At 36.5% G+C, this 121159-nt stretch overlaps 8 protein-coding genes and 2 long non-coding RNA genes across 16 annotated transcripts; 4 read left to right on the top strand and 6 right to left on the bottom strand.

The window, feature by feature from the left end:
- Positions 1-2013: 2013 nt before the first annotated feature.
- LOC143449359 (conserved oligomeric Golgi complex subunit 7-like) lies at positions 2014-7850 on the bottom strand. The gene is made up of 7 exons (XM_076949524.1): positions 7348-7850; positions 6469-6629; positions 6308-6398; positions 5995-6122; positions 5234-5859; positions 4937-5064; positions 2014-3271 (listed from the first exon to the last, which is right to left on the bottom strand). Exons 1-7 carry the CDS (start codon positions 7603-7605, stop codon positions 2342-2344), a joined length of 2322 nt encoding a protein of 773 aa, XP_076805639.1. The 5' UTR covers positions 7606-7850; the 3' UTR covers positions 2014-2341.
- A 3628-nt stretch (positions 7851-11478) lies between these two features.
- On the bottom strand, positions 11479-16007 carry LOC143449410 (uncharacterized). Of its 4 annotated transcripts, none has more exons than XM_076949603.1 (5): positions 15990-16007; positions 12734-12837; positions 12485-12622; positions 12178-12345; positions 11479-11961 (listed from the first exon to the last, which is right to left on the bottom strand). In XM_076949603.1, the coding sequence occupies exons 2-5, from the start codon at positions 12798-12800 to the stop codon at positions 11909-11911; spliced, it is 426 nt and encodes a 141-aa protein (XP_076805718.1). In that variant the 5' UTR covers positions 12801-12837; positions 15990-16007; the 3' UTR covers positions 11479-11908. The 4 variants fall into 4 exon arrangements, with proteins under 4 accessions (XP_076805718.1, XP_076805717.1, XP_076805716.1 ...); XM_076949602.1 differs by lacking the exon at positions 15990-16007 and adding an exon at positions 15493-15582; XM_076949601.1 differs by lacking the exon at positions 15990-16007 and adding an exon at positions 14508-14521 and having other exon boundaries at positions 12734-12843.
- An 802-nt stretch (positions 16008-16809) lies between these two features.
- Positions 16810-43488, bottom strand: LOC143450801 (nuclear receptor subfamily 6 group A member 1-like). Of its 3 annotated transcripts, XM_076951505.1 has the most exons (12): positions 43244-43488; positions 39905-40018; positions 24353-24583; positions 24195-24250; positions 23426-23769; positions 23213-23302; positions 22699-22831; positions 22466-22568; positions 21889-22024; positions 20486-20607; positions 19280-19518; positions 16810-19187 (listed from the first exon to the last, which is right to left on the bottom strand). In XM_076951505.1, exons 1-12 carry the CDS (start codon positions 43305-43307, stop codon positions 18834-18836), a joined length of 1986 nt encoding a protein of 661 aa, XP_076807620.1. In that variant the 5' UTR covers positions 43308-43488; the 3' UTR covers positions 16810-18833. The 3 variants fall into 3 exon arrangements, with proteins under 3 accessions (XP_076807620.1, XP_076807621.1, XP_076807619.1); XM_076951506.1 differs by lacking the exons at positions 39905-40018; positions 43244-43488 and adding an exon at positions 33803-33951; XM_076951504.1 differs by lacking the exons at positions 39905-40018; positions 43244-43488 and adding an exon at positions 25984-26375.
- A 2896-nt stretch (positions 43489-46384) lies between these two features.
- Positions 46385-54151, bottom strand: LOC143450800 (protein-associating with the carboxyl-terminal domain of ezrin-like). 2 transcript variants are annotated; one of them, XM_076951503.1, is made up of 12 exons: positions 53606-54151; positions 53200-53492; positions 51444-51629; positions 50828-50986; positions 50195-50317; positions 49871-50040; positions 49629-49798; positions 49226-49386; positions 48942-49082; positions 48530-48757; positions 47220-47804; positions 46385-47113 (listed from the first exon to the last, which is right to left on the bottom strand). In XM_076951503.1, the coding sequence occupies exons 2-12, from the start codon at positions 53413-53415 to the stop codon at positions 47081-47083; spliced, it is 2172 nt and encodes a 723-aa protein (XP_076807618.1). In that variant the 5' UTR covers positions 53416-53492; positions 53606-54151; the 3' UTR covers positions 46385-47080. The 2 variants fall into 2 exon arrangements, with proteins under 2 accessions (XP_076807618.1, XP_076807617.1); XM_076951502.1 differs by having other exon boundaries at positions 49226-49389; positions 53606-54150.
- An 8797-nt stretch (positions 54152-62948) lies between these two features.
- LOC143448899 (DNA primase small subunit-like) lies at positions 62949-65029 on the top strand. The gene has a single exon (XM_076948831.1). It carries the CDS (start codon positions 62992-62994, stop codon positions 64321-64323), a length of 1332 nt encoding a protein of 443 aa, XP_076804946.1. The 5' UTR covers positions 62949-62991; the 3' UTR covers positions 64324-65029.
- A 146-nt stretch (positions 65030-65175) lies between these two features.
- Positions 65176-72077, top strand: LOC143448898 (ribonucleases P/MRP protein subunit POP1-like). The gene is made up of 20 exons (XM_076948830.1): positions 65176-65716; positions 66560-66626; positions 66719-66826; positions 66939-67007; positions 67120-67217; positions 67336-67440; positions 67529-67619; positions 67963-68129; positions 68282-68504; positions 68594-68696; positions 68780-68883; positions 69015-69116; positions 69186-69332; positions 69735-69820; positions 69885-70008; positions 70148-70317; positions 70378-70478; positions 70734-71146; positions 71269-71503; positions 71730-72077. The coding sequence occupies exons 1-20, from the start codon at positions 65657-65659 to the stop codon at positions 72055-72057; spliced, it is 2901 nt and encodes a 966-aa protein (XP_076804945.1). The 5' UTR covers positions 65176-65656; the 3' UTR covers positions 72058-72077.
- On the bottom strand, positions 72006-80424 carry LOC143448902 (uncharacterized). The gene is made up of 3 exons (XR_013114488.1): positions 77880-80424; positions 77637-77684; positions 72006-72848 (listed from the first exon to the last, which is right to left on the bottom strand). It is a non-coding gene; the product is annotated as an uncharacterized LOC143448902 (long non-coding RNA).
- On the top strand, positions 72761-77047 carry LOC143448901 (uncharacterized). The gene is made up of 3 exons (XR_013114487.1): positions 72761-72900; positions 74639-74790; positions 76420-77047. It is a non-coding gene; the product is annotated as an uncharacterized LOC143448901 (long non-coding RNA).
- A 1624-nt stretch (positions 80425-82048) lies between the features above and the next one.
- On the top strand, positions 82049-83217 carry LOC143448900 (HIG1 domain family member 1A, mitochondrial-like). The gene is made up of 3 exons (XM_076948832.1): positions 82049-82485; positions 82568-82680; positions 82847-83217. Exons 1-3 carry the CDS (start codon positions 82407-82409, stop codon positions 82943-82945), a joined length of 291 nt encoding a protein of 96 aa, XP_076804947.1. The 5' UTR covers positions 82049-82406; the 3' UTR covers positions 82946-83217.
- Positions 83218-85616: 2399 nt separating this feature from the next.
- LOC143448897 (dynein axonemal heavy chain 10-like) lies at positions 85617-118971 on the bottom strand. Its single transcript, XM_076948829.1, has 94 exons — positions 118824-118971; positions 117417-117567; positions 117190-117309; positions 115360-115454; positions 115030-115107; positions 114695-114841; positions 114386-114498; positions 114155-114267; positions 113890-114047; positions 113546-113779; positions 113195-113283; positions 112844-112961; positions 112480-112662; positions 112074-112278; positions 111717-111877; positions 111326-111502; positions 111016-111166; positions 110837-110920; positions 110506-110726; positions 110292-110381; positions 109864-110028; positions 109624-109766; positions 109480-109559; positions 109235-109390; positions 108895-109062; positions 108552-108706; positions 108284-108421; positions 108005-108135; positions 107794-107896; positions 107419-107621; positions 107009-107186; positions 106711-106868; positions 106367-106535; positions 106164-106242; positions 105887-106020; positions 105686-105759; positions 105347-105556; positions 105080-105248; positions 104730-104860; positions 104486-104582; positions 104217-104340; positions 103980-104142; positions 103752-103885; positions 103485-103561; positions 103211-103315; positions 102964-103121; positions 102613-102855; positions 102359-102542; positions 102133-102242; positions 101898-102056; positions 101563-101744; positions 101259-101395; positions 100931-101074; positions 100638-100757; positions 100207-100479; positions 99940-100125; positions 99592-99747; positions 99374-99522; positions 99176-99278; positions 98878-99102; positions 98506-98635; positions 98093-98274; positions 97769-97959; positions 97310-97417; positions 97040-97175; positions 96555-96673; positions 96233-96365; positions 95955-96083; positions 95746-95861; positions 95419-95584; positions 95139-95291; positions 94547-94660; positions 94321-94466; positions 93830-94023; positions 93556-93689; positions 93219-93384; positions 92933-93067; positions 92684-92827; positions 92422-92548; positions 92136-92347; positions 91867-91996; positions 91568-91786; positions 91257-91448; positions 90940-91134; positions 90558-90722; positions 90348-90456; positions 90163-90258; positions 89826-90083; positions 89612-89722; positions 89375-89524; positions 89093-89297; positions 88507-88650; positions 87192-87302; positions 85617-87082 (listed from the first exon to the last, which is right to left on the bottom strand). The coding sequence occupies exons 1-94, from the start codon at positions 118896-118898 to the stop codon at positions 86901-86903; spliced, it is 13938 nt and encodes a 4645-aa protein (XP_076804944.1). The 5' UTR covers positions 118899-118971; the 3' UTR covers positions 85617-86900.
- Positions 118972-121159: the final 2188 nt, after the last annotated feature.

The following is a 121159-nucleotide window of genomic DNA, read 5'->3' as shown; positions in this document are numbered from 1 at the left end:
CTCTATCTTTTAATCACAATAACTAACTAAATCGTATAAAATATCAGTCGATTAGAACAGATAATTCTACGTCTTTCAGCAAGTAATTCACGACTGATCAGTTTTTGATCGCAAATGCGCGCCCACGCCACATGGTACATCCGGGACACTGCGCATGACACAAAGAAATTTGCTACCTCCCTTGCGCCATTCGCCGGTTAGTGGAATCAAAGCGGCGACTTGATTTTTACAATTTTAGCAAGTTCATAATAAAGTCGAAGCAACCTTCGTTAACGCTTTCCCAGAAAAACTTCTTCACTTCTTCTTCTCCGGGCTCGTTTTCCATTAAGTTGGGTAACCAGTGCGGATTCCATAATTCCTTGTTTCACTCTGTCAATCGCGTCTTCTTCTCCCAATCCTATTATTGCCATGTCTTCCTTTATATGATACAGTATTTCCATTTTCTCTTTAGTTTCCGTTATTTCTCTTTGTATCCTCAGACTGTCTGATTGTTTCTTCCCACATGAACTTCTTCTTTTCTCAGTGATGCTTGTACCAACTATCTCGTGTCGATCTCAACCAAAGAGAATAATACAATCTCAACCGTGTTCGCAACTTTTTATCATCATCCTGACTTGAACATTTCTTCCGATGCTCTCATTAAAAACTTTGACAGTATTTCATCACGTACCTTCTTAATGCTTCATTTACATATAAGCCAAAATACTCATAAGAAATCAGTTTAAAACTTAGGTGGTCCATTTTATCCACCTTTACCCCCACATCTACAGCTTAAGCGTTTTACTAACTTCCCTCACCTGTACTCCCATTATTATAGGACTTAATTTGACTTTCTGTTCACCTGCAAGATTCTACTCTTTACGTATACCTGGACTTAACTCAATTCAACCCCATTTTCCTTGTAGCCTTACCTTTTGATTGGTTGGGTCTGATATTCCGTGAGTTGGATTTTGAAATTCCGTCGTTTGGGTCTGATGCCAACTGTGGGTTATAACAGCTGGCGCCGATGAATTGATTATTTCCACCAGCTCATATACCAGACGCGTTCAAAAAGAGTGATATTCTAAAAATAAAATATTTCACTGCTAAAAGACACATGAAAAACACTAAACTAAACTACATTTAACACAGTCAATGCAATTTCATCAATGCAACATCAGGTTTGATTTGTAAGATAACACATCGCAAATCTTACTCCAGAGTCCAGACCCAACAAACTGTTTCCAATTTTTGTTTTTACTGCAACCATGCAGGAAAAAGCTGATACACAGAATTATTTTTAAATAATAATAAACTATTTTCAGTATATTCTTTTGAATATAGTTGTGCATCTGTAGGAATACTATGGACAGTGATCGGTCAACTCAAGACGCCATATATGATTGAAGAAAGGCCTAACTTCTTTGTTTATCTTGTTATAAAGTAAAATTACTAAAAATACTATTTATCGAAAAATTTCGCATCGACTCGCTGAAATTTTGTATGTTGCTTTAGCATGCATTAGGCTATTATTTCATGAAATGACATATCTCTAACTCTCGCAATAGAACGTTAAAGTCAAGACTGCAATTTTGGGCCAAAAGTCAATTTTTACCTACAATTTAGGCTAATCTAAACATGCGACCTGCAAGTTTTTAACGCACCATTTTCTAGGGTAACCCTCGCACTGAAAAACAACACCAGCTATGCTTGCCTGTGATTGGTCTAACACACTTTTTAACCATTACCTAAGACGCTACAATATGCGGCTTCTCAAGGTTGGTTGGTCAGTCAACTAAAAAAGTTGGTCTGGGCTGAGTTAACATGGGACCACTATAGGCTGTTACACTGGGCATGAATTGACTGACCGTAAATTTATATAACAAACAACGTTGAGTCATAAATTACTCTCAATTGTAAATACTGCAAACTATAACTCAGTTCTAATAGATTTTTTGCGCTCGCTTGGTTAATCTACTGAAATTTGGATAAAGTTTTCCTGATAGATTTATATGTATTGCACACAAACGTAAATATTGCCAAAATACTGTTGTATGTTACGTTACTATTATTTAATCCATTTAAAAAACGAACTTGTGGGTGGCTTAGATACTGAAAAAGATCACAGTCGTCACAGATTTTAATGTGATAATAATTTAAATCAGATACAGAACTCATAACCGGAGCTTGATAACAAGCTTCTGGAATCGACAAGCTACATTATTGTGTCGCTTTTCCGATTAACACGAAGAAGTACATGATAAAAAACACTTTGCGCCAAAGTACTATATAAATATCAGTTGGAATATACTGCAATAAAGCATCAATCCAAAAGTATCCAGAAAGCCAAAATAACGGGAATTTATTCAAGCTCCATGTGACGCATGTTAGCTATTACTGTAGCGAGTCTCTGATTAGTCTTGCTTGAGATAATGCGAAATTCTTCAACAGCATTGCTTGGTACGTTTAAAAGATCTCGAAGTTGCACCAATTGCTTCGAAGTTGTCAAACCAAGAGAATCGATCACATTTCCCATATAGTCCAAATCAGCAACTAGCTGTCGTGCTGCGTTTGCCTCCAAAGACTTTATTTGTATTATGGCTTCTATGTAGGTGGTTTCTGTAGCTCTAACGATAGCGCCAAGCCATTGGTCTGATATATGATCAAGTTCCACTTCACTTGCCTGTGTGTCACCGGGTGTTGGAGGAAACGGTAGCTTTCCATGTCTTAAGGCAATTTCTAGGGGCCGACTTTCAGCGTCCTCGTCACCATCAGTAGAGGTTAATTGCTCCAAATGCTGTGGCAGGGTCATTAGATACTGTCCAATATGCGTGGCTCGTTCACTTGGTGAGACGCTAAACTTTGGCATCTCGCTTTGTGACACAAAAGAATCATCAGTATTTTCCATTATGAGATCAGACAAAGAAGATAGCTTTCGCTTCACTTGTGCAAAGGCAACATCAAAAGCAAGAGTTTGAGCTTGCTGGTTTAAGTCATCAAAACGCTTTTTGGAGCCAGGAAGTAGCAATGCTAAGCACTCTTGATCAGAAGATATCAAGTCAAGAAGTTGGCTATATCTTTCCGGATTTCCATGTTTCAAATAATTGTACCTTTCCCACGGCATTGATGTATCCTTCTCGACACTAATGCCGGAAAAGTGCGCTGAAACAGACGAAGCAAAGGCTTGTTGAAAATCTCCAAAGTTGACCAGAAGGCTACCACAAGTAGCAATAACCCGAATACAGTGCTGGAACACAGTCCAATCTTCATCTTCTGTTGCTTCAGAAAATTGCTGAAGGTTACAGAAAGCAAAATTGTTAAAATGACAAAGACACAAAAACAACACTTGACTAAAAAAGCCAGGTTTGTGAATTATTTCAGACAATTGTTTTGCATGACAACTAATGAACAAAAAGCTTTGTTGCTAAAATATTTAATTTTGGAAAATAGCTTGATAATAAGTTGCAGCTAACAATACAGGTATGCTTGAGACAGTGGTTCTGACCTTTTACAATACACTCCTCTTTATACCGCCCCTGACACCCTACCAGCACCCAGTTTCTTCCCTAGCTTGCTTTTGTTGCATTTTAGGCAAAGGTTAATTTTTTGTGAAAATTATAATTCATACAACAGACAATGAAATCCATTTTGGTCCAAGCCGATTTCAAATTTAATAAGCCAGAGTTTTATTAGCCAGTGCACAGAGATCAGTAACATTACGGCCAACCTGGATGGTAGAAATGGCTTGCTAGTTGAGTGATTAAAGCACTGGGCCCGTGTTTGATACCAAGTAGTGCAACCATTGTAATGTCCTTGGGCAAGGCATTAACAACGCTTACTCCTGTTCAGTAGTCTTGATGAACAGTTCCAAATTCGAGAAATACCATATTAACAAATGATGGGATTTTATAACACTTTAAATAGAAACATTCTGCCTCAAGCAAATTGGATTTAATAGACTGATGGATCTATTAATCGTGGATTTAGTAAGCGGCTTCTACTGTTTAATGTACTTTTATACAAATGTAGAAGTTATATTTAATTATACATCTTTCAAGTTTTATTTATCTCACTTTTTATTTAATGTGAGACTTATGCTGTTTATTTCTTTAGAGTATTGGTTACTAATTTATTTCACAGTTTGAGCACTTTCCACCAAGAAAAACCCAAATTGTTGCACATCCTTGTGGCGTGCAAGAGATAAAGCGATTTTATTTAATGGAAGATTTTTATGTTATATATACCCTGTTCTATTGCAGAACATTTTTGTAAAAACCATTAGCGATGACCCGATTTGAACCCAAGCCCGAATGGACTCGCCGAATATCGCCTGTGTGAAAGATTTGGGAGAAAACAACGCGAATACAATATTACTTATAAATTTATTGACTCTGCTAAGGAATGATGATCAATTTTTCTGGCTAAACTAAACAAGACTATACTTTCATGCTGAAGGCCATTCAATTACGGATTTTGTTTTTAACTTGCCATTTGATCATTCATTTTTAGCAAAACGTTACAAGAAACATTTGGTAGCATGTTAATGAAATTTTACTATTTGGTGCTGACATCAATAGATAAAATCCTGATAAAATCACCCCCCCAAGTGGGATTCCTCACATATTGAGAAACACTTGTTAAAAAATATTTCTTTGTGAATTTGAACTTACATTTTGCATATTAAGAGTAAAAACATTTCTTTAAGGTATGATTTTTTTCTGGTTTCAAAGATGTTATATTTAACGTGTGACACAAAGACCATCAAATGATGCAGGACTGTGTGTTGTGTGAAACTAAAACATTCAACTTCCAAAATGTAACCAACAGACATTGATCAATTTTGTATTGTGTCATTTATATGCAATACTAAACCTGCATCGTTTGCTTAAAACAAAGAAGAGGTTAAGTTACAGTTAGTATATAAACTCAGATGGTAGAAAACACAATTGTCACTTACAGTTTGTGCAACACCCTTTCTTATGCCACACAAAGAAGCTATCGTTCGGAGTTCACGAGCAAATCGGTTGCAATATTCAGCAAAGTATCTCTCCAAGGCTTGCATTAAGTCACATGTACCTAGGAATCCTAATCAAAAATTTAAATTACCATTAACTCTCTTTTAACGTAATTATAACAAATTTTACAAAATGCATTAACTGATCTAAGAGATAGACACCAGTTAGACTATGAAACTATTTGAAAAGTTAGATATACAGATTCTACATAGCAGAATAGCAACAAAATATATACTTACCAGTAAGTTTCTCACACCTTTCTAAGGAAACTTGGGCTCCAGAAAAAAGTTTAGCAGCGGATACTTCAAGAAGTTGTGACAAATCTATAACATCGTGGGCATCCATTGAAATATCACTTAAAGCAGTTAGCAGTGCCTCTGTTTCCATGACATGATACTGGTCCAAGTGGGGTATATACGGATGCCACATAGCATCAGACAGCTTTGCCAACATGAATTGTTCCAGTTTTGGCAACTGCCCATCTACCATCAGAGCTTTTTTCAGATTGAGTGCAAAAGAGTATGTAACAGCATGCAGCTGGGAAAGGACTGATAACTTATCATAGCTTTTGCTTTGTATTCCATTATTGATTAAATTCAGTGGACCCCATTCAACAGATAAAATAATTTCTAATAAAAGCTGGGCCACAATTGCTGGTGCATCATCTTTTCCAAACACTAAACAGCACCACTGAGCTTCAGTGTGCCAAACAGATAAAAGCAGCTCATAAAATTCATGCAGTAAAGATACTTCTGAAAGTTCAGTTGAGCGCTTTATATCACTTTCTCCAGAAATAATTTCTTGCCACTTGGAAGCAATACGCCCTCTATGGCATTTTAAGTAATAATTTCTTAATTCAATTTTTCTGCAAAACATACAAAGAATCTGATAAAATCAAAATTAAATGATCAAGTTTTTCATGAATGGATCAATAAATTAATTTCAATCAACTTTGAGTTACACATAAAACATGATTACTTTTTATTCGATAGAAATCTACCTGTCCAAAGTTTCAAATATGCTATGATATCGCTTTGCTTCTTCGGTGTTATGTTGCATGAATGATGCAACAACATTGGGGCTTACGTTGCTTTCCAAACGATTTTTCAAAGCTTCCAGGTGCATCAGCTGTGCAATACCATTCATAAATTAAATAAAATTTATCAAATTGGAATACAGAGAATAGTCATGCAGGTAACAAATTCTTGAGCAGTAAAAGCTTAATCTTTTGCAAATTAACGGCATATTTTAAGGGTTAACGTGTACAGGTTTATGGTGAGTCTGATACTTGAAGTTCAAACTCATTTACATACCTTGTCCTCATAGTCTGAGCTGTGTTTTAATACTTGAAGACTAGACTTCATGCTTCGAAGTTGTGAAGCAATCGCTTCAACATCACCAGATCTAAACAAAGCAATGCAAACTCAAACACAGTAACATACATTGATGGTTGTCACACTTTGGTCTTTCATACTTAAAGATGTCTTCAACAGCAGAGGCTAAACTGGACCAATTATCTGCTTCTTTAAGTGCTTGGCATGCTTGCTCTACACGAGTCCGAACATCATCTACTCGAACAAGTACTTGCATGGAATGAGATGTTCGTTGTTCCACACTCTTGATTTCATCTTTAACCTATGGACAACAATTATGGTGATTACTGATTACAGTACACCGTGCATATAACAGATAACCACAGACATCGGATGAAAAGTCTGGTCCGAATGGTTTCTCATGCATTTCAATGCATTTAACCTCACTTTTAACGGATTTAAAATTTTGCAAAATTGAATTTCCTGACAGACTCATAAGGCTATACAGCAGGGGTCGGGAACCTTTTTGGCGAAGGAGCCATGAAAGCCACATATTGTTAATTTTATTTCCGTTAGAGCCATATAATATTTTTCAACACTTAATGCAACTAACGTGTGCATTTTTAAGCAAAACCAACTATTTTAGACAACGGTAAATGTCTGAATTTACTCTTTAATAACATGCTAATTACTGTTAATGCGATTTCTGGTGCTGCATGGTACAGAAATTACAAAACTACAAATAACAGAAAAGTTTTATTCGTAACAATTGTGCTAAGAAATGCCAGCTTAGATTTATCTGCGAGCCAGATGCCGTCATCAAAAGAGCCATATCTGGCTCGCGAGCCATAGGTTCCCGACCTCTGCTATACAGTATTCATATTCATATTCAAATTTGTAGGTTACGGACGATTTGTAAAAAAGTTCTACCGTTTAAACGTAATTAACTCAGGAGTGGACATACCACATAGCAGCCGTTTACATAACACACAATGACTGCAGAGTATCAATCCAGCACAATGTGCTATATGTCAAATAACCTGCTGCATTTGCTGCCATAAAAACGTTGCTTCTTGCTTTAAAGTGTCCACATCTCTAAGAACTCTGGGCAAATTAGAAACTGCCTGCTGAGAAATATCTTCCAGAGATTTGTTAACTTCCTGTATATAGCGCTGCAATTTGGTAACAAGTGTAGCAGTGTAAGCTTCTCTCTGCTTTTCATCATGTTGTGCACGAAATACACCATTCACCCAATCTTTAACTTCAAAAGTGTCGTCAGAAAATTTAGAAAAATCCATATTCTAACTCTAGACTTCTAAGATTTACCAAACATAAGAACTAAAATACTTTTGTAAGCTATTCCAGCTCTGCAATTTATTATTTATAAATCATTACAGTATGCAACGTACACCTAAATCATACAGTATGAACAATTTTCGACACAAAAAAAATGAAGAAACAGCCAATAAATGAGCACTAACCAAAAAAGAACATTGAACATGAATCTTTTCGCCCAAAAGTTAAACTGTAACCCTTTAATGGTATTTAATTACCACTTTGCCCTTGTAATACCACACATTTGGCCATGGTCAGCAAAATGGCGAAACATCATCCTGCTCAATCTCCATCTTCGCCGCTTTCCACGTGGCCTTGAGGTTAAAACACAACGATTCACAACGCCCCGTTTATTGCTAGCGTATGGAAAAGTGCATATTTCTTGATCAGCCACTTGTTTTAGTTCCAGTGGCAAAAAACCATTAAATTGCAAACAACCCAGTCGCAAACGAAGTGGGCCATATAGTGTTGCCAATGCCCGCTTGCGAGCATCCCTCTGCATTACCCAGTTTTCATGCCACAGCATTGGATATGTTCTGTCAAGTTGTCCCCGTTTACCCCAGCCCTCTGGCGTAAGATGAGGTGGAACTGGAACATACGCAACAGTTTCATGGTCTGGAGGAACTGCTCCTCCCTTGGGAATTTCTGCACTGACCCTCAAATTTTTGCGTTTATGCTCAGACCTTCTAGAAGAATGTTTCATTCGTGATGGTACAAGCCCTCTGCAAACATCTGACAGCAAATTTGTCGATGCATTGAAATGTCCATTATGCAATTTGAAGAAACGTATACAATAACTCATGCTCCTATTCAGCCAATATTTATCGATATATTCTTGACTTACTCTTCTTCACCTGCAGTATAAAACAGCAAATTTTTTTATGGATTTATATTACTGTGAAGTGTGGCTATTTTCAAGACCCTTTTCAGTTACACTGTATAAAATATTATGCAGAAGAGAGGTTGTAGGTACCATGAGTGAACTTTTATAAACATTAAAGCAAATTATTGGCACTAACTTATATTTTAGACAGGTGTGGTGCCATATATAACAATCTTGTTTTCATGGTCAAGATAAAAATCTTTAAATGCAAAGGCCACTTCATATCGCATAGAACATAGTCCACTTTTTGCAATTCATCGTGGAAACAAAATGTATGCAAACCGCTGGAGCACATTACAATATTAACAAGCTCAAAGCAAATAATGAACAAAAAAATGGTGCTGTGTTAAATGCAGTGTTGCTATATTATAATGACGAGGTTTGCAAAGGCACAAAACCCAACATATAACTAAATTAGGAAAAAATGATTCAGATACAATACAACAGCAAGGCACGTAAAGACTAAAACAAAGAGCAAGCAACTGTTACAAGTGAAAAATACACCTTGAAAGATGTGGAGGGCATGGCTGCAGCCTACAAGTGGTAGGCTGCTAAGAAGACTTGGTATACTACTTACCAGTATGACAAACAAAACCACATAAATTAAGATCTAGGTAGCTCCAATTGTGTGTTATCAATGATATGTTAGTGTATGCTTTTCTGTTCTATCAGATCATTTTGTTTCATTGACAAATGTTGGTTTATTGAGGTATTTAGATAGTCAAAATTGGAAGAGTACCGTATTAGCCTATCAGTGAAAAGATCGCAATCGTGTATATACAGAACCAGTGAAAGTGAGCTGGAAGGCCCCGTTCTAGTGGAAGAGTAACTTATAACATCGTATTTTTCCATCAACCAAATCCTAAATGTATTTAGATTTTTGATAAAAATGTGGTAGCCTATTACGGTGATTGGACCCACCTATCAGTCGTTAACTACAAACAACCATAGAGGCCACCTCACACCTCAATAAATGCATAAAGCTTTGATTGCTTATACTGTATAGTGTAATACCATTGAATAGCGCAGACATTGTATTTGTGGTACCATTTAAAGCAGTAGTTGTTGTTACAATAGAAGCGAAGTATGCATTTATCAATTTAATACTCAAGAAATTCTTGAAAAATTTAGATCTAAATACGGGGCAGACCGTATTTCTTGTTTCCTGCACAACTGACCACAACCACCAACATTTCTAAATACATGTAGCCTATCCTAGTCCTATCATGCACCAGTCCTCAGGGTACGCCGCAATAAAAGTGGTGGCGATAAAGAACGTGGGAAACCCGGAATGACAACAGCACTTGCATTAAAGCACTTACCGTCCAGCGCTGGTGCAGGCAAGGTGCGGCCCCATACGGTAGAAATCGAGGAAAAAATCGGTGTTTCCTGTTTTCTTTTTTTAAACATGTCGGTTTTAAACAGTAATTTTGCACCATAAATCGGAACAAAAGTTAATGTCTCCTTTTTTCGGAGACACTGGTTTGCCCTAGTGTGCAATGCCATTTTATAAAAAAAATCTCGGACGTGCTCTTGCGATATTCTGCAGTTTGGCCCAGTTTTGATTCCTTTCATCCGCTTCCATTCCTTTCCATACAGTTCCCATCCGCTCCCATTCCTTTCATGATCCCATTTGGTTCTCAATTGCATTGTTTATTTTTCGCCATTAACAGTGCGGAGCGAAAGTTACGATGATAACCGTTGTAATTCTAGCGCTATAAAACAAATACTTACGAACAATTAACAGTTGGTCCCATTTGCTTCTGTTTGGTCCCCATTCTGTCCTATTTGATCCCATTCGATATTTAGTTCTACCCTTTGATACCAAGTGCCAGCCATACCCAGAGTTGGGCAGTCGGTACTTTGAAAGTAACGTCGGTAACGGTAACGGTACCGGTACTTGGCAAAAATTTACCGACGGTTCCGGTATTCGGTACTATTTCAAAAAAGTAGTTCGGTACTCGGTACCGGTACTTTTTGTGTAAAAGATGCTGCTGCAAAGGCAATGTTTGCCGCAATTATGTTCCCGGTAAAGGTTACTCCAGGTCAAAACATATGTGAGGTTAATCGCTTGCAATTTTACTTGATATTTCTAGAAAAAGATCAATAAATGGTAAAATTAGTATTAAGATTAATTAACATGCATTTTTGAAAACATACTTGTTAAAATTGTGAAATTATCACATGAAAAGTACCGAGTAGGCTACTGGGATCGATTGAAATTTCTTGAAAAACGTAATTCGGAACAGAGTTTCGGTACTTTTTTCAAAAGTACCGACGGTACCGAAAAAGTACCGCGATACAGTAATTACAATGGTCAACTACAATGCAACTACAAATACAACTACAATGGTCAACTCGACTTGGCTTTCGACAAAACATTGACAATTGGTAACAGACTAACAGCTAACGTGGTGACATCATTACATGGATGTAATTGCCACTTAGATTAAAAAAGGTTTCTCGCTAAAAGGGAATGCTTGGGTACCTAAAATCCATGGATATTATATTATTGCATTTACGCGTGCAATGTAGTTAAAATTTGCTTACAGTTGGCTCCGGTTATCTGTCTTCCACAGGAGTCTTTAACCTTTAACTAAACTCAGACATATGCGGCCACGTCAGTCGACCACATTCGCAATAAAGTTAAAAATCCGAGGCAAACACAATAAACATTGAGGTAACCAACAGTGTTTAGGGCCATTGGTAGATCAAGGGAGGCTGACTGGGATGCAGCCAAGGGCCATTTAGGAGCCTCATAGTTGAATCGTTGAAAACCAAGTACTTTTAACAACAGAAATCGCTTCTAAAAAATACGCTATAGTGGTTGCAAGGAGATGCATTTGTCTGGACAATGATGTTTCCGAAAAAAATCGTGGTTTTGCTATTACTGTAAACGCGTTGTCTTTGGCTCAAATATATTCTGTTTATCTTGAAAACTGGTTACTTGACTAGAAATAAGATCAACGTTTGTCAAACATTGAGTTGTTTTTTAATTCATGGTGAGAAAATTCAGATGTTAGCATAATTGATACATAGGCCTATAATACAGCTACAACGAACATGCAGTGTTATTAACCACGGCGAAAACATTCTTCTATGTCCAACTTGTTGCTATTAAAATAAAAATCGTAGCTACATTTTTCACAACAATTAGGGTAGCAGACTGCATCTGGATATGCAGGACATATGGCTGATTTGCAAGGATTCGCAAAGCACTTAACATTTGAAGCACCAGGTGGACAAACTGCTTGGCAATGCGTATGCTCCATAGAAGAACTCCATTGGTTATTGAGAAGGCAGTGGACACTGTGGACTCCATAAACTTCTTGACCAGGTGGGCAGGTTATTTTGCACGTAGAGCCAACATCAAACTTTTCGCTTCATTCGTAACTGTATGGGACAGTTGTACCATCCTCGACGAACGGAGGGCAAGCTGACAAAAAGAAAAACTGCTGAAAGTTTTATTTACATAAGTTTTATAAATTACTTGTAATTATTCTGTACACTATTTAGTCACTAAACCGAATAAGCCGTATTTTGTATAAGCTTACCATCCACCATAGCCTATACCATAAAATCATATTTTTGTATTTCAGGAAACTAAGGAGAAATTATGACAACAAGTTAAGCGGATAAATATAAAACTTACTTCCGTAGCAGTCTGTTCGAGTCAGTTCTGTACCATCGTCAGTGTAAAACGTAGCGAAACAACCTCCACAGTAACTCTCAATACATTTAGCTTGGGGATAACGGGGGCAACTTGCAAATTGGCAGGGCGGAGCAAAACAGAACACAAGAGGTTTATCAAGGGGGCAACCTGTCCATAACAGAAAAACGCAGCGCGTTTTAGTTTGACCATACAAAATAATACAAGTTACATTTCTAGCATAATATATCATTGTTAGTATTCAGCATACAGAGCGTGTAGCGAAACAGAAAATTATTCTAAAAATTACCATATGGGCCCAGTGACAAAGGTTTCATGCAACTTGTTCCACATCCATTTGGACAACACATGAGTCCGTCAGAGCATTGGCCGCAAAATCCGCAAGTTCCATATCCTGTAGGTTTTGGACATCTTCGGTTCACACTTCCTGTAATCGTATTTTGATATCGTTTAAAGGTTATGTCTTAAACGAATATTCATTGTATTACTCTTTTCGAGCAGCACACATTTAAAGGATTTTATCAAAATTGATACTCACCTGAAGGAAAAGAAGAAGTGACTACAAACGCAACAGCTAATAAAGTTACACAAAGCATTGATTTCATCTTGAGGCTGAAGTTGACAGCAGAATATGTCTAGACTCTAGAGCAGGCATGCACAACTCAAAACAGTACACGGGCCGTTTTACGGAAAAAATATTTTTCGCGGGCCGCGTGCTAACGTTGTTGTAACTAACGTGTAGCCTACTTTATATAATGTGACCGATTAACCGTCGAATAAGAGATATCGTTGAGAAGATGGTTACTGTCAAGAGACGGTTGCCTCTCGCACTACAGTATCTAGTTTTTAACGCTTATCGGCGGTAAAGCATCGGATTCGTTGATTGTGTAACTGTAACCGTGGAGAAAAGTTTATTACTGTTTTGTTCTATTTATCTCTCATAAGTGCTTGTAACTATGTTTCGACGGTTTTGTAGTGGCTTGGGAGCCACATCCGATACCAATATATCATTCGTGGGAAAGTATTCGCCAGTTGTTTATTGAAATGTTGTTTGTTGATGAAACTGCAATTGTCGCTTAATATTTGGAAACTTTCCCTAAATAACTTTATGTGAAAACGCCGTTTAGTACGTTACCAGGCGATTTCATAACAACCCTGGTTGTAACTGAATGTAATTCCCATGGCAAACGCTTTGTGTTCATCGTTCGCGCGTTTTGAAATGTTCGTGTATATTGTGTTGAATATTTCCGTTTACATCGCTCCGCTTTATAAACTCGTGCTGATACGCGAGTACCCGCGCAGACAGAGAGATATCGAATCGTACGAACGTATTACGTCAGTCGTGTTAAAATGTAATTCGTTAGACTTGTTTTAATTGGTGAATGCTAAGTTTGTGCTTGTGTCATATTAATCGGAACCTGTACAGTTCCTACAATAAAGGATTGTTTTCTGATAAACTGTATCTGTTAATCGTAATAGCTTTCGGCTAGTAACAGTAGTAACACGTTAAGGTTAGAGATTTCTAACCGCACGCAACCACGGAGTCAGATCATTAATTCGGCAGGTAAATTAAGTCCGAATAGTATAACCAAGCAGTGCCTCCGCAGTTTTATAACAAAAGTAACCCCTCGACGGTGACAAACAATAACAAATCCAACAATTTTCCTGCAGCAGCAATTTCCGTTGATATTTCGTAGCTAACTCTGGTAGCGGTAACATTTACCGGACGCTTAAAAAAATTTCGTTCCGAGCAAAGATTCCCAAGTAAACTGTCTGCTTTAAGGATCCTTTCAGTAGCATCTAATTCAGCAAGGTTCGGGTGATTCGATTCAAAATGGCGTCTCAGATTATACTCCTTTGGAACTGCAACCACATTTCGGCAAACAAGACACAGTATTTTCGAGTTTGTTACTGTAAATAAGTATTTACTTGTCCATTCTCGGTTAAAGATTCTGCCCTCATTTTCAATCTTCCTTCTCTTGTTTTCAGTCATAACGCGATTACGGGGTACTGTAATCGCTTACGATTTCGATTACGCTTACGATTGCGATTACGGGGTACTGTATTTCACAAATTGCTGACAACTCAACCAACAGTAAAATTCTGATGTACACTAACACTTACGGTACCAGACACTACGTTTTGAAAATATTCATCCGCGCACGTGCTCTCTCGCTTTGTGCAGAAACAAGCAACAAAGGTTGGATAGTTCTTGTAAAATTTTTCAGCAAAAATGAGCGAAATCACGGAATATCTTACGGGCCGCATGAAAAGGTTTCGCGGGCCGTATGTTGTGCATGCCTGCTCTAGAGTATGCAGAATATATAATTATACAGAATTAATAATATTCCTCTATCAACTAGGTTTTTATGGGTGGTTTCGGCATTCTTTCAATCACAATCACTATATATACCGGCCAAAGTTGGAATCTTTCGTATGTGCTAAAAGAAAGTTTTCGTTCAAAAAAACTATTTTGAATTTATTTTCAATGAATAATATCACACTTTCTGGAAAGTAGCCGCGAGATTAGTCACCATCATTAAACAAGAATCGCGTGACATAAATGTTCTATTGTACATTAACTTAACCACAACTGAAGTTCATTTCGTTAACTTAATTTAAGAAATTCACGATATTATGGAGTAGACTAAAGACATGAAAACAAAATGGGAATTTTCGAAATTCTTGCTCATACCAGGTAGTAGTAGGCTATGCTAGGAGGTGGATCATAATCACGTGCTGTCATATATCACATAATCATTATTCATTACTATTGAATACGTAAGCAAGTAATCGGGCAGAAATATTTTAAATATGGATTTAACAAAGCTCTTGAATCTGTTGCCAAAAACGCTTCATGCCTAAGCGTACCAAATGTGAGCGGCGATTTGCGGAAACAATATTTACACGATTCACTTCGTCGTTATATTATATTCATCCTTGTATACTTACCCTCGTACAACATATTTCTCCTATTGACGTCATTTAATACCGGAATAAATACATATTTTGCTGGTTCAGCTGGAATGATCAAGGGTTACCTACTCGGTTTAAGGGTAAATTTTGAAACGAAAATAACGGGAAATTACAATAACTTTTAAAAGTTTCCTGACCAAAATAGTACGAACGGTTTTTGTGATGATTAAAGGTTATACTTTAATCAATTTTATAACGTAAAACAGAACGAAACAAATCTGTTAGGCAAATATTTTGCTGGATTTTCTAAAATTTCAAATGTTTCTCCTGCGTAATACTCCCAAAATAGAGAACTAAAAAGTTGAAAAAAAGTCTACTTACTTGTGCTTTCACAAACTCATATTTTAGATCGATGACTACTTAATTAAGTAATTTAAAATATTCTCTTTTCTTCGATATTCCTTCGATATTATGCACACCCAATCGATTCCACCGTTTGTGGAAACAAACAATCCCATCGTGGGATTTGAATCGGGATCAAACGTTAACTAACATGGAAACGTCTTAATCATTCACCCATGAGCTGTGCACCAGCTTCTGATAGAACAAGTTTCATATAGACCAATACAATCTCTTAAAAAGCGATTAATACGAAACATATCAAACTATTAAAAAAAGCGATAGTATCTTGTCGAAGTCGTACAGGCTTATCAAATATTGGCGGTAAGTTTGAAGATGGCGGAAAAGTGTTTATTTTGTACACTGCATGAGAAACAACATTTTCATTTCCATTGTAAGTGTAAAATCACGGAAGAATCTTTCGCAGATACATCAAAAATATGCAGCACTGAACAAAACAAAAGTCAATTTCATCCCACCTTACGGCTCAAAGAAGTTAGCCGGCTGTCCGTCCTCAGGCAATGTCATATCATGAGTTAATTTCCTCTGTTGGAGCAATGGTTACCAGAAAGGCACTGCAAAATCTTACAAACAGTTAACAATTAAAGATAAAAAGATAATCTATAGGAGCTCTTTGTAAAAATATATACTGTAGCAGTCTTCTGTGTTGTATTGTGAAATTTCAAGTAAGCCCTAATTATTTTAAATAACGGTGGAATAGCAACTTCTAAGATGTTTCCTAAACGCTGTCGGCAACAATAACGGTTTGAATGAATAATGACAACCTCAACACTGTAGGATACTGTGCACAGAATCACAGAGGAAGTTTTCAATGACTGGCGTCGATCAAGTCTTGGCATAGGAAGGAAGCTGAATCAATCTGGGATCGATCTCTTTGTGAACTTAACATCCTTGTCATTTAGCGAGCTCTGAAAAGCGCCAGTGTAATTAATAATTCTCTGCCGCAAACTAGTGCGGTATTTTAGCTTGCGCAAACGTTGTTGTCATTTTATCCCGCTACGAGGGTTAGCATTATATTTTTCGTTCCCCACATAAGAAGACGAAATGCTTTAGTTTGCAACACGCAACTTTAAAATCGATCTCACTGATATCTATGCTTTGCTTTTCGACATACAAAAACATGGGATCTTGTTGTTATATCAATAACCTTACTGAAACACAGGATGTACCTTATGTTTCTTTTACAACACAACTATATCTTCAATGGGGTGCTAAATGACTTGTTGACAGTTTCTGCTACCTTGCAGACCTAAATCACGGTTCTCTCACGAAAAGTAATTAAGTGTGCGCGAATCATTTATTGTAATAATAATAAACTTAAAGTTTTCATGGTGGAAAAACATATACTGTACTCATACATAGAATTACTGAATTGGATAAATTTTGACGCGATTCTCTATATGGAAAATTCTTGCATGGTATAAATAACGCCTTTAGTAGGAGCGCACGCATGTCCTGGCGAATACAACACAAAATAAACACCACAATAGTGCATTGTTTTCTGATTACAAGCTTAAATTGAAACCGAATGTGCTTACAATTAATGACCCTTGTATATACGAGTAAAGACACGGCAGACTACGAAACACGAAAATAAGCGATACTTGCAAATATAACTGGTTGCGCAAATTGAAATGGTTGAGGTAGCGCGAAACGAAAGCAGAAATCGTTACACACTGCTTTCATATCTCAACATACGGAAAAAGTCGGAGAGCAAAACGATAGCCAGGAGACATGTTAGGCTAAAAATTACAGATTTGAGGTACAGCGGTGATAAGTTAAGAAAGGTCCGGTTTTGGTGTAGGAAGAAACATTGTTGTGACACAATGGAAGATGCAGAAGCATTCTGGAAAATATCAAAGGAAATTATTATTCGGATATAAATTACAACGATGCGTAGGAGGACCCACATGCTTGTTGGAAATAGAAACACGATTATATTCATTGACTTTGAAGAAATTAATTCATGTGAACGTCAGCTTTTAATATTTGCATCAGACTTCAGAAAAACGGAATACAAGAAAATATTGAAGGTTTGATTCTGGATTCACGGTGTAGTTTTATAGTGAAGAAGTTTTGTTATACAAGAATTGACCCATACAAGTATACACGTAAAGACTGAAGAGCGAACATAAACATGGTATTCCTCAACATAACCAACAAGTAACTAAATTAAAAAGGCGACACTTTCAGTCTTGCTATGCAGACCTGCAAGATAGGCGTTGCACTTACTGCAAAAGCGCAAGTAAAAACAGTCCAGCGAAGGCAAACTTTGTAGGGCACGGGAAAGCCCCTAAAGTAATGCCAGCCGATTTCAAATGTAGCAAGTCCAACCTCAGGAACCAATTAATGCACTTTCGACAAGTAGCATCGGCTAAAATTCACAGATTGTCCACGCTGTAATTATTTTGCACATGTAGCGATAATTAAGTCTATGAGGGACACACACACACATATCTACACAAACTTATACAGATTAAACACACAGACAAACAGTCGTCAAATCATTAATCAAGCACACCCTGAGTTGCGGTATCTAACCCGCAAGCCGTGGTTAAGTCAACTAATTAAGACAAAAGCGAATAATTTGATGTGAAGAAATTTAAATTTACGCACACAGTATTATAGGCGATTGAAGAACGGGCGAACATAGGCTCGACATGCCCCGATGGCCAGGCACGTATCTAATATACACAAAATGAGCGTACGATTTGGCATTAGCGAAGCATCATCCCGTTTGCCTATCTCATACGCATAACGGCTATACGGTTTCGAACGAAAGTACGTAAAAAGAGCGAGAAGACGCGGGTGTTTAACGACAATAGGTCCCTGAAATGTGGAAATAAAATGAAGGGAAAACAAAGCACAGTACCGAACAAATGATTGTTCTCATTATCTGAGCGTCGGCGCATCAATTCTTTAAATAGGACGCTACAAAACAAAGGCTTATCACGTATTCTTTGGTCGAAATTTTTAGTACAAAAGTCTGCCGGTCGGGTTAACTCTTAGAATGCACATTGATGTCGGTGAATGCCAACAACGTACGAGATATGGCGAGGTAGACACTTTAAGCCACAATGAAGTAAGGTAATGCTGCCAGGCTAAAAAACGATAATAATCGTCAAAAACGCTGAAAAATGCGGAGCCGAAATAAGTTTCAAGAAAAACCAATCATACGCATATCTTGGAATAAGCCTGTCTAAGTTGACGGCAAACTTGGAAAGTGTCAGTCGTCAGTGCAATGTTATAAACTTGAAAAATGCAAATCAGATCATTGCATTGAGAATGCCAAGCAGTCGGGCTCACGACGAATCACCGGCGCTGTCCCTACTACTCCTTCCATGACTCGATCGGGGCGACGCAGAAGCCGGATGCTGTCCACTAGATGATGCTGTTGAGGAAGTCGACGGCGGACCGACCGACCCGGCGTTATGATGTAGATTCTGGGTTGAATGTCTATGAGTTGTCAGATCGAGCATCGACGCAGCGGCCGCCATTTTGTCGTCTTCCCTCATTTCAGGGTGACGCCGATCTCGGGTCAGCGGGGACGAAGTGGGTGAAGGTGGGTCTGAACTGATCCCATTTGCTGGTTGTCTGGCAGCCATTGCAAGTTGCATGGATTGCGCCTTCTGAAGCTTGCATGTGTGCAAAATCGCCTAAAATAAACAAAAAAAGTTTGCTATGTACTTGCAATGGAGTGCGGTTATGGCAGCACGTTCAGCGTTAAAAAGAATCCAAACACACAGACCTTAAACAACAGCGGAAGTTTTGATATATCTATATTGAGCATTTTCCCAGCAACATAACGTATATCGGGTAAGCAGAGCATAAGGTCGCGAAAACGGGAAGCGCCGGACGCGGTGGGCGACGCGTTATGACGGCCGGCATTGCGATCCATCGCTCGATGCTCAGTGTAGCGTTGGCAAGCATACCAGTAGCGCTTGTTGATCTCTTCCACTTTATCAACCTCCTGCAGGCCTTTGATGTCTAAAAATATAAGCAGAAGATGAAAAAATGCTGCGAAATCGCCACGTTCAGTTGAACAAATACAGAACTATCTTCTAGTATAGTATAAACTTAATAACAACAGTCGCGGTTCTGGGTAAAGACTGCATGTTAGGTTGTGAACCAACACGGTCCAGGTCGTTTCCGACAAATACTAGAATCGTGAAAAGCGCAAACGTGAGGCTTCGATTTCAACGCAGTGCCGTTTTCTTGCAAACAAATGAACATTTCCAACGAAGAGCTTCTCAAAAATTGCCTTACACGCGAACATCAGATATAGACATGCTGCCGAGGTGATAACGCTTAAGACAAAGTTTACTACTAAGTGGAATTAGCGCATTACGAGACAGTCGTGCTTAATTAAACCGATCTGGATATCCTACACGTTTTGGTCGAGTTCCAGTCTTTCTTTTGCAATACATTCAGAAAGTAGACTAGATCGCAAGCAAATATAACAGTGGGATGTCTGTAGCGGCCAAGGAATTATGTCTCTGATAAACCCATTTCATGACGCACGTTCTTCAGAGTCCTTAAATGTTGTAGAATGTGCGTGACAGTTTTTGTGCGATATCGCATCGGGGCCACCAAAACAATCTCTGACTCAAGCGTTCACTTCCGCGAAGTTAAGCGGAAACTGCGAGATGGCAACTAAACACCACACAAACGGTATGATCATGCATATCGTGCTGGCATGTGTGGAAAACAAACGATTTCAATAGCTCGTTTAGTTTACGTTAGTGACGTTGACGGCAGTTAACCAGTTAACTTTTGTTTTGATGACTTGTTGCAAGCGCACCGGTAGCCGATTGCACATATCACGCGCGTCACACACTCTGGCATACATGGCACTTTTCCAGAAAACAAACACGCAAGAGGTTCTCGACAGGCAGACATGGTGTAAGTTTGCAGCGCACGAAAAATTGTGAATGGGCCCACTTCCGGGACTTACCTTGATTCAGAAAGTTGATCACTTTCATAATCACGTATTCCTCCTTGTCAATTTTCAACGTTGAAAATTTTTGATATAAATATGTAACGCGCTCCAATATGTCCATTTCGTAATCTGTAAATCTGCAAATAAGCGCAAAATTAAATTTATTACGCGAAATATAAAATCAAACGTTTAACACAACATTAATTAAATAAACGAAATATACTGTCCAAAAGCATATACTGTAACATCAATCAAAATTTGCACGGCACACTTTTCCCGACACAAGGGCAAACTAATTCTTTAGATCTTTTTTGAGCAATTAACTAAAAGCCGTTTTTGATGCAGTGCACTTTCTAATGTATCACAGCTAACTCATAAAGAGTTAATGCTAACTCATACGTGTATAATGACTCTCAAATCATTCGATTCGGTTTTCGATGTGCATACATTTATTCCATTGTTGAAATATTTGGCAATATTTTGGTAATATTTGGTGCAAAGTACTTCAGGTGAGCGCCTAGGTTTCGCTGTGTAATTTGTGTATTCCAACATAGTTATGGCACCAAGGAGGCTTTCGGATGCTTAGACGTATTGCACAGAACTTAAATCGAAACTCAAACACATTGAAAGGTAGAATTATTGTTTAAGAAGGCAAAAGTATAGCGTTCAGTACAGCGGGTCCCACACAATACTCGGAAGTGCTGAATACATGAAAGTTCTTGGTTTTTTATGTGCCTTTGTGTAACCTTGGTGCTACCCCGAAGTAACATTTATCAAATGCTAACAGTCGTTACGTCAAGAAGTTTTGAAGACAATAAACGTTTTAGCAATAGCCACGCATGTCCGGTTCAAGAGGTGAAAGAAAAAAACGTGTGACCCGTATGCTGTCAAATGCGTATTTGCCATGTGTGACTCAGTTTATGAAGACTTGGCCAGGCCAATAAATGTCTTATCATGAAGGGCCTTCAGTTCCGGTGACGCATACAGGTCGTCTTAGAAAGTTTTCCGAGAAAAAGTAATTTTTGTCTGCTTTACTAAACAGATGTGTAGCGCACTCCCCATGCCATCGTGACAATGCAGTTCTTTTTAGGAACCATCTTTAGTCACGCGGAGTCTTGCAAAATTTCTGTGTATTCTTTTTAAAAACCCTCAACACGGAAGCGATTAAGTCAACGCCTTATTTTAATAATTGTGCAAGAACAAAACTAGTATTGACGGATAAAGTGCGGATTATCCCTACGTCAAAGGTACTCTGCGGTCATGATGAAATAACCAGGAAGTAAGCTACTTTTGCAAAACTCGCATGACGGTATGGCATTTCAAAAACACAATAGGTTTTGTGACATAAAACCGATTCCGGTAAAAATGAATTCCGTTTTTATATGTTTGTAGTCAAAACAATTTGTAGAATAATATACCTGGACAGCTCTTCGCTCTCTGGTAGATACTTGGTCGTGATATCGGCAAGGTCGCCAAAGAGTTGATCTTCATGAACACAGAGCGCAGCAAGCAATATAATTTCAGCCCAAGTTGTACTCAGAAGGGTTGTATGATCTGACAAAGAAAAAATTCATTTGGCCGCGTAAGTCGAATACCACCGATGGTCACGTGGCCGTGCTCACGGATACGCATCATCGACAAGTTACGTTTTGTAAATGCATGGTTTAATATCAAAAAGATCGTTAAAACGATTCAAATGACAAATGATGAAAGTGAACTTAATATCCTGGATAATTAAACGGTTTTTTATCCAATGTAGATTGCGTTATTCCCCGTTACATTAATTTTGATGGATCAAGGAAACAACAGTAGTAGCATCAATCAATCATTTAACCGAAGGAAATAACCTCGCTTCCAAGCATTAAAAAGACCTGATAAATGAATTTGTTGTAATAGGCCACTGCCTACGCTAGTTGCGCCACTTGCTATGCGCGAATGCAACAGCATTGACGTTTAGCCAGGCCAGGCACCGGTTCTAGCGCACAAACCCAATACCTTTTATTGAGATGCTGTCAAAAAATGGCAACTTTTTGATCCAGACTATCTGACGGTACAACATTTCATCAGCAACTTTGCATAGGATTGCGAAGAGTTGGTCCTGCACAAAATGAAATATAACTTTTACACAACAAATGCTTTCAGTAAGTATACCGCAACAGGCATATGAAGCATGAGTGTTACAAATTACAATATGTTGCAAATTTAGGAATAAAAACCGTAATTCGGACCTTCGATATAGTTTGTTCCTTTGGTGCATATTCTGGTCCAATGTGAGACAATGTGTTCGTATCTTCAGCGAGGACGAGTTGTTCCACTAAAGATGCACTGCTTAGTTCGAAACCTGATTCTGGCGAACGGTCGCTGTTAATGCATTCAAATGAAAGATGCGTCAAATATTTGACGGGAAATCAACTGATTACGACTACTTTATTGACACTAAGCATGGAATTTCAGCCTTAGTTATACGTGTATTGTACTGTCCGCTGTAAGATAGGGTGTGTAGGCAGAAGACCAGTTCAAGCCAAGTTGCACATGAACATACTTCTAGGAACTGACACACCGGATAAGGCGTATCCTCTCTATCCAGAAGCGATCAAAACACTGCCAGCAAGCCCACACCATATGGGACAGACAGCCAATTGCAGGGACACCAACAGTAATGTTATTTCTAAGTTTCAACTTTCGGCCTTTCTGCCGTGTTCATAGTTTTAAATTCATTGCCCTAGCACTATTGTCACTTACATGTTTGGCTGATTTTGTGACAATTGCTGGTACTGGTTCAATTGAGGTAGATAAGCAGCTGCTGCTATTCCTGGGTAATATGGTGTGTTCCTAAACAGAGGCAAAATAAGCCTTGGAGAACCCCAGTAAAAACTGAACACAGTACACAACATATTTCAAACTAGCCATTATGAAGCATAAAGCAAGTTTTGGGAATACGATATTTTGTTCTACCTGAGGGAAACGCCTTGAAACTGTGGCATGAACTGCGACTGGGAGCTGGAACCGGCAAGGATGGAACCGGTACCCATCGACACCGCATTGGAGACCGGGATACCACGAAGTCCATTCATCATAGGCGGTGAGCTGGAGTTTGGAGTGAGCAAAGCCGTCGAATCCCTCACGTTTGCAGTTGGCGAAAGAAAAGGAAGATACCCGGTGTTGGAGGTGGGAAGATGAGAGTAGGCATTGTTCGATTGTTCGGGTTGATGCTGATTTTCGCGTTGCATTTCCTCCCGGGCTGCTTCTTCCTCAAAGTCTTTGCCAGACAAAATGCGCTCAATCTCCTCATCGGAAATCTGCAAAAACGTGCGATGCACGGTTAAAAGGTACCAAAAAAGCTGACAGATTAATTTCTTGATTCAACAAAGAACTCCATTCACAAAAGCATGCCATGCAAAATCGGAAAGGACTTTCGCTTGGAACTGCAAAGTCAGCTGGAATCGTGGGCTTCCGCGTAAACAGAAAAAAAAATTCACTAAAGTTTGGTGAAACAATGAAAAGTAGTTGAATTGTTTCAACCCAACTAATCGCTTGTTTAAACCGATAGAATATATAGAATAGAGAAATCGTGTGATCACAAGTGAACTAAGTAAAGTCATGACTGCAATGGTTTTATGGGTGTAGATAATGGTTTAATATCTAGTTTAAATTTTGCACCAAAAATCGTGTCTTGAGTAGCTACTATTAATACTGTAACAGTATAAAAAGTTACATAACATGCCTGCACTGGCCCGATGCTTTTGTTTCTTCCACCCGGCATGCCGTCTTCCCTGATCGCTGAAAAATAAATGATTATGTTTACGATCAACGGCCAGGATACGCAGAAATATTACAAAACACATGGTACTAAGAAGAGAACAGGATGTCTTGCAACGTCACCTTTCCGGTTCATGCCCATTTGCAAACATTTGAGCAAACGGCAAAACTGGCAACGATTTCTCTGTTTTCTTGACATAACGCAGTTTTTGCTTCGGGTGCACCGGTAGACCCGTTTGTTGCATATACTTCGTTTAAAGAAGCCCTTGCAACCTTCGCATGATATGATGCCATAGTGTAAGCCGGTAGCACGATCGCCACATATTAAACAACTCTTCACCTCCTTCCCGTCATCTATAAAGAAAAACAAACATTTTCTTAGTAAACATGTTGTCGAGGGTCCATTTTAGCGTCATTTAACGTGAAATAGATACATTGCGAACGTCATTATCCGTAGTCATAAACAACAATGCGCAATAATGATACATAGGACGATGTCATGACAATGTACATTGCACATCATTTTAAAACTGTTAGAAATCGCCTCCAACATTAACAACATCACACATTTAAGTGAATCTGCGCTAGTTGCACATTTAAGGCATGATGACGCATGACTTAATCACTTTGTGTGCAAATGAAACATCATCATTGTCGCCTCGGTGATAGGTGGGATGCAAAACACCAAAAAGCAAGTGGTGTGGGGACAATATGGAAGCAGAGCTATATTGACCGCACACTTAAGATCATCATAGCGCAATGTATGCCTTAGTTTAGGTTTATTTTTGTGCAATGAGGAGCGGCGTAACGTATTGCGTATCTTCAAATGACGTGGAAACAAGACCCTGTCAGTTAATGACAACAGGAGAATTATTTTATATCTTTGTCCTTTGGCAAACGAATACATTGTCTCAGCCGAGTTGTATCAAGCGATTCAACTATTCATTTCCGACTGGGATAGCCAATAGCGCGGGTAACGTATAACCCAAACGATTTTGTTACCAGGAATATCCAAAAGCCATTGAATTAAATTACGACGAAACACAAGATTGTCTGCTTTTAAAAATATAATACAAGAAATAGCCTACAGATAACGTTAAATTCGTGTCCAACCCAGCATCCTATGTCATCTTGGCAAATACCTGAGTTTTGTTCGGTTAAAAACCGTTAAAACCCTAGGATGAACAAAGTAAAAATGAAACAAACAAAACACGACACAAATCTGTTATGAAGACCGCTTGCCAAAATAACAAAGCAAAACAACTCATGGGAGCCTGCGAACGGAAATGACGTTGAAGAAACAATTTGGCAAGCAGCAGTTTGCATTTTTGAACGTGGCGGTGTTGCGCAACAAAAGTACAGCTGCCAAAATTAATGTATTTCATATTGCGTCAGAGCGAATATAAGTGATTAAAATTGCACCAATTTTGAAAACGGCCGTCCGTGATATGACAAAATGTCATGTGAAGAGCATTATGTGTCTGAGAGCGTTGGGGTGGTCCAGACATCAGATCAATGTGACGTAAAAACGTTCGCTGTGTAAGAGTGTGGGTTAAACATGACTTGCACGCAATCGCCATATTTGCTCCGATGCGTTATTGCAACGACCCAAATTATGTTAATCGTCGACCCATGTCCTTAAAAAAGTTTTCTTAAATCATGGATATAACCTCGAACAGCATGGAAAATATAGATGACACCTGAAATTTCGTAAAATTTGAAACGAAAAACCCTTCCTTCTAAAACGATCTTACCTTTCTTTTCATTTTCATTTTGATTTTCAATTGACCTGCCGATGGGGGATTTGGGAGATGGAATACCATTGGACTGCGGACGAAAACCGTATGAGGCACCGTAGCCACTACGAACAGGACTTATGCCTAAGCTACCAGGCATAAAAGGATGGAGGCCATATGCGTGCGAACTGTGGAAACCGGACGCCATCAACGGTTCATCGGAAGGCTTTATCATCTTGTTGAGAAAAGATCGCTGTGGATGAGGAACAAGAGAGAGGCCACTGATGCCCTCCATGCGATGACTACTCAAATCCAAACTCATCTCAATGCAATTTTCTTGCAAGTGCAAAGTCAGATGTGCTAAAATTTTGAAAACTTCCCTATACTGAGTAAAAATATATGAGATTAGCCAAGAGAACAATGAAACTTTCTTCACAATAATATCTCATCTGATTCTTTAAAAAAAAAATCTGTTACCAAGCCGACTTTTCACCTCACTCTAACTTTACTATACTCACTATATCGCAGGGAGAGAGAGACGATAAATTCGCAATTTACTTTTTAAAATTAACTCACTAAACATCTGCTGCCAAATACACTAAATCAACGTTCTTTCCGCAATTCTGTTATCAATCGAGCGCCACCACAATTGCTATCTTATTAAGAGCAACAGGTTTGTCATCAATTAATTATCACCCGGTTGTGTTAGGTTGTTAGATATACGCGCCCTGCGTGACAGTGTGCGTGCGTCTTCAGCAAAATCTGGAAGCGGAATATCAAACCGAGAACCATGCATTCTGTGCTTCCTGTACGCGCTCGCCTTTTTTGCGGTCTTATGAAATTAAACTGCCATGCCCACGCTGAGTTAAAAATAAAGCTGCATTAAGTTCGTGAGCCACTTTTCTCAATGGGAAGACCTTACTTTTTCTTTTTTGACAGCCAGGTGGAACCGGGGAAGGGGTGTTAACTATATTGTTTTAGTCCAACCAGGCTCTTATGGCTTCAATCGCTGCCTTAACACTTGGCTATGTGTGTTTTATTATTTTAAGGGTTCGTGTTTAGACGATCAAGTTATTTTTTTGGTTCTACAAACGATGACACTTATTCACAAGCCAGTGTCACCTGCGCGACATACTACCATGTTAACTGTTTGTGTACAACTAGAAACCGAACCTGTATGCAGTTTGGTTTAACTAGGACACCACCACAGGTAATAACGCAACGGCCATTAATCGTTCAACTGCAAATAGCCCACACTTTTCACGATTTGCACAATGTCACCACACTCGGTTATGCACCCTTCGGTAACTATCTCACGCTGCTTTTAGAAATTTATTGTTTAACTATTACCCAAGTTAGGTGTTGCAGTTCCTAATGCGAACTAACAATGACAATCGTTTTGCAACAAATTGATAAAAAAACTAAGCCATCCGATACAGAAAAAACTTTTTCAAAAGTTCTGACATATGCCGTGACACATTGTAAATATCCTATTATAGATGTGAAGTTAAAACGATTGCTCAAGTAAAACAGACAGATGGACTTCTACGAAACGACTGACAAATACAGTGTAGAACTATTATTATCTGATAATTAGTGTCATCTTCCAACAATGACTGTGCTTTGGTGCAAACGACATCAACAAAGACACACGCGATTGATAGACAAAAGCAACGAGCGATATTAAATGAAATCTGGTAATTATTCAAAATCATTACGACGACCAGATAAATAACCTGCGGCTAGACTGTACATTTTAGATGGTTATGAAGCGAAAATAAAATGATTAAGAAAACAAGACAATAAACAAGGTCGTGCCGAATCCTATCAAAACACTGGCAACAATTTCATTCCGTAAATGGGTCGGTGCTACCATGATGTACTACACCTTACACCTTCACTACGTTATCTACCCCACGCAAATACCCAGCGAATTGCTTAATATCGGTTCTGACGGTACAAGCTGTTATCGCGTTAATGAAAAATCGGATGCGTAATTAAAACGGAAGAGCATTCTGCGCTGTAGAATGAGTCACGACTGCAAAGGCATAACAAACGCATTTCTTCGAAGAAAACGAATAACGCCTAAATGGAAACGTAAGGGGCAGTTTCAGTATAACTTACACGACAAGTAACTCTGTTAACAAAATTATAACTATCATGATAACGATATAATATCTGACTGGTAGAAGCAAGGTTAGATGACGTTTCCTTCTTATATTACCTTGCAATGGCGGCTCCACCTAGAATAAATTTGTATCAACACATAGTGCTGCGAAGGACAAAACAGGAATGGAAAGTCATTCTACAACCTATCACAAGACCAGTGCCAATAAATCGCGCATTTTTTGAAAGCCGGTCGTCCCCGATTCGTTGATGTGGATAAGCAAGAGCGTTGAAATTGAAATTATGACCGAGGTCAACGATGATGATAAACACAGACGTTCGAAACTGGGTCGATCATTTCTTAATACACTAGAACTAATTTCGTTATGATGATGGTTACAAGAATTATTATAGATATAATATATCGGCCGAATTCGTGTTTACCCCAATGACCCTTGTTACTGAGCTGAATGACTGAAACTTTTTAAAAAGTGGTATATCCCAATTTTCAGTTAGATTGTTTTCCAAATACGTAAAAAGGGACGGGCAAAAGCCACATAAAAACGAATATACCGTGAGGCGTCTTCACACGAATACACGGTGACAAGAAAACGAAAGGCAATCAGGGTGGCATAAGATTTTCGTGAACAATTGACCAGTTATAGCATGAAACTGATTGACGTACAGTTTAGCGCATGAATACACTTTGTGACATTCCTTTACGCTCTTAAACGGTAAGTAAATATTCTATTTCCACTAAACATTCAATAAATGTTTCAAATGACATTTAGCAACTTGCCGCAGACGTATTATGCAACGTGCATTACTTTTCCCAGAAAATCTATGAGACTGCGACACGACCTTAATTCATCAAATTTTCTTTTTTCACTGCACCCCTAGCACGGGGATTAAGTCCAATAATTATTTATAGCTATACACCAGACAAAACTTTCTTTGCAAAGTCACCATAAATCAAACCTATACAGAACTGAAATTTACGCAAACCTTCAAGGAAACAAACTAGATAGCATATCACGAAACAGTTTCGGGCATTCTTCGAACGATTTGTAATTACAGTATATCATGCACAAGTTATGTCATGTAGTAATTTCTAGTGTGAAATTCAAAAATTACTTGAATAAAAAGGTTTAGCAGTTCTTTATATGAGCCACGCTATTTTGGTTCAGCTTATACACAATTAATTTATTAACAAAGAACGATACGTAAGTATCAAAAACAAGCTGACACCATAAATAGCCGGGTCTTCCATATAAATTTTAGGTAATCTGAGAACATAAAACAAGTGGTAGCGTCCAAAATATCTGTTACGAGACCATTATAAGTTGCAAAGATAATAACCGTAATACATGTTCTAATCCAGGAGCACATTTCAATGTCTAAAAATGATTATATTACCTCACGTAATGCGATTCGCCAATAATTGCCTGCAGCTCTTGCAATAGAAATTTATTTTTTATTTCCATTAAATCTACTGCGATGTTAAGATAATAGCAGAACCAAAAACATTATTCGACTCGACCGTCCAAACTCAGCTTTATTTTAAGCTGTGTGAAGCAAGCGAATTGGTTAGGAGAAAGGCAATAGAGCAAATTATTAGGTTATTAAACATTATATTAAAGCAAGAGCTGGGTTAGGATTACGACACATTTGGGTAAATAACAACTTTATTACAGTTACTAAGAACTGGAAAATGTCTTCTTTGTAATGTAGTGATAATCGTGGTATTATGACAAGCAACAACAAGTAACCTGAACGAGTTACAGAAAGACTTAACAAGATGTATCTCTCCGATTGGTCCCTTTCAATTCTTTTTGAAATTGCAACTTACCCTGGTCGGGCAACCGGATAATATAAAACCAATACCAATTTGCATAAACAACGAATTATACAATCAAATGGCCTTAAGACAAGTTTATTCCAACACTGCATGCTGGGGCTTGTGCGCCAAGAATCTACTTCAACAACGAAGGCATTGCATGTAGGCTATCCACAAGAATCGCAATGACCGACTTTCTCTTGATAGATCTTATTTGTGTACTGCCATGTGATTTGTGAATGTAAGTGCACTGGCTTAGCAGACATGCTAAATGGTAAATGATATATTTCTTTAGGTAGGATAGGCGAGTAAAACATTTTTCACGAACACAATTATAAAAATTTGAATAAGAAAATAATACACGTTGGTTTCAAGTCAGGCTACGTAATATACACTATAATTTGTAACTGTCACAAAAGCCGAAGCGCAAATCTAGAGCAAAATTGGTAAAAACGAAAATAGTGTATGACCCGCTATAAAATAAACCCGTTTGAACCGGAACCTAGTTACAACCGGATTAATACACAGAAGAACGAAGGTGACACGTGTCGATCGGTAAACGGTACTAGTCATAATTTTCGTGACAAAATGACTGACCAACGTGACTCAACTCCGGACACGATGCTATGACAAAATGGCTACCAATATAGCAGGTAATGTTATGAAGAAAATATACATTCCGGTTGACCAGCTTTCTCATAAAACATAAACATTGTTGCGAACCGTGTCTATTAACACTTTCCCTTCGCTTCACAGAACATACAGTGATGTTTTTTTTTCCGTTTTAACTAAAACTGTTTAATAAAAAGTTTAACAAAAGTTTTTCTTTAGTACATAAGTTAACGTTCGACATTTTGTGTTGCAACATCTTATCTTTCTCATAGTCAGTGCTGATTCGGCTTTAAACAAGGTTACAGTTCAAAGCGCAAAATAATACAAGACACCAAAACCCTTCACTGGTACCACGCTAACACCCTCAAGCGGAAGACAGAATAGATGAATACGCCGGCAGATGTCGCTCCACTACACACACTAGTAATTTATCTCGATTTATAAATGAGTTGAGGTTCAACAATGCAGGCATGAGATCTCATTCAAATTATCCTCAGCATTTCATATGACCTAATGCACTTAACACGTTAGTGCAACAACAGCAAAAAAAAACAAGCGTAAACGGCCCACCCAGAATCGATGCAAACATAATACGTCCGTCTGACAAGGTTTGCTGCGGTGGCAACCCTACGAAAGAGTCTATCCTATTGCAAGGCAAGAAAGGTGGTCAGCTTATCACTACAAAATGTCGGTTAGTATCGATTTATTTGGACTGAGTCAGCCAAGTTTCTCGTAAGCTGGGACGAACAGGGTTGTTTACGAGCATACCAGGGCCAATGACAAGTACTCTTTGTCGACAAAAAACACAGTCTTACAAACACTATTGTGAGTAATGGTTGCTGTCTTTTATTCAGCGTTTATATTCATAAGACCAACAGAGCAACATAATGACCCTGATGTTGTCATCTTCACTTGATGTATTAGGGCGCAGTCAAGCACACGAAAACAACACAAAAGGTTTTGCAAATTTAACTGCCATGATGAAGCGCTTTAGGTTTTTGAAACTGATCCCAAGTCCGACGGTATGTCTCTGTGAGTTAAAATGACGACTTTGTATGAGAACCTACACGAAACTTTCACGTTGCGTTAGTCCAGTCGTGACGCCATGAAACACGTCATCACGTTATCAGTGGGTACGTTTGACGTACGTCATAACGTTAAGCACGGACAGTGGGCTTTAGAAATCGCCAGTTGGCGGGGTCGACGGGAATATTGGGAAACCAAACAACCGTTAAACGAGTGACACACTTTCTGAGAGCATTTTGCCGCCTTTGTTTTCTTTTTGTAGCAATCCTGGCGGCGTCAACATCGAACCCAAATGAACTCTGGTGACCAGGGAAATGGAATGATCGTGAAATCGTCTAACGTTGTGTCTACTACTAAATTTATGCTAGCATTGAATGCCCGATAACCGTCGAAGAGCGTTATCTGACCTTTTCCGCCTCGTTCAACTAAGGAAATCCCATGCATTCATTTTTGTCTTAATTTATACTATTTGAAAAGAAATAGAACCCGATTTACACAATTCTTGGTCACGGATATAGATAAATTTTTAATTTGCTACCTGGAAGAATTTTAAGGTGTCTTTACATATATAAAATATTTCCACAAAAAATGTTGGAAAATCTCCTTCATTAAAGTCTACGCCTTGTATCACTTTCGCTTTCAAACCGACAATAGAAGAGTGTGAATAACGGAAGGTTTGAGATTTGAGTAATTTGCGACGGTCAATGTACAGATACTAAAGAAATAGTCGACCTGTACTTAATAGATAAACCAAGAAACCTTTAACTGAAACGCTTCCTAATAAACAAGGATTCAGTAATCGTATCCTAAGTTCAAAGAAAACTGATGTCATCTCAAACCATTTACACAACAACTTGCTGATTAAATCCATTAACAAATTGAGAGCGTTTTCAATATTTAAATTCAAGATGATGTCACAAATTTTACACTAAGGAAACCAGAATTTAGAACAAAATTGTATATGGGAGCATAGCGCAAAACAGTCACTCGTTCTTGCACTATAGTATACGAACAGCGCATATTTTTTCATTCAGTCAATATTCCGCTCCCGATTACTGGACATTTTTTCGGCTGGTAGAAAAATACCATAAGCCACTTGACCGAGAGTTTCGCCAGATTCTTCTAAAAAATGTACAGTACTACCGGCCGTTTCCTACTATCCAACTACTACATATTGCCCTACAGTATCTGAACATAATGTATATACATTGCCCGTGACGCAGAACGCATGCTGTACATGGTGCTCAAGCGTATTTTAGTAAAAAGAATCCCAGAGCGTATTATTAATTGCAGATGGGTACATGTTCGGCCATGCTTTAGTGAAGAGCTGTACTAAACTATCATCAACCCCACGTCAGTACGAAATGACAGGTAAAAATCATTACTCAACTAAACTCCAACAAAATGTGCAAGTGAGGAAGGGTGTTCAAAGGCCATGCAGTCAAGATTAATTGTTAACTTTTGCAACCGGTTTTTAAATGAAAGTGGTATCGAAGGTATGATCCCCAGGACCGTGACCTGTTACTACAAGAACTCCAGAAACATCAAAGAAAGCTAACCAGCGAATATTTTTGCTCCGGTTGTAAGTGGGTCATCCCATGTCATGCATAACAGCGTTGGATGAGTAGGGTCGGGAATATTTAGGCGTCCAGTCCGCGATGAATAACCAGAAAAGAATCCGCCACGATCAGGCGACTTGGTTGCGTTGTCATGCGTGTTTGAAAGCGATTATGAAATATTTCGTGGAGCGGAAGTGCTCATTATATGCCGAAAATCAACAGAACAAGGTAAAGCAGTTTATCAAATCCAAGTCAAATAATACTGTGAATGTTTAAGCAATCTGAGGTTGATACGCTGCCAGTCAGTGTTTTAAAACGTATTTCTAGGGATCGGCTCTTAGATTTTTCCAACGGTATACAAAATTTCATATGATTATTTTTACTCATCGCAGATAGCATAATTGCTGTCTCTATGCAGCCAACAAAGCCAAGCTTAAAAAAATCTGCTGCCATTATACAACAAGTTAAGCGCTTTTATTTATGTGATTTCTCTATGAGTCCAGGTTATGTTGATGAATCAGCGAAAACTAAATATAAGCGCTCATTACAACAGTTCATGGGGTAAGTGCGTGGGTAGCTACAAACTGGCATTCATGACACCATATTATTGAGCTACAACATACGTACAGTACGTTCTATTACAAGACAGCTAAATAACAATAAAGATAACCAATCACCAATGAAATTGCAATCCCACCTTGATAAATTTTTGTTTCCGCGCCATGGTAAGGCAAAGCTGCTCTCGATCCAAATATAAACATACTTTTCAACAAGCCGCTTTATACATTTGACATAGTAATATGCACTTAGCTTATAGCTGTTGTGTAACCTTAATGTGCAAACAAACACGAAGGTAATATTAAATGCGCGTAGCAAACCATGAACTTTGTCAATACCTCTCCAAACACCACAATCGGTACACTGAAGACAACAACAAACATGTTACTGGCTAACACGAGCTTGACCACCAAATACCTTGTCAGTTTAAATTCAATATCTTAGACAAAACAATCTATTCCAACCATTCTCTAATATCGAGCGTAGGTGTGAAATCACCGCCACGTGGTCCATGACATCTCAAACTGCATACTATTAACGCTAATATATTGCGCAGTAAAATTTGTAAAGCCCGGAAAACATATCACTAGCCTCACGATTAAAGAGAATATAAAAACATAACTACACATCAGATTCATTATGAATCTAAGCTGTCCACTTGAAATAAGAGCAATCGTTATGGTACCATTTAAAGTTCAACGAACGTTGTAACGCACTTAGCTCAAAAACAACGCCATGGCCGTTCAACAAACCTACCATCCACCAAAGCGTTGCCTCGTGACTGAATGAGCTTTTGCGAGCGCGCAGGTGTCGCAAAAAGTAAAAGATAAACGCAGTCGTTTTTATCATGAGTCCATTGGTCATTCATAGGCTCGCTCAACCACACAGGCCAAACACGCGATGAGTATTGACCTTGACGTGTTTTTTAAACATGGAACCAAGACGCAAAGAGAAGGGGAAGAGAAAAAAAGCTGGGTCACAAGTAGGGAGCGAAAATAGTCGTTAGGCGCGCTTAATGATGAGCGGGGGTCGATCAGTGATACACGTCATTATGATTCACACAAGAAAAACATGTGGAACGGGGAAAGCGCAAAGATAAAGGACACAAAAATGATTTAACTCATACAGTAATCGGTATGAAGCCTTGAGCAAGACACTGGACATTAAGTGGTTTTATACACATTTTACGTTATACTACAACTGACGCAGTCCAAAAATTACAGCAAAAGCTTCATTAGAATTTCGTACAAAGACAAGTAATTCGCAAAAATTGTTGACAAAGCAATTAATTTCTTTTTGTTTTAGACGTTTTTCATTGCCAAGTTCAAACAAAGCGTTTCGGTAAATATTTCAACATCAGGAGCGCGTATGAAACCCCAAGTCAAAACAAAATTCATTAAGAAGTAATCGCAAAACTCCAAATGGTATTTCGAAAAGGAAGTTTGACGGGGGTCAACGATTCTTACGAAACACACCGTGCTACGGTCAGACAAGGAAACAAAGCTGCTAGTCAGCTAAGTACACAACCGATCCGGTGTATGTTTTAAAACGAACAAAAAGTAATGAAGTCTGCTGATTGGAAATCTTGACCACAGAAAATACTATACAATGACAGGTTAACAACTTAACGGGCGGTTGCTTGCAGCACTGTAAAGTAAAATAAAAAACTTGAAGAAATTAAACAAGTTGTTCGCTGTTCTAGGCAGCAAACGAACATCCGCCCATAAGCGCAAACAACATGCCTTGAGAGGTCAGATTACAACAAACGGACCATACCGCATAATATTCAGCCCTTACGCGAAGTGGACAGCGCACATATTTATCGAGGCAAACGTCGTCCGGCACTATTCAACCACGTCATTCAATACCAGGGTTATGCCGCGAGAAAAACAAGGTGGCTTGTTTTTTATGAAAAGCGAAGGTCCAGCATTTTCTGGAAAGCTTTCACGTGATCTCATTTGAACAAGCGGCCAATCGAAATCTATGAAAACAAGGTGGGAGCCGTTGACACGGACGAAGGTTGCTCTCAGCATACATAATGCCTCTTAAACGTATTGCGCACATAGCAATGGCATGACCCGCACTTCACATTGTTGTTTAGGACTATTAGGGCCGTTTTGACTCAATTTGAATCATATTTCAAGTACACCACAATGAAGAGCTCCTTGATCTGGGGGGCGATTAACGTCTTTTATCTCCACCATTTACCGACCTGGCGTTGAAAATGGCTTATAATCAACTACAGAAGAACAACCTGGTTTCACCGGATTTGACCAGGTCGGTATTATGTTGGTCAGCCAATTACACTGTTCCCGTAAACCCTGTGGTACTCTAGTTCACTAAAAACCGAATAAACTCTGACTAACATTTGGAGCATTGAGTAATAAACACTCTGTCCACAAAAGCTCTCGAAAGGCGGCACCTGCGGTTAAAAAAATTTCCAAAATAACAGACTCGGTTAATGTGCAGCCTCCATCGGCCCTGTCTCATGCTTGTAGATCGGGAACAACGTGACCTGCCAATGACATGTCCCGTCCTATCTGGGAAAGCTTACTGGAAGCATTTATTTTGATTTACTTGATGTGTATTGTGCTTGCGAGGTGCTCTTTATCTTAAATGTGTAGACTGGTGTCCCTTACAGTGTTCGATCTATAAGCGCATAGGATGGGTATTGTGTGACCCCGCATTGAAATTGAGTTTTGGAAAATCCACCATATTAGGTTACAAGCTTTTGATAATAAGATAGGGGAAGGAGGGCGTTTGAAAGCCTCTTTCAAAAAAGTCGTTGATGTTTGAGATAAACGTTGCTAATGAAAGAAAAAGCGACCTTGTGAGCCATTAGCAATCTTGAGATTTCAAAAAATATCTTTGAAGTTATTGCTCAATCGAATAAGGCGGTTTGTTCCCATCGGTAAGACATTAGTTCAAACATTTGTTCTTAATTTTTTAGCTTGACAAAATGGCCGCATCAAATAACACTCACAAAAAAGGAACGGTTTAGTGAAATTTCACACTTTAAGGAAACAATATGAACATGATACACGACATAAGAAGCTGCGTTTACCACAACGGTAAATGAATGAACAGGAACGTGAACAACAATTTATAGATTCGAAACTGACACTTGGCACTAATTAGAGTGTTAGACCATCATCTACCCTTGAAATAACAACCATTCAACAACGACCAAACCATTCAAACAAAACTCCAGCTCAATGAAGTTCAACTCGGTCGGTTTACCGTCAAAGACAACAATCCTGTCGCTGTACTGTAGGCATTTTGGCTGATTAGTACTTGAGTTGAGTGCATTGCTTCTCAATATATAATACTTGATGTCGTTTCAGAACGTCAAGTGTGGATGTTAACGTCATTAGGAAACTGCATATTTGCACGAGTCATCCTGAACATCTGAACGAAACATCAGTCATAAAATTCTTTCTAACCCATAAAACTCTTCCATTTTTGTAAGGCTCCTCATCCAGTGAGGGTCAGCGCACCTGTACTTCATGTAAGCCTGCCAATAAGCTGCATCATCTTTCTGTTACTCATGGCTGCATTGCTATGGAGTATTCCCTGTTTGTTAACGCTGGGACTTACGGCGTAGCCATGTAGGTCAAATGTTTATGCGACGTTTTTAAACGAGTTTTACATCAGCGCATTTTTGACCGCTTTTGACACTGGACGACGTCTTCCGTCACGTAAACGATAATCCACGCTGCAGTAACAGCCCTTGGGACGAACGAAGTGCGACCGTTCAATTGATTTCAACGATGCCTGTTGCGACCGCTTCGCCTGCGACACTGACCAAAGCTGACCCAGATTTAACGCGTTATGTTTCCACGGTGTGGCAAACACGATTATAACGACGATAAATAGGAAACTAAATGACGAAGAACGGGTGGCGCGCAAGAACAAATCCTAATAATTCCACGAGTGATTCGATTTGTGATTCCCTTGTTGGCGCATGAAAATGGCCAGTTAAGGGAGTCTACCAGCGACTGTGCAGCGAAGGGGAAAACAAACTCAGACGACCCTGGCGTAATTGCCAATAAAGTTCAACATCTAGAGACAGCGCGCTTCCTCCAGAGTCCACCCGTCAAAATCGTTTTAGCTTGCTGAAGTTTTTCAACGTCCAAATCAAGAAAAGAGCATTAAATAACGACAAGAAATGTTCAAAAAGCAAAAATTGTTCGATAAGGTCAACGCATCGTCAGTAATGCGAGTCTTGTCCTTCTAGTGTAGCCAAACTTTCGCATCGACTTAGCGAGTTTTTCTTTTTGCGGAAGACCGATAAAAGTGTGTGATAAAAATTGTTTACAATTTAAAAAATTACTCTTGGTATATACATAATTGATAAATAGAAAATAATGCTTATTTCTCATATTCTCGTTCCAGGAAAAGTAGTGTAAAAACAAGTAGTCAGACATTAAAAGTGACGTGGACTTTGAATAGCGCTGCCTTTGTCAATCGCGACCTAGATTTGGTACTTCAGCCGACTTCTCTTTAACACACTACAATGACGTTAAAGCTGATACGGCTGGGTTAACTGGGTACGAGTTAGGCCCAGAAATGGGACATACGCTTCGCCATGTGACCGGTCCACATGTGCTCTTTCCAAGAAACAAAGACAAATGAATGGTCACCGCATTTTGAGTCGATCTAAAACATGACAAAATGCCCCTCCAAAGAGAATAAAGGAAGCAAACAATTGCTCATCAATTCGTGTATCCTGAGTCGATGTTCCTGCCTGGCATAACGACCAGTATGACCAAGAAGTCAAACATTGTTAAACGTGGCTTCAATTTCAAAGAAGCATTCAAACAATTCCGCATGTTTATTACCTATTGCGCAAAGCAGATTAGAAATTACCAAATATTTTTTAATGACCGAACAAGAACGTAGGAAATTTATAATCTTGTAGCACCACTACGCGTTGCCTAGAAAGGGAATAATTTCATAATGGATTCCACGGCAACAACCCAAAGGAAATTTGTCTTGTATGCCTTTGTATACGAAATTGCACACTTGTTGAGCTGTTGCATGTAACAGGGTACAATTAATGAACACACCCACCTAAGGAAAGTATGTGTGGTGTGGGTTTTTATTTTCAATTACCTCAACAATCTCTGGTTTACGCAAATCAAACAATGAACCTGGATCTTAGCAATGACAAAGGAGGTTAAACAAACATGACTGGTCAAAAACCAAAAACATTGGCAAACAATATAATGGCACATAAATAAACCAACACCAGAATAGTCCCTCCACATGAAACTCATGGCTAAAAAACTAAGAGTCGTTAAAATTCTGCCAGTTTTGGATGATTCTGAGAGTCTGGGTATTAGTATCAGGTATTAGTATCAGTATAATTCGTTTATTCAATTGAATAAATTGCCAACATTTTTCGATGTATTTCTTATTATACTGTATACAGAGTTTGGACTAGTCCAACACTGGGTTTAAGTGAGGTATCCACTAATAAATATCATGTTTATGTAAGGATAAAAATATATCCATTTTATACATGTTGCTATACAAAATGCGAAAAAGGCAACCACTTTTGAGAGTTGCTGCAGTAATAGACTTTCTATATAAATTCTGAAATAACTAAAATTTTCAAACTAAATTAGTGAGTAGGTATTATCATCAAACTTTGAAGATGAAACAACAGGAAACTATGGTTAAAGTGTAACTAGATAAAGACTGTTGGTATAAAGCAGCGTCAAGCCTCTCCTCATTATTCATTTAAAACATCAAGGGTACACACTTGCCCATGTGGGTTAATCATTAATAGAAATAGAATTGGCCAGCAAGGTGTTTGTGTTTTAATGCCCTTTTGTAGTATCTTTTCATTGTTCTTCAGAGCTTTTTTTTAACATATTCCTAAAGTAAGCAAACCTAATAGCAACCAGTGGTAGATGATGGCCAATAAAGCAAACATACGAAGCAACTCTGTGCATTAACTCAATTAGTAATTCATTCCAATTCTATAACCATGGGTCGCTTGGGTGATGCTGCTAGAGTGCTGGGTTGCGCCTAGACAGCACGCTTTTGGTCATAAGCAACAGTAGCTGATTTAGTATCTTATTGTATTGGATTGCAAAATACTTCGGTCATGAAACACTCCCTTTGGACCTCAGCCATGATTGTTTTTTAGTACATACCAGCTATTGCTACTCTATATATAATTCAGTATTAAGCAAATCCCATGTAAAGAAAAATATTGCTATTAGTACTATACCCGTAAAAATGTTGTTGTTGTTTACTTCCAAAGCATTTTGAGGGGTTGAAATGTCACCAGCATTAGCAGACAAAATATTCATGTGAACTGCTTGACGTTGCCAGTTTGCAATAGCTGTAAAATAGTCAAAAATTGTATTAACCTAGAAGTATATATACTGAAGTACAGAATAAATACCTAAACAATTGACTAAATCTTATAGTGATGCATATAATGATATCACCTTCTAAAGTCTAAACAAACATATTTCAGATAATAGAAGGGAGAGTAAAAATACTTTTTCATTTCGATGGTGTAGTTTGGTTTTGAACATTTGAATATTTATTGATCACACTTAAACCATTCAATGGTATACTTAATTGCATGTATAACTACAAAGCAAAAGCAACTGCCAATGTCATTGAGGTTAATAACGGTTATTGGATATCCATTTCTATTGCTGATGTAGAATAAATGCTAAGTTGTGGATTACACCATGTCAGGTAATATCACTAAACATAATCATAAAAAATTTCATTGGGCTTTACATTGTGGAAGGGTTATTCTGCAATTATAATCTATACACAAATTAACATGAAAAACAACAAATGAAAATGCATAAAAAATGAAAAACATATTAAAATCATCTTCTCATAATGCCATTGAAAGAGTCTGTCAGTAAAAATAAGGTGATTACAAAAAAACAGAAATTTAATGTCTAACGTAGAGTCAGTGGGGGGGAATATGGAACAACGCAGCATTTACTTTTTTATGCTTAGATATAAAATCAGCAAGTGCAAATGTTACAGGTAAAAAGACAGCCCCTAACACATAAATTAGAATAAAATGTGTATATGAAGTTCACAGGGAAATATCCTAATTTCTTCGCAGTGAACCATTATATACCCGAGGCCTAACAAACGGGGTAATTAATTTTTGGACAATATTGATGTAATTATTGAACAACATTGTAGGGTTAACAACATACGTAAATTCCGTGGCTTGCGGTGAGACGTTTTTCTGTGAAGAGCTTCATTTTTGTGTAAATGATATTCGCATGATGACCTGCCTATGATGCTGGGGATCGGCCCTTTCTGGGAAGTCCTGATGCCACGAAGTTTTACAGCTTAACTGGTTTATTTTAACGGCGGGCACCAGCATATCACAACATGAGTTATGCCACATAAGTGTGAAGCACATACAATCGTATTGAGGAATCATTGCGGAGCTTAATTTTTATAAAAATCTTGCATTCTGAAATAAAAGATTCCGATGCCATACCAACTAAATTATTTTGTGCATCTATATTTTATGTTTTTTATTGCCAAGACCATTCAGTTTTGTGATGTAATTCTTAACTATGTTCCAAATATTCTGGTACAAAAATGTAAAATATCTTTGACTTTATATGGTGTCTTTTTGTTCTGCTGATAAATAAACTTGGATTGTTGAGTTAAACATAGAGCATAGAAAGTGGAATTGATTTTATCAAATGTTTTACAGGTTTTGATGAGACATTTTTCAGCAAACATTAATGGCATATTTACACTTGATCGAATGAAAAAATATTCATTTTATCTTACCACTTTTCAGAATTATAACACTAGGGGTTAGGGTCATAACCACCACTCCAAATCTTGCTGTAAACTACATATTTTATTCTCCATTGTCCCCAAATAGCAAAAACCCTAATTACCCCAAATAGCAAAAACATTGGACAGCTTTATTTAGTTATAACTAAAGACTTGCAACGAGATTTACTACAAACTTACAAGACTTAATACAACGCATAAATGTGTTGGAGTTGGTTTCATGCTTTGGACATATGCAGAAATATAAGACAAAAAAATGGTAAAAGATATTACAACAATGGCATTAGTGGTACTGTCAACGACTACAAAAGTCAGGGTTTGCAATCTTACAACTCACAGTGCTTTAAAAGAAACTTGTGTTGAACTTGTTACCTCACACTTGTAAATGTCTAACAATTACATTCACCAACTGTTTTGCACGTCTTTCCATATTTCTTACATAAACCCACCAAAGCAATGTTCTTCAAATGTCTTTGCGTTCAAATAAATACAAAAATATTTATAACAAGTCCGTAAAAAACATCTAGAAGACTAGGTAAGTTTATAAATGTATCGTTTACATTTAATAAACATGCAAAATGGGGCCAGAAAAAAATTAGCTAAAGCTATCAACAATATAATGCTCAATTACATAGTAAGGTGACCCCCAAAAAACAGAATTAATAAACATTTATTAAATCCTACAAAGGTTTTGTCCATTGTCCAATGTCAATGTCTGTGTTTGTGTCCAAACATTGTCAAATGTTTCAGTTATTGTGGATGTATTGCATGTAAGTCATGTTCTTTTTAATATATGCTCCAAATACCCATCCTGGTGTAGAATGCACACTTGCAAATGTCACAAAAAATTGTCTAACACATTCCTCTTCATATGGAAATTCAATTTTTGCTGTGAATATTGTCTTCTGTTCTGTAATGGCTAAAGGGTTTTTCTGGTAACATTATCCTTGAGACAAAAATCAAAATCCCACAGACAAAAATCTAGGGGCTAAAGTCTGGTGAATGTGGTTACAAGACAAGTTACCACTCAATGTTGGGTATAACTGGAATGATGTAGAGGGATACAATGAGATGAACAGTGGTTCCAGCAAGACAGTCTTGGCCACTCCCAACACATGACTGTCTAGCCCAGTGGCTCTCTACCTTTCATTGTTCGTGGCCCCATTACAATGACCCTCAAAATCCATGGACCCCTGCTCATCAACAAAGAATGTAGATTGTTGAACACTCTTTACTTCACTACTGTGTATGCAGTAACCTTTGCGCCATTAGTTTCGCACAGCAAGCACAAAAAGTTAAGAAACTTGTGTCTCATTTTGCCTCGTCTTCCCCTACTACTACACTATAGCTCACTAGTGAGGCATCTGCTTGTGGCCCCCATAGAACGCCCTCATGACATCCCAAGGGAGTCAATGGGTAGAGAAACCCTGCCCTGGTCTGACTAAGATAACAAATTCAAGAAAGACTGATTAGCAGAAGAAATGTGTTTTGAGTCATTGATAATTTTGGCATTCAATGCCGCAGATATATTTCAAAAAGAACATGAGTTTTATATGATACGTCTAAATAACTTGAAGTTTGGAAAATGATCATAAACATGTACTGAAGTTTAAGCACGGTAATTTTGTAAGTTTTAATATAATTTTTATGGGACTTTATTTTATGGGGGTCACCCTGTGTCAACTTAAGCATTAACAAGCAAGTACAAAATATGATAAAGTAAATTATAGTCAAAATACCTTTGTCTCTTAATAACTCTATCACTTACTGGACATATCTATTGCACTACCATCTGGTAGGTTATATCTGGGATTAAAGACGGCCATGTCCATGTTCCAAACGGAGGTAGGGAAATATATTCTGATAACTTGGTTGAGGTCAATATACTTTTCTTGAGGTAGACAGTCAAATGTATAGATGAAATTGTCAGATACTTCACATAACTCTGGATTTACAGAGCTAAGGCAATGGCAATTTAAATTTAGTTATAAATACAAAAGGTTTTGCAGTCTTATATCTGTATATATACAATATTAAGATATAACGTATATGTAACTAATTCAATTAAATTCAGGCAAAAACTGGTTTCATATTTTACACAGTTATTCACCAACAAACTTCTAGAACAAACAAGACAAATGGATTTTATTGTATAACCATATCCACACTTATTCTGTCATTCAAACAAATACAGATCAAATAACCAGCAGGTTAATTTAGTTAAAAAACAATTAGAAAGTGACTGTCAAAAAATAAAACTATTACTATATTTCCAAGGTAAGTTGCTGGAGAAAAAAAAAGTGTTTCACAGTCACAGTAATAAATAGATTGTTAACTAAACATTAAAATATCTTCACTCCCCTAGCCAGTAACAACATGTGATAGTATACCAAGCCTGTGCTTCACACACTCTTGTCCATACTTACAATGTTTATATATTATGGTATTGTCAAGTTATATTTCACCCATATGACAGTTGCCACTTGCCACCATAACTGCAGTGAACAGTGCAGATGGCTGTATACCAAATGTGAATTATATAAAAACAACATCACTTGTGATTGTATGCAGGTAACACAGTGATATACAGTCAATGGATTAAGGTAGCACTAGAAATAAATAAAAACTTGTTATTCTTGATAATTCCATTCTAAATTGATAAATTTGAGTTTTGAACATTAGGGTTGAAAAATATACTAGGCCCCTACATGTTTTGTATTTGGAATTTCTCCAGTAATGGGATTAAGGTTGAGAAGCAGCTTGCAGTGGCATGCATTGCCAGTTGTGGCGTCATCTGATTCTGTCTGCACATTTAATGAGATGGGTATAGTCCTCAGTAATCCTGAAAACAAATGACACTGCTGCATGTCATGAAATTGACATCAATAAATATCGAATAAACATCCTGATACGATCAGTGTATGGTGAAGTGTGAATGCGTAACCAAAGCATCCACATTGAGAAGTTTGCATTCTAAGTTCATGCAGTGCCAGACTGAACACTTTTCAATTTCAGCCTTGTTGTGCAATACAGTTCTACCACAAAGTGGCAAATTTTCCGATTTGATCATATCTGACAATACAATCGCATCTATACTACATGTATAGATACAATTAGCTGTAGCTTGTCAATCATTTTTGTAATCAGTTTGGTGGAGGCAAAAACATTAATGCCAGTTTGCCAGCTGCACTTACTGTACTAGAAGAATGGTAATTTCCAACAACAAATGTGTCGTGTTGCCGTGTTGGGGTGCATTAAAGCCTTACTTCTTCGTTATTAATCAGCATTTAAACAACCAACTTCACCTGGTTTTCTTATTATTAATCAGCATGAATGTGTAAAAGCTTGGTGTGCACTGTGCATGATGATGGCCCTCTTGCTACATGTGTCACACTTTCCAATATGGTGTATAAGAATGCGCTATGTATGGAAAGGTTGGCAAAATCAAGAAGACTTTAAAACAGGCATGAAAATAGTAACGATACTGGTAATAGCTTGCTGATGCAACTGTAGCACGACCACTAACTAGTACTGCCATACACTGGTAACCTAAATGCCCAAACACCGATAGACCATCAATATAGTTTCTAGTCATATATTTGTACCACAGTTTGGCCTGGCAATTTAACCTTCACAATAAATTGTGTCGTTTATTTTTTGCCATTGACCGTGGGTAGCAAACGAGAGTGGGAAAAAGAGCAGCAAAGCCCGGTTGCTTTAAACTCGCAAGGTTACCAAACATACCGGAAAATGTGGCATCTGCAGGCCGAAAATTTTACTCATAACGCCAATTCATAATAAATAAACAAAAAAAACTGGTTGCTTCAATGCCAATTTACAATAGGCCTGCATACACAAAAAATGCGGCTTTAGTTGCACGTCATCTCGCCAAAATCTGCCGTTTTGCAAGTATAGTTTCTTACCGAAAACTACGTAGGCCTACCTTCCCATCGGGGTTACTGATAACTAGACTATGCCGTGGTGCTATAACGATGGAAGGTTAGCAGAGGCACCAAACCTGAAATAAGTCTAGCCTAGGCATAACATAAAAATTTAAACAATTATCGGTACCAACACTCTGTAAATCTTTAATACTGTTTGATAAGCACAAATTCTTGCAAGAAATACCGGTAAATGAAAAGAATTAAAGGGTCCAGTGCTGAAGAAGATCATAAAATAAGAAAACCAATAAAATTAGTTTAAAATTGTTCTCAAGCTGACAATGCTAACATTGCAAAAACAAAACACTGCTTACACTTCATTCACGAATTTAAGCACGACTTAACTAAGACACTTGAAGTAAATCGATCTGAAAAACTTATACTGAAGCTAAAAATACCGACAAAATTAATTATTCTCTGAATCACGTAACAACGCATTGGAATTCCTCTGTCTGCGACTAGCTTAGTTTTTGGCAAAAATCCAACACAGCGTCAACTACTGGTGGATAAACTTAACCTTAATTTACTATGGTTGCCACCAGCCATAATAACATGAACAATAAAATCCACAGTTTGGTATACTGGCTACAAAATGTCCTATTTTTTTTTGAAGTATGACGAAAAAAGATTAGATATGACAGTAAATCTAAGGTTTTTAACATTGTCAATCTGGGGGAATCCCCAAATTTAGCCATTTTTTTGTTGTTGAAAATTCTGGGGCTCACGAGTGGAGTAAGAAAACTTAACTTTCAAAAACTGTTTTTTTGCAAATTTCGTTTTCGTTGATACAGAATGGGATTAGTTTGCGTAACTTGAACTGTTTAAAATTGACCTAAATACGAATAAGCTTGGAATCACTGATGAGCGTATGTTTTCAGACTTTGTGGGAAGCCACATCCAACCAAATGTAAAAATACCTTAGACATCGCTTCGTCCACGAGCTTTGTAATACAAACTGCTGGCGGCGATTAATAAAAAAGATCGTATTTTTGGGCGGCATCACAGCAAATACGGGAATAAAATGGCACATAAAAACATGCAGGAAAGTGGACACTCATTAAAATGTACGAACTAGTACCGTTTATAGCATACAAATCAACTATAACACGCAGCAAAATCCTGAAAATAGCATAGCTTTATTGCACCACAGTGTATCAGCCACTCCACTCGTCAAGAAAAATTCTTGAATTTGACGAGTACGCGTAAACGTACAATTTTTTGACAGAAATAAAGCTATAAACCACAATACAATTCAAAGGGCAAACAAATAATCTTTTTTAAATTTTTTAGACTGCAATCTGTGTAAAAAATAAGAAGGCACATCAGAAAATAATACACTAACACTACAAAATACTCCACAAATATTGCACCAAAACATTTAATAATGGTTTTACAACAATGTTAAAACAGAAACATTTTTCGTACACTAACTAGGTGTTTTTAAAATAAGATACAAAGTTGCTCTGAGTCAGGAAATATATGCGGAAGTATAGAAAGAATGCGAATTGATATTCTCTTTAATTACTAAGAGGAATAAACTTTACGGAGTACATAAGCTAATAATCTATTTTGCAAATGTGATGTTGAAGTCCTGAGAACTTACATATGTATAGTACATACTTTAATCTATTAAATACAACCGAAGATGTAATGTCAAAGCTGGGTTACTCCCAGTCATTATCCCAACCATCTTCTTCCTGCAAAATATAGAGTAAAAAATTGTTTGGTTTTATAGAGCTAGTTTCTAACTATTGAGTGATAAATAATAACGGGCATTAGAGATGCAAAAGTTACACAACTTACATCGTTATCCTCAATAGCTGCAAATGAAGAACTGATGGTGCTACTTTGCTCACTTTCAACAGACATTTCTGAAAGAGCAATTCGTCCACTGTGTGTATCTGCATTGCCTTTCAATATATTAGCTGGTAATTTAATTTCAGGCGCCATGTCAGCAAAAAAATCCAGTTCTGTTTCTTCAACATTACTCTTGCAATTTGCAACTACAACTTCAAATTCTGCACCAAGTTTTGAGTCTTTCTCAGTATTTTGCTTCTCTATGAGATGTGCGTTATTATCCAACGTTTTGTTGCCAGAGTGTGAGCTAATGTTAAGAATTTCTTTAGCTTTCAGATCTGCTGACTCCGCATTTTGTGACAATGGTTCCGACAAAGAAGAAGTTTGAACCACATCAGTAGGACTTCTACAAAATTCATCACCAAAATCGGACCAATCTTTGTCATAAGCTTGATCGTCTTCATCAGAGGTTGCCCAGGTTTCAACAACAGGTTTAATTTTAATCTTTTGAACATCAGGTACTGGATCAACGAAATGATTCAGGTCAACAGGTTCTGTGTCATTCACAATCACACTGCCATTTTGTTGAACCTGAATCAATGATAACGAATGTATAACACTTGCTATGTACAAAACAGGGAGAGTGTAAGATATTCATCTGTGCAATTTGTCCCATTTCTGCTACTAATCATTTTGATCTTTAACTAGGTTTCTGCTATACTATTACAGTATAACGATTATTATTATTAAACAGGACAACTTATGCATACAAATATTTGATATTACATATATCTATTTAAAATATGTTGACATGGATGGGATTGCAAAATGTAAAGCACAATAGATGTTGGAATGTACAACATATGCAGAAACAGTATTTACTAGGGGTGTACCAAATTTTTGGTAAGCCAAATCGGGTAAAAACGTCCTAATTCGGTTTTCAGATGAACTTATTTACAGATTCAGCCAAGAACCGAAAATTTAATATACTTCTATAAGCTTGTTTAAAAATTCTATCATTGCAGGAAAACTACAACCACATGATTACTGGTGCATGTAAAAGGAAATCTAAGTATGTCATTTACGTTTTATTGCAAGCTACAACTGAACATACTTTAACTTACTAACTAGTTAATCTATTGTATTTTCTTAATTATAAAAGTCGCGATTTATAGGCACTGTTTCGCTCACTTTTACAATGTCAATACTTGCAATGCTAGATTGCATGAATCGGCGGAATTAATTTGGTTCCTTTTTCCAAAAATTTGGTGACCGAATCAAAAAAAAACATGAGTTGGTATAACCCTAGCATTTACCAAAGACTGAGCTTGCAAGGAATTAGCAAGACGTTTTTGTTTCTGGATGACAGTAATAGCACTATCAAACTTCGTTGGTTGCTTTTCTTTGTTCATCATTGCAAGTTCCAATAAAGTAGACTTCCTTGGTTTTGCTAGTTTCAGCTCTTTTTTCTGAACTTTCTTCCTTTTTGGAATCTTTGTTTCATAAGCAATTGCCCTAGTTTCATTGAGGGCTCTTCCATCAAACTAAAATGTACATATACAGTGATCAACAAATTATCCACAAAAAGTAAATGGTAAAGTCATCAAGTAACACTGCCAATTTTGCTTGAACACAGTCGTAGAACATACAGTAGTTGAACTCAACATCAATAATGTTGGTTGTAGAACACCTTTAAAAACAAATACAACAAAATTTAATTTTATCTACTTTTGGAATGCTGTGAGTGAACAGCTTTTCCCTTTCAGTACCAACTATCACATCTGCACCAACAACATTGACAGCTTCAGCAAGGGCATGCAGGCTTCCCCTCACCAACTGATTGTTGCAGTCATTCAATCCAAGCAGAACCTGGAAAATCGCTAAAAAGATGAAATATGTATCCTTGTCCATTGAAGATTGTCTTGGTAAGATCAAGTAAGGTTTAATATGTTTCCATTCATGCAATGTACGTTAGAGTCATAGAGGATCATAGCTAAAGGTAATTCAAGTACCTCAGGTAACACAATATCCTTTAAAACAGAAGATTCAAATAAATGTACATATTTAGGGAACTTTTCTATCAACACAAGTCGAACGTGTAAGACACGTGAGTGAAACAGCTCCACAATTTTTGGTATCACGTAACGTGCAAATACACTTTCTGGCAATAATCCTTCTGAAAAAATCACCAAAATTTTTGGTATATGCAACACATGTTTCTCAAATGACACCACAAATTTAAAAAAATTTATATTGAAAAACTTTATGTTATTTCTGATTTACAATATCTGGCTTCGTAGAAATTCTTATCACAAAAATGTCTGGTAAACCACATGCCCAGTGGGCAGCAGTTTACCTACCCCAGTAATTATCTATATTATAAATAAAACAGCTAGTAGTATTTTAGGAATATACCTTTAACAGGGGAAGTACTAGATTCAATGGCTGGATTTAAAATAGTGTTTAATACATGTTCAACAGCACTTTGTTCAGCAATCACAATTGGAGTGAGAAGAAGAGGTACAATACGACGTCCAACAACTTCAGCAAATATATTGTTGGCCTCAATATTTGAAATTAATGATCTTAAACAGAGAGAAAACACTGAAATAAATCATGCTTGAAATGTTACAAGCAGTTGAAGTAAAAACACTTACTTGAAAAAAGTAACCTTTTCTTCCGTACTTTTCAATGTAACTGATTGCAAAAAGTGTATAATGGAAATGTAATTTGACTTGAAAATTGACATTGATAAGATTTCTCTTATCTGTGGGCGGTTTTCATAATCTTCTCGAATAATATCTTCAATTATTCGTTGAAAATTGCTCTGAACATTGAATTTACATACTAATTAAAATTATGGACAAGCAATAACAAACATAATTATGACCGTGCTAAGCATTAAAGGAAAATAACTGTACAGAACTCAATTCAGCATTGATCATGATCACAAATTAAATCTTGAATATTCAATGTCCCACCTTGGTTTGCTGAGTTGAAAAAACAATTTGATCCGAAAATTCTTGAAGAAGTAAGCCAAAACCGTAAACATCTCTGCAATGGCCATATTGTGCTTTTAGTGGCAAGGTAATGCCAACCGGGTTCTGTGAAATAGATCTGATGTCTATTATTGTATATAGTAACCTATGGGATCATCACAAGTATACAAATGTTTACAACAAGTGCATAAATATGTTCACTTGTATGTAAAGTTGTAACTGGAACCCTAAACAGTTTCAGAATAATTCCACATCATTTTAACAAGATTTTTTATACAAGGTCACCTTCAAATTCTAATAATATTTCAGCAAATTGTTAAAAATATGTAAATGGTAATTTTTACAACTTTCTTTGAAATTTAAGGAATTTTTGATATAAGGACCTTGACTGCCTTTTATGGGATATATTTACTGTGTATACCATATTTAATTATTTATTATTTTCATGTTTAGGAAGTCATATCTTGAAAATTATTGTGACATAATAAGTTAAAAATTATTTCACTTTCAAGAATAAAATGAACCTAATAATGAAAAATGAACTGGAAAATTTCTAATTATGTTTTATAACATTTCTATGGATTGTCAAAAATGTTATACATATTCGTTACAAACCTTTTCTTCAGGAGGCATGACATAATTCGGTATTGACTTCAAAAAACTTTGTGTTGCTTCAGTAAAAGGACAGGCATATTCAAAACGAGCCAACTTCCATGGACCATTGTTTGATGCAAATATACTTTCCTTGCAAACGTTATTGTGTGCAATAGATGCCTTCAATCCAGAAATCAACCAAAACATTAACAACATAACCTATAGCACTACATTAGAATGGTATTTTGAGAATATTAAAATAATACCGTAATTTAATTCTACTTCAAAAACTTGTACAGAAATACTTTGATGGCTAGGTATATACAGATAGATAAAGTTTGTACAAATCATGTGCAACAACTGTGTAGGTAAGTGTAACATTTATGGTTTTTACTATATCATACATCATTGGTAAAATTATATTCAGTGTTGAGTGTTTAGTTGCATTATGTGAATAATTGTATGACACATGAAATTTAACATATAAGTAATACAATTTATAATAAAATTATTGGAAGATGTTTATATTTACAATTTAAATAATATAGACTAATTCACCCACTGTGATATGTATACTTTAGATGTTCTAGCTTGACTCTACCTCAAAATGAAAAGAGTGATTAATTATCATACATACCTTCTCATGAATAAACTGTAAAGCAAGTGCAATATCATGCAATCCACTGCAAATTTCATGAGCATCAATGTAATTCAAAATACACTCAAGAGGATGAGCATGTTCAGTAACAAGATGAATTTCAGATTCCACAGGAACTGATCCAATGTACCTCAGAATATTCGGATGACGTAAAACTTTTAAACACTGTGCAAAAATAACATAACATATATGATAGTTACTATTTGGAAACCAATTTAAAAAAAAAACATTTACCAGTCAGGACAACAAAGAACATAACAAATTTAAATTAACTAAACATACGCTAGTTTGATTAATATTTTCCAATTTTCTTAAGCCATTAAGAAGCCCGATTTTTTTTAAACTGCATATGTGACAACTGACAAGTTTAGTAAAAGAAAGGACTACAGTGTTTTGTATGCTTGTATCAGTATGACATTTGACATTCATGACTTTTTTTACAATGGTAGCAATATTGTTATTTTGGCTTCTCGGGTTAATCTTTTTCAGGATAAAATGATTTGCCTGGTTTGATATATATACAGTGTATGAATGTTAGATGGTAGGCCTACGCCAAAACTAAAAACTACCCAGAAACATTGATCAAAGACAAAAGGAATCGACCACTTTAGCTCATTTGTTTAGTTTTGTTTTACGACAATGTTCTCACGCTTAAGGTCACTCGCTGAACATACTAGCAAAATGTGCAAATGTCATCCAATTATCCTTTAATGACTGTTTTTATAAACACTAAGCAATGAACAGTCTTGCATGAAGATTGCAAAATATTTTAGGCAATACACATTTGATAACAAATAGCTGTGCTGCATCATTGACTTGTAATCTAAGAGAAAAAAAATTTGCTGTGAATGACGTCATACATGGTCAATGTATTACGTATGATTGTAATTAACCTTTGTTTGCTAATAAAATTAGTACCTTTTTTGGCCTACTTTTCCAGATTTTTCTTATCTTTAAAAAACACACAGAAACAATATAGCTTAAAATAATATATCCTGACAAAGCCATCGCCTAGCAATTTTCATGCAACTTTGGTATGGGTACGTTAAAATGAGAAAATGTTTTAGTGCTTTAATGTTAAACATAGGCTAGAAAGAAATCTTATACCCAAGTTAGATATGTTCAATGACAATGTTTATGGGTCTAACAAACAAAAAATCCTTTCAGCCAGCCATTAAATATTTTAGTGATTTTAGTAAAATGTTTCCATTGGAAAAAATAAGTGAATGGGATTTAAATCTTTTACCATTCAGTTCCTAGAGATTCAATAATTATTTTAAAACGTGCAGCTCAAAAGCCTACTGGAAACTGTTTGTATTAATACCAATCAGAGAAATGAAATGAATTGACTAGTTAGTGATACAATTAAATAAATAAGGTCCCTATGGAAAATATGTTTTCCATATTTTGTATTAATGCTTCAATGAGCTGCTTTATGGGACTTAGATTACAGAAAAAACATGATATGGAATACTTTGAGTTCTGCTACAGTATTACATAAAAGTGCTGTAAACATGTACCTAAATGGCTTGCCCAAGGGGGGCAATACAATTCCAACACATGACAAATAACAAGGAAAAAACAAGTTAATGGAAATGATATTTTTCTCAATAAGTGGACAATGAAAAAGCTAAATTATAACATTTTATGTAGTAACGAATTATTTATATAAAATGTCATCTAAAGTGTGGCGAGCTTATGAGTCCTAAATATACATGTAAATAATTTAACTTACTTTGGCACAATTTTCAAGAGAAGACAATTCACCTCCTTGATGTCGCACAAGGGTGAAAATATTTATGGAATCTCCATTTGCAAATGTACCGGGCCTAATGGTTAACTTCCTTGAATCAGAAATTTTCTTGACTGCGAATGGTTGACCAAACTTGCAGTCACTTAGTATTTCTTCATCACTTGAGCCATAATACCACTGCCATGTTGCTTTAAACATGCTTAGGATGCCCAAGATTAGCTTCTTTAGTATAGAATTTTTAAAAAGCTCATAAATCCAAAATTTTGAATGTGAAGCTGAAAAATAGGATGTCACTGTTACAAGCATTTCATCAGTTCATTTTATTTCAGCATTTAGAATACACAAACAGATGCCATGCCAGTAAGCTACAGATCTAATGCACAACCACCTGATCCATTTATAGTAGACCTCTGCTACCCAAGTTGTGACATCATTTGCACGTTTCTGCACTTGATTCAAAAACCTAACTCTTAATATAAATTATATTTTTTCACTGGCAAATGGTAGGCTATGACAAGTACAATGATTTACCTATATAACCTTAATTAATATGTTTTAACTTAGCAGTATCTTCCCAGGGTAGTTTTCAACTTTTTGAAAATGCCTAAATGTTAAAAGACAACTTTCTTTAACCCTTTTGTGAATGGTTTGCCACGACTTTATCAGAAAATAATAATTAAACTTCAATTTTGAAATTTGCTTAGTGGCAAAAATGCACCTTTAAACATTTTCATCTCGTTACGCTAGATCAAATCATAAAGTTCGGTAACTGAATATACGGTTATATGGTTATAGCCTAAAAACACGAAAACACAACTTCGGTAGCCAGAAAGGAATATTTCTGATGCTCATGGTGTGGGGTGCGCTAGATAGCCTACTAGTGTGACTAGTCTAGAGAAGTAATCTGTTTAGAACTGTATCTAACAATTTCCTCCGCAAAGTAGGTTTGTAGTTTTTAGGAGGATGTCAGCCAGGTCATACGAAGTTAGAGATCAAGAAAAAAAAGCGCGGCGACACGGCATTGTGCCGAAAGTTCTGCTGGCAATTGTTAGTAATAGTAACTGACGGGCACACTCAGATACGATTGTTTGTAACATGTTAGTGCAAGCTTGTTCTTTGCATATACATATTATAGTTTTTAAGAGCGCATATTAAGAGCGTGTTTATGTTTTCAATGTATTTTCATTTGCTTGAGACTGAATTCTTGTCATATACGCAGTGTTAAGGACTCGAGTCATTAACTTGACTTGAGTCAGGTTTGTTTTGTTGACTCGAGTCTAGATCCAAAGCTCATCCGAAATAACTCGAGTCACGTCATGACGATTGTGATGTCAAAAAAGACAATTTTAGGTAACGAAAACGGGCAATTCAAGTTTAAAACTGGTTTTACAACGCCTTTTTTGCTATAAACGCTATGACTTCGGCGTATTTAAAAGGATCGTGCCTCTGTCTCAAACACACCTAATTTTGTTCAACAGTGAACTCGGGGTGTAGTAATCGCATTGACCAGGTTTAAAATTTATAGTTTTTATTCCAAAGTGTGAAAGTGTAGGTATTAAAGGTAAAAGTAAAATATCACAAAATGATTCATAAGTTATATCATCACGAATTGCATTTGGGAGTAAAAAAAAACAAAAAGGAATAGAAAGTTGCTTGTTACCCGAATGGGTTTTCGCTGATAACGAGCGTGACCATAAAGTTAGGTTAAGGTGAGGCTTGGCCGCTTGGCGAGCTACATGTCGAAAGCGGTTGTAGATGGCTTCGTTGTGGTCCGACGATCATCTGCGAAAGCTTTGTTGTCTACTCGTTCGCATGGTGTGTTCAGTCTATAGAGAGAAGTAGAGAGGCTCGTAAATGTGATCTGTAGATTCTGCTAGCGAAGTCCGTCAAAAGAACTGAAATGGAATGGGTGTATATGGTAGTTGAACTTGACAGTTTGACCCACTTCACTACAATGTTTGCTAGTTGAATTGTTTATTGCGGTCGATGATATATGAGTCTCATAAGATCGTTGTCTGCTTTTTCAACCTCGGACTTGATTGTTCACCTTAACCAGGGGTGTCAAACTCAATCGCACCAGGGGCCAAAACTCAAAACTTATTTAACGCCGCGGGCCGTAAGGATAAAACTTGATTGAACGTTTCGTGACACGAGTATATGAATTGGAACAGTCAGCGAAACAGCACCAAATTTTTGTTTTTTTTGACGGTTTTGGCTGGGAATAAATCGATTTATTCTATCGTATGATGGGGCAACTGCTGTGATGCTGTATTGTGCGATTTGTTATAATCTTGTTTCTTGCTTGAAAAAAGTAAGTTATACTGCACAATGATCTCGCGGGCCGGAAATAGTTCAATGTATAAAATAGCATTGCGGGCCAAGTTTTATTGTAAAGCGGGCCGGATGTGGCCCGCGGGCCGGGAGTTTGACACCTATGACCTTAACGGCTTATTGTCCTGTGAACATGACAACAAAGTTGTCTAATTTGATACTTAACTTCTTCAAATTGAATTCAACAGTAGTTTTCACAAGAATGACAACTGTATAAATTGATTATATTGAAGCTTCTTTGAACGATTATATTTAGACAGAACATTGGCACATCAACAGCATAAAGAAGTCCACTTTACAGAATTGATCTTAGTAGACTTTTTGCTTATTGTCAACTGCATAATATTACTGGTACTGATAATAATAAACGCTTATGAAAACTTATGCTGCAAACTGAACGCAAGCAAAAAAGGTAAGCACGAAATTTTATAGCACAAGTTATAACGGTAATCAGGAAGTTATCATGACTTTTAAGTTATCAAAATTTTTATATCTTATTTAATCTGTATATTACATTAATTATAATATCATCACAGAACACAAGATAGCAAGTCGCTATAGCGCAGGGGTGGCCAGACCTGCTTCATGCTCGAGCCGCATATAAAAAAATCCAGTTTTAAAAGAGCCACAACACAAACACATCAATCTGACAGTTTACTTAACTACAGTGTACAAGTTAGCACACTTCTGTGCAATAATGTACTTTTCAGAGTGTATTTTGATTATTACTAACAATCAGTGCATTGTTACTACGTGTGATAGAACGCATTGTTTCATAATCTGATCAAACAACTGGTCTAGACCAGGAAAATGCATGTCTAATTCATCAATGTAAATTCATTAAAGAGCGGCAATCAATGGCTCAAAGAGCCGCAGTTTGGCCACCCCTGCTATAGCGTTTCCCTTTGGTAAGTACCACAAATGAAAAATAGCCACATACGATAATATATTCGTGCAAACTTATACGTGAAGGAAAATTTAAACTATTAAGCAGTTATGCATGAACGTCACAGCTGAGTAGCTGGGGTAATGAGGGCATATGGGCTGGCGCATATGACGATAAAAGAACTACAACAACCGAAACTTCAGGGAGGGAACCGTATCCCCAATTTTGAAATATATGCCGACCTCACATACGTAAGAACCAGAAGAAACTATTGTCGAGCAAGAATCCTCAATGAACTGCTTTCTAATCATGATTGCTATGTAGAATACCAAATAGGCCATGCAATGTCGGATATTTTAGGAGTAGTAAGACTATTCGTGGGTATTCAAAAACTTGATTTAAGTTATAAGAGTTTAATTAAAGTTAGATTTAGATTAAAAAGAAGATTTAGGTTAGGTTTAGATTACTAAGTCATTGCATTGGTGGTAAGCTATGATAAAAATATTTATCGTCAGATTGAGGAAAGTGTTTGTTCGACTTGATTTAAGTTAGGTTAACAAAAAACTGTGAAAAATAGCTTCGAACGCACGAATTTTTCTGGTGAAATAGTGGAAGTCTTTGTTTGTTTAATAATATTATTTAATTATGTACTCGTATATTACATTTTCCAGTATTTTTTATTTCAAGTTATCTAACTAAGTATTTTCCGTTTGAAGTAGCCTATTCTTTCAAATAAATTTTTGTCCTGGCATTAGCCAACCTTTTTAATCGTCTGGTTTGAGAAGTTTTTATCAAAATTACTGCAGTTTGTTTAGTTTTGGCTTGTACATTTCCAGTTTAATAATTTTGTATGTGAATTTTTTGTATTTTTTGTTTTCTGGTTAGAAAAGTTCCTATTTTTTTAAATCAAATCTCCAATCTATGCTTGAATTTTTTAGCGCCCCGTGCTGAACTGTTTCAGTATTTCAGATATCTATGACTTCTCAGCATTTGGTGACGATTTGGCGGGAGTAATGGACATACAATAAACATGATTGCCCAAATGGTAGGTAGGCCTAATTGGTAGAGATCTCGGGTGTGCAGTGCAGATGCGCTAACTGATCTGATGTGCAACGGCTAGCCAAGCGTGTACCTATTTAACCTTTCTCCAGTGCATTTTTAGGCTGAATCGTGATTTATTTAACAACCTATCAAAAAGTCCTGTGGGCCAGATAAATTTTCATCGATTCTTATTGTATCGAAATTGATCCCGCAATCCTTATGGCTAAATGGATGAACCTAGCGTAGGCCCGACTGCATAGTATTCTAGTTTTCGAGGCGTTCTGGGGCGCAGAATGGCATGACGTAGTAGCGTAAATCCTAAATACTCAATCCTAATGTGGGAGTGCAAAAGTATAAAAGAAACCCCAGAACCATACTGGAAAGTTTGCTTTTTGTGCACCGAATAAGTCGGCTCGGTTCCAGCACTGCCCTCGCAGTACATGCAGCTCAGGTTCCATGTTTTGGTCTAGTATTACAAGTGTACAACCAGATACCGTCACATTTTGAGTAGCTGGGGTCTAGTATAGCCTACATAGGCATCCTGTGGTTGCCTATCATATGATATTCTTAATGTAACTTACATTTTAGCAGCAGCAATACTGCTGTAAAACAAATTAAGTTTATTTCTGATATGCAACTGCATCAGTTAACATGGTAATAGTTGCAGCACCAACTATATCATTTACAATCAACCGTAAATGTCAAAATCGCTTTAAAATTACAAAAAGAGAATAAAAACCATTTTTATTGTATAATGTAACATTTAGTAGTGAAGTGAATTAGTGAAGACTCTGCCCATCCCTACTTTCCAGTAAGCGATAAATGTGACAACATATTTTATTTCAAAATTTGTTCCCCACTGCCCCACCAACGTAATACTTACAATACAGAATATTGGACAAAACAACAATTCTGTGCCAGAAAATTGGCGTCATACAAACTTTCCAGTAAGAGTACACGAAAGCAGCCGATGTGCACTTAGACCCGAGGCCCAAGCATGTCTTTTATTTGGGATAAGGAATGTTCCTACTGGGAAATTAACTTTTAAGTGCGCAGGATAAAGGGTGCATCAATAAATGTAATTCCAAGCTTTGTGGCATGCCAACGCAGCCTAATACTTAAAATAACTGGCGCTGAAAGTGGGAGTGTGCTGCACCCTTAATTTTATGAGTGAAAGGTGCGGCACCTTTTGCCAAAACTGAAATAATGTCTAGGATAAAACGCACAGAGCAGGATATCTTCCTATACTCCCTTTTAAAGGAAATTACGGCGCATGTCACAAAGCATTTACTTGATGTCCAACTTATAACAGGTATTTTTTATCGTATGCATGACCTTGAAGTTTTACCACAATTGCTTTGTTTTTAAACAATGTTTCTGTGTGAATGAAGTTAATGTTTTCCACATAATATATTCTGTTGTTTGTACAACAACTAGGCTATCTGTTCTCATACATCATGACTTTTTTCTTTTCCTTTTTCGAGATTCAAATAGACAATAACAAAAGCTTGACATGAAATAATGTGGCATTATCTGTTGTAGCTGTCAAATTTGCGGATACGTTTAAAACGAAGCCGATGCAAAGAACCAGTTATAACCTTTAAACAACATCAGTTGTGCCTTGAACATCGTTTATTAGACGAATGGATTAATCGTAGAGTAAATTTGCAAAATACACTTGCATTAAAATGATCTTTTGAAAATGTGTTTTGAAACCAAATGTTTAGCGTGAGTAGTGTATCAATGACCTTCTGTGAAAACAATAACAAATGTGCTGTGATCACGGGCGCTAACTTAATTCCACTAGGAACCCTATATGCATGTGAACTGTGGAGTTTATTCTGTTTGCCTTTCATTTTTTGGGTTTGTTTTTCTCTTTTAACTCTTTGGCGAGTGTATGAGGAATTCACATCGAAGTAATATAGGTATAGTTATAATACACCTAAGTCTATAACAAGAACACTTTGTCATCACATTGCAAACAAACAACAACACACAAGCTATTCACATCAAAAGCTTTGTTGCCACCCCTAGTCTATTTATAGACTTGACATCATTAAATACACGCCACTTGCTGCCTTTTCTCAGTTCTATCCCGGAGGAACCTCTGATATGTTCTAGACAGGAAAAATATAAATATTGCGCTGCACTAATGAGGTTTGCCTTCTTCCGTGAGATTTTGTTTTGCTGCATAAACAAGTTTACCCAGTGTCTACCTGGCAAACATAATTAGCGCAGCGTACTTTTTATGTAAAGTGCTTCCATTCATGTTGTAATTAGCTGCAATACTTCGGCAATTCCCTTTACCTTCAGAAATTTATCAACAGCACTTTTCATGTCCTCATCGGTCCACTGTGTTAAGTTTTTTTTAGTGAAACCCTCCAGTATATTTCAGTTTAAACATTCACCACTAAACCCTGAAATTGCTAGGCTAGACTAAGTGTCTCCCCTAATCTCGATTAAGCGGTAACGATACTCCAATAACTTTTATCTTTTTGCGGTCACCACGATTATGATATAATGTTTTGCATTCCAATCGGGAGAGCTTTTATTACTCACCACGCTGAAAAGGAAAATGATAAGGCTGAGTGATTTTATAAGGCAGTAAATGCATTAATGCTGGAAGTAGAATTCCTTTAACGACAAGTACAATGTAGCTTTCCATCCACAATTCGAAAGTAGAGACCCACTTTTCATGTCTTAAATGGTTTAAAGGCTTTGCCATTCTATTTCCTTGTTTAGTGAGTCCACTTTTTTAGGTTTTTGCAATGGACATGAGCGGAAATAAACTGCTTTATGAAACATATTTAACATATAAAACAAAGGTTTACATTTTAAAAGACACAAAAGAAAAAACTTTAGTCACGTGAAGAGTCGTCTCAAGAACACTCAGGTGACCTGCGTTTTTTTTTTTATGTGCAAACCGCAAAGTGTGTACCAAATTCAAGCGCACGTTATTGCTTCAAACTCTGGAAAAGATTTAAAAATGTTTTACCTGTGATCGAAGACTAAGATCCTCCATTAGTAAATAACGTAAAAACTTTTTTAATTTATCAGCGTAGAACGTGCCACAACAAAGTTCAGACAGCCAAGTCAAAACATGTTATTGGCCTAAAATCAATAGCCCAACAAAATACGTTCAGATGAGAAGGTCCGACCACATGTAGTGAGCTTATCTTTAGCATATGGTTAGATGAAAGATAGGTCAACAAAACGATAATTTATTTTGGTTTGTTTTTTATAATGACCGGTGCGCATTTTTAGGGACAAATCTGTGTGCGCCCGATTTAGGACGTTTGACCATATATACTCAAGTACAGTCGAATCCGGTTAATTGCATAGTCAATTTGCCAAGCCTTTTTATGCGGTTAAACGAATTATGCGAAAGTGCAAAGTCCACTTATTGTCTTACTTGACATGCGAAGCTGGTCACGTGTAAAAACGTCAACACGCAAAACACTAACGTTTATTATGTATTGCGATCATCCATTCATTCAAACACGCAAAACACCCTAACATTTATTGTTTAATCAAAAAAAATACTGCGTGATTGTTGTTTGTTTAATTTCATTTTGCATGCTTTCTTGCATTTGTGTTTTTCTTAATGAACAAATGTGGCCATGTCCGCCACTTCAAACTGTAGTCGTTGGCGAATTGTATCAAGTGCATGCAGAACTTCTTTATTTTTTGGTGTTGTCACAGCGATTGCGTCAGCAATCGCTTTCTTCATTGATGTCGTCTTTTTCAACTTGTTTGTTTCGTAAAACTTCTTCACATATTACGGCATCATCTTAACGCAACGCTTAAATGAAACTAAAACAGTGCGAATGTTAATGTTTGCGTATTGACAGCCACGTGTTAATGCTTAAATTCGGCATTGTCTGTTGGATTGCTTTGTAACAAAGCGCAGTACAAGTCGCAAGGCTTACGCATTGCGTGTGCGCGTTGTTTTCAATTTTATCTTTTAAAAACCTTTGAATAATCGAATAAATCACCTTCATCTTTATTCAATTAAGCGGATTATGCAATAAACCGCTATGTGATAAAACGAAGTATTATCTTTACAAATGATAGACTAGCTATGGTTTGGGATTTGCGCTCTTCATGTGATAAAACAGATTATGCGATTATCCAGAATGCAATTAACCGGATTTGACTGTATTGGTTGAGATTTTCGCAGCTGGTTTTCACCTCAAAAAGCACGGGACAAGCCAGAGTAAAACCTCCAAGTCCAGCTAACAGCAGGATTACTGACACAAACAAGAATTTGAACCGTTAATTTATTGCGCTTACTGGCCATTTGGTATAAATAACTTCATAACAACTTGCACGAGATGAATATCACGTGACGCTTGCACGCAAGAGACGAATATGACTTGCGTCACTTGATTTCTTTGTAGGCTTGTCTTAAACAAGTGCTGCTGAAGATTGCAGTTATGCAATTGCTACACAAGCACTGGCAAGCTAAGCTAAAAAGATTACTTGGTGGTGGATTCTCACCTATCCTTTTTCTTACGGTATGTCGATGCCAATACTTGGATCAGCCACTGAATGGTTGTGCCGGAAATAAGTTAGTCGACTTCTACACGAGAGAATAAAACTATCTCCGATTATCAGCAAAAGAGTTCGGGCCGACCTATACTCGAGTATGTACGGTAGTTATTACATTTTCTGACATCATAATTAAGTAATGAATTTGTGTTTTTGCCACTTATTTATAGCAATAATAGGAGGCCAAGTTTGACCCCCTCGGCTCCCTTGGAATCAATGCCAATGTGGTCAGTGTTTCTTTCAAAAATATAAAATATATTATGAGTTTATTTAAGAAACATTGACCACCATTATTTTCTATACCTCCCATTATATATTTCACATTTTCCACTATGCGCTGTTACACCAGCAACTGAGGGATTTGTAGAATGTTTGTAAAGGTTTGCAGCAGTATTCTTGGCTGATTCTTTAATCATGAAGATTACTTTTAAAAGACTTGTGTAGAATTATTTTAAACAACTCTGGTTGAATCAGATCGAATTAATTAAAGAAATATTGTATCTATTTTGATGCATGAAACATTTTCAAGACATGGTATCAGAGTAGTTATCCCCAGAGTGAGAAAAGTTTTTGCACAACTTATTGCTTGAAACCCCAATTTCATGGCTTTAGTAATTTGTATGTATTTTTCGATAAACGTGCTACTTTATTTCCTATTAATGTGGCTGGTAAATGGCAAAACTGTGTCTAATTGTTGAATGACTTCTGGACTCAGTTTCACGTGTTTTTGCTTGTTTCGCCATGTTCCTACTTAATGGAAAACCTGAACTTGTTATATGTTGTCAATGTGTAAATTGCATCTGATGGCACTAAATAAGATTGGAAATATTATAAAGAGTTACATATGACAGATAATTATAATTAATTAATAACTGACAAAAATAGCACATACAACAACATCTGTTTATTTTGCAACAGCTTACACCTGTGTAGGTTTTGTCATTCTTGCTTAGTGGTGTGGAATAATGCCTGTAGTTGACTTAGACACTGGGGATAATCATTCCACTTCCATCGGTTTGTCTGATGCAGCATATGATGCCGGCAGTCTTCCAAGTTTACTTCCTATTTATTACAAGTACATTTTTCCATTTGGACCTTATTGCAAATGGCTGCAGTATGGATCAAGCTCCACCAGTAGAAGTGAGTTTAGTCACAGAGAATTTTCATTCACCCTTCAAAATGACATTTACGTCCGCTACCAGTCATTTACTAACCAACAAGAATTAGAGAAAGAATTACAAAGGATGAACCCATGCAAAATTGATATCGGAGCTATCTACTCCCATCCACCCAAGGATCACAACAAGTTTCATAGTGGCACCTTTAAAGCTCTAACCAAAGAACTGGTATTTGATATTGATATGACAGATTATGATGACGTTAGAAAGTGTTGTCAAGGTGCTGAAATTTGCATAAAATGTTGGACCCTAATGAAAATTGCCATAAAAGTGCTGCACAGGGCTTTAACTGAAGACTTCGGCTTCAGTCACATTTTATGGGTGTACTCTGGTAGGCGTGGTGTCCATTGCTGGGTATGTGACAGCAAAGCAAGAACTTTATCAGCACATGCACGATCTGCTATTGTTGAGTATTTGAGTTTAATACAAGGAGGAAATTTGGAGAAACGTGTTGCTTTAAAAGAACCTGTTCATCCCTATATTCGAAACTGCCTTGATGTGGTGAAAACCTATTGGCTAGAATATGGACTCAAAACTCAGGACATACTTGGAAACGATAATGATGTTGATAAGGTTCTAAAACTTATACCTGATGCAAATATTCGTGATGAGCTTAGCAAGGATTTTAAGAGTAGTTCTAGTTCTTCAATAGAGCGTTGGTCCAAGCTAAGAGAAAGCTGCTCAAAGGTATTTAATCTTGACAAGAAAAACCGCAAGGTGAAGTATGCTGCTCTTGAAATCATGCTTGAATATTGCTTTCCACGCCTTGATGTCAATGTGAGCAAAGGTGTGAATCATTTACTAAAAAGTCCGTTTTGTGTTCATCCAAAAACTGGAAGAGTTTGTGTACCAATTGATGTTGAAAATGTTGATTCATTTGATCCTTTTGATGTTCCAACCATCAGTGAGCTGTGCTTTCAAGTTGAAAAAAATAATGAAAAGACAGCTGGTGATAGTATTGCTGAATCCACTCCTAAAAAGGCTAGAGTGTGCCATCTGTACAAAAAGACTCGCTTACAGGATTACATGTTAGTGTTTGATAAGTTTTTAAGCAAATTGTTACAAGAAGACTGCAAGACTAACGCCATTGAAGCTAGTGACTTGAAAGGGGATTTTTGACATTGTGAGGAGTATTTGATTGCACGCATGTCAGGGAATCATTGGCGATTATAGCATGGGGATGGTATGATTTTTCTCGACAAGAATGAATACCAAAGACATTTGATGTCAATTACAGATATATAAATTGTATATATACAACGGACCTGTTGTAAATGTGACTTCAAGAAGTCATACATTTCTGTTAGTTGAACTAATATCGTCTTTTTATGGCTATTTATGAATGAGCACACTAGAACATGCACTGCCTTAATTGTTTTTCAAAAATAATGTTAGCGTGTCGTCAAATATTTGCAAGGGTTTACATCTATGTTTTAATGTACAGTCAGACCTTGTTATTCCGTACCACTTTGTTTCGTCACGAAATGTCGGCTTATCGGTATCTGGATGCTTGGGTTCAAAACAATAATAGACCAAATTATTGTCGAGTGGGAACACGCTAAAATGTTGGTTGTCAGAATATTTTAGGGGATAGGCTTGGTGTGTTCTGATGCATTTTAAATGGGAAAAGCTAGTCAGTGTCACAAAAACCGTTTGTAAAAATTATAAAAGAATTTAACGGTCGCTTAGAAATGAAAGTATACTTATGCATGCATATTTAGCAAACTAGCTCGTCAGGGCTGACTCAGCGTTTTGTATAACTATATCATTGCTGCTTTGATTTTCCATAGATAATTGGCTATTGTTTTCGTCATTTACAACAAACGTTTGCAAACAAACAAAACAAACAAAGACTTGCATTCACAATCAATCTTTTTCTCTTTTCGGATCCGGTTTGTCGGTTTTTTTTTGATTGATTTAGAACAGATGTTGCAAAACTTCTGTGCTGGAGTCAGACAGTGGGTTTTCCAGAATATAGGGATAAAATGCATGGGAAAAATCCGTTCCCTGCAATTTTGAGTCGTATAGCGGAGAATGTTCGGGGTTAGGATTAACAAGGTCTGACTGTGGCATAACTTTTTCTTGTAATTTTCTCTTTTGGTGAAAATGCAACAGATTTAAATTTAAGTATCGGAACATATTTCATCATCTGCAATAACCTACCGCTTTATTGTCTTAACATATATATATTCGCTTTTTGGATTTCTAGTACACAAGTAAACATGTGACATCTGGACACAAATTCTTAAAACTCTAACAACTGTCTTAATGAAAAGTTATATTTCTATTGTTCAACTCTATTCTAATTAAACTAGCGTTTACATTTGCATATTTCTTGCAAATTTTTTCTTGAACTCTGATACTTTGTTCTACTAGACAGATTACAGGTATATGTATTTATATAAATATGGTAAGTATATATAGCACTTAGAAAGCTTTTAATGCACTACAAATGGAGAACGAAGACAGTCAAAAAGAACGTAAGGGATTTTCTTTAGGCGATGCTTCTCAGGTTGGTAATCTCTTTGATATTCAGGCTTTTTTTGTAATACAGACGAAATCGGTTAATCGCATAGTCAATTTGCCAAGCTTTTTTATGCGATTAACCGATGTATGCGATTAATCGTTTCCTACATTTTCTCTGCTATACTCTTTTTTAAACACCGGCGCACGCATTCTTGCTCCTCCGCCGATTTTTGGAATGACACAATGCATTATAACGCAACAAGTGAGCTTCGTTCTTTTCGATTTCGATACGTGGTTTGCGCTTTGCGACGTAACAATCGTTAAATAAAAATTAGTCTTGTTGTTTTATCGTGATGCAACGATCCGTAACAATCCTTAAATGAAACGTAGTTTTGTGGTTCATAATCACTGTAGAGAAGGCCTTTTTTCGTGAAGTTTTACTTTATTGTTCAAATCATTTACGTGCTACTGTCTCTGTAGCCTTCAGCCTTGCGGTGAATTTAATCACAGCTGTCTTTAATTCACAACTGCTGTCTTCAGTGTCTTGCCGTAAATTTAATCGCTGCGGGTTATGGGAGATCTTGCGATGATTTTTTTTTATTGGTGAAGATAATCTTCAGCAACTTAACACTTCATCAAAGGAAATATGCGGTTAAGTGATACAAGTCTACAAATCAATCAAGAATTCCTATTCGATTAACCGATTTATACGATTAACCCTTATGCGATTAACCGTTGAATTTTCTTCACAAGTGAATGGGAATGGTTTGGGATTATGCAATGCTATGCGATTAACCGATGTATGCGATTAACCGATATGCGATTAACCGATTTCGACTGTACAGGCTATTGGATTTATATTAGTTGTTTTGTAATTTTTTTTGTAAAGGGTACTTTTGGGATGACTGAGTCTTTAAATTCTATGGCAAATCAGAAGAGTGGTATAAAATGTGAAGGTATGTGTATAACAAGTTCTTTGTTAGCCACAGTAGCCAGTCTGGTTTATACTTTCTCACTTTCTGTATTCTTTTTGGTTTATATTGCGTAGATCAGCCATCTGAACTTGTCAAAGATGAAAAGGACCAGCTTCAAAGTCGCATGAAGAAATGGAAGAAACGTATGCGCTTTCAACCCCAAAATGTTGTCATGGACAAAGGTGTCTATCATATCATCATATCAAAGTCTTTTGTCATAATGTCTTTGTTGTCTTACATCATTTTCTTATACCTTTTATTTAACAAGTAGAGATTGTTTTACCTTTCTTTTAGATGCCAAACATGAATATTATAAGAAATTAGTTGATAGTTCTGAAGCAGACAATTTGGAACTACCCAGAGGTAGAAAAAAATGTTTCCAATGCTATTGGTATTTGCACTTACACATTCCGTTTATCATGTTTATATTATATGTACACTATATGTAAATGAATTAAATATTTTGATTTTGTAGTTGTGTCAGTTATGGAACATGCTACTGCATGTGCTAATGAAATTGAAAGTATGCTTTCTGCCATAAAACAACATTCTGGAAACAAAACAGCTTTGCAGGTTGAATGCCATTTTTAAAATTCTGATTTGTAGGCAGATGCATCATAGAACAAACAATGCAATGTACGTTTTTACCAGTATGTTGGTTGTTTCTAATAGTTATTTCTGGTCTTTCAAGACACTGCCTCGCCATTTGCGTCGAAGAGCTGCTTCTCACAATGCTAAAAGGCTTCCAAGGCGCCTGAGAGAGTTGGCAAAGCAGCAAGCTGCTCAGACTTCAGATGTATGTAATGCATTATTGCTTTCTGGTGTAGTATTTTAGGTTATATGTCAATATTGCAAAGTGCTTAGTACTGCTCACTGTATTGCAGACAAAGAATGGTGTAACCAATAAAAAAGCCATTACCAGGCAAAAGCGCAGAAGAAAACTACATTTACAGAATGAATATGCAAAGCGAAAAGGTAGATTTGTATATGTATAATATTGCAACCTATAATAGAAAATTTATACAGGAAGGACTGGATATCAAAATTGTAATCAAGTCATTTTGCTAACACAAGTCAAGTCAACTGGTCGTTTGACCAATGTCAACTTAAGTTAAGGCCCTAGTCAATATCGCATTACCGTATATGCTGCATTAAATAGGTCAATGCTTCAAGGCTATCTCAGCTTTGTTCTGATTGATAATTTTTTTAAAGAAATATAATTTTTTTGTCTGTTTTCTCGACCGATTTGAATCATTAGAATATTGTTAGACGTATATCTCGGATAAACATGCTTGAACTCGTAACAATTTGTCTAAAGGAAAACAAGGTTGGCTTGAAACACATGTGTGGCATGCCAAACGCTTTCATATGTCATGTGCAAGTGATCCTCAGTTTGCCGGTTGGAGAAATCGAGTGGCTTTACATCCAAATGATAAATGTTTTAGAGCATGTTATAGAGCTGCGGCACATCACTGTTTATTGCAGGTTTGTTTCTGCTCAGAACCAAATATTCAAATTTGAAATGTTTGTGTATTGAATTTTTCCATTCTTGTTGAATTTTATAGATTGCATTTTCCATGTTTCTCAGAACAGTACTGGTACTTACTGCATTCTGATTTTAACACTTGTTTTTTTAGGATATTTCATATTACAAATGCTTGGAACTATCTGGTGAACGGGATAGTTTGCTAAAAATTTTCAAGACTTCAACTTATACACCGGACCAATCTTTCCTTTTTGATGATTCAGTTGTTAATGGCAAAAAAGAATGTACTATTTTTCTTTATGACACTGACATAACCCCAGCATTGTGCATTGGACCAGCTTCAGTTATATGGCAGCCCATAAATGATAATACAAGTAGGTAAATCAAATTTTTGGCTATAGCTACTGATATTAACATTTTTAAACATTGGTATTTTCTTATTGAAAAACTGTGTTTGTAATAGCTTCAGATACTTCTGTTTGGATTTGGATTCATCCTGTTGTGTTGGAATCAGCATTTAAATTACTGAAGAGCTATACTGACCTGCATGCCAATGTCAGGCTAAGGTATGGAATGAGTAAGATTGATGGTTGGCTATGAATGTTGTGAACTTGTAAGGAAGTTTTCACCAATTAAAAAAGTACAACAGGGATTGTTCAGAAAATCTCCTTCGATTTCGATTAGTTGGCCCAAAATCCAGTGTGACATTGCTTTCCACTTTACATGCTTTTAACTACAGCAAGAATGATGGAGGTAAGAAATATCTTCGTATATGCAACTTATGGTTAGCAGTTTTTACCTACGATATGGAGAGAATAGTATTTCTTAACATTTTTATGTTACTTGTGAATTACTGAGAAATTGACACATATACTGTATTACAGAAAAAGAATCAAAAGAGATACCTGATGAGATTGCTTCATGGCTTGCCTCACATGAAAATATTATACCGCAACAGTATGCACGTTTTATGTCAAAGATGAAAGGTGGAAGCAAAATCCTTTAAAACAAGTGTTTCAATAGATTGTTTAAGATCCATATTTCTGATCTATTAGAATGCCATCAAGCAGTCTTCAATCCCATTGAAAAAGATCATGAATCTCTAGATTGTGAAAATGGCTCCATCTATTCACTAGTTATAGATGATCCAAGGTTAACTTTACCATTGCAAAAAACTGTGCCTTCATTTAAATCTACGAAAGGTAAAAAATGTTTGTTCAATGCTTACTGATAGCATAGTATTGTGTTAACTACTTAACCTTTCCACACAATTTTTTTCGCAAAATGTTAATCAGAAATTCAATCTCATGTAGAATGAAACTTGTATAATCAACCATCAATGTACACATTTTCAAGATACTACTGACACCATTTTAGAGGAAATAAATATAACTAAAGTCTAAGAATAAACATCTGTAACAGTTTTATGATTTTATTTTTATTTATATCCAGTAAGCTTGAAGTACATCAGACTGTCTAACTTATAACAAGAACAAGATCTTAGAACAATATATATAATAAGATCGCTTGTATTTTTACTATAAGATTCATGAGTTAGTTCTGTGCAATATGTACAATTGTACACATGTCATTGTGTTGTACAGCTTTGTGTAAAGCAAACATTGATGTGGAACAACCTGAAGAGTGTCCTACGGAAAGCATGTTATGGGATGATGTCATATTAAAAAAGGTAATCTGCTATAAAGTATTGGCTTGTACACTGATAAATGCTTGATCATTTTTCACTTTGTTAGATTTCTTCCTCTCGTTTGCCCGATCATGTTGTAAGCACTCGTATTAGAGAAGCAAAGCTTGTGCCCACAGAAAAAGGATACTCAACCCCACTACCAGTTATGTTAATTAGACATTCTGGCCATGGTAAGTCTTCGAATTGCTTCATTTCTCACTAATCCAACCATCATGATGACTTTGCAATTGGTCAGGCCTTGTGTAAGTTACGAAATATTCTTTGCAGCTTATTACTGATCTTGTTTATTTATCACCGTCATTATTACAGAGGAAGCCATTCACGGTGAACACCAAACAGTTCATGGTGGACCACAAACTGGATTTGCGTCTGGCTGGGATTTAATTTTACCATCGAACTGGGGTATGGCGTTTTGGATACCCTTGGTATATCACAGGGTTAGAACAGGTGGATTGAGAGAAAAGAAACGCATTCAGCTGGTAAGTATTTCTTAATGAAATTAAAAAATTATAACATTTCAATGATGCTCTGTTTATCAGGAATGCAAAGCTCCACATTTTCCTGAAGATTTTCCAGACACCTTTGCCGGGATGAGATGGTGGCAAGTAGAGAAACAAATTAACCATGACAAATATTTTAAGTAAGGCTTTAAACAAATAATCATGTGAATTTTTTCTCAACAAGATTGTTTGTAATTAATATTAAAGTATACTGTATGTTATAGATGAAAAATATATCGAATTGCACGCTAAGCTCAGCAAAAATGTAAATTCATTGTAGAGTCTGGAACATTAGTTATTGACAGTTAATTTTTATCTACTTATCCACTAAATCAGTGTATGAAGTATCACATACTGTTACTGGTGAAAAGATCTATCTGCGTTGTGTTTTTCAGGAAGCCTCCAGCAAAACGACCAAACTTTTCAGTCTTGGCGTCACCATTTCCTTTTGCACCATGTTGGAATTATTTATTTAGTTGTGATGATAGCATTTCGAAAATCAAGATTAGTGACGATTGTCAATCGGTGTCTAATGATGATGCAGTTGATTGCAATAAAATAAATTCTGGTTCAGTGCTAATTAAAGGCACAAGTTCCCCTGCTGTGGTTTTACTCTCAAATGAAGCAAGTGCTAATGAGAAGTTGGCTATAAAACCATACTCTAAACGTAAAGCTGAAACTGCAGAATCTGAGGTGATAGCGTCCAAGCGCATAAAAATCCTAGTTCATGATGAACACTTTTGTACAGTTTACAAGGACCAATCAAAACTGCAACTACTGCGGAAGCTGATCGTTACTAAGAGTTATGGTAATGCTTGCATGATTGTGTTCATAATTTGCATTGATTTTGTTTGTTAAGTTGAACTGTAATAGGTCCCTAGTTACTTTAAAAATAAACGTTTGTGATATCTCATTGCAACTGTTTTACAGATGATGTTGCAAAGATGTTGGTAAGGTTGGAGAGTACCTACCCGCGCTGTTTGGTGTGCGTAAAAGTAACTTTACTATCAAAAGGCGTTCCATCACCGCCAGCAATGCTCAGTCTTCCTGGAGAAGATGACATTGCTTCCTTCGTAGAAAGTCGATGTGAAGTGCTTAGCGACGAGGAAAACAGAGAAGTAGATCCTGTTGAAATGCCACATTGGGATCCATATAGGAAGGAAAGGTTAAATAGTTTAAGTTTTGCTCACGGTTTCTCGTCACTGAACTTGGTTGTTTTACTTCTTTAAATTTAACTTTCTCCTTACCACCAAGTTCGAATTTTCGTGTATTATATAATTTCCTGCATATGATAAAATGATACTTACCTAACATTAAGAAAATTGTGCGTTGGTTAAATCTTCAAAAGTGCCCGACAAGAGCTGTAGCATTGCTGTTTTCTTGTCTGATAGGAAATTGGCTACCAAAGCGGCTAAGCAGAGAAGGAAAAGTAAAAAGAAAGGTATTCCCCCAGTTCCACAGCAACATCCTTATTCGTTCAACGTATTTCCATCACGCAAGATAATCGGTTTTATTACATCAGGAGACTTTCTAAATTCATATGCATCGGGCGGTGGCGTTGGCTTCATAACGTTGAAAAGTTTATTATTGCTTTGTGAGAATTTGAAGATGTTGCCCGAGTCCCTTGATTTAAAACTACATTCTGGACTCATTGCACTCATGCGAAACTCGAACTCCTTCCAGTATAGATTTGTTAAGCTTGATTTGATGAACCAATAATAAAATGATTTGTGACGGGTTTTGTGAGCTTATTGCTCATTTTGTTGCGTGTGCTAACTCGGAAAGGACAACTGAACTTCTAAAACCGGAGAAAACTGTTTTTGGAATCAAAGGGTGCTGTAATGCCCAGCAACTAATACCACCACAACATCTGCAGTTCTTAAAAACGTGTTTGCGTCACTCACTACTCATATCAGTGATTGGGAGACGCTACAAAACGCTTAGTGGTTGCTTCGTGTGTTAAGCATTTTAACGCTGTCGCAGGTTGCCACCAAGTATGCGATTGTTCTGACCTCCGGGCATTGTCTGAATGCCTGATAAATGGTGAAATCCAGCCCAAAGTTTTAGCATTGGAGGGGCTGCTTTTAAGAGATAAATGTCTGATTAATTTAGCATTATGTTCAAGGCTGAAATAACGTAGTGGAATTGCAGCAGCTACTTCGTTGTTTAATTTGGCCATGAATATGTTGATCTAGAATTCTAGATGATGATTATAGTATAGAAAAAAGCAATTTTACTGTGCAGACAATTCCCAAGAAGATACCAAGGTTAATGTGTGATTTAAGTTACCGCCGCTATGGAGTAAAATTCCGCAATTTGCAGAAAATAGGTTTATTTAGGCTCAACTTTAGAGTTTTATACAACATAGTCTATGCTGAATTCTTTTTGTTAAGAATAAAATGCGAAAACTTAAAGCTCTAATTTTACTTTTGATCTTCCTGGAAATAACAAACATTCCGACAGCTTCGGCGCAGTTTAATCAAATTTCTCCACTTCTTCTTCTACGACTTCTGGAACAAAGAAATAACTCGAATAATAATAATAATAACAACAACAATCAAGGTAATTAAATTTTCCTTGGGATTTCAGGAATAGCTTGACAATACAATTGTTTGTAGCGTATTTACAGTATTGTCATCATATAATTGGCGTTGATATCGAAGTTTTTGGTTCGAAAACAACTAACAAGGAAAAATAAACGTTCAATCACGCTGCGTGGTAAGGTTTTCGCGCTGAAATTCCAAACTCGCCGTTTACAATTCGCAAAGATTTCAAGAATTAGGTTTGATATCGCCTCGTACAAATACATGTATTAATTATAAGACCAACATTTTACAAATATTGTAATCACATGTATCTTGTTTGAAGCGGATTTTTCGAAATCGATTGAAGAGTTTTAATTTTATTTTTATGCGACAAATACTGAAAGTATCAACTGTGACAAAAAGCCAGCTCAGCAGTTTATTACCGGAGTGGGTAAATGCATGAGAAAGCCCATATAGCAGGGGTGGGCAAACTTGTTCAATGAAAGAGTCACTTGCGGAAAACTATAAACACCAGCGAGCCGCAAAATCATTAATGATTGTCAATTTGGTTATTATATTACTAGTAGTCATTTTGGGATATTACTTTTCAGCTAGAAGACCCATAAAAAACATGTCGGCGAGGCGCACTTTGACCACCTTTGCCATAGGCATAGAGTATTATAGACTATAGAATCTATACCTGAAAACAATGTCGGATTCTATGCCTACTGTTACGTCATAAACGAAATGCTGGCCTAAATAAAGAAAAGATAGACAGAAACGTTGATAAACGGTACTCTTGGTAGCCTTTACAATTTTTTTGGAATTTTTTGATTCGACTAGAAGAGCCACAAAAACATGCCGGCGAGCCGCATGCGGACTCTGTATGGCTTATGACGTCAATACGATTTGTTTTAATTATGTCGGTTCATATCTGTCGCAGTTGATTAGTAAAGACTCAGGATGCGTAATGCTGCTCATATACTAACGTAATGAGAGGGACATTAGGCCACACACCTTCACAAAAACAAATTTTGGGGCCATCGACGTTTTTACAACTTTATACCTTTTCATTCATCGCGTTTTATTGTTTGTGACCACTTATCAGCTATGTTAAAAACATATAATAGGCAGATATACAGCATGTCAAAATCGCTGTATAATATACAGGGCCTTACAAAATCCTTGTATACGCCGTTTCAAAAGTGTTAACCTACATAATAAATTTAACCATAAATAGAAAATACCTAATTTCATTTCATAACGTGAAAACCTAAAACTTTTGCGGCTCGTGCATTTTGGCCTGGTGGATAGACAACGGAATTTTGGAACCAGCTTTTAAAACATTAATTTCCCAAACTTTTGTTTGTATATTTATACTAGAGGCCATTGCAATATGGGCCTAACAGTAAAAGAGGCTATGCTCAAGTCATTAACGAATATGCACGTGGGATTATGCAAACTTGCTATATGATATGGTAGGCCTACCATGTGTCCTCTTTTAGGAGGATTTGTCCTCTTTTCTCAAGAAAAGTGAATGGTCGTCCGAGGACGCTCAAAAATGCCCAAATGTCCTCTTTTTTCGCTGTTTTAATTACATATGACGCTAAAATATGTTAGTGAAAGCTGCAAGCTTAGCCTATATGCCTAATTATCTGTTTGGCTATTGATTTTAAATTGCATTACAGCAATTAAGTTACAGTATTATACCATCTGGACATGTCTTAACACATTTTCTTCAATTGATATAAAGATATTGCTAATTTTATCCGCAGGCAACAATTTGAGAATTGATCCACGTTGTCGAAATGGCTGCCCTTACAACAAAGAATGCAAGATAGCTCCTTTTTCCTTGCGTTATGAATGTGTGTGCAACAAACGTATATTTCAAAACTGTGTATAAAAGCAGTACCTTCAGGGTCCAGTGGTATGTGATCTTCCTTGCGTTTTAGTTATTTAGGATTTAATTGGAATTAGATTTAGACCGGAAGGTAGTTTTAGGTTACCATGTTTTCACATTAATGTTAGGTTAACAAAAAATGTGAAAAAGAGCTTTGAACGCACGATTTTTTCTGATTAAGTAGTGGCAGCCAAATTTTTAACCATTTTTTATTAATAGGCCTATTTGAAAATCGACTTGAAGCAGATATAGAAGATGCTTTTGGCTGCATAAAATCTAAAAAATAACACTGTTATATCATGGAATTCTACATAGGCAACAGCAGCAAGAACAGCTGCTACAAACTTTGACCGGTGCGCTAGAAAATGGCAGTAATGACAATGGCTTTCTTTCCATTATAAAGCACATAATTTACTTTAAATTGATTTTAGGACACGAATTTGTTATCACCGATAACCAAACTTTTGTCCAGGGCCAAACTTTTATTAAAAGGTTTGCAAGCTTTTCAAGTAGGCTACATGACCAAAACCAAGATGCTTTTAACTGAGCATCTTTTCTTTTCACTTTTGAATTTTCCTTTAGACTACTATAGGCTTATAAAATAAATGTTTGTTTATAAAGAATATCAATATTTTTAATGTAGCACGTTATGTACTATGTGTATACGCATGTGCTATGTCAAAACAATTTCATTGGTTTGATTAAACTGCTGTGCTGTTAGTCGTGGCACAATATTTGTACAACTCATATTTATACAACAACAAGCGTTACTATAGTAGTCTACATATATGTACTGTAAAAAGAAAAATATACTGCACATTACTACCAAAACAGATTTGATATAATGATGCGTTTTTACTGAAACAAGAAACAAAACGTTCAAAAATAAACCAGTAAAGTAAAAAACCTACAATTGCTTAAACTGGAAATAAACCAATTGAAGATAACATTTACCCACACGTTTTTAAACCTGAAATAAAAACTACTTTTGCATGTTGTTAAATATGAAAATAAACAAAAACCCAGACCTAGATCAATCAACAAGAAAAACCTGATAATTTTTAGATTATATTTCTATCTTTTCATAAATGCTCACGTTTTTTGATTTATGCAGTTTGTATATTAAAACTATGTAACAACAGACAACACGCTGCAAACCATTTTAGATGGTTTACCGCCATTATCCATTGTCTATCTATCTATCGTCTACCGTCTATTATTTCTATTACCCCTATTTTCTATCAGCGCCATTGTCATTAGCGTCGTTTTCAGCGTCCCCCCGTTGACCAACGTTAACTGTAATTCACAAGTAACCTTTCACTTTAGTGATGTCATAAAAAGGTTTTCTTTGTTGGTGTAGCAATGTCAATCGTAATCTTTATCCTCGAACTGAGGAGAGTCTTTGCATGACTTAAGAGCCCCGGAAACCGAGCTTGTCTTAGTGCAAGTTCCCTCAGACACTCATTTTTGTTTCCTGAATTTGAAATCAGGACCACCAACTAAACTGAAGCAAGCGTCATTAATGTCTTGCTGTCTAAAGGAGTTGCAAGTTTAGCGCCACTCTTCGGTAGATCTATTAAACACGGGCCGCATTATTGAAACTTCACAAAACTTTGTTTGCCTTGTATTGCCCATTGACTAATTGTCACTTTTTAGTTACAGTGAACCGTGTTCCTGCGTCTCCACACACAACCGCAAGGACCGTTTTTCATAGTATGGCTAAAATTCAGAGTTTGAAGCTTGACTTGTCATTAGCCGTCGGCAATCAACCACAGACTGGGAACAAACGACTTTTGATCAAACAGAGCACGTTTTCATAAAAAGACTTGAATATTGATTGGTAGATAACAATATTCAAAAATTCTATAGAAGCCTATAAGTATAGAAGCATTGTTTCTGAAATATATTATTGCAGTATCCGATATGTGTATATACAGTATATTCAACACAAGACGGAATTTACAGCATTGTCTAGTACAGCGTGGTCCAACTTCTTTTCATCGCGGGCCAAAATCATCTGCGGCCAAAATGTGACATCTGCGATCGAGGTTCTTCCTCGACAATAGCGACTATCAAAGCTGACTATCAGTTCGTGGGCCAAAAAATCGATGCTCGCGGGCCAACTTTGGCCCGCGGGCCTGCAGTTGGACCACGCTGGTCTTGTACTCTAGGTTCTAGAATAGTTGGTTTGGTTGCACGTGAAAGGCGTTTGATATGTTGTTAAATCAAAACTTAACTTTATGGTTATCCGATGCTATATCTTATATACATTCATTTTACTTGATTACCATTTCGTTCAGTCTTTCTTTGCCTTATTTAGTGTTGCACGTGATTAACAGTGATTACGTAGCGGAGCTGCCATCACGAACGTTTGATCTAAATTGCGTTATTACGCCACCTACTTCATGGGTATATTTTATGCACACAAAACATCGATAACTGGCTTTTTTATCTATCTGCAGTCGTTATGTAAACGCCATTAATGTAGTATTTTGCACTCGACAGTCGGCTCACATTGCCGTTTTTCGAAACATAGCTATAGCAGAAAACAACGTTTGTAATGTGATATAGCCTAATAACCGTCCTTTGGTAACTATTTATTACTACGACTCTAAATTGAGTACGGAAAGCACGGCAATGACACCGCTAAACTGTGAAAGTGTTACCACACTGCACAAAGCCCGCAAAGAATATCGCTTTCGGATCTCGTGCAAAATTAGATCACACACTACATCGATAAAGTTACGATACACAATTCAGTTTGGAAAAATGTTTGTCAGAAAATAAGTTCGATTAATAACAACTTTAGTAAATAACCTTTATTTACATTTCAATCTGCTTTTTTCATAAAACAAGAATAAGCGAAAACTTACTTTATCAAGAAAGACGTTTTTTTTTCTGGGAAATATCTGAGTTAGCGTCTATCGTCAAAAAAAAGGCAAATTTTGCGCAAATGAAATTATTAGGTAATGTCTTGTAATAAAAACCTGTTTTGCTAATAAACAACAATGATACAGTATTACCATAAAACAACGCGTGCTGTAGTATAAGAAAAATTACGTAATTACTAACGGCCATATGATATAAATTACGTAATTAAACTTTGAGATACGTACAACTCTAGTTATTCCATCTTCAGAGGGTGATTAAGTCGTTTCAAATTTCAACTCGTCATCTACGCACTATGTGTAAAAGGTCGCACTTTTATCTGTGACCAGACAGACAAAGAGATACAGATCGCTGAAAATGAATTCTTGTAAGTTGTTGTCTTGTAGTTTTCAAGATGCGACTCACTTAATGGTCTTGCGTTCAAACTCAAAGGTGCACATAATTTAAAATAAACGCCTTCACTTCTAAGCATATTCGTTGCAACCTGTAGCTAACTGACAGACACTGTGTTAGAGTATTCTAACCGCACGCAAAAATAAAGTCAGATAATTCAACAGGTAAATTAACTAAAGACAGGGGAGACCGGGGCTAGTAGTAACATTTTCCTACAAATATGACTTTGCAAAAAACAGTGCTGCTGAAGAAATTGGTTTTGGGCTCAAATCAAACTTTGGTCATTGCTGTGTAGCTGGCAAAGCAATAAATTACGAAATGATGTATGGTTGATGAGTGACAGGTGTACAAGAAATTTAATGGCATTTTGTTGTGGTAGGGGTGCACGGTAGTGTATCTTTAGTGCAAAGCAACGTCCGTAAGGAGGCGATAGCAAATCAGCATGGACATTCAAACTTTCTGGCTGTGAAAAGTATTCACGAAATTTTGAGACTCATAAGCGTTTGCCCAGAGCTCACCTTAATCCACTTGCTACAATTCGTAACCTGATGGTTTGATCAACAAGTTCAACTACACACACCACCCAATCGTTTCAAGTCCTATGCTATGAATAGTTGCGTAATTGCGAAGCATAGCTTACTTGACCCAGTGTTGCAAAACGTTGTTTGTTACGTTACATACACAAAGTTTTCTCCATTTTCTAAATTTTAGTGTTTTACGTTATCAGCTTGTCAGCCTAGCGTGATAGGCGTACCATAGCCTAGTGTATAGTAGCCTCCCATGTTTTCAACCAACCCCAAAAATGTTTTGGTGCCGCAGCTGTCCACTACTTTTTACTTCAATTTATATGAAGTTTACATAAGGGTAATCGTGTAGCGGTGTAGCCTATGTTTTATTCCATCACTGGGATTACTTCTGGCTGTCAGCACTTCACCGGAAAAAATCGTACGTTTAAAGCAAATTTTCATGGTTTTTTGTTAACAGAGGTGGGAAGTCGGCACTTTGAAAGTACCATTAGTCATGGTACCGATACTTGGCAAAAATGTACCGACAGTTCCGGTATTCTGTACTATTTCGAAAAAGAAATTCAGTACTTTGTCAGTAGGCTATTCAGTACCGGTACTGGTACTTTTTGTACAACAGATCATGCAGCAAGTGCAATTTTTGTCGATGTTATCAAAAGCTTCATGACAAAATATGTCAACTCACTCTTTGCGACTTTATTCGACCTTTGCAGATTAAAGAACAAAAAGCGCTAAAATTGACATTAAGTTTCAATTATAATGAAGTTTTAAAAAACATACTTTTTAAAAAACTTTGAAGTAATCACTTTAATAGTAGGCTACCGAGTACCGCGACCGACTTGCATTTCCTAAAATAAGGATTTGGTACTTTTGGATGGATGGATGAATTTGGTACTTTTTTTGAAAGTACAGTACCTACGGTACCGGTATCGGTACTGAAAAAGTACCTCGGTACAGTTACTTGGTACTATAGAACCGCGGTACTGCCCACCTCTACTTGTTAACCTAACTTAAATGTCATAACATATTAACATAACAAAATAATCCTAACCTAACTCTTTCTTATAATTTGAATATAACTTCAATTAAATCCTAAATGGCTTAAATCGACATTTTGCATACCCATTCTTCTTACTACCAACTAACTGCATGTCTTTAACAACGGGGTGAGCAAGGTGATATATATAGTCCCTATGAAACTTTGTTGCCATTATGATCCAATTGGAAATGTCATGGATTAAAAAAGAATTGCAAACAATGCAAACTATCCGTATGGTTTATTTCAACTCTGTCCGCCAGAAAAGACCAGGAAGACCAAAGCACTGAGCACAGGGCTCTCACAAATGCAAACCAGAAAATCCCTAAAGCTATGCCAAAAAATCCCTAGATGGTATGAAAAATCCCTAAACCATAATTAGCGCGTTATACTATTATTTTATCACTAGGGCGATTATTTTTTGACCTAAAAACGAAAGTTTTTGACCTAAACATTGAAAATTTTGACAAATTGTCACATTAAAAAACTTTTTTTGGACAAATTTTCACGTATGAAGAACTCAAGTAAGTAATTGACTACGTAGGTAATTAACTACGGTTAATTGTCGTAGAACCGTAATCCTCTACTCTACAGTCTACACCTATGTTCCCTCTAATTTTTTACGAATCTGAGCAAATACACTAACTCCCTGAGCGGTCCCTTGGACCACTATGAGCAACATCAGATGTGCTCACTGTGGCCATTATTTTGCGTTTATTTTATTTTCAATTCAGGTTGGATTTTTTTCTTGTGCGCAGGCGCAGCACAGATTTTCTGTGCGTGAAGACCGTGTCAGTAGTGCGCATTTGCGCATGCGCGCAGCTTAGAGGGAACATTGCTCTACACTCTACAGTCTACACTCTAATCGCAATGCAGAATGCACACCAAGGATTCCTTGGCAAGGAAGCACATGTCGGAAGCATGACTAACATTGAAGTCTTAATAAGTACTTTATACGTATCAACAATTTCAAAAATCCCCAAAAAATCCCTAAATCATCAAAATCCCTAAACTTGTCCCTAAAAGGGGCTAAAAGTTCCAATTTGGAACTAAATCCCTAAAAGTGAGAGCGCTGACTGAGCAAGCAGCTGCTTTGTTGTTGGAAAGAAAGTACCGTACTGTAGTTAAAAGCATGCTGGTTTGTGGGACACTTGATAAACAACTGACGTCAGATTTTGGACAATCCCTACATCCCTTATAAGCTCTTAAGGATGTGACGTATTATTCTGACATCACGTGTGATGACGAAATTGTTGCGCAACTTCGGCCAATTATAAATTTAATCAGCCGCACCGATGTTGGCTTCCCATATTGAGTTCAGACAGGATGGAAGGCGGATAGATAGACTTGGTGGGTCTCTGGCACTTTTGCATTCCGACTTGAAGGCTTGAATGGGAAAGAGTTATGAGGTGTTGTACCGGTTGTAGAAAAGAAATTACGACATAATAGCATAATTTTTCAATACTCGGTTCTGATATGTTAGTTCAAAAGTAGAGGGGACCCTTCACTTGTGAAGTTTGACAGTTCGACGATATTTTTTTAGCTGCTTTTAACTTGATAGGCTGGTAGGCCTAGCCTACACAGCAGATCACAATGTAATGATGTAGTGTAGTTTATGCCTGACTGTATGTATTTACCCATGGTGCTATGAAACAACCACCTGACTCTATAGGCTTCAGGCTGACAGGTAGCCTACAGGAAGGTTGGACCTAGTATACATGCAAGTGCACAACCACAGGATGCCTTTGTATAGGCCTTCTAGATCTCAGTTACCCAGAAAGTTAATAGGATGTGATAAATTTGGTGCAAAATTGCCTATGAATGACAGTATGATAAGCCATAGTGGAAAGTGTGACACCTGCATGCACGAGATTCTTTACTTGCATGACAAATATTGTTATTTTTAGTTTTTTACGCTAAGTAATTACATTTATAACAAGCTAAATAAAGAAAGAAAAGCTGTTTGTTCGAATGCCAATTTATAATAAATAAACCAAGAATTGAGGCTTCACAGCATGCCATCACGCCAAAATTCCAGTCTAAATTTTTTTTGTCTAAATTGATATCACACACTATTACGCTTGGCTAAAATGATGTGGTTCTCTAAAAAAGCAGGACTATTTGACAATGCCCTTTCTTCCTTTTGTGTTCTAAAATGATTCAGTCATGGTGCACACTTGGCTGGCTAGTACACAACTCAATTAGCCGGTCTGCATACCGACAACTCAGCAAATCCTGCCATGAAATAAAGACTGGCCAAAATTTGCGTCATTGCACGCATGATTTCCAATCAAAAATCATCTTACTTTCCAGTTAAGATGGTAGGGATTGGCCGATACGAACCCAAACCAGAATTGATTCGTTACATGGCGTCTTCATGTAAGATTTGGGCGAACACAAATGCAAACACTTGGCCAACCCGAATACAATGTTACTTATAAATTTAGTAACTTCGGTAAAAAAGATGATCTAGTTTGCTGGCGAAGGTAAAATGGAGTCAGTAGTACTTACAATGAAGGTCATTTTCCTCTGGACTGCTGATTACGGCAGTTTTTGCCAAGATCTCAGTTGTGCAGAAACAAAATTTCTTACAAAGGAAGCAGCTGGTGTACACTACGACTCGTGGCCCAAGCCTGTCAGTCAAGCCAGTGTGCTGTAAAATACATTATCTTCATTATGGAATATTTATGACAATAACAGGTGAAACCATGAATATGTAATGTTTGTTTTTGCAGTCAACTTCAAGAAACAGTGAAAATAATTAAAGTCTATATTTTATCTTATCTATTGTTGGTATTATCATGGAAAGTAGCACTGGAAATCATACCTTTTTTCAAAAGATCTGGTCCAAGTACAAGGAACATGCTGCATTTTATACAGGTATAAAAATCTTGAAGTCTTACCGATATATTCTTACAGCAGCAATAACATTAAACAAGTATTAAAACACATGTGTTTGTAGGTGGTGCATTGATGGCTGGTGTAGTTGGAACCGGATTGTATGGATTAAAAAATCGAAAAATGCGTCTTTCCCTTTATTTAATTAATCTTCGTTTGGCAGCACAGGGAACTTTTGTAAGTGGTTTAAAAAAATTCTTAGAGCACTTAATTGTTAATACATCATTATTTCAGTTATTATGAGCACATGTAGTAAATACTTAAAATGAAATGTTTTGAACTTTTTCACACTTGCTTACCTACTGGCCTAAAAATGAAGGTTATATTTATCACATGTATTTAGGTTGGAATTTTAACTGGGGGTATGGCATACATGTTGTTACAACGATACACAAAACAAGAAGCTATAGAAGATGTTCATGTTGCGCGAAAATCAAAATAATTTGTTACGACTTTTTTAGTCTAATTTGCTCTGTTGATGATTGTTTGTATAGTCTATGTTTGTTTAACGTCACAATTTGATCTTCCTTAATCCTTAATGTTTTACAACATTCTCTTGGTGGCCATAATATAAACTGTGTAACTGTGTTTTCATAAATTCTTTCTTCATTCTTGAAGATGTGTTTCCGAAACTCTTCTATGAAAGTGCTGAAAGTCTCCTGTCTTTTCTATTGTATCAGCTTGAAATGTTTTATAACCATGGTTTTAACCCTTTGCGGTCCAATTTATTTTTACCGTTTCGGTCAGTCTAGGTCCAATTTTTTTTTATTGCATTTTTGGGTAGTTTTATATGTGTAGAGTACGGCTGTGAATTTTTTTTGTCGAAATTTTTTTAAAATTTTTTTTTTTAGCGTTTTTAAAAATGCTACTTTTCGCAATTTTTTGCATCATGTATTTTCTAGACAAAAGGTATCACAATATTCAAACACTTCTGTCGTTTATTCAAACACAAATTCCGTTTGTATACAAGTAAAATTATCACACTCTTATCACACTGTTATCACACTGTTGAAATTTTCTGGTGAACTCCTGTATGATGCCTGGACTTTGGTCAGTCTTTGTAGGTGACTTATGTGTGATATTTTCTGAAACATTCTCCCGGATGAAGTCCAGGTTTTCTTTGACATGTTTCACAAAAGTATAAAGTGGTTTTCCTTTGTTCTTTGGTGTTGCAAACCATACAATTCTTTGTGTGACCTCTTGCTCCTTTTTTGATGAAATGTGGTAATTTGTTGAGGCGCTCAGCAGAATCGCTTTCACTTGGCCTTCCTCGTTTGGGGTTCCTGTTGCGGACGTCTCCTATAAGTTGCACAATCACCTTGTTTCTGTATTGTAGGTGTCTTGTATCTTTAAGCTGTTTCATCTCCTTGTAAACCAAGAATGAGTTAACCATGCATACTTCAATCAACCAGAAAAATAGCTTTCTCCACCACCGCAGCGTTTTTCGTGTGAAGGAGTATGATGCGCAGTAATGATCAGAAAGATCAACTGCGCCCATATTAGCTGTGTAATCACGGATTACATCAGGTTTCTCTACATCTTCCTGCCTCCCATTTCGCCAACGACTGTGGGGTGCAGTGTCCGCATTGTGCCAGGTGCTGAGCATCAGTATCAAGCGTTTATCTTGCCATCCAAGTGCTAGAATATTTTGTGGATGACGGTATGCTTTCAACTGTAAATTTTTCAATCGCAAACGCTTCACTTCAGTGGGTAGCCCAACCCTATTTTTCTGGATAGTTCCAGTAAGGTGGATTTCATTCTGAAGCAGTTCTTTTGCTAGAGTGCAGCTTGTATAAAACCGGTCTGTGTATACATGATAACCACTTGCTCTGACTTTTGACAGCAGCTTGCCAACTAAATGCATCACGATTCTCGATGTAAACGGCAGATCTTGACGCGACAAATTTTCTGTAGTAGTTTTTCCAAAATAGGGTTCAAAAGCTGAGATATACCCAGATTCCGAGTCAGACAAGACATACACCCGAAGCCCCCATTTGGTAGGTTTTGAAAATATTCCAATTCTGTTTCTGGGATCTTTTCCAAGTTTGGTCCCACATCAGTAGCTGTAAATGGGTGATGAGGAAAATCACTGTCATTATCATGCCATACTCTCCATCCATTAGGGTCTACAACATCATTAGAGGTAGATCCATCACTGTCTGAGTGCTCATCTGGATCAGAGCTCCCATCATCACTCATTTCCATATCTAAATCAGAAAAATCACTCTCTTCATCAACCTCCATGTCTGAATGATTTTCATCTTCAGAATCAAGCATTTCAAGTACATCATTAGCACTAAACCTTCTAGCAGCCATTTTACTATAAACAATCCAATACTATTTACTACAACTCTCGTCTGTAAGGTAGTAATAAAATACAATAACAAGCAAAATTCATTATTGCTGAGTGCAAGAATTGCTCATGCCTACCCCAGTTTTACTAACTGTTTTCCAGTTCCAACTTAACTTCAACTTAACAAAAGTCAGGGAAAAACCCTAATAAATACCATCTACTATGTTCCAAAATCGATAAAAAATGTTGTAACATTCTTAGCATGTTGGTAGACCCGTAAAAACCGCTGTACACAAAAGTCATCCTAGGGATGTAGGTGGACAGCATTACATAATTTTGTTTATCATCCCAGGGATGTAGGTAGACCGCAAAGGGTTAAATCATGTTGTAATATCCACTCTGTTGTGTAAACACAAAAACCTTTTAGTCCAACTAGCTTTTGTGTGATGGAGATAATGCATAATTAGCTGGTAAATGATAAAATTAAAAATGTCTACTTGGGTATTACTTGGTATATCCGTTCAATTGTTTTCTAGCCACTTTGTTTTGGCACCTGCCGCATCATTTCCCGAATTTTTGTTGAATGTGAACGAAGAACACACACTGTGCCTGTAATTCTCTGTCTTGTATGTAAAACAAGCAGTAAATAGTCTAATTACAAGCACTTGGCCGTTGTTCATCACATGTGTTATGGAGTACAATGTTATTATATGAACTTTGTATTCTCTAGCCTCACAGAACGTCATACCATAAACCCTAGTGTCATTTGTTTTAGGCTGAACCAGTGAAACTGAATTCCTGCAGTGTTTATTCTTAGCAATCCGTGTACCGGTATTGTATTTTTGAAAAATGCAATAAAAGTAGTAAGCACAAAAAAAGTATTGATTAAGAAATTACAGTTCTATAAGCATGGAAAAAAATGGACTCACATGATAGCAGTTTCATGGTACACTTTGTTAGTTATGTAATAAGATCTCTCACCAGTTGGAGTAAGAATAAAATTATGAGAGAAGTTTTGATTTCTCATAGTCGCCGAAAAAGATTGCACATCAGGACTTTCAATTAATCCTGTTACAACCACCAGGATTCTTCCATTTGTCACAGATTGACAATCCAATGAGGAATAAACGCGTGAAATATTCGCAGCCACCTCTGGTTTGTAGTAATGGTGACTTTTGTAATAGTTTGCGATTTCTGCTCGACCGCTGAAGTTTCTACCAAGAAAGCTGATGCAAGAGTCGTCGCCATAAGCAAATTGAACCAATTCATCCCAGGCCCGCTTGTTGACAGCTGTGACGAAATTTTGTACGAAGCCTTGAGCCACCACTTCTTTTTCAATCGCCCTATGCGGGAGCATTTTACCAAATCAATAAACCACTGAGAACTTTAGTGTTATATAAAGTTGATTATTACCTAAGGTCGCCAAGAACTGACGATGTCCTATAACACAAATGCAACACGAAGGTGAACTCTACTGTTTATTTTGTGTCAATGTCAATACGCTTGATGCTTCAAGCTTGATGTGCTGTGAATTTAGCTGGTTCTACGCACATTTCCATGTTTACTAAAATGACTAAGCTCGGTTCGGCCATAGACACAGACCCTGAACCGCAAAACGTCACAGCTAACCTTCAAGGTTAAATGTGTTTTGCATCGATAACTTTACGCTAGTAAACTGCAGCAACCACAACGTCTGCGATGGAACAGTACGTGCGTTGTCCACAGCAGCTTACCATCTTTAAACCGAACAAAACAGAAAGATTGACGTCATATCCTCAGTGGAATAGTCGTTAACGCAACAGATAATTCTATGTAATATCAGCAGGTATTACTGATGTAGTGCATGTAGACAATTAAACACATCACTTCGAGCTTTATTGATAAAAACATACAAAAATAGACGTTTCTTTGGAAATCAAGTCACAGTGTGGGTTCACAAAATCTACAATCAACGCGTTTATAAATAATTAATTAATCACCCATTTGCAAACGAAAACGAATTAAACCGTTGCGATATCAAAAATAATACAAAGGTTGAAAAAATACAGTGCTATAATTTATTTCACACAAAATATACATTTTTAAAAAAGGCCTTGGAATCTCTTTAATCTGAATTGAGGGTCAGGCAAACACCTTGAAGAACCCAGTGAGAAATATGCTCCGTGGTATGAAGATCAGCCAAAAACACCAAACCAACTCCCATGGCGTTTCGGCGCATTGATGTGGTGTAAACAGGTGTGGTAAATGTATTTTGCAATTTTAATCGGTGAGCCTCGATTGGTATAACTGAAAATTACAAACGCAATAAAAGATTTGTTAGAATTACAGCATATCAAATTCAGTTAATAAGTGAACGCAGACGTTTTACATTTGTCAATATATTTTCAGCGAATACCTTTTAGTACAGGAAGTTCCTGAACCAGTTGCTTCGGTTTTGGTCGGTTTAAACAGCAATTTTCCAGATCCCAGGCAGCACCTTCCAGATACAGGCCACTAACAAAGCAACCTAAAAACATGATGACGTGGTTATCAAAACTCCAACGTCAAAACAAAGTCACAATCATGAGGTAGTTTCCAATATTCAGATTAGCGCTAGTGGGAGAAAATTTGTCAGTTGACGAGAACAAAGAAATGACGTCAGTATGACCTATAGCGGCTATAAACAAGTTGTGACATGAGTTTGTAATACACGTTTTTCCTAACCAACCATCGTTAACATGTTGTAATCAAGAACTACGCACCACGAACAAAACACCTGAAAAACTAAAGTTGGTGTCATTGCCAAGCACTAACAGTGAGAATCATATACAAAAACGCAACAGTTTAATTGACATCAACGTTGACACGAACGACATCCGATAAGCGATCATAAAAAATTCCACTACACTTGATAAAATAAGAATGCAGCATTCATACAAACGTACAGTAAAGTATTTATGACCGCAAGCAAAACCAGGGAATTAAAATACTTATTTATCTTCGTGACGTATTCGACAGATTACGATATTGTTGCAACCATTCCAGCAATGGAATGACGTCAGTTACATTCAAATGTTGAATGACGAACTCGTATTTGTCAAATCATGCGGTTGCTCGCTAGGAAGGAGAAAGGGCGGTTAGTCGAACAATACTCTTTTAAGAGCAACGTGCTGTTTTCAATTAACCGAATCGTATTTTGACGTCAGAGTCTTAAATCTATATTAAAAAGCTTACTAAAATAAAATTTGTTTTTGCACGTCAACGTCACCCACCCGAGCTATTTGAAACTGCTTTTTTATAAAGGTGATATCCAAGCAGCCATTACATTAAGCGTTACTGTCACGTACGCAAAACATCCGTGGGCTGTAGATAAACATACAATCGCTTGGACATTACTTCCGCTTCCACCAGTAGTATGATATTGATAACACTCACAAAACGTGAAATGACGACGTAATAGTAATTTTCGGTTAAAATATCTTACAGCGATAAAAACATGCAGTGATTTGGCGTCTAGACTTCTAGACGTTTGCCAATTTAAACAGATGTAACCTAATCAAATGTTTATAGACAGTTTCTATAAAGACCTGAACTTTTGCATAGTAGGGTAAAGTGAATCGCAAATACAATACTATGGAATTAAAACCTGATATGGCAATTAATACTCTAGTGTATGGAAATACAATGCACGGTATACTCATTAAGCGGCGTGTTTTCAGTTTAAATTTTACCTTGATGCGTTCTTTCGGTGACCTCTTCTGCTGTTTGCCACTGAGTAACTTGCGTGTAAAGCGTTGAACGATCAAGTGGCCAGCCATTTTTCCTGCAGGTTGCTTGCACCAAAGCGGTCAGGTAAGATTCAGGAATGTGTAGCCCTGTGGGAAAACAATTGTAAGAAAGTGGTTTTGTCCCGACTGACCGAAATATTAAACATGTAAATATTCCAACAATAAAATAATCCCACAACAAAAAAAGATCGGCATCGAAAAAATAAATATTTCCCCATAACTCTGATATTTTCTAAAGACTGGGTTTGTTGTAAAGTTGGTTTTAATTAAAATATAACTAATAAAAGCAAAAACAGAGTGTGGTTGCAGTAATACCCAAAAAATGAACCAGTACTCGTATTAATTAACACTAGCTTGAGCCTGAATTAATAATTATCAGACAGTCTAACATAAACAAAAAAATATTCATGAAAGTACAGTTTCCCCTACACAAGGGACCTTGTGTTGAAAATAAACGTTAACCATTGAAATGCTATTCCATTCTGGTATTGCTTTCATGCTTTCACAGTGGAACAGACTAAATTTCTACCTGAAAGCCACATGACAGCCGGTTCCGCTTCATTGACCCATGTCGTGTACTGGTCGTGACGTCTCTTGAAATGTTCCATCCAATTTCCAAGGGATTTGAGTGTGTCCGGTGCAAGTTTCTTCCAAATGGCCGGGATCTGTCCATTGAAGAGAGCACGAGCTAAATCATCCAGTTCATTGCTCATTCCGACTTCACCGGCCAAAGCCTAACAAAAAACAGAAACACGAAAAGATTCAATGACTAAAGCTCAGTAACTGTGAATCAGAATGACGGATTTCGTACTCTCTGCAACTCCACAAGGGACTTTGCCATCCTCTCTATCAGCTTATTCCAGCGTTCAAGTTCTTGGAGGAGCACAACAGATGTTGGTGATATCGATGCACCCATGTTGCGCTGGATCTTGTCCAACTCAAAGATTGTTGGAATTTTATTCTAATAATTAATACACATTGAACGTTTCAATGCAAGGAAATTACACACTGTGATTAACAAAGTCAGTTAATCAGAGCTCATTCATACTTGGATATCCTTGGCAACGTTGTTGATGAAATCATCTCTGCTGATGCCACCTCCAGCGTCACCTGTTTGTGGCTGCAGGTCAACCAAGTTCTCCCACATGGCTCTTGCGGCCTGTTAACAAATTTCAAAACATTCTAAACATTGCAAAGAATCTTTTTTCACTCATTTGAAACATATAGGCCTTTAGATAAACACACTTTTTGTCTAATCCTACCTGAGTGTAGTATCCTATCTCTGCGTTTGGATGAAGCCCAAACACTTCAGGAGTGTTTGCAAGAGGCAGAGATTCAATGAGATCAACATAACTGTCCTTGTTGCCTTTGTCTTCAGGGATGTGATAATCTACTTCTTCGTTGTGGTAAAAGTGGAAAGGTTGAAAAGTGTCGAAGATAAAGTCACCGAAATACTCCTCCATGTATGTAGTCAGTACCCGACGATCGTAATTGTCAATGGCACGACCACCGTACATTACCTGAAAGGAATTCAATTTCCTTATTACAATCTTAGAAAGTAGAGAACAGTACATAATTCAAGACATGTTTAAAGCTAACCTCTCCAATTAAATACTTGAGAGAACCCCATGGAATCTTTTCATCTCCAAGCTCAAATGCCTTGGTCAAATATGTCTTCAAGATATCCATGCACACCTACAGTAAATGTATAAGCTGCCATCAGAAGCAAATGCAAAGTATTTATCTACTGAAAAAACCAGTCGAATATTACAAGAGAAACATACTGTGTGATCAGACTCGTTGAAATCATAGGAAATATTCCAACCAATTTTTCCGTACTTTCGCCTTTCTTGCACCACCGCATGGAAAAAACTGAGCACGAAAACTAGAGACCTTTAAAAACATGAAAAGTTGATGAACTGAAATATCCATTAAACATCTTTAAACGGATATTTTCACCACGCAAAAATTGCACAAATACGAAGCAAAATCACCTGTACGACGGATGTGGACATTCTCCTAACATGGTTGCCGTTATCTTGTGGTAAGTGTTTCTGAGATTCAATTTGAGACCATTAGGCGGTTCAGTGACCACCTTTAGCGACCTTTGTAGTATGCCAATGGGGAACTCTGGTATAGATTCGGTTGTCAGCCAGAGCCTAAGTCAACAATAGCACATTTAGTAATGGAATGAAAAAAAAATCACTTTCAATAATAAGTGTCCTTACAGCCCAAAAACCTAGTATTAAAACTATCAAAATACAATTTGAAAAAGATTAGAATAAAAAAACTGAAACATAATACCAACGTGGCATCATGAGTATATAAAAATTACTCAATGTTTTAATAACATTAAAAGTTGAAACAATAAATGACCTAAAGTCAGGATGAGGCTTCTGAATACGACCAAGTGCTTTCTCAAGATCAATCAACCATTTCACAAGAAGATGGCAGTTCTGCAGCATCAGCCATTGGCCGCGTGCAATAGCAGTTTCTAGAAGTTGAAGCGCCACTTTCTCCTGGCCTTGACCCATGGCCAAAAACTTCAAACGATTACCTCCGAAGCCAGATCTAAAAATATGAAATTAGTTTCACTATTTATGCTTTGTTCCTTGGCTACTGAAGTATGGGTCTTATCCTTTTCTGAATTTAACTAATTATTTACAAAAGCTCAGAGGACCGATAATAATTACCGATCAGCAAGTTTCGTCAAGTCAGAAGCTGGGTCCGATCCTGGGCTCAAAATAAACACAATCGGAGAAAACGGTGTACTTTGTTCGTAGATAGACTCGAAGCTGATGATCGGTGGTTGAACATAGATCTCACCGACTTGAGTAATGACGTAGTTTGTAATTGCTCGAATAACACGATCCACGCGGAAGCATCTAAAATGCACAATTGCTTGTGAAAATCCATACTTGTATTACCACCTAAGCATTCATGATAGGATGAAATGTGACGAATGAAATAAATTTTGCAAGCGATGAAATATCATGCGTAGCACCTGAGTAAGCATAGCTGATGGAAACCGGACACGCCCTCTTTATATTTTCCTGGAAGAGGAACAGCTTCGGGGGTATCGTGATCATACCACGCCTTCCACGACTTTTCATTTCTTTCAACGTCATCCGGGAGTGATCCAAAAACATCTGGTAGGATCTTGGCAAGTTCAATAACATCTTGCCAACCTTGATCAGGCATCCAGTCGTGTGGCTTGCGTCGGCTAGGTAAAGAAAAAAATTAGACTTACAACAAATGGGGATTCGAAGAACAAATGTGTACTATCTTGGGTTGTAAAGACACCTGCTTTTCTCCAATGCAATGTTTCCCTTGTAGAAAAAGTCAAGCTCTTCTTGAACGATATTGCCTTGGTCTTGTTCCAGTTTGATCGTCATTTGGAAGGAGAAAAGAAGTTTATGTTTCTCAAATAGACCTGTAGAAAGTCATCGTCATAAAATAAATTATGGTTTTAAGATGATCAAACTGCAACGTCGTTCCGGACTGAGCTAGTAGGTAAAGCAAACTCTGATTTAGATGTCGCTATTATAAGATCACCAGAGAAGTCAACTCACCAGTACAAGCATAGTTATAAATATTGTGTGTGAGAGTGTCAATGATGTTGGTTAATCTTTTATTTAAAATGGAATCCGGCATGCTCTTGCGAAGTGAGAAGTCAAATACATCAAGGAAGGATGCAAGTGAGAACTGATACATGTTATTTATCACCGACATTTCGGAAAGCACGAAGAACAAGATGGCTCCACGGCGTGCGGCAGGTCGGTATCTATTAGAAGTAATTTTGTTTTTGTTGATCATGAATATTACCTTCTAATTTTGCTACAGGCACTCGTAATTTACCCGTCTCTCAATTTGTCGATGTCTGCCGAGGTCTTTGCAGCCATTGTCAATTTCTCTGAAACTTCTGTCGCCTTCGATTTTGTTTCGTCAAGAGTTTCAATGAGCTCAGTGTTGTCCAACATGTTACCTGTAGTTAACACAAGTGCATACACCAACTAACTTTTGGTCAGTTTTAAAACACTTTCTCAACTCAACAACTGCTAGCAAAAATTGAGTATAAAAACAGAAAAAAAAAAACAGCAAAAACATATCATTTAACAACCTTTCGATGTTGCCAGTTCTCTCAACAGAGAATCTTCCAAATCCTTGAGCAACTTCTTGTTCTCAGACGTTTCCTGAATCAAACGTTCTCTCTGTTCTTCAAGTTCTTTCCTCTCGAACTTGACAATTACAGATAAAAGTTGATCTGTACAACAAAGTGAAGAAAATTGTTATGGCATCACTAAAACCACAACGTGCAGGGTTCGTTGGCAGAATCCGTTTTGAGGATAACGGTAAATCAAAGTAACACCTTCTAATCCCTTCAGCGTGACAGTATAGTTGATTATCATGGCTTTGCCGAACACAGCCGGAGAATATCTTGGATTTGAAAGTTTGCTTGTGAGGTAGAGCTTGAAATTTGAATCATAATCCACCTCCTTGTCACCTGTCATTTACAGTTATCATTTATTTATCATTCTATAATGTCCTGTAAATGCACTGTGCATTATCCTAATTACCTTAATCTGGTGGAACAACAATAATAATGAAAGTTGCAAGCCTATACAATATTTTGAAAGCTTATGTTGTTGTCATACCTAAAATGACAAATTCTCTTCCTTGGGCTCCTTTGACGTCTTTTTCTAATACGTTGTCAATAACTGGATCAATATATTCATCCACGTCTTTAAACAAAAATGGGAAGCCATACTTGATGGCCAATTCCAACTGTTTTAAGAAGTCAGGATTGTTGAAAGATGATTCCTGTAAAATAACAAACCAAATGCCTAACGTAACAGAAACTGGAAAAGCACATGAATATTGATATGCTATGACGTACCAGATATATCTAACAGTCTAAGATATTAGTGCAGACTTAAGTGGTGATGATGATGACTGATTATTTATTTTAATTGAGAGATCTTTATGCTCCACCTTAAGATTATGCTTTTCTTCTTTTTTCCTGATCCAGCTGAGAGCTTGCTCCTGAGGATCAATACAAAGTGGAAATCTCGATGCTCTTGTGGTTAAAATACCATTTTGAATGGACAACTCATCAGGTGGTAAACCTGCAAAACGGCAAAAATACCAATGTTATAAAGAAATAAAATGAAAATAAGGAAGTCACGGCATCGCAAACAAAAGCAATCTCATAACCTCACATGCTTGGCTTATCAAGCCACAGTTTCTCCTGTCATTAACTAAATACCTTCTGATCCCCATTTGCTAATTTCTACTTCATCAGTTAACAAGCTTTCAAGTTTGAATGGATCCGAAAGCGGGATGTTTCTTTGCGTGACGTCATGAACCCAATCGTTGTAAACCATGTTGTTGCGGAATTCCCAGCTGAAGGCACCTTCGTAACTGAGAAAAGCTGATGATATGAGGCAATCTCCCAACAACCTGAAGAAAAATTTACAAGACCAATGGATAAGAACCAACATGGTATGGCAGGAAAGCATAAGTTCGTCAGTTGTCAAATTTAAACATCCAACTGATTTGATGTGATCAAACTTTCAAATTGGAAAAGGATGTCTGCATGAAGCCGTGAACCCCATAAAAAGTGATAACAAAAATGATATAAACTATTTCTGCGAATAGTTTACTTTATTGTGTGTTGTAATGTATGTACAAAATTGACGGTCATCTATTCTATAAGGTGATGTTGTTTTCAACAAATCGTTGATTTTAACTACAAACCGAACGCGACGTTTTTTCAATTCTTCCAACTCCAAATTCCATCTCTCATTTTCAGATCCAAGACCACTGATAAGTTTATCTGCGGCTCTCAGTCGCCTTTCCATAATTTCTGCCTCCTCTTGAAGTTGGCGTTGCTCAGCGATTGCCTATCATGACAAATGTCAGCTGAACATGCTTTGGATAGTAGAATACCACAACGATATTACATTGCACTCTGTCCAATCACCTGTTCATATTTTTGACCCAGTGCATCCAGTTCTTCAGTTAATGCGTTAAGTTCTTTGTTGATTCTATCCAATTCACGTTTCGATTGATGATAATTCCTCTCTAGACGTGCCACCTATACAAAAACTTTTCATAATATTTTCAATGATGAGGTCATGAAATTTTTCTAATAACAATATCCGTTTAATATGACCAAATTTCAGACATTATAACCGTTTTTTTCCTTGGCTCATTTTTTTATAACCACGCAATGGGTATTTCTGTTAGGGAAGTTATCGTTTAGTTTCAAGAACGTCATCCTTAAATCCCTACTTGACCTTGACCGCATGTGAGTTATTTAAATGCATGATGCTGCATGACTTGCTTGGGTGCTGTGAGCAATATTACTGTTGATATCAAAACCTAACATTGACAACGTACCTGTTAATTGGGTTTCTTGGTATTAAAATACAGCTGAGCTGCAAGAAACCAAACTTGTTTTTGTTGCTTTTATAGCTAACCGTGTCAATCCAGGACTGGTTATAGCGACTTGGAGTATTGTTACCAAAACGGCTCAGTGCCAAGGTACAGTATTAAGCGGCTTCTACTTGTACCTTTTCTCGCTTGGGTTTAATTTCTCTGGCAACATCGCAGTAGCCCATTACAGCTTCAACGAATTTCATCATTCCAAATCCAGCCGTTGAAATCGATTTCATTTCATTGACGCTAACACCCAGACTCTTTAAAAATCCTTTAACAGTACGAGTCTGCAATTCGATAGCAATACTTTACTTAAAATAAATCCTTCGTATTACGTGTAAAATGCACCAAAATAAGTAAAAAAATTAAATCAGCAACAATGAAATTTATGAAAGTAAAAGTATGTAATATCACCTGATTTGATCCGATACCATCAACGTCCATTTCCATCAAACTTTTAAGGAAATTTCCTTCTGACATCATCGCTTTTGCAGTTTTCCAGGAAATCTCCCGGTATCCTTTCATGACCAGAATACACTCACATATGGTCTGCACAGGCTTGGGTGGTTTTGCAAACGATCTGGTAATTGTGGTAACAAAACAGTTTTAGAATTGTAGAAACGTATTAATCTCATGCAAGCAAATTCAGCCGAAAAACAGTTAATTTGTGAATGACTGGTTGATATTCAATAGTCATGTTTATATTCATAAAAAACGGTTTGAAATGGAGTTCAATTTTACCTAATTTCTGTCACATCAGATTTATCCAGGTCTTGTAGCGCCAGTCTGGCAGCTTCCAAAGCTGGCATTGCTTCAACTAATGCCTCCTCTGCCTCACTTTTCTCGACTGCAATCACCTGATATTAAAAGCAGAACTTTAGCTCAATTTCTCAACAATGCAAACGTTTAGATCACTAAAAATCGGTTAATTATTTCCATTCCAATGTTACCTTGTTTTGCTCCTCGATTTCAATGGCTTTTGCTGAAGCCAGTTCTTTCTTGTCAGTGGCGATTTGCGTTTTCTTGGTGATGTCACTCAGCAATTCTTCACAAGCTTTTGTTTTTTCGGTCACCGCAACCTGAAATTAAACAGGATGTTAACTGCTAAACAAAATATACTGATAAAGAAACTGTCACAGATTGTTACTAACATATAACTTTCTAAAATATGTTAATCATTATAACAACGAAATTATTAATAGCTAAGTATCCTATACTGCCCGTTTACCTTTTGCACAGCTAGTTTCTTGTTGAGTTCGTTGAGCTGCTCAGTTGCTTCATCAAGTTTTTGCAGACCTCCGTCCAATCTCTCACACATCTTCAAAATCTCTTGGTCTTTCTTTTCTAGTAGATTGTTATAGCTAGAAACGCATCCAACACAGTTACTAACCAATCATCACAGGCTCTACTTAACTACAAAAATACTGTATAGTGTTTATCCGGTTTAGAATATTTTGAAATATATATAAGTTCTTATTATTTAAACGCAGTTGAAGATATACAATATCATTTTTAAATCTGCAAAACCGGAATGTAGTTGCGAGGTGTACCTGTTAATAAAATCCAGGTAATTCTTTGGCGTCACATAATTGTTTCTTCTGAGTTTTTGGGCAAATAACTTGCTGTATTTCCCCACAGATTGATGAGCAAATACAATGTGTCCAACCACCTGACAATGCAACATATTGCAGTATAATGCACCACATTACAGCTAGAATGTTGGTCATAATTTACACATCGGTACATTCCCATGTTTGCCCCGGTAAGTAAGTACCAGCAGAACCGTAAAAGCAAAGATATTCGTACGAAGCAAAACAGTGGAGGTAATTTCTGTAAAGATTACTTATCCTAACATAAAGTTAATATAACACAACATTACATGATCAATATTGATGCTGAGAATGTTTACGAATATGTAGAAAACGACCGCAGTTATGGTTTATTCCATTACCTCTGATGTTACATGCATGGTTTATACAAATCTGTTCATCTGGCAATAAAAGATGTACCAGCTGTATAAGCGATATAAACTTACACTGTCAACATGTTCCTCAGGTATCATCTGGTTTTCCCCCAAGAATGACGTAGCAACAGCATACAAAGCCTGTTCGGGCCACGGCAAGAACCAATCTATCACTGTGTTGTTTACCATGCCAGGGAAGTTACGGCACCTGCAGACGAATTCATCTAATACTTCAAAAATATAAAAGACTAAACGGTTGACGACAGACATGAATAAGAACTGATAACAATTTGAAAACAACCTAAATATAACTCATTGTACTAATTAAAGAAGGCTGCCTACCTGATGCGAAGCGCATCTCCTACTGGAGACATGGCGAGTACAATGTGTAAGTTGTCCCTGCACTTGGAGACGAAGTATTGCCAGATTGCCTCTTTCGCGGGACCAAACCTGTAACAGAAGCAAGTTGTTTAGCAAACTAGTAACCGTTTCTTCTCACTAACTACAATTGTAACAAAAATATCGCATCCGTTATAGACCTTTTCAACTGAATGACGCACGACAACGCCAAATAATGCGAGTAAAAAACATTTTGTTACAACCATTATTCACGATGGTACAGTAAGGACATGAAAGCGACCCCAAAACAACACAACTAGAAATAGACTTGATAATGACAAAACATAAGTGATAAAATAAGCTTACAACTGTGCGAAAATAAAGGGATAAGGGTTACAAGTTTTTGTCACACAACCACATTTAAAAGCTTGAATATTAAGACAATATTAACATCGTATTCACCCTAGTTTTGAAGCCTCATCTCTCATTTGTCCGACGATAGCTTCCTTCTCATCATCAGCAAACAAAGCTGGCACCATGCCTGATGTTAGCATGTTGTTTATCAACTCAAGGAAGCCTTCCTCTGCTACGTGACTGTCAGTGAAGAGAAAAACGGTCTTCTTGTTTTCAATTCCAAGTTTGTTGTAGAGCCCCTGACATAGAGATAGAGAGCAATAGACAAAAGTTTAAATAATTGCTATTGTACAATATTGTTAACACGTTTCAAGCAAAACGTATCCTTTGTAGGAGTGCATGCATGCAGAGATCTATGGGATCTTATTTTACCTTCAGATCCTCTCGGAACGCAGTTTCGTCGTAACCACGACTCAACGCAATTTCGAAGACTTGACAGCCAGCAGCAAACGAAGCTAACTTGGTTAAACTCTGCTTACCAGATCCACCAACACCAACTAACAAGCTGTGGCCATGATCCATTCGAATAACCCGGTGGATACGAGTAAGATGGTCTGACAATCAAATCAACACTTTTCTTTTAAGCATTTTCCAACATTTACTTTTTTTTGGGCTCACTAAGGTTTGTAAAAACGGTTTGAGATATGACCATAAGCTAATTAAACTTAATCCAAAGTTTTTAATACTTGTTCTTAAATTACATCCTCATATACTGGCAACTCATATGCGATAACGGTTTGCATTAGTGTAACATTTCAGGCACAAGTGTACAATAATTCTGTTACCCAATGCATCATCGAAAAGTACGAGGTTCATAGCGGTGTGATCTTCGTTGTATTCCTCGAGAATTTCTTGAAAGAGAGCTTTGGCTGCGTCGAAATCTTGCACGTCCTCATACAGACGGGGTTCTGCTTCCTAATTAAAAAAATTGAGAAAATGAGCGTTCTTACACAGAATGTTCGCAAAAGCTGTATCTCCAAAATCTCTTAACTCCGATTTGACTGATAACAACCTTAATGATTTACTATTTTTCTAACATATTAAAAACACTGTAACAGAATGCATAAACAAAAATTGATTTAAGTTCTGCGACAATGGTGCGTTTAAATATTAATAAACAATGAAAGAAAATATGTACAAAATAAAGCAAAACTAACCTGCAAGGCTGTTCGATAGTCGCCGAAAAGACAGGGATTTCGTGAAACAAAACTTTCAATTTTGGGGAACTGCTCTTCGACAAGTTTCTGGATAAGATGTTGTGTCGTCTCTTTATCTTTTTCGTCAATAAGTCTGTCATGGAAAACACGAAGGCATTCATTTCTCCAGAGCCGGATGAAGTTTTCTAGCTTTTGGAATCTTTCTGGTGTCGAGGTACAAAGTCCCTGAATCAAGATTGCACTGCTTGTCGATTGTTTATGTTACAACGGTAACGCGCTTCAAATTTCAAAGAATAACCTGATAGACACGCGACAAGTCACGGAGATTGAAAATGTAGTGGAATTTCGATGGGGTGGGCGGCAGCTCAGCCACAATTTTTTCATAAAGCTCTAACGTGCATCTAAAAAAACACTGTGGGTAGTACAACAAACTAAAAACCTGCTATTCATAAAGCAAGAAACTGTGAAATGGTAAACAGAGAAAGGTTGTACGCACGCAGTAACTTTCCCGGTGCTCGCTTGAATTTCTTCAGAAAATGGAAGTGTGTGCCCTTTTAAAATCGAATCATAGATGTGCAACAAAGATTCGTGAGCGGGAAAAGTCATGTTGAAAACACTAAACAGTGACAAGAATCTGGGATCGACCTAAAAAATATAGCGCGTCAATATTTAAAACAAGAAAAACCTCAAGGCAAGTCCAAGCTAAATATTCACTTCATTTCTTCCACCGCCAGCTTTTCCCATGGCCGCAATATAGCTGAGGTCGCGGAGATACTTGTAATAGAGCTCCTTACCACGATCGTACATTCCTCCTTTCTCAAGCAATAATTTCAGGAGAGCAATCGGCTGTTGCGTTCCATAAGTGTCCACCTGCACACGTTATTTTTATCATAATGCAGTATAACTACACACAAGCATTCAATACCTTGCATATGGCAGTTAATGCAGGATTTTGGAATTTAATGTCTTAAGACGTTTTATTAAAATTTTCGCTCTAAGAGCTAAGCCATGATTGGCGATGATCAAAGCAACCAATTATATATGATTTGATAAAAACAATACCTGTGGCATGTTCATGTCGTCCATAAAAACGATCAACCTCTTGCCAGGTGGAGGGCCATACATATCCTTTGTTCGTTTCTCAACATTCGCTTCCAGGTTCCTTTGCACATCCATGGATGTCGTGCGAGAAGAAAAGTTGATGTGAAGCATTAGATGAGAGTCGGGATCAAGGTCGCGTAAGAAATTCTGAAGACAAATATGCAGAAAACCAAATCGCGAGTTCTATCAAAAACATCAGTTCAAAAATACGACTTTTACACAACATACCTGAATGGTGGCCGTTTTTGATGTTCCAGTTTCACCAACCAACACAACAGGACGCTTGATGGTGACCATCAACTTCAATAACCATGTTGTTCTTGTGGTGTCAATGGTAGGCACCAGAATTTGGTTGTATTTCATTTCTGGATCGTGTTCATATTTGGGAACAATCTGACTCCAAGGCAACCATGCATTTTCTTCAACTTCAAAATGGTAATCATAGAGGGTCGAATACCGAGTTGGAATTTCCCCAGGTCTTGCTGGATTCTTGTCGTCATCCTGCCATTAAATATCGATTTTAACAAATACAGTAGTTCAAAAAAATATAATTTGTGAAAAGCAAATGCTAAAAAGCTGAATAAATGTTAAAAATTTGCTTAAAAAATGCAATGTTATAGACATGTTCCACAAAAGTTCTACTATCTCCATGTTCTTACATTAACACCAGTCATGCTAGCAAGTCTTTTTATAAAATCATCAAAGGTTACTCTTCCCGTTTCCAATAGCGTTCCACCAACTGACCAATACATAGATTCCAAAAATAGGCATTCTAGCACCTAGTCATAAAAACCATTTTATACCTATACATAATTATCAAAAATTCTACTCTTACCGGTACTCATAATTTTCATTATGCAGGCGTAAGTATAAGTAATATACAAAGCACAGCTATAAAATGCACCGGTACCATTAGGAGGTATATTTATTGTTTACATTAAATCTTGCTTACCATTGGATCGCCATTATCAACTTTATAATCAGCAAGAATTGCATTGAGCATCATACATAGCTGAGTTAGCATATTTAAGTTGGTTTGAGGAACAATTCCCTTCAAAGGCTTTTGCTGCCTTCCCTCAACAACGCCTTCATATACCTAAATTTACACATATAATAAGTTTATTGTTAAGTAATAAGTATTAAGTTATTTAAAACCAGTAGGAATACCGTATAATACTGGTGTTAATGTATATGTAATTTATCATCACAAAACTTGCATGCGGTTATCAGCTTTCACAGTAGCTATTATAATAATTAAAAATAAAGCAAACTCATATTACCAAGTCTATACATGGAATAGTATATTTCTTGTAAAGGTTTTCCAAGAGATCCTGTTCCAGTTTACTGGTGCGCAAAGACAACCATTTTTGCCAGTATGGATCATAGTTAAGATTCTTTGGATCAACATATACCATACCTTGAAAATTAAGAAATGTTTACATTATTTGAAAGGGTTAACTGCAAATAATTTGAGCCAATTTATTCTTACAATAATAGTGCTACATTCTGCAAATGCAAGTAACATTGAAAGAGTGTCATATTCTTCAAACACCCAAAATATCAAAAGCATAGTAATAAACTAACCAGCCCTTGAAACTGTAGCGGGAGAAGCATACTGAAGGTCACCAACTTCAAAAAGCAAAGCACAGTGGGGCTGAAGTCTTATACGTTCACCATTAGCAAGAGTCAAAAGTTTATTGTCGTCCATCACTGAGTTCATGTTCTCAACCCATAAAGCATCAACGTCACCATCAAATAAGATGTATCTGAAACAAAAATTCTTCTAATTTGATGAAAAACACATTTTTCTCACATTTTACACCAGAAAATTACACACTTTTTGATGGAATTGGTTACATTTTTTGCTATTTTAAGCAGCTTTTAATTTGATGAAAGATAGATTATGTAACAATTTCAACCTTCTCTCTTTCTTTTCCGTTGGTTTGTTGATTTCACGAAAGATGTTAGACAGCACACCATCTGTCCAATCTCTAGTTACTGGATCAAGAATACCGTAAAGTTCTATCACAGTCATTGCTTTAGAGTTGATGATGTTAATTTTTGTGTTCAATCCCAATCTAAACCACAGAAAATGGGCATTAGAAAAATGTAGCCATAGGCAGATGCACCCATTTATACTATTTTGATGCATACTTTGTTTGGGCTTGAGCAAGTGTATTGATCACAACCGACTTGCCACCACCAGTTGGACCGACCACCATTGTTGTGTGACGAGTCATCATGGTCTCATATAACTGAACAACCTACACAAAAAACAAAAACGATTTCTACAAATAAAAAAAAACTTACTGGAAAAGAATATGTTGAACCTGACCAAACTATATGTTACTACAAATAAAAACCATTAAAACTCCTTTACCTTATCAACTTGGTTTTCAAGCAGTACATAACTATTCTGCTTAAGTGTTTCTTCAACAGCATCATTGAAGTTTGGATATCTTACTCTTGGACAATCTAAACCAGGAAACAGATCTCCAATCAAGCCAAGGAAAAGGGGGACATCTTCAAATATAAACTTGGGAAGATTCATGTCTCGAAGAGCTCTACAAAACAAAATACAAGTGATAAGTGGCCAAGTAATTCACAAAATTTGTCAAATTCAAGATTCTGTACCTCATCAACACCACTTCCTCATCCAGGTCAGGAGATCCACGTTTCAGATCACCAGCCATCACCAATACGGCCTTCAAGGCACGAAGGCCGAAGTCATAGTGGTGTTGCTTTGACAGTTGTTCCTTGGCAAGCTTATACAGTACTGTCATCTTTTTGGCTAATATTTTGGCTGTTAAAAATCCTTCCGAGAACAACATGATTTCACAAATCTGTTGCAAATCAGGAACAATGACCACCACAGGTCTGTTGAAGAAACATAAATTTTAACTTGCAAGCCTTTAACATCACAAGATATTTTCACTAAAACCGTCAATCCTATTTTGAAACTTGTTCCAGTTAGTTTATGGTCACCTGAAAAGTGCTTTTACACTCTCTGGCAATTCCGTACGACCTGCATACCCTGGATTCATGGTAATAAATATACCCATTCTTTCATCCAGAGCAATTTCAGTGCCTTCAAACTGGAACCTTTTCAGGTGGTGCATCAGGGCATTACGAATAGTTTGCACCTGTCCACATAACATAGAATAAAGTTTTATCAGGACACTAAAGTTATGGCCCACGGTTTAATCAAACTATCAAGCCTCAGGCCTAGTACCTGAGAAGAAACAACCGACAATACAGAGGCATCAATACGATTAAATTCATCAAAGCAGCCCCATGCACCACATTGTGCCAGACCAGAAAAGATTTTTCCAACTGCCTAAAGAAAGATAAGTAATTTTAGGATGGTGAAAGTGATAATATACTCAGGGATTTTTTTGAAAATGATGAAGCCATTTTATTCATTACCTATAGCATGTTTGAATTTATTTGATATTATATTTTAATACTGATAACCGATAAATGCTACCTAAATAGCCAAAACAAACCTTGAAATCCATTCCCTCACCACAATTAGTGACCACACATAATAATCCCAGAGCTTTTGCTAAATCCTTTACAGTTTCTTTTAAGAGAGATGAAAATTAATCACTCTGTTATCAGTTAAACATTGAGAAAACTTTAAGTTATAAGTCGGTATTGCACAGAATAATCCACAACCTATTTTACTGGTTTATGAAATCGATATCCCATCAAAAGTCAATCCTATAAGACAGACTTTACGTTAAAAAGCATCTAATAAACTTCATATTTACCTGTTTTTCCTGTACCAGCAGGACCGGCAGGAGCTCCTCCTAGATACATAGAAAGTGCCTGCGTAAGAGTCAAGTATATTCTGTCAGTGAGTGGAGTGATGACAAGACGTCCATTGAGGCCCATGTACTCATACCTGGCACACAACATAATATACGTAGTGCTTGTTTCACCATGAGCCTGGGCCCGTAAAAAGTTATGAAATAACTTTTCAAGACTTTAGTACATACCCATAACCAAATGTGCCTGTACACTGTTGCACTATCAGTTGATCAGGATCTTTGCTCCAGTAAAAACGAAGTTGAGACTCCCATTCAAATTCCTTCGCATCAAGTATGGAATCTCTCACAAATGTATCAATGATGTCACGAGCATGTACATCGATAATCAAAACTATCATCAATGAAAAAAGAAACAACGTTTTATTTATTTCGATTGGCATACAAAGTGCAGTTAAAACTTCTTACCAGTATTAAATTTTTTTCTTTCGTTTTTAGACAGTGGTGTTTGAATTTTAGTGACCAAATCATCAATTTGTTTATGCATGTGGTTTGCGTAATTCTTCATTCCAAGTTTATCACCTTTTCTTACCTGTGAAGCATACCATATGTTTATTTTGAAAATAAAAACTGTCAAAATAGAAAGAAAATTCTTTGTTAAGGTTTTCATACAGTACTCCTTAGGAATACCCACTAACTAAGAAAAATAACATTCTAAATCGTTGGAAGCTATATACCTTGTTAAAAACATCCTCAACTTCCCACGTCCACCATATTTGGTTTCCAGCCAATACAACCATGCCTTGATAAGGAAGCATCCAATCCACACGTTTTCTGTAACATTTCGAACACGACTATTACATATTGTATTTTGCAGTTGTTCCAATCTTTACATTAACAACAACAAAAAGCAATGTGTTAGCAAGAAACATTGGTCAATTCGCATTTAATATCCTTAAAACGCTATATAGTACATCTCACATGTCATTGCAATAATTAAACACAGCTTCTTTGGTTATCAGCCGGTTTGTACTTCGCATTTCACCCAACACAGCAGTCATCCAATCTTCGACTCTGCCCTCTGCAGGAACATTCTTTCTAAATTCCATGATCTAATAAAAACAAACTTAGCATGAATTGCTGAACAAATTTCAGCTGTGATCAATGCTTTATCTGCAAGTGAATGTTATGCATTTCTTAAGTGCCAATACCCATACAGTTTTGACCTGATTAACCAAAACACGATGACTGTATTTAAAAAAACATTTATTTATCACAAAAGTTACAATAAGTTGTTTGACTCTTCTTGGATAAATCTTGCCTCTACGTACCTCTCCCTCAGCAGAGATCATTCCCGAAACAAGCATTTCATTATTCACCCCTTCCTGGAACTGAAGGCGTGCAATGTTATCATACATCTTGATGATGTGTTCCTGCACACAACGAGGATCACTACTTCCCAGAATGCTCAAAAGTTCATCATCAGAAATAAAGAAAAATCTGAAAATATCATCTACAATTAATGATCAAAAAATAAGATAAACAGCATTCTTGGCTTTGAATTATGTAAACCCCTTCCTAGTGAAACTCACGCTTACCTTGGGAAGGCATTACGCTTAGAATCCAGGTAATCATTCAGTGATTTCTGGCATTTTTCCAAACCGTCACTCAGGCCTTGAAGATCTTGTAAACGATTTGCTGCATGACAGGCCTCTTTTATTTTAGGATTCTTTACGGTTTCTTGCATGATTTTCTTAAACAACTTGTCAATGTTGTCAAATTTCTTAGCTTCCTCAGGAAGTTGTGACCTATACAAACATTTATATTACATAATGTTAATCTTATTCTTATGGTGACAAGTTTTTTTTAAACTTAGATGTATTTCATATGCTCATCTCTAACATGTTTATTGGGATAAAAAATTTTGAATTTTATACCTGATATCTCCACCAATAAAAATGGACTCTAAATACATCCATTTGCGTTGTACTACCATCCAAACATCACATACCTAAAGGAAAATATATTTAAACAAAAGTATAAGCTCATTACTTTGCTTTATACGATAATTCTCTCACTTTGATGTAAAATGCAAAGTAACTTCAAAGGTTAAGGTTTGAGTAAAGTATAGTCTTCACCTCTCCAATAAGTGATAAACCCTTTTCCCAGTTTTGGACTGATGCAAAGAATGGCCCAACAAAACGTGATGCAGACATGCTTTGCAAGTTCATGGAATTATCATCAAGTATTTGCATCACCTCATCAATTGAGCCTGTAGTATTATAAGACTAAATTATGCTTTAATGACTCCAGGACACAAAATAAGATTGATGAGATGTAAGTTAGCAAGTATTAGCAGTTTCATTTGTCATTTTATGAGATTTATCATCATTTAAATGAAAAACACTTCCATACCAAGAATGAATCCTCGATCTTGTGTTCCTTTCATGTACTTTATCACAGTAAATTTCATTGCTTCCCAAGTCTCTACAACCTATATTTAAATATTATAAACGATAAAGGCAGAGTCTGTCAGTAAAAATTACACTATGTAGTAACAGCAAAGATACTTAATCTTAGTACCTAATCTTAAATTTCAATAAAAAACACAAACCCACCTCTTTTAAGCCTTTTTCTATGCTCAATTCCTTAACAGCAGCAGTGACAATTTCAGCAATTGTGTCAGAAAAGTTATGCAACTGCATAGAGAACAAATTCTCCAAAGTAAAAGTATCAGGGTTCATGTCAAAATCTTTTCCTGTTTTGAGCATAAGTTCCTTCCAATGCCTTGATAACACGTGGAAGTTTGTTATTGTTTGTACAAGATTGCATAGTGCGAGACATTATAAATTAATTACTTTTGAAACATTTGCAGTGAAAGAACAACACAGTTTACTAAATTCTTTTGCACAGAAGCATTTTTCAAATATTCCACTGAATTTGACTAAATAACTTAATCTACCTTTCTCGGAGTGCTTCGTTCTTAAGATCCAAAAACAAAGGAATTGCTTCTTTGAATTCTCTCATCTTGGCATCAAGATGTTGAGCTGGTGGCAAAGCTCTGACAGGTTTAGCCATCTTTTTAAGCTTCTTGACAAATCCATCAATTCCTTCTACCAACTGCAAAAATAATTTAGCATTAATAACGTTGAAAGTTGAAATCTGACATTATGAGCAAAACTTAAGAGTGAGGTTTTCTTAACAATATTCTATCAATAGCAAATGGTATATCCATAGAAAAATAATCAAACTGTCTTTACCAAATTGACATTGAGGTTAGCCCAAAGCGTTTGGGCCCATTCTTCTCGAGCAGTTCTCTGTTCCTCATAGAGGCTATAAATCTGTTCTAGGCCACGCATTTCATTTTGCGCGCGAACTAGGTTTGGGTAGGATGTAATTGGAAGATCAAACAGCTTTTCAGCATTTGTAAGCTCTTGCCTACAAACCAAATATCCTATTTAAATTATTATTTTCTTGACAAACAAACTTTCAGGTTTAAACATTACAGAGCATGTGTACGAAACGTTTGAGCATGAATATGCATATAAAGTGCACAGCAAAAAATAGGTGTTAACTGGAATCAAGATGCTTGCTATATGAACATCCTGAAAAAAATCTTTAAAAAATGAAGGGTCACATAAACACATTTTTATACAAGTCGCATACTAACCGTTCATTTTCATATTTCAACATATCCTTCTTGAACTGATTTAAAATTTTCAATCCATGGTCTAAATCAGCACCAACTGCACCAGGCCCAGATTCATGGAATTTTTCAGCAAATTCCTCTAATTCAGTTTTAAACTGAGTAATCTGTTGTTGTGTGATCTCAGTAAACTTTATTTTTACACTGGTCAAACCAACGTCAGTGACCTAGAAATATGAACATGACCCTTCAAGCCTAAAAAGTTTTATATCTAAGCAAAACCAACAAACAAAACTTTCATTGTCCATTGTCAAAAAGCTTCTCTTTTTGTATCAATATTTGTCAATATCTGTACTATGATAACAAGTTTAAGTCTGAACAAATGTGAACAGTGCTAACCTTAGCATTTAAAAATAAGTCATCCCACATCTGCTTTATGTTAGAAACCAAGTCCCTTTCTTCATCAGTGAACTCTATGTTGTACATGGCGATAGTTCGGTACCTAAGTTTCAGAAGAATTTGCATTTTTAGTTTTTAAAATTATGGACTGCTATGCATAGTTGCATACACTATATACTAAGGGAATGCAACAACGAAACCATGCGATAACCTTTCTGTTATGTCACTTATTCTCATTTCTACATCAAGTGATATTGCCTTCGTGTTAGCAATGACACCAAGGACAAATTTCAGATCTTCCAAAGTGTCCGGGCTTTTTACTAGGTCTTTTCCCATTTGCAACTACAAATTTTGAGAGATATACGTTATAATGATATGCAATTTATAAGTGAGGTACGACTATTTACAGTGCGGTAGTACAGTACATTAAACTTGCAGAAATGAAAATGAAATAAACAGTCAATAATCCAGACAGGCGTGATACACATACCAGCATATCTCTGAGAGAAAACAAATTTTCCTTGGCAGATTCTTGTAATAATTTTCCTAATGACTGAACCCAAAGCAGAGCGTGCTCTTTAACTGTCATGGCAAGTGGTTGCAAATTCAGTCGAATGCACATTTCATCCTAAATAAAGAAAAACACACCCGCTAAAAATGGGAGTTGTAAAACAGTACAAAAGTGAATAGTCCAAACATTGATTTAGTAATGCATGTATGTCATACATGTAAGACATTCTATACATCAACACACAAACCTTTGGTGTTGCTTGCAAAAATACATCTTCTGCAATTCTGCTGTAAAAGAGCAACTTGTCATCATATGCAACACACGAGGGGTTCTTTGCGGCAAATTTCTCCATAACAATGGTTTTCTCCAACTTCCAAAGCGCTCTGTACCTTTTCCATTTTGCTGAGAATGTTAATAATAACCAAATGGTTAGAATATACTCGTTCGTAAAAGTTTAACAATACAGTACTAGTTCCACATAAATTTTAAATACTGGTTAAAATAACATACTAAAAATATCTTAACAGTAAATTAAAACTATCAAAATATCGTTTAGTCAGGTTATAAAACCAAGACAAATAATAACTTACGTTGTCCCAAAAATTTGGTCAAGTGAGAAAGTATTTTCTGCATGTTTCCAGTAATGTTAGCATACAGTTCTCCGATGCGAGGATTTAGAGCAACATCCCGAAAGTATGTGATAAGTACCGGTTCATCCTGACCCTCAACATTTTGTGCTGGGGTTTCCAAACAGGTTCCTTTAAAAATATTGTATTTGTAAAAAGTTTTACTGGATTGCACACTGTTGTAAGTCCACTTTACTGCATTGTTCTACACAAATTCAGCAAGTTCAAAATTTGTTTTACAACCATTTCTAGCTATTGCAGTGAAAAAACATTAAACAGAATTTCCACAATAGATTTAAGTTACCTGCCATCCATCTGACAAAATGTTTGGTAGTTTCTATGCAGTCACGCACACATTGCACTGTTAATTGATACACTTCTTTGGGTGGCGGATGCAATACAATTTCAGGAGTGGAAAGTATTGTCTCCATTTGCATTAGTTGACTGTTTTGAACAACAGCTAAAAGCCATAAAAAATTCAGAAAATATGAACTATAAAATTAACTCGATGTACATACAAGTTATCCCACAATACTTTGCACATCATACCAGCATTAAATGTTGAAAGATTTCTTATAATAAGGTCAGAGAGTGCATCAAACATCTGCTTTTCCCAGTGTTCATAATACCTGTAGAACAACAATGTTTAATGCATAGTCTACAAATGTATACATCAAAAAATTTTATTATTACTTGTGCAACTTTGGTGATTTTCCAGTGTTTGTGTGAACAACGAGGCCTTCCATTTTAGTTAGCAATGGTCCAATGGCTCTGTACTTGCGGCTTAAGGCGTCCATGTCTTTTGCTCTTTCATTTTCAATAAACTCGAAAAACTCCTGTCAAGGCACCAATCAAAATAACCAAGTTATTCATTTGTGTGAGCAGTATCACACATGTAAAAAGTTCAATAGAATTTGCAAGACACAAACATACCTTTATACTTGGCAAACCACCTCCTGTTTTTGAAGGTATTTGCTTAAATAGATTAGCTCCTCTAATCAGTTGTATTCTGCTGTCGATGTCTTTGGCATTCTTTTGTATTTGGTTAACAAGAGACTCAAACTTTCCGATCGCAACTCCACATCTTGTGATATAATCCTTTAGAAACAAAGCCAAACTTTTGTTAAATTTGCAATTATGTATTTGATATTTTGATATCATAATGTAAAATTTGTACAAAGTGTAATAACAAAGCTAATGACTTTAGCCTGTGATGTAGTTTTAGTTTCTTAATAAACAATAGGTTCCTTTCAATACTGACTTCCCAAAAAAAATTCTAAAATAATTCCAACAATAGAGGATGGTTAGTTGTCTGTAAAGATGAGTGCTAAATTCAATGTTACATCCAATTTTCCAGTTACCTGAATACCCAAAGAATTCCAGTTTAGTCTCCTGTAACCCGGCTTCAGGACTCTTTTCAATTCTCTAATGTGCTCTTCTAAGAGCTGAGCCTATAAAAATAATTGAACAAAATAAAAAAGATATCTAAAAAGTATACACAATAAATAAATGTAATCAGACACGATATTATAACAATCAATGTGAAATATGTATTGCATACAATAACAAAACAACCTCTGCAGTATCAAGAGACAACAAAAGCGTGTGATATCGATTCAGCATTTGAGTTAAGCCGTTGATATAGCCAAAGTATTTGTCTTCCTGTAAAGCGACATTTCTTGCAAGTTCTGGAACTTGAAACCCAAGCTGCTCTACGTATTTTGTCTCAACTGTGATCTCCTGCAATTCTGTGGCAAAATTCACCACATACTGGATGCCACCATTAGGTCGGTTTTCTGCAAAATAGAAAATTTTGTTATTAAATATTGCAATTTTAGAACTAAGCAAATATTAAAAACATACACTGCAATTCCGTACAGTATTAAGAAAACCAAAGATTATACACCTGATAAGAGGTCATTTATGTCATCAGCTGATTCCACAACATCAACTTGAGCAGGAGTATGTGGAGGTCCTGAGGTGCTTCCAGCTAAATATAAAACATAAATAATAATTAACTATTTTCTCAAATATTCCTTTGCTTTAAATCAGATAAAGCACAAATAGAAAACAGCCTTAACTGACCACCAGGTGTTGCAGGTGGTAGTGGTCGTGTGAGTAAATTTCTTTTTAGGAAACCAGGGAGGGCTGCTTCAACATACTCTATCCATTGCAGGTATTTTGCATCTTCATAATCCTTCATTTGCCGAGCAACATGCAAATATTTTGCCTTGGCCTGAAAAAGCCAAAAGATACCAAATCTAAAAATCCAATATTCAATACTAATTTTTCTTGCAAAGATTAATAATATTGTAATTTTTCGATATGGCCAAATTCTATCTTAAAATGTTCTCAAGAAATAAATACAAGCATTGGCAACTTTGAAACAACATACTGCTCTGCCTTGGTCTGTAGCAAGCATGTCATCAACGGACTGGAATCTTATAATTGTATGCTTCATGCGATTAAATAAAGACCGCTCCCATGCTATTGCGCCTGCAACTGGTGGTTGATTTTTTGTGAGCGGAGGCTCATTGGCAGATTGTCGAAAAAGTTGATAGATAATCTCCACCTACAAAAATACATTTATCACTGTTGCTTCCTAGTTTTTTTATGTTTTTAAATGTTGTATTTTAAATAAATATATAATTTGGTTTCTCTCTGGCTTGAGGTGAATTAGGATACAAATATAATTTATTTACACAATAAATGTAAGTAATAATTCACAATAATTACAATAAAATATTTATTTCAGCATTCATTAATATCTATTAACAATTTCCTACTTCTTTCATATACTGGGCAAGAATGTCATTAAACTTTCTCATCATCTGGTTATTAATTGCTTCACGTGAACGAATGTGCTTAAATTTTAACAACATGTCAAATGCACCTTCGGCTGATCGAAGGGTCTTAAATGACTCATCGATAAAACGTTTGGCTTCAACTGCAACACACAAAAAATTTAACAGAAGTTACAAGAACAATATTTCAATTCAATGCACATATGATGCAATTTATTTAAAAACATAGAGACTTCAATGACAGCACAAAGATAATTCAAAAGGCACAGTCATTGATTACTGGAACTGTGCTTTTTGCACATCTATTTATCCTGAATAATTGCATAGTAATTCCACTACCTTCAATGGCTTGTACTTCTCGGTCAAACCAATTCATCACTGTCTTCCAAATGTTCGCTGATCGTAGTTCAAATGGTTCTACTTTGACAGTTTCAATTGGCCCTACAAGACCATCTACCCGCTTCAAGACATCTTCAATGCGTTTTGGATCTCCTGTAACTGCTTTCAGCTCTGGTCCAAAGATGTTGTAGAATTCTTCCAAAACCTTGTTAAGAAATAGTAAGTAATTAACAAAAATTCTCAAACAATTTTCTAGATACTTTAAGTATATTTTTCTAAACAGATTGTAACCAGCCATAAATGTTCATGCAAATATCAAAGGAATGAATGAAAATTGAATGAATAAATTGCATGAATGAAACTATGTATGTGTAGTTGTGCATAGATTATAAGATGCATGACTTACTTGTGCAACTTTATGCAAATCTTGGCATATTCCAGCCATGTAATCAGTTCTATCAAACAGGCGTTTACGATCAAACTCCCATCTTGCATCACGTCCAGATGCCTCTATCTTAGCCCTCACATCAAAGTATGTCTCCTTCCAAAGTTCTAACATATGACGAGCTTCAGCAGTTTTTATTTTTACCTGTAATGGCAACAAGAAGAAAACCTTTTTCACATACTAGATAAAATATAGCTTTAAACTGGCACATACCAATACGTAACAAAAGAATTGCGACAAGAAACTGTTACAATACATATTTTTCACATATTGGTGCCTAATTTTTACATTAATAATAATGTAAATATTTGCAAGAACACTGCACCTGTTCAGGACTTTCCTTGTAAATTGTACGAATGTTAATGACACGAGATACTCTTTCAGCCAACTCCCACGCAATGCGCTCCATTAAAGGAACCATTCGTTCATCCTTGTTATAATGTCTGCACAATTAAGGTAATGTCGACAACCAAAAACTAAGGTATTTTTAAACAAAGGAAAAAAAATCAATAACTTCATTTTTGGTAAAATAAGACCCTATAAAAAATAGAAAATGAAAAACTTGTTTATGTAGAACATACTTCTATATTATTTATAACATGAGTCACAAAAAAAACATCTATTTTTGATAAGAGCAGAAAAATAAAATATTTGTATGTATCGGATTACAACAAACCTTGAAATAATCCAAACCATTCTCAAAGCATTCATCATGGAGGGTATTGTCTCCACAACAATGTTAAACCCAGAACCATGAGTAAGGTTCTAGAAAATAATTGGTGGTTTAACATATCAAATCTTGCAAAAAGAGTTAAAGTGAGTTTTATATACCATGCGGTAGCAATTAAAGTAGCTCGAAATGTCCAAAACAATTGGACATTTTCGTTATAGGTTATGAGAAACTATGGCCAGAGCAAAGAACCACAAAAGACAGAAGATGAAGGATTTTTAATAGATAGAAATAAACACCTACATACAGGAATCTATCACATCCGATTAAAACTAATACAAAACTCTATATTCACACCTTGAAATGCCTTTCCAAAGTAGTTAAAAACCGCACATTATCCTTTGCTTCTGTGTAATATTTTCCAAGTTCATCCCGACTCATTTTAAAGTTAGCCAAAGCAGAAGTGTCAGGTTTTTGAGCCAAGACATCTAACATTTTAGTGACAGTGGGCAGTTTAAGCTGCTCACTTAAAGCACTAAGAGCAGCATTACGTTCCCTCCAGAAATCAATTTCTGCCAGTGGACCATTTCCCTGCAAAAGGTTTCAAATAATACGTTGCAAACATGTATACACTTTCATAATTTTAATAAATGAATAGCAGAGAATGAGCATAACTATTTCAGACAGAAAGGATATGTCACCTGAGGCTTCATTTTTAACTGCTGCTCAATTGCAGTTGAAATCTGCTGCTGCCAGTTTCCACAAGCAATCTCAATCTCGTCCATTAAGCCAGGTTTTCTAGCTAAATCAATTATGTCGCCATCCAAACATATGTCTGGAATGTCTAAACGAATCTCACCTAGCAAAAAAGTAGGAATCCAAGTTAGAATACAAAATTGTATATTTAGCAATCAATTAGTATGGATTCTACTGCTTTCTTTATTGGCATAACAGTAATTAGCAAACCTTCTAGCTGTTGCATAGTTCTCTGGATGTGCTTCACAAACTTGGATAAATTCATCAAAAATTCATCTCTCATAAGAACTTTACTTTGGCTTTCTTGCTGTTGCCCATCTTCACTAAAAGCGATAACAAACGTTTCACAAAGAAGTTGATAAAATTTCACAAATAGATAAAGCAGAAATCTAAACACTATTTAAACATTACAATGCAAGTACAAAGTTATGTCTCAATTACCGTGGTGTGCCTGGTGAAGGAGTTGGTGTTCGATCAAGTTGAGGAGTTGCCATGACAGAAGTTGGGATTTCACCACTTTTATGTTGACCAAAGGATAAAAGAGGCATGAACACCTTGATTAGAAACAGTGGGTTGAGTAAACTTTTTATTTGTAAGACAAAATCAAATAAGAATATTTATTAGCCTAATCCAAATTTCAATTTAGAAATCGTTTCTACTTTTGCTTTTGCCATTAAGCTTATGATAAAATGGAAAAAAGCTCAAATGACAATTTAAAAAAGTGTATTTTACACATTTGCAAAAAAATACCTGGGTAATTAGTTGTTCCAACATGACCAAGGAAGTGCTGTTAAGAATACCAGTTTCAACATAAAGTGAAAGTGTGCTGTTAGCTTCTTCAATATCATTAGGAACTGGTATAACTCCACTTAAATTTCGCAAGAAATAGACACATTGCTTTAATAAAAACAAATTTACACTGTCAAGGTTGCTAAATGAACAATTTTTGGTAATAGCCATGTTCACATGCAACAATACATGCATTCTATCAATAATTTAAAATATTCAACAACGCTTTGCCAGTATGTATGCAGTGATCTTGTTGATAATTGGCTCTGGAAAGAAATTTTTGAATTATTACATACCTGATCAAGTTGCTCTTCTGGTAAATGATCTTGGCAAACAAAAAGAAGCTGTCGTTGGACAGTTTGGATAATAATTTTCTAAAACATTGTAATCTTCTATGTTACAAAAAATAATTTGACTGATTATATATATATATATATAATATATATATATATATAAACTGTATATATAAAGAAACTGACTATATAACTGACTGTATATATAAAGAAAAATGAAGAAAAATTTTGGCAATTGTTCATGCAACTACGACAACCGTATTATTCAAAAACAAAACTCATATGAGTAAGAAAGTGGAATTAAAATTTTTCCATTGTTGACATAAAACTCACGGTGTGAACTTCTGGTTGAACTTGAGCAGGATCTTCTTCATCTGCAGCAACATTACCAGCAGCCGCTTCCTCATTGCCCTCAGCAGGCAATGGTTCTGTAAAATGATTTATGGAAATTATATTAGAATACTGAACGCAAAAAAACGATAGTTTAAATATTCACAACATCAAATGAAAGCATAACAATGATTATTATTTCACTAGGTTTAAGTTTGAAAGTTAAAGTCAAAGAGTTATACTACAAATGTAATTGTGGTCATGAGGCTCTAACTTAATTTGAAAACTAAGATATTGACACCCTGTAATGATAAGTTGTTGAACTCTTTAAAATCCTGTGCCTGTGAGTCTTTTCCATATAACACAAGGCACAACGCAATAAGTTCTATCTAACTCTAAACAAAATCTAAACATTGCAAGAGCATTTTGACATTGACCTAAGTAAAGCATTTTTGATGACGGTTGCGTCTGAGAAAACAAAAGCATACTATTCATGAAAGTAAGATGTTCCAAGAAAATGAACACAAATTTTGAACATATAAATCTGGATGTGAATATTTGTGTGGCATTGGTGCCACAGTATCCCTTAGGCCAGGGGTGTCAAACTCAATCGCACCAGGGGCCAAAACTCAAAACTTATTTAACGCCGCAGGCCGGTCAAGGATAAACCTTGATTGAACATTTCGTGACAAGAAACATGAGTTGGAACAGGCAGCGAAACAACACCAAATATTTGATGTTTTTGACTGGGCTATTTTTGATTATTCTTCTCTTACATCGGTATGTTTCATTTTTTTCTTTGCAAAAGCATTAAAGAATTAACAAACAATAAAGAAAAAAGCAGCCCAGATTACAAGCGTTAGAATAAATCGATTTATGCTGTCGTATTGTGGGGCAACTGCTGTGCTGCTGTATTTTACGACTTGTTATAATCTTGTTTCTTGCTTGAAAAAAGTAAGTTTTACTATACAATGATATCGCGGGCCAGAAATAGTTCTATGTATAAAATAGCATTGCGGGCCAAGTTTTAATGTGAAGCGGGCCGGATGTGGCCCGCGGGCCGGGAGTTTGACACGTATGCCTTAGGCTAAGAGCACATGTTTACAAACACCTTATAAGCAAAAAACGTGCACAGCTAAACATAGCAATGCACAGGTGAAATGATACATAAAATATAAGCTTGATGATAAATTTTATAGCTAAAGAAACTCGTTCATTCAAATTTGGCTGGCTAAAGTTTTGTAATGGAATGTAAAAAAAGTACAATAAAAAAGGAAATCATTGTTCATGTATATTAGAGATAAGGTTAGCAAGTAAAAAAAAAAACAAGGCCTATGATAGATTGTACCAATTGGGCAACAAGTTTCAATCAGTCTAAAAAGTAAACGCACAATAAAACACTGCCTATTATACAGTAAACAGAATTTTTATAAGATGATTGAGTGACATTACGTTAATGATCCACATTGTCACCATAACCTGTTGTAAAGCAACAAGCCTAGACTGTAGTGAGTTTTATCAAGCATATATTTTAATAATATTTTCTATAACTATCTTTGAATGGAACCCTTGCTATTTGTTCACTGAATTAGCTCTGAAAACCACTGATATGGACAATACATTGATAAAAAATAATCCACTCACATCTACAAACCTCTTAGCAACAAAAACAAAGCAGGAAAAATAAAATTTTTTATAGAGGGATGAATAAAAACTCATTGACAATCACTGGAAAAAATGATGTTAAGACAAAGACTTTTAGTAAAAATGGAGAAAATTATTGTCCTTCAGCAGAATGAACATGGCTATTGATAATAATGTTGAGGACAATACCTTCAGCAGCAGGTGCTGCAGGTGAACTTTCATCTTCACCTTCATTAGCTGATATTGGAGCAGGTGGTTTGTCACTAGAACTTGAACCAGCATCAGAAGTTATGTCAGGAATATCTGGTTCTAAATAGACTCTTTATTTTTTATTTTTTATCTATTCAAATAAAAATGGACTTTATTGAAAAGACTGTTTGTTTAAGCTGCTTTGTCCTAGGACACCAAGTACGAACCACATTCAACTTCCACTTCCTCTTCTTCTTCAACTGTGCAGGCATAGAATAATAACACTGATGTTCCATCTTCTTCCAAAGAATCATTGAAAAAGTGAAGTATTTGAAGTTCATTGTCACCATCATTACGCGACAGTAGTTCTCCAAACACCTGGGATATTAAAAAATATAAGCTATTTAAATGCTTAAACACTTGTATAAACAGTTAAGAATCACAGAGACTATTTCTTTATTACATTTTTTGAAATAAGCAGGTGGATTGGAAGAAAAGGTTTATATGCTATACTTAAATTCTGTTAATAATTGTTAGATTAAGCTTTAGGCTGACTAAACTGTTAAATTAGTGTAGAATTGTGATTGATATATAATAGGTTTTAGGTTAGGCTTACATTTAAGTGATTAAAGCAATTCAGACCGTACAAAGTTGTCAGTAAAACAGACAAATGTAAAAGTGCGAAGTGTGAGATAATAGGAAAAGTAATTTTTCATTGCCAATTGTTCATATCCTTCCTTAAACGTTGTAAATGCAGAAACTAACAAACCATCATATCAGCTACTGTGTAAAAGTCTATCATGCACACACAAGGTAGAAGTGCACCAGATTGTAAAGCTAAAATTTTGCCCTGTATTGCCATGAAATAAGGCAACTTAGTAAACCTTCTAACTTAAAGGTTAGTGTACATAACAAATGAAAGCAAAACAATTATATCATCTGTTTATCATTGTAACATATTATGTCGCAGATCAATTGACGCTACATTGTGGCAACTTTTATTGCCTTTTTATTTCTATCACTTTCTTTAACTCTTAGAAGGTGCATTTTAAATTAACCTACACTACAAAATGTCTGATAAATTTTAAATGTAGTGTAAACAATCTGACGCATATAGTGTTTAAATGTCATAGGCCTACGTCCACCAGAAAAGAATGTGAAACAATATGTAAGAGTAAGCTCTAACCCATCAAAGTTACCATACCAAATATAGGCTAGGGTGGTAGTGGTCCAAAAAATGTTTTTTTGAACATTGCTGCCCCCTGTAAAGATTATTGTGATACCCCCATACATAAGCTTAAATGCAAATTTTCAATAAAAATTAATAAGGTTTAAAGGTTGCTACCATGCATCCAAGTTTAAGAAAATTCTAAGCAAATGTAGGCCTATACCGATTGGCAATATCCTGCCATTTTAGTTTTTTGCTGTTATCTGTATAGAATAGATGATAGGCTTATTAAAGTTGCCCTATATTATGGTAATTTTAGTAGTTCTTAATTGTGGATTGGGGTCTAAGCTAGTATAATTCAATGCACAACCACAGGATGCCTTTGTATACTAGACCCCAGCTACTTAAGTTGTGGAGTCATCTGGTTGTGCACTTGTATACTAAAACCCATGGATTGTACTGTTACCTCGTAATTTTTAACGTTTAGCCCCAAGCAAACTCTTTCTCGCATCCATTCAATTCTTGGATCATCAAGCGCCATTGTTTGAGGCTCATTACCACATTACTTTCAGAAAATAAATAAAAAACTAAAGCTATTTTAAAATAAATTTAAACAAGTTGAAGTGTGGGCTTAAATAAAATTCAAATTAACGTTATTCTGACAGTTCTTTCCTAAGTTTTCATACTAGTAACGGTATTTATTCCGCTAAATCAAACTTGCCACTCTGGGTTAGCTCCTCTAGCAACCCTTGTTACTAAGAAGCGATAGTCTCCAATCAGACATAAAAACATGCTAAAACTTGGCCCTCAACAATTTTATCTGCCCAGCCAGGACAGCAAGGTTATATAACCATATAGGAGCGTTGCAACATTGAAGCTGAAGCTATTCATAAAATAACTGTTGGTCAATTGGTCAATTGGTCAATTATATCAAGTAAAGTCATAGAGTCAACTTTGGTTGCAAGAAAATTTTTAAAAACCTATTCAGCAAGAACATAGGCCTAGTTAAGAAAAGGTGCAAAAAAGTTTAAATCACAATTTATTCATTGATTTATTGTAGTTTTAGGTTATTTTCATATATTTAGTCCTCTAAATTACTGTATATGAAGTGCACAGCTTGACGTTTATTTAAAATCCGTAACACAACACAAATAAAACACAATTGTAAGAGAGGCGAAATTACTGTCCTGCATAGAATATTCTAACAGCATAAAGGAAACAAGCACTTTCCCTAACAACTACATACGGATAATAGGATAGGCTATTTTGTATAAAATCCATGCACAACGAAATTAACATCAATATTGTCATATATCTAGTTTTGATATATAAAAATAATTGTTTTTTTGGAACATCATCTTGCCGGTGATTGTGTGCTGCACTTGCTCATGATCGTGTTTTTACAATAGCTCAAAACAACTTTAATCAAAAAATTTACGTTCGTGACTTTTTCTGGCAGTTTTTCGTCAAACTAACTTAGATGTAAGTTATAACCAGGGCCGTTTAGAGCGCAATATGGGACCAGGTCAGAAGGTAATTTAGGAAAATTTGGGTTCCAAATTCCTGTAATTCTAAATTGCGGATACATAAACGACCAGTTACTAAATTAACAGTGCTTAGCTGTGATGCTGTAGGAATATAATATAATCGATAAACGCACAAAATGTCGTATTTTTTCTAGTCTTTTTAAGTTTTGTATTATTACTGCATGCTTCCTTTATCGACTCGTGTGGAATGAGGATGAATGTGATCTGCCAATAAAAGGCCGCATTAAAAGACGTAGGCCTGGGCCAATTTGCACGTCTACTCCCCCCTGTACACTGGCCTGGTTATAACATATATTATAACTTAAACCTAACCTAAATCTACTTTTTAATCCAGTTAGGCTACTGTAATGCTAGCTACACCAGTATTGCCGTTTATTATTGTTACTGTGTGCAGATCCACAAGGTAGTGATCATTTCCTTAATGTGGCTTCGAATCAAGAGAGGTTTCCTTTCAGCACTACCATCTATTGGACAGCACTGGAATATTTTTCCGTACAGAACTGTCGATGTACCAGAGAAGATTCCATCTTGCAACGAGCAGTATTGTCATCACATCTTCCAAAGATTATCATTGGTGTGCAATCTTGCTGTATAAACTCTGGCTAATCAATAACTCCCTTCCCTTAGTGCTGTGGCCACCAGAAACCGGACTCTTGCCCGGGATGGGGTTTCTTTTACGATGTGTTTCGTTTTCCATCCACTGACGAACAGCATTGAAGCAATTTTCAGTCATCAGTTGCTTTAATAATCACCTGCTCGTCTGCCAAATTTTTACTTTTTAAACGTATGTTATATGGATTTAACTTATAGGTTTAGTCGCCGTGCTAGTTGTTACCAGCAAATATTAACGTTATTTCTCTTGAGAGCGTTTTAAGCCTTTTCAGCTTTGTCACTTTTTCCTGTTCATTAGCGCGTGTTAGTAACAACTAGCTTGGATTTTTGTCTCCACCGCACCGCGCTTTTGACAAAAAATAAAATGATTGAATGATTGATTTATTGGCCATGTTTGTACTTTCAGATTATATTACCTATATTACTTTCAGATTATATTACCCTGGGTTCTGTACTTAAAGAAATCACACACATACTTATACACGCTCACAGATTTGCCGTCATTCGTAGCTCTGTCTGTTCGAATGATCATTTCTTTCTAGCCGTTCAATAACAAAGACTTCTAAAAAACTAAAAAAGGCAAGAAATCCGTGTGCATTTTTAATATCCAGGATAGGGTGGAATTCAGTTGGTCCGGAGAACA

Source organism: Clavelina lepadiformis, chromosome 3 (genome assembly GCF_947623445.1).
Source record: "Clavelina lepadiformis chromosome 3, kaClaLepa1.1, whole genome shotgun sequence".
Taxonomy (NCBI): domain Eukaryota; kingdom Metazoa; phylum Chordata; class Ascidiacea; order Aplousobranchia; family Clavelinidae; genus Clavelina; species Clavelina lepadiformis.
The sequence above is the reverse complement of the archived record's forward strand: the minus strand, read 5'-3'. Positions and strand labels throughout refer to the sequence as shown.

Coding starts and splice junctions, on each gene's coding strand:
- LOC143448898 (XM_076948830.1), top strand. CDS start 65,657: ATGGAGAACGAAGACAGTCAAAAAGAACGTAAGGGATTTTCTTTAGGC. Junction 70,009..70,147: donor AATTAGACATTCTGGCCATG/GTAAGTCTTCGA, acceptor TCATTATTACAG/AGGAAGCCATTCACGGTGAA. Junction 71,504..71,729: donor GATCCATATAGGAAGGAAAG/GTTAAATAGTTT, acceptor CTTGTCTGATAG/GAAATTGGCTACCAAAGCGG.
- LOC143449410 (XM_076949603.1), bottom strand. CDS start 12,800: ATGAAATCAATGCTTTGTGTAACTTTATTAGCTGTTGCGTTTGTAGTC. Junction 12,623..12,733: donor CACTTCTTCTTTTCCTTCAG/GTGAGTATCAAT, acceptor ATACGATTACAG/GAAGTGTGAACCGAAGATGT. Junction 12,346..12,484: donor TTTGTCACTGGGCCCATATG/GTAATTTTTAGA, acceptor TGTTATGGACAG/GTTGCCCCCTTGATAAACCT.
- LOC143448899 (XM_076948831.1), top strand. CDS start 62,992: ATGCCTGTAGTTGACTTAGACACTGGGGATAATCATTCCACTTCCATC.
- LOC143449359 (XM_076949524.1), bottom strand. CDS start 7,605: ATGGATTTTTCTAAATTTTCTGACGACACTTTTGAAGTTAAAGATTGG. Junction 6,630..7,347: donor TATGGCAGCAAATGCAGCAG/GTTATTTGACAT, acceptor TGTTGTCCATAG/GTTAAAGATGAAATCAAGAG. Junction 5,860..5,994: donor ATATTTGAAACTTTGGACAG/GTAGATTTCTAT, acceptor TATGTTTTGCAG/AAAAATTGAATTAAGAAATT.
- LOC143450800 (XM_076951502.1), bottom strand. CDS start 53,415: ATGTTTAAAGCAACATGGCAGTGGTATTATGGCTCAAGTGATGAAGAA. Junction 51,630..53,199: donor CTCTTGAAAATTGTGCCAAA/GTAAGTTAAATT, acceptor ATTTTTGCACAG/TGTTTAAAAGTTTTACGTCA. Junction 49,390..49,628: donor TAGTACTTCCCCTGTTAAAG/GTATATTCCTAA, acceptor TGATTTTTTCAG/AAGGATTATTGCCAGAAAGT.
- LOC143448897 (XM_076948829.1), bottom strand. CDS start 118,898: ATGGCGCTTGATGATCCAAGAATTGAATGGATGCGAGAAAGAGTTTGC. Junction 113,780..113,889: donor AGTTAAAAATGAAGCCTCAG/GTGACATATCCT, acceptor AACCTTTTGCAG/GGAAATGGTCCACTGGCAGA. Junction 104,861..105,079: donor TGATCTCTGCTGAGGGAGAG/GTACGTAGAGGC, acceptor TGTTTTTATTAG/ATCATGGAATTTAGAAAGAA.
- LOC143448900 (XM_076948832.1), top strand. CDS start 82,407: ATGGAAAGTAGCACTGGAAATCATACCTTTTTTCAAAAGATCTGGTCC. Junction 82,486..82,567: donor ACATGCTGCATTTTATACAG/GTATAAAAATCT, acceptor ATGTGTTTGTAG/GTGGTGCATTGATGGCTGGT. Junction 82,681..82,846: donor TGGCAGCACAGGGAACTTTT/GTAAGTGGTTTA, acceptor ACATGTATTTAG/GTTGGAATTTTAACTGGGGG.
- LOC143450801 (XM_076951504.1), bottom strand. CDS start 26,287: ATGAGTTTGGATTTGAGTAGTCATCGCATGGAGGGCATCAGTGGCCTC. Junction 24,251..24,352: donor AATGGGCATGAACCGGAAAG/GTGACGTTGCAA, acceptor TTTATTTTTCAG/CGATCAGGGAAGACGGCATG. Junction 22,025..22,465: donor TGACAGCATCTCAATAAAAG/GTATTGGGTTTG, acceptor TTTCTTTGTCAG/ATCATACAACCCTTCTGAGT.